Source organism: Notechis scutatus, chromosome Z, assembly GCF_049901735.1.
Source record: "Notechis scutatus isolate UNSWTSFEM ecotype Mainland chromosome Z, rNotScu1.2, whole genome shotgun sequence".
Taxonomy (NCBI): Eukaryota; Metazoa; Chordata; class Lepidosauria; order Squamata; family Elapidae; genus Notechis; species Notechis scutatus.
Window position 1 is genome coordinate 3244806 of NC_142025.1, and position 143610 is coordinate 3388415.

A 143610-nucleotide genomic window follows, 5' to 3' on the forward strand; every position below is an offset into this window, starting at 1 on the left:
TTTCCTTTCTCTTAATAGTGGAATTTACAATTCCAGGCGGGGAGTGTGCTGTCCCAGCCAGTCTATGGGAATTGGATAGTTACTTAGGAATTATGAGCTGTCCCCTTAAGGGAATGCATCATGGTAAATGTAGTTATCCTGGGAAATGTAATTCATGTCACGTGACCACATCTGTAATCCTGATTGGTCACTGGATTGACCCTTGGTGGGTTGGGGAGGTTTTCCTCATTCTTTGTCTGAACTCTCTTACTCATGGCACCTTCTTTCCATCGCTACGAGATGGGTTAGGAGATAACCATCTTTACTACAAGGCAGATATACAAAGGGATTGGTCATCAAAGAAGAACTTCGTCACAAATGTGAGTCATGAGTGTTGTGTCCGGCGCAGGAAGGAAGCTCGGAGTCAGTGACAAAGTTCAGCTCTTTATTGTGCTCCAGTACATGCTTGGGGAAAGGAAGGAAAAAGCCCGGCTTTTATTTCCAAGCGCGCGGCCCGCGACCAATGACATCGTTTGAATCTCCGCTCTTGGCTCGACCAATAGCGGGAGATTCTTAACGACAATCCGGGCGGCTTGCCCGACCAATCCGGTTGCCGCGGCGCTTTAGCCAATCGCGCGCCGGGTTTCAAGTATGTTAATTCTTTGTACAGAACACCCTCCCTCTTGGTTCGTTTCCTACGCAACGTAGTCCCGTAGTAGGCGGGGCTCCGTGCATTTTGCCTACTGGACCTGCGCAGGTCAGTTGTTTCTGGTTCCCGGCCTGTTCGGTCGGGGTTTTTGTTGCTCTCAGTCTATTTGATGGAATCGCCTGGAGTGTGGGCCTGCTGCTGCAGCTCCTCCCGGTCTACCGGGCTGGTCGAGCTGCGGCTTTTGCCGCTCCCGCTTGGTCTTTCCGGGCTGGTCGAGCTGGCTTGGCTGCTTTTCCTTGGTGCGGCTTCGAGTTGGCTGATATCTGGTGAGTATAGTTGGTTGTGTTCTATTCTTTCTTGGTCCCTTGTATTTTCCCTCCCCCTTGGTTAGTGTTAATGGGGTTGTCTGTGTTTGCTTGCGTGTCGGTTGTGTTTTTTATTCGAGATCTTAGCTGATCTATGTGGCGTTTCCATGCTTGTCCGTCCGTTGTTTGTAGTCTGTATGAATGGGGACCTGTTATTTGGGTTATAGTTGCCGGTACCCATAGTGGGTCTCCGGTAAGGTTTTTTGCGTAGACTGCATCGCCTGGTTTAAATGCCCGGTGTTTGCTTGATGAGTCCGGGGGCTTCTCCGGGTTGTATGTGGGGTGCAGTCTGTCAAGTGGGGACCTTAGTTTCCTCCCCATCAGTAATTCTGCCGGGCTTTTGTTTGTTGTCGTGTTAGGGTTATATGTTGTATTAGAAGCAGTTTATTTATTTTTTCCTGTATATTCCCGTGCTCGATTTTCTGGATGGTTTTCTTTGTGAATTGGACCATCCGTTCTGCCCTACCGTTGGCCGCCGGATGAGCCGTCGCTGTCAAAGCGTGTCGTATGCCCTTTTCTGCTAGGAATTTTTCGAATTCCAGCGAGGTGAATTGGGGCCCGTTGTCCGACACGCACGACATCAGGAAGGCCGTGGGTCGCGAACAGTTTATTTAGTACCCTGGTGACGGCTTCAGTTGTGGTGGTTTTCATGTCGCTACCTCCAGCCAATTGGAGTAAGCGTCCACCGTGATGAGGAATGTGTGCCCCCTTGTGGGACCGGCAAAATCTATATGCACTCTAGACCAGGGGTGGGCAAACATTTTGGCTCGGGGCCGCATTGACTTTTAAAATTTGACAGACGGGCCGGGTCAGCACAAGATTTTTGGGAATCGCCCCCACCCTTCCCCCCTTTTCCTCCTTCCCCTCCCTCGGAGGCCCCTGAGTCAGGAGTTGCTACCGCTGGCGCGGCTCCGCGCGGCTCCAGTCCCGCATTGCCTCGGGAAGGGAAAGGCAAAAAGGAAGAGCCGCGGTGGTGCTTTGCAACGGCAGCAGCGGCTCCTGGTTTTGCCTTTCCCTTCCCGAGGCAACGCAGGACTGGAGCCGCGTGGGAGCTGCGCCGGCGGTAGCAACTCCTGACAGCCCCAGCCGGATACCTGAGCGAAGCCCGGGCGGTGCGAGCGGAGGCCGCTGAGCGGCAGGAAAAGGAGCTGGGCCAGCCACAGACCAGCCTCCGTGCAACACGCTGCCGCCCAGCCCCGGCGAGGGAAAGCAGCGGGCATTCCCCGGGCGCGCAGCGGGGGGTCTCTTTTGGCCGGCCCCGATTTTTTTTTCAGAGCGGAATATCATGCCTGGCGCCCGCGAGTTAAAACGAAGCCGAAAGTTGCTGGGAAGTTGCTCGGGTGCTGGGAGCAGGCTTTTAAAGTGCCGCCCGAGCAGGACCGCCGAGCCGGGAAACGGGGCACCAAGGCAGGGCAAGGCTCCACCAGCAGCAGCCTAGCTTTAGGTGGCTCCAAGCAGCCTGCCCCGCCCGCTGGGTGGAACCTTTCCGCTCCTCGGCGGGAAGACGCTCCAGCCTACAAGCTTTGCCTTTGCAAAGTTTAAGCCTGGAAGCCCCGGAAAAAAGGGGATCGGCGGGGACTCACCTTCGGAGACGTCGCACTCGAAGGTGATTTCGAACTCCCAGCCGAGGCCTTTGCAAATTTCTTTTCTTTCCTACCCCTAGATTGCTCCGCACTGTTTTGCAGCTTTGGGGGCCACGCGGCACAGGGCAATACGCCACACCCAGCGATTTTTTTTTCAGGGAGGGCCGGATTGGACAGACCAATGGCAGTGATTTTTTTTCAGGGGCGGGCCGGATTGGACAGACCAATGGCAGTGATTTTTTTTTCAGGGGCGGGCCGCATTGGACAGACCAACGGGCCGGATGTGGCCCCCGGGCCATAGTTTGCCCACCCCTGCTCTAGACCATGGTCCCCTGGGGGTCTCCCATTCTAATATTGGCGCGGCAGGGGGATTTGGTCTGGTTTCTTGGCAGCGTGAACACCTGGCCACCCACCCTTCAATTTCTTTGTCTATGCCTGGCCACCACGCGTAACTTCTGGCCAAGGCTTTTGTTCGTACGATGCCTGGGTGCCCGTCATGCAGAAGTTTTAACACTTTCCCTTGCAACTTCTCTGGTACGACCACCCTGTCCCCCCATAACAAACAACCTTTCTGCAGAGATAGTTCGGTTTGCCTGTTTCTGAAGGGTTTGAATGATTCGTCGTTGTCTTTTTCCGGCCACCCTTTCTCTACCCAGTGCAATACCTGTGCCAGACGTTTGTCTTTATTTGTGTCTCGGGCAATGTCTGACGCGGTTATGGGCAGATCGGGTAGCGTCTCTATGCTGAGGGTGGTCGTCGTGGGTGCTGGGTCGTCGTCGAGGTCGGGTAATGGTGAACGGCTTAGTGCGTCTGCATGGGTGATTGTCTTACCGGGGCAGTGTATGAGCCGGTAGTCGTAAGCGGCGAGGAATTCGGACCACTTTGTCATCCTGGGGGATATGATGTTCGGTGTGGCCCTGTTTCCCGCCAGGATTCCTAGCAACGGTTTGTGATCTGTGATAATTGTGAATCGACGGCCGTAAAGATACTCGTGGAATTTCTTTACGGCTCCGACGATGGCAAGGGCTTCCTTGTCTAGTTGGCTGTAGTTTCTTTCTGGCTTGCTAAGTGTTCTTGAGAAAAATGCAATGGGTGCTTCTTTTCCGTCTGTTAGGGTATGGCTGAGGACGGCACCGACGCCAAAAGGTGAGGCGTCGCATGTGACGGTAAGGGGTAGAGTCTCGTTGTATTGTATGAGGATGGCGTCCGAGGTTAGCAGGTCTTTTGTTTTCCTGAATGCGGTTTCCTCACGCGTCCCCAGGACCATTTTGTTGTTTTATCCAGTAGCCTATGCAAAGGCTCCGCCGGTTGCCTTTTGGGGTAACGTCCTGCCGCTGATTCCGCCGGTAGAATTCGTCTCGTCGGATGAGGATGGGCACGGTAGGAGCGTAGTGGTTTTTAGCAATGGTGCAAGGTCGGCCCAGTCCATCGTCTTTACGTCGGCGGGTTTGGCGAGGGCTTTCGCCATTTTGAACACTGCGGGCCCGCAGTGTGTCAGGAAAACAGCTCTTTCTTGTTTCCGTTGGCATCCTTCAAGTTGTTACTCTCGAGGTACATCTGGAACCGATCAGCGTACGATTCCCAGTCCTCGGTAGTCGGGTTGTGTGCGGGCGGAGTGAGGCCGGCCATCGTGTTGGTCTTTGTCTTCCTCCGGACACGTGCGTGGTGGTTCCTTCTTGAATCCCACCCTCGTCGCCAGTGTTGTGTCCGGCGCAGGAAGGAAGCTTCGGAGTCAGTGACAAAGTTCAGCTCTTTATTGTGCTCCAGTACATGCTTGGGGAAAGGAAGGAAAAGCCCGGCTTTTATTTCCAAGCCGCGGCGGCCCGCGACCAATGACATCGTTTGAATCTCCCGCTCTTGGCTCGACCAATAGCGGGAGATTCTTAACGACCTAATCCGGGCGGCTTGCCCGACCAATCCGGTTGCGCGCGCTTTAGCCAATCGCGGGCGCGGGGTTTGCAAGTATGTTAATTCTTTGTACAGAACAATGAGGATACCTGATGAACCAATAAATGTTCTTTGTTATGGACATCTTGTTGAGTTATCTACCTGCATCTGTACAGTTTATGGATCCACCTCTGTACAAGATACAGAAAAGCTACACATCTGGCCTACAGATATTCACCATTATTTTACAGACTTAACAGATAATCAGAGTTGGAAGCGAACTTGTAGGTCATCTAGTCCAACACCCAAGCGGGAGACCCCACACCATTTCTGACAAATGGCAGTCCAGTCTCTTCTTGAAAGTCTCAAGTGATGAAGCTCCCACAACTTCCGAGGGCAACTTCTGTTCCATGGGTTGATTGTTCTCAGTGTCAGAAAGTTTCTCCTTGTTTCCAGGTTAAATCTCTCCTTGTTCAGTTTCCATCCATTATTTCTTGTCTGGCCTACAGGCACTTTAGAAAATAGACCCCTTCCTCCTCCCTGTGGCAGCCCCTCAAATATTGGAAGACCGCTATCATGTCTCCCCTGGTCCTTCTCTTTACTAGACTAGCCAAGCCCAGTTCCTGCAACCGTTTGTTGTATGTTTTAGCCTCCAGTCCCCTAATCATCCTGGTTGCTCTTCTCTGTACTTTTTCTAGACCCTCAACATCCTTTTTTATAATGTGGTGAACAAAACTGGATGCAGTACTCTAGGTGGGGTCTTACTAAGGCTTTATAGAGTGGTATTTGTACTTCCCTTGATCTTGATTGTATCCCTCTGTTAATACAATTTAGGATTGCATTAGCTTTTTGGGCTGCTGCTGCACTTTGCTGGCTCATATTTAGCTGGTTGTCCACTAAGACTCCAAGCTCCCTCTCCCAGTTACTGCTATTGAGCCTGGTTTCACCCAATCTATATGGGTACTTTTGGTTTTTCTTGCCTAAGTGTAGGACTTTAGTCTTCTCTATATTCAATTTCATTTTACAAGATATGGCCCAGTGTTCTAGTCTATCAAGATCCATCTGGATCTTGAGCCTATCTTCTTGGGTGTTAGCTATTCCTGCCAGTTTAGTATCATCAGCAAATTTATTTATTTTTATTTTATTTTATTTATTTTATTTGCCAATTGTTTACAAGATAATAAGTATAAGTGTATACATAGTTGTGAATACATGAAATGGGTACATATAAGAAAAATAAAACAAGAATAAGAGAAACAATAGGACAGGGACGGTAGAGCACGTTGGTGCGCTTATGCACGCCCCCTACAGACCTCTTAGGAAAGGGATGAGGTCAATAGTAGACAGTCTAAGGTAAAGTTTTTGGGGTTTGGGGAAGAAACTACAGAGTCGGGTAGAGTATTCCAGACATTGACCACTCTATTGCTGAAGTCGTATTTCCTGCAATCAAGTTTGGTGCGGTTAACTTTGAGTTTGTATCTATTGTGTGCTCTTGTGTTGTTATGGTTGAAGCTGAAGTATTCATTGACAGGTAGGACATTGCAATGTATGATTTTATATACCATGCTTAAATCAGACTGAAGACAGCGTAATTCAAGGTTTTCTAGTTCTAGAATTTCAAGTCTGGTGGCATAAGGTATTCTACAACGAGTAGAGGAGTGGAGAACTCTTCTTGTGAAATATTTCTGGACTTTCTCAATTGTGCTAATATCAGATACGTAATGTGGGTTCCAGACTGATGAACTGTATTCAAGTATTGGTCTAGCAAATGTTTTGTATGCTCTAGTTAGTAGTGTGATATTACCAGAGAAAAAGCTACGAGGATTAGGTTAACAACTCTTAATGCCTTTTTGGCTATGTAGTTGCAGTGGGCTCTAGCACTTAGATCATTAGAGGTGAGTATTCCAAGGTCCTTTACAGAGCTTGGGTCATCAACGAGATCTTGACTATTCAGCTTGTATTTTATTTTCTGATTTTTTTTGCCATTTATTTGTTGAGATTTGAAGTTGCCATTTGTTTGACCATTCTGATACATAGTCAAGATCTTTTTGTAGGGTAGCAGTATTGTCTGTGGTATTGAACAGCTTTACATCATCAGCGAAAAGAACGCAATTGCTTTTAATATGATCACAGAGGTCATTTATGTAGAGTATGAAGAGAGTTGGTCCTAGAACACTGCCTTGGGGGACACCACTATTGACAGGTACAGAATTTGATAGGACATTCCCGATTTTGACCATTTGTTGTCTGTTTGCCAGGAATGCTTCTATCCAGTTATGCAGTTGTCCAGAGATACCATAGGATTTTATTTTTAGGAGTAGTTTGTCTTGTACCACTGAATCAAAGGCTTTACAGAAGTCTATGTAGATTGCGTCTATTGCTTTGCCCTGGTCGAGTTGTGTCGTCCATATGTTTTTGCAGTGTAAGAGTTGCAGATTACAGGATAGTTTTTTCCTGAAGCCAAATTGTTTATTAGAGAGTAGGTTGTTTGTCTCTAAGTGGAGGATGATGGATTGGTTAATAATTGATTCCATGACTTTACAGGTGACGCAGCATAAAGAAATTGGTCTGTAATTTTCAACTAGGCTTGGGTCTCCCTTTTGAAGATGGGGATGACTGTGGCTTGTGACCATAGGTTAGGCAAGGAGCTGGTCCTGAAAGATTTTTCAAAGATTATGCTTAGAGGTTTGGCTATGGCAGTGGATAGCTTTTTTAAGAAGTAGGTACATATTCCATCCGGTCCAATAGATAGAGATGGTTTTAGATTGCGTAGTGCTTTTTCAACATTGTCTTCTGTAAAATCGATATGTATTAGATCATTGTGGTTATCTGTGGTACGGCTAGGAAATACTGGGCATGATCCATTGCTGTTTACAAATACTGAGCCGAAGAATGTGTTAAAGATGTTGGCTTTAATGGTGTCATCGTTGCAGTCTTTACCATCAGGTCCTATCAGGGGTGGGATGGACCTTGAGTCTTTTAGTTTGTTGTTTACAAAATTGTAGAAAGCACGGGTGGAATTGGTGCTTAGAAGGTTTTCCTCTTGTTTAATGTGATAATTGGTGCATTCGGTCTTTATCTGGTGGCATAAATTTTTGTATCGGCTTTTGAAATTGGCAACATGACCAGATTTGTTTTTCCGCCAGAGTGATCTCTTTTTGGATTGAAGTTTCCTTATTGTTATGGGTAATCTGCTTTTTTGTTTTGTTTTGGGAGTTGTTGTTGGTACATATAGTTTGATGACTCTTTTGACTTCAAGTAAAAATATGTTGTAATGGTCTTCAACAGTATTGCATCCAGTGAATAGAGATTGCCAATCAAGGGATGAGAGATCGTTGTCTATAAGATCATAGTTGCCTTTTTTGAAGTTACAATTGGGGATTACATCATTGTGGTGATTTTTGTGTGGACGTATGTTGAGACAACAAAACTTTTGTTGAGACAAAAGTCAATCATATTGTGGTCACTGCTGGAAAAGGGTTCTTTAGTTTGTATTCCGTAAATTAAATTCAAACTATTGCAGAAGATGAGATCGAGGCAGTTGTTTAGTCTAGTGTTGTTGGTTACTAGTTGTTCCAGTCCCAGATTTGTAATAGCATTGTAGAAGGTTGCGTGTATGGTTTCAGTTGTACATTCATTTAGGGTCCAGTCAATATGAGGTAGATTGAAATCACCAAGAAAGATAAAAGGGTATGGGCAGGATGCAGCCCATGTTAGTAATGTATTTAGCTTGTTTACATGTTCGATGTCATAATCAGGTGCTCTGTAACATAGTAAGAATCGAATTGTGATATTTAAGGATAGTTCACAGATGATGGTCTCAGGAAGAGCAAGCTCCTGGGTAATTTGGATATTTTTTAGATGTAAGGACTTTTATAGAAGATAGCAACACCACCTCCTCTACTAATTTCACGATCTGATCGGTAAACATGATAGTCTCTTACTGTGGTAATGGAGTCAGGAGAGATGCATTGAGCCATGTTTCACAGACAAATATAATGTCAAATTTAGCCATATTTAGTAGGAGGAAAAATTCAGGTATTTTATTCGCGAGGCTTCTTGCATTGAGTAGTTTGCATTTAAGGCCAGCAGTAGTTGGAATTGAGGTAGTTAGGGGCGTGTGTGCCTAGTCTTGGGTGATGGTGGATCGGTTGAGGTAGGGTTGTGGTTGATGGTTAAAGCTGAGTTGCGGGTTGTGTGGCTTACTTTTGATACAGTCAGCATGGTAGTCAATGTACAGGTCCTTCTCTCCATTGTCTAGACGTTTTTTGAGTTCAGTGCGGAGTACACGGGAGCGGGCACGTTGCTGCATGGTTAGGTCAGGGCGACAACGGAGGTTCTTATGGTTGGTGTTGGTTTTGGTGAGTGAATTTATAGTGTAAATGAATTTACGTTTGCTTGATTCATTTTTGCAAATGACTCTGCATAAGCGTGGGGCCACAGAGCCGTCTCTGTTTTTGAGCTCTCGGCCAATGCAGGAAATGTCAAGTATTTCATCAGCGGAGATGGTTGATGCTTGATAATCACTGATGATGTTTCGGACAGTTGTGATGTCATCATTATCATTGATGTCCTCTAGACCAAATAAGATGGCGTTTGGATGTTTCCGTTCACGCTCAACAGCTTCTCTGATGAGGATTGGGATATCAATATTTGTCTGGGTTGTGTTTTTTTGTGGATTGGGTTTTGGATTGGGTTGTGGTTATTGGGTAGAGATGTGGTTTGTAGCTATTGGATGTTCAGGTTTTTGCGTTGTGTCTTTTTTTTCAAGGTTGGATATTCTTTCTTTTAAGTCGTCCAGGGATGCTACTATGGTGTCAAGGGATGTTTCAATGGTTTCAATGGTATCAACTCTTTCCAACAGATCCAGTTTGGATTTGCATGATTTGCAGAGATATGAAAGCTCATTGGATGATTCCAGGTTTTGAATCAATTGCTTGGTTAATCCCAAGCAGTCATGATGAGCGTACTTGTTACACAGAGAACATTTGATGGAGTTTTCATTATCCTTTAGATTTTTGTAGCATTTAAGGCATGTGCAGGAGTCTTGTGGTTCATTGGTAGGGATTATCTTCTCTTTAGGTTGTGGTTTGGCATTGTATTTTTTTTTTTGGCATGGTAGGTTTGTTAAGATAGTACGTTGATTGAATTAATTAAAGGAACAATTTTGGGTAATCTATATAGTCAATATTACACCAATCAATCAATTGCAGTAATCTCTCTAGTCAGATAATTTTCCTGAGCAACAATCAGCCTAATCAATTAATTACTCTAATCACTAATCAATTAATTACACTAATCATTAATCACACTGTTCATTTAAATTCACTAAATCATTGATTTTACTAATCAATTAAATTACATGAATCTTGATATTTTAAACTAGTCAGTAATCACACTATTTGCACTAAACACTCTAATCACACTAATCAATTAAAACAATAAATCAATTAAACCATTAATGAAATATTTTATAGAAATTGGTTATCTAATCGTTGATATAGGTGATGAGGTAGAAAAGTTGTAAGTTTTGAGGTAATGAATTAATCAGTGTTTGATTAAAGTAATGAGGTAGTATTAAGAGTCTGCAAGGAAAGGGTTAATTGTTTTACTAGCAGCTGTAGTTGACTGAGTGAGAGGAATTTATTGCTCTTAGTAATAGCAGATTGCTATTACTCTGTAAACAAAAGGCTGTAACACGATGTTCAAAGGGTTTTTGAAATAGAGTAAAACTTGCTGAATTAAACACTTTAATTACAATCAATATGTCTCTGGATAAGATTGTTTTGCAATAGTTTCCTAAAGCTCTTCAAGTTGAGTAGTAGTAAAAATACAGTCCAGAAATTTGGGTTAACCAATCCAATCTGTCCTTTACTTTTAACTAAATCTGACAGTAACTCCAGATCGTTAATAGCAGCTATTTTCCTCCTTAGAATCCCACTTTCCAAGGAAAATCCCACTGCAGAAATTGGAGTGATTTTTTACCAAGATTAAGCACGCTGTTACAAGATCTTTCCTTTCTTTTTTTTCTTCTGTCACAGCTTTGATTTAGCCATGCTAAGTCTCTCTTTAGTTCGGATGGAGAGGTTTTCTTCGGGTCAGTCACAAAAGCATTCCTCTGCCGTCCAGGGTGACTTTTGGCTCCTAAGAGCCTCGGGGCTTTTTCCTCCCTCTTTGTTTTTTCCTGCCAGCTGACCGATGTGGCGGTGAAAACTGCGTGGGGGATATTAAAGGAAATGCATTGTGGAAGATAACTTCTATCAGCTGTGTGAGGGATTTAAATGAAGGTAGGTTGTTTGCACTCCGCAGGCAGGCTCCGAGTGAAGGAAAGGGCTTCACTTCTCTGGGGAAGGAGAGGAGGGCTCCGGATCTGTTTAGCAGGAATATTTGGGCTCCACGGCTTCAGAATCTAGCGTTTTTCGGCTTGTTTTTGGGCTCAGGTTTACTCACGGTTACTGGTGTAACAGCAGCTTTAAAAGTGGTTTCTGGTGCAGGTGATGGCTTTATAGGGAGATAGTGCTCCAGGAGCGAGAGCTTCACCTTCCTAGTTGGGTGCCGCCATCTCTATCTATAAATTTGGTAAGTTCCCCTTCTATTCCCTCATCTAAGTCGTTAATGAAGATATTGAAGAGTCCTGGGCCTAAGAGGGAACCTTGTGGCACCCCACTGCTTACTTTCCCTCCATGTAGACTTAGACCCACTAAGGACTACTCGTTGAGTACGGTTTGCCAGCCAGTTGTGAGTCCATCTAGTGGTGGTGCTATCTATTCCACTTTTTTCTAGCTTACTAAGAAGTAGGTTGTGGTCTACTTTGTTGAATGCCTTGCTGAAATCTAAATATATTATGTCCACAGTATTTTGCTGGTCTACTAATTTAGTCACTGTGTTGAAGAATGAAATAAGATTGGTTTGGCATGATCTGTTCTTAACAAACCCGTGCTGACTGCTAGTTATTACTTTACTTGTTTCTAGATGTTGGCAGGTCTGTTTTTTTATTATCTTTTCCAGTATCTTCCCGGGTATTGATGTTAGGCTGATTGGTCTGTAGTTTCCTGGATCTGTTTTTTTCCCCTTTTTTGAAGATGGGAACCACATCAGCTCTTTTCCAGTCCTCTGGTAGTTCCCCGGTGCTCCAGGATTTTTGAAAGATACGGTGCAGTGGTTATGAGATGACCTCTGCCAGCTCCTTTAAACTCTGGGATGTAATCTATCAGGCCCCAGTGATTTGTTTTCATCAAGATCAGACAGGTGTTCTCTTACTATTTCTTTGCTTATTTTAACTTTTATTTCTGGTCTGTCTTTTACAGTTATGCACAGTCTTTCAAAACTCAAAATTGCACTCCTAACTAGCCTACATATTTACATGCACCAATTGCGACCATGTGACAGGTCCATACTGCTGTATAATACAGCTTGTCCTCAACTTACAACTCTACAAAGTTATGACGGCACTGAAAAAAAGTGACTTAGAATCCTTTTTTTCCACACGCAGCCTCCCCAGGTCAAGTAATCAAAATTCAGAGGCTTGGCAACTGACTCCTATTTATGACGGTTGCATTGTCCCAGGGTCAAATTATCCCCTTTTGCGACCTTCTGACAAGCAATGTCCATGGGGATTCACTTAACAACCGTGTGACTAACTTAACAACTGCAGTGATTCAATTAACAACAGCGGCAAGAAAGATGGTAAATGGAGGCCAACTCACTTTAAAACTCTCTTGCTTAGCTATGGAAATGTTGAGCTTAATTGTGGTCATAAGTCGAGGACAGTTAGTCCTCCAGTTATGATCACAAGTGAGCCTGAAATTTCCACTGCTAAATGAGACAGTTGGGCTCCATTTTACGATCTTTTTGCCATCGTTGTTAAGTAAATCACTGTCATTGTTAACACAGGTAGCCAGAGATCCTGATTAGAGAAAGTGAGTCAGACGGGTTTTGATGGAACAGGGTCAGATAGCATAGGTGGTCAGTCAAGGATGGGCTGACCATATTCAAGATGCTGTTCCTAACAGCCGAGTCAGAATCTAAATGAAACTCTGGACCTTCTGGAATTTTCCAGAAGGATCTATAATTAGATGTCACCAAAAAAAAACGAGTCATCTGTGGGGATGATACAGAGAAGGGGCAGGTTCATGACATAATCCCACCTCACATGATGAAATGAGTCCTCTTCTTGACTATATGACATTGACTAATATTACTCACGTCGTTGAGTTAAAAGCTGGCTTGTGTTATCTCGTACATGATTCAATCAAAATAGAGCTGGAAGGGACCTTGGAGGTCTTCTAGTCCAGCCCCCTGCTCAATCAGGAGAACCACCGTGAGTTCTAGTGCCAGGTTAGGTACAAAGGTCAGCTAGGCGATCTTGGGCCAGTTACCAGACAACAGTGAGTTCTATTGCTGTCTTAGGCATGAAAGCCAGCTGGGTGACTTTGGACCAATCACCAGGAGACGGGGAGTTCTAGTCCTCCCGTAATCATGAAAGCCAGCTGGATGAACTTCTGCCAATCCCCCTCTCTCTCAGACCATAGCACCTCACAGGGTTGTTGTTATGGGGAAAGAAGGAGGAAGGTATATTGAATATGTTCTCCGCCTTGAGTTATTTGTATAAATAATACAGGTGGGATACAAACAAACAAACAAGTAAATATTATATTTTCTATTCTATTCTATTCTATTCTATTCTATTCTATTCTATTCTATTCTATTCTATTTTCTATTCTGTTCCATTCCATTCCATTCCGTATTTTCTATTGCATTGCATTGCATTGCATTCCATTCCATATTTTCTATTCTATTCTGTTCTGTTTTATTCTGTTTTGTTCCATTAGTATATTAAATATTATATTACATTGAATAAGTAAAATACAAATCTAATTTATTCACTTTATCCGTTTCCCCCTCTTAAACAAAGTCGAAAGAAGAAAAACCGATGGTCCTTCCTCACAAACCTTTGGGGAAAAGTGAGATCCTACTTGACTCTGAACGGTTTTCTTTCAGTCACCCCGGAGATCAAATGTCTTCCTTCCTAGTTTATTCTGCTCTGGATATTTTTAGCCTATGAAGCTGAGCTCAGGGGATTTAGAAGAAGAGAAGGGAACACACACTCTGTGTGTGTGTGTGTGTGTGTGTGTGTGTGTGTGTCCATATTTGCACAAAGCTTTTGTGAAGAAGGGATCAAACTGTTCTTCTTGATTCCTGAATTTGGAGCTAGTTTTGGTATCAATTTTCAATTTTGCAGCCTTAATGTCATTTTTCACCACCACCCCCTTACACTTATTTTCCTCACTGGGGATTCTTTGGAAGTATGTCCATTGGTGTGAAACACATTCAGCTCATAGGCTAAAGTTACACACCCAGCTGTTAGTCAGCCTTCTGTGTCATCCCCTTCCCCCTCCCCCAAACCCAGCCCTCCCGTTTCCACTATTAAAAAGTGATCAGCTTACACCTCATCCGTATATATATATATATATAAATACGCATATATTTATGCTTCTCTATATAAACTCCTCTGGCTATCTGAAGCCAAGCAGATAGCATCAGCAGCAGAGCAAGAGATCTTCCGGCGTTCTTCCAGGAAGACAACGTGGTCTACTCAGGTTCAAGGGATTCTTGAGAGGTTTCCACCATGGCTACGTCTTCCCCGATGGAACAAGCGGAGGAGATGCGTCTTTATCAGCAAACGCTTCTCCAAGATGGGTTGAAGGACATGCTGGACCACCAGAAGTTCCTTGACTGTGTCTTGAAAGTGAAAGGGAAGGAGTTCCCGTGCCACCGGTTGGTCTTGGCAGCTTGCAGCCCTTATTTCAGGGCCCTGTTTCTCTCCGACATAGAAGAGAGCCAGAAGAAGGAAGTCAACTTAGAAGATGTGGATCCAGAGGTCATGAGTAAGATCCTCCATTACATCTACACCTCGGAGTTGGAGATTACCGAGCAGAATGTTCAGGACATCTTCTCAGTAGCCAACATGTTTCAGATCCCTTCTATTTTCACTGTCTGCGTCTCGTTTCTTCAGAAGAGGCTCTGCCTAAGCAACTGTCTAGCCATCTTCAGACTGGGGTTGATGCTGGATTGTGCCCGCTTGGCGATAGCTGCCCGGGATTTCATCTGTGACCGTTTCCCGCTTGTCTCCCGTGATGAGGAGTTTTGCCAGCTCTCTCCCGACGAGCTGATAGCGATCATCTCCAGCGATTCCCTCAACATTGAGAAGGAAGAGTTGGTCTTTGAGGTAGTCATGAAATGGGCCAAAGCCAAGGACCAGGACAGCCATGTCAAGGCACTTCCGGTGGTCTTTGAAAGCATCCGCTTCCGTCTGTTGGACAAGTCTTATTTTAGGGACAAGGTGGAGAAGAACGCTGTGATCAAATCCAACCCGGACCTTCTCAAGAAGATCCAGATGGTGAAGGACGCTCACGAAGGGCATCTTACAATGGTGAAGCAGAAGAAAGAGAAGAAGCCCGAAGACCAGGTGGTCAATGGACAGTTGGATGAAGAAGAGACTGAGAAAGACGAGGAGGTTTTACCAGGGATATTGAACGATACGATGCGTTTTGGGATGTTCCTTCAAGATCTAATTTTCATGGTTAGTGACTCAGGAGCTGTGGCTTATGACCCAGTGGCCAACGAGTGTTATTTTGCCTCCCTTTCTGCTCAGATTCCAAAGAACCATGTTAGCTTGGTCACGCAAGAAAACCAGATTTTTATAGCTGGTGGACTTTACTACAACGAAGACGACAAAGAGGATCCGATGAATTCATATTTCTTGCAGGTACTAAGTCTCTCTTCGCTTTGGCATGGATCTGGGGGGCGGGGGGTCTCACTCAGCGTTTGGGGTCTCCTAAGCTTGCTTTGGAAGGGGGATTCAGCTAGGATGTTTCTCGGTTTCACTCAGGCCCAGCTTCCACCCAGTCCGGGTTCAAACCGGTTTCATCTTTAGTTCCAACTGATGTGTCCTGTGGAGGCTGGGAGAGAGACCCTTGCATAATTGTAACACATGCCAACTTTCCCTTGCATGGAATATTATTAATTTGTCAGGAATGCAACAACTGCCTTTCTGGATCAGACAAAAGATCTATCTGTCCCACTGGGTGCTGTTTCCAACAGGTGACAGCCAAATGCCTTTGGAAACTGAGGGTCACAATCTTCTCTTGCTGTGTCTCATCAGCATTTCATGTTCACAAGTAACTCTGGTGGTCTTGAAAATAAAAAGATAAATAGAACAATGTTGCTCCAGCCAAGAACAATCTCTCTCCCTCTCATCTGCCTATCTCTATGTATCATATTTATATCTATCTGTAATCTATATCTACCATCATATCTAACATCTTTTATCTGTTATCTATCAGTTTTCATCTCTATCTATCTATCCTATTATCTATCATCTATCTACCTTTCTATCTATATCTATCATCTGGGTATCTATCATCTATCTGTCTGTCTGTTTATCTATCTATCATCTATCTCAATATCTATATCTATCTATCTATCTATCTATCTATCTATCTATCTATCTATCTATCTATCTATCTATCTATCTATCTAATCATCTATCTCTGTATATTAGTTTGTCTATCTCTATCTATCTATCTATCTATCTATCTATCTATCTATCTATCTATCTATCTATCTATCTATCTATCTATCTATCATCTATCTACCTTGGTTAGGACAATATAATTCTATTTTACCTTTTTATTTTATATATGTATATGAATCTTGTGGGATCTGAGTGAAAAGCTCTGATACCCTAGTATTTTGAGTTTTTCAGGGCAACCAGAGATGGTGGGATTGGAAAGCACAGTTTATATAAACACGTAACTGGGGTACTGTGGATAATTCAGGCAATTTTATGGTTTTATTCAAAACTTGCTGGGGCAAATTTTATTAAGAAGTGGATCCATCTTTGGGAAAGCAAGCATGAAGGTTATCGGCAACGTGGTCAAAACATTCAAGATGGCAGCCACAAATGGGGGCCTTCAAAGCTTTTTTGCATCATTGCAACCGCCATATTGTTTTGACCAGACCCTTTAGGGAGATTTAGTTAGCAACCACGAAAGGTGTGGAGCAAAATTACCAATTTACCTTCCAAAAAAGATATTCTGAGATGACCATGCCCACCAGGGCTGCAGGAAGGAGGCAAAAAAGTCAAAATGGCTTTCATGAATGTATGCTCAAAACCATATCATTTTTACTTTATGCAATGCACAAGAGCAGGGTCTGTGGCCACCATCTTGAATTTTTTTACTTCCTCCCTGTGGCTGCCCTCACGACAGCCCTTGGGACAGAAAACAAGGCCCCCCGGGTCAGCCATTTTGTGAAGAAGCCCATGGCATACTTTCCCCATCTTAATCTACTCTCTGGCCCCCAATAAAGGCTTCCCCAGCAAGCTAGAATTAAACTGTCATTGATTACAGATAGTCCTCGACTTACAACCATTCCTTTAGTGACTGTTCAAAGTTACCACAGCACTGAAAAAACAGACTTATGACCATTTTTCACACTTACGACCATCACAATGATCACGTGATCAAAATTCAGACACTTAGCAACTGACTCACAGATGTGACGGTTGCAGTGTCCCAGGGTCCTGTGATTCCACTTTGGCAACCTTCTGACAAGCAAAGTCAATGGGGAAACCAGATTCGATTAACAATGGTGTTCCTCACTTAACAACTGCAGCAATTTGCTTAACGATGGTGGCAAGAATGGTTGTAAAATGGGGCAAAACTCACTTAACAACTGTCTTGCTTAGCACAAAGGACATTTTGGGCTCCATTGTGGTCGTAAGTTGAAGACCACCTAGTCAGAAATATGGTCTAATAACCGGGTGGCTTTCCAAGAAGGATGAGGCTGCTTTCATAGGATGGAGATGTCCCATAGCTGTCTTCCCTTTGCTCGGTAGTATGACCACCTCGATTCGGACTGGCTGGGGATGCCTCCGGTACCGTCCCCACGTTGCCTGTTTGGACTCGGAGAAGCAGAGAACTCCATCTTTGTGGTCGGCGGGAAAGAATTAAAGGAAGGAGAACAGACCCTGGACTCCGTTCTGTGTTACGACCGGCTGTGAGTGCCAAATCTTTGGACTGGCGGGGTGAGGTGTCTTTATAGGAGGAGGAATAAATGATGAGTTTTCCCAGGGGGAATGAATGGGAAGGCATGAACCGGAAGGAACCGGGAGGGAAACTGAGGCTGACTTGTATCTCCTGTGTGGAGAAGACCTTCACCCACACTTTCTACCAGCCAAACTTTAGTTTCCTGAAACCCCATCCTCCCTGTGTTTTAAAAAAATGCCAGAAATTATCTTTCGGTCTGTTTATTTTCTCCTAATATTTATTTTTTATTTAATATACATTTTAATAATTTGTATTTATTATAGTTTGGATTATTTAGTCAAACACTCCACATGCAAATCCCAATATATCCCCTGACTCCCAGTGACAATCATCAAACAAGCCACTTCATATATGTGGGGCCCTTGGTGGGTCTTTGAGCTTAGCTGTTTTCCTGCAGATGTTTCATCACCAAACATTACCAACCAGTGCACTGATGATGTTACCTAGTTCGGTCATGAAATGTCTGCGAGAAACCCCCAAACTCAGAAAGCACCAAGGACCCCCAATCCTTTTCCTCCTTCTTCTCTTCTTCACAAACCACCACCTCAATCCCCTCCTAACACTGATGATGTTACCTAGTTTAGTCAGGAAATGTCTGTGAGAAAACCACCAAGCTCAGACAGCATCAGGGACCCCATAATTGTCCTCCCCCTCCCCTCCCTCTTCCTCCTCCTCTCTACAAACTTCACTCTCTACTAGCACTGATAATGTTCCCCAGTGGGGTCATGAAACATCTGCTTGGAAAGCTCAGAGATCACGAAGGACCCCAATAGTTCAACCCTGAGCTACAAATGTTGTCTTCTATTGAATCCACTTGATGGACTACATATCCCAGGCTCCCCTGGCCAAACCATGTCTTTAGGGGCATTTGAAATCCTATCACAAGATGGAAACCGGTCTTACCTCTGCAGGGATGATGTTCCACAGGGAGGGAGCCACCACGGATTAGGCCCTTCTCCAGGATCCCACCAAACAGACCTCCTTAATATGTCTATATGTCTATCTTGGTCATCCAGAATTGGAAGGACATTTTTGTAAAATGTCAACAGTCACTTGGGTGATGATGGTTGCACATTGGGACACGTCAGGACAGGAAAATACATTTATTTATGTATACACCATAATTTATTTGTAAAATACATTGGGGGGGGGGTGTGTGTGATGCACAGGCAGGTTGCTATTTTTTTCTGAGTCTCCACATCCAGCCTCTCTTTTCTTTCAGGTCCTTTAAATGGGGGGAAGCAGACCCCCTCCCATATGCTGTCTACGGCCACGGGGTGGTATCTCACAATGGCCTGGTCTACTCCATCGGAGGCAAAGGGACGGACAGGTAAGTTTGGGCTTGTTGATTAGTGTCATTCATAAATCAACGGAACAGCTTCCCTCCCAGAGTTGTCACTGTTCCAATGCTGGAGGTTTTTGAGACAAGATTGGATAACCATTTGTCTAGGATGGTATAAGGACTCCTGCTATGGATTGGGGTTGGTTTGGAAGACCTCCAAGGTCCCTTTCATCTCTGTGATTCAATGAGGTTATAAGGGGGGAGGGAGGGAGGAAGAGGGGAAAGAGAGAAGAGAAAGAGAAAGAAAGAAGTGAAGAAAGGAAAGAAGGAAACAAAGTGGGAGGGAGGAAGAGAAGGAAGGAACAACAAAGAAAAAGAGAGAAAGAATGAAGGAAAAAGAAAGGGAGGGAGGGAGGGAAAGAAGGAAGACGAGAGAGAGAAAGTAAATAAGAGGGAAATAGAGAAAGAAGGATGAAGTGAAAGAAGGAAAAGGAAAGAGAACTAATGAATGAAAAGAAGAGAGAAAAAGAGAAAAAAGACGAAGGAAGGAAGGAAGGAAGGAAGGAAGGAAGGAAATGACCGTTGCAGCATCCCCATGGTCATGTGATCCAAATTCAAGCCGCTTGGAAACTGACTCGTATTTATGACAGTCGCAATGTCCCGGGATCACATGATCCCTTTCTTTCTTTCTTTCTTTCTTTCTTTCTTTCTTTCTTTCTTTCTTTCTTTCTTTCTTTCTTTCTTTCTTTCTTCTGACAAGCTGTCAGTGAGGAAGCCAGGTTCATTTAACAACTATGTTGCTAATTTAACAACTGCAGTGATTTACTTAACAACTGTGGCAAGCAAGGTCATAAAATGAGGCAAAATTCGCTTAATGTTTTGCCCACCCACAGAACTATTAGGATAAATTGCAGTCCTAAGTCAGGAACTATGTGTATAATAAGGATAGTAATAATAATAAAATTTAGTTCATGGTTTGTTTGCAAACCTGTTTTATATCCTCCTTTTCTGCTGCAGAAAATGTCTGAACTCTTTGACCGTGTACAATCCCAAGAAGTTTGAATGGAAGGAACTGTCGCCCATGAAAATCCACCGTTCTCTCTTTGGGACCACGGTCCACAATGGTAAAATTTACGTGGCGGCAGGAGTGACCGATTCTGGTTTGACCAACTCGGTGGAAGTTTACGATATTGCGACGGATAAGTAAGTGGAACCTCAGGCTGCACAGTGTCCCATAGGCAACCTGCAGGGCCTTTGAATCAATTTGCAATTTGTTTTTTTCCCCACGCAATCACGTTGTTTATGGTTCATTAATTTTATTTCTCTATAACCTACCTTTTATTATTTATTTTTACAAATAACTCAAGGCAAGGAACAGATTCAACATACCTAAACTCCTCCTATTTCACCCACAATAACTCTGTGGGCTGGGCTGGGCTGAGAGAAAGAGTCTGGCCCAAAGTCATCCAACCGGCTTTCATGCCTAAGGCTGGACTAGAACTCACATCTCCTAGTGATCGGCCCAAAGTCACCCAGCCAGTTTTCAAGCCTAAGGTGGGACTAGAACTCCCCGTCTCCTGGTCATAGGCCCAAAGTCATCCAACTGGCTTTCATGCCTAAGGTGGGACTAGAACTCCCCGTCTCCTGGTCATAGGCCCAAAGTCATCCAACTGGCTTTCATGCCTAAGGTGGGACTAGAACTCCCGTCTCCTGGTCATAGGCCCAAAGTCATCCAACTGGCTTTCATGCCTAAGGTGGGACTAGAACTCCCCGTCTCCTGGTCATAGGCCCAAAGTCACCCAGCCAGTTTTCAAGCCTAAGGTGGGACTAGAACTCACCGTCTCCTGGTGATTGGCCCAAAGTCATCCAACTGGCTTTCATGCCTAAGGTGGGACTAGAACTCCCCGTCTCCTGGTGATTGGCCCAAAGTCACCCAGCTGTCTTTCATGCCTAAGGCGGGACTAGAACTCCCCGTCTCCTGGTGATTGGCCCAAAGTCACCCAGCTGACTTTCCTGCCTAAGAGAGAACTAGAACTCACCGTCCCCTCCGTTCTAGCTGCCAAGAAAGGAAGCACTTTCCTCTTGTAGGAAAACATATCTTAGATAAGAGAGTCAGGAGTCCTTAGTCGCTTAACAGTCAGTTGGGGGGGGGAAATTCAGGAAAGAGCTGCCCAAATACATCACGCAGTCAAAAGGAGCGGTGGGAGATTTGGCTCCAGACAGGCAAGATCCTTAGTTAATGTCTCCTTAGAATAAAACATAATTAGTTCATTGGGACTGACACACGATTCCTAGTTAATTTTTACAGGACAGGGCCTTCTGGATAATTGCTGATCTTCCTACAGCAATAACATTTTGACTCATGTCAATAAGATGAAATGGTGTGAATGTTATTGCACGCAGCCTAAGGGACTAGTCCTCATGAAGCCTTCAGAATGATTTGAGCCGGAAGTTCCCCCCCTTTTTTTTAAAGGGTCTGTTTTCTCTTTTCCTTCTCAATAGGTGGGAATCTTTTGTTGACTTCCCCCAAGAACGCAGCTCGGTCAGCCTGGTCAGCCTGGGGGGCACGCTCTATTTAATTGGCGGTTTTGCCACCATCGAGAGCGAATCTGGAGAACTGGTTCCCACTGAGATGAATGATGTCTGGAGGTGAGAAGCCCTGAATATTAGCGTCCCTTTCCTTCCTTCCTTCCTTCCTTCCTTCCTTCCCTCTTTCCTTCCTTCCTTCCTTCCTTCCTATTTTTTGGTAATCATTTTATTACTGTTTACAAGTGCAAAGATAAATTTAGAAGGCAAGCAAAAAAAAATTGAAAGGTGCCTACAGTCACTGAAGGAAGGAAGGAAGGAAGGAAGGAAGGAAGGAAGGAAGGAAGGAAGGAAGGAAGGAAGGAAGGAAAGAAAGAAAGAAAGAAAGAAAGAAAGAAAGAAAGAAAGAAAGAAAGATGAAAAGGGAGAAAGAACAATGCAAAAATGGTGTGTGTGTGTGTGTGTGTGTGTGTAAATAACCCCACCAGACAACTACAAGTAGTCCTCAACCTACAACTGCTCGCTTAGTGACCAAAATTAGAAATACCTGAAAAAAGGGAACTTAAACCCAGACCTGAAGTTCCGAAGGTCGCTGCGGCCAGGAGATCAGCAATATGGCTGCATCGATGCTGTTTTGCGGCATCTCGTGGTCGTGCGACTGCATTTGCTGTGTTTTGCCAGAAACCAGGACTTGTTTCCAGATGGGTGCCATAGCAAACAATGAGTTCACTTAACAGCCGTGGTATTCATTTAACGACAGTATTTGTTTTATGATCACATATTTGCTTAAATGACCACCCCAAAAACCATAATAAAGTACGTCTTATGACTAAAGGGAGCAGTCTCCCTTGCGGTCACAACATGAGACTACTTGCATAAACAACTTCAGGAGGGATTCTCACTGCTCTCTGGGCTTGGTGGCTTTTCCTGCAGACGTTTCATGGCCCAACTAGGGAACCTCATCAGTGCTAGAAGGAAGGAGGGTTCTAGCTTCTAGAAATGATAAATGTTCCCTAGTTGGGCCATGAAATGTCTGCAAGAAAAGCCACCAAGCCCAGAGAGCACTAAGAACTTCACAGCCTTCTCTTGTCTACATCCTGATGATGTTACCTAGTTGGGTCCTGAAACGTCTCAAAGAAAACCCCCAAGCTCAGAGACCACCAAAGAATCCCCAGTTTAACCCTGAGCTACAAAGACCACCTGCTATCACTACAACCTCAGTACTATAACACTTTCCCTACTACAGGTGGTCCTCAACTAACAACCACAACTAAGCCCCAAAGTTCTGTTGCTCAGTGAAACATTTGGCGAATTTTGACTTGTTTTACGAGTCACAGTTGTTAAGTGAATCACTGCAGTTGTTGAATCACACGGTTGTTAAGTGAATCTGGCTTCCCCATTGACTTGGCTTGTCAGGTCGCAAAAGGGGATCACACATGACACCGAGACACTGGAACCGTCATAAATAGGAGTCAGTTGCCAAGTGATCACATGACCATGGGGGGACTTCAATGGTTGTGTGAAAAACAGTCATAAATCATGTTTTTCAGTGCCGTTGTGACTTTGAGCAGTCGCTAAACTGTCCTAAGTCGAGGACTACCTGTATCTTCTCATATCACAATTGACTCAACTGAGATTCATTCATCCCTTGATAAAGATTTATGTGCGTCCTTTCCAGGTACGACGAAGAAGGGAAGAAGTGGGAAGGGGTCCTCCGAGAGATCCAATACGCCTCCGGGGCCACGTTTATTCCGGTGCGCCTCAATGTCTTGCGGCTGACGAAGATATGACCCAGGGCCGAAATCCCTTCCAATCTGGGCCGCCTTCCTCACGTCCCTCGTTGCCTAATTTCGAAGTCTCCATCATGGCGCCTCGATTTGGCTTCGTTAGGTCGAAAATACAAGATTCTGGTTTTGCAAAACCTTGCGCTGTTGCCTCCGTCGATAAACCTGGATGAGGGCAGGGAGGGTTCGCGTCCACGTTCCGGTTTTGGGGTGTGGTGTGACAATCTGGGCAACTAGATTTTAACATAGAGTCCACTCAAATCTGATTATTATCATGATTAAACAGTGTTGGAAGGGACCTTGTAGGTCATCTAGTCCAACCCTCCCCCCAAGCAGGAGATCCTATACCATTTCTGACAGCTGGCTGTCCAGTCTCTTCTTGAAAGCCTCCATTGTTGAAGCATTCACAACCTCTGGTGGCAAGTAGCTCCACTGGTTAATTGTTCTGTCAGGAAATTCCTCCTTAAATTCCAGGTTGCTTCTCTCCTTAGTTAGTTTCCATCTGTTGTTTCTTGTCCTGCCTTCGGTTGCTTTGGAAAATAAGTTGACCCCCCTCTCTTCTTTGTGGCAGCCTCTCCACTCCTGGAATTATTGTTATCATGTTGACCCAACACCACCAATGCTTCTTTTCGTTAAACTAAACATGCCCAAATCCTGCAGCCGTTCTTCACACGTTTTTGTCAGAAAGTACCAAGGAAGTACCAGGCTTTTAATCATCTTAGCTGCTCTTCTCTGCACTTGTAAATTATAAATTGAGGATTTTCTATATTGCTGGGATGAAAAGGTCATTATTATTTTTTAAACAAAAACCCTTCACCTTTTTAACGATCACCCTTCGCGAAAGAGCTGTGGGGCAGAAGCTGTGGAGGCAACATTTTTGACTGACTGTAAAACACAGCAGGAAGGAGTTAAAGAGAAGCAAGAGAAAAAAAAATCCCCACCCTTTTTAATTATGAAAACTTTTTTTTTTTTTTTATTGAAAGCAATCTCAGGTATAGTTCTGGCCAAAGAAGAGATTTTTTCCCAACCCGATACCCTCCAGGCATGCTTAAAGAATTCCTGAATTCTTAAAAAAAATGCTTACTGTAACGTGAACGCATCTGGAGACAGGCACTCAAGATGGTTTTCGCACAATAATTTTAAGAGGCATGGACTTCAACTCCCAGAATTCCTCAGCTGGCATATTTGGACTTCAACTCCCAGAATTCTCTAGGCAGCATGGTTGACTGGGGAATTCTGGGAGTTGAAGTCCACACGTCTTCATGTTGCCAAGGTTGAGAAACGCTGCAGTTCAGGCAACCCTCGACTTATGACTGGTCATTTAATGACCAAAGTTACAACTTACCCGGAAAAAGGGAGTTATGATCCAATTCCAAAATTGTGAGTCATGCCCACCCCCCGGTCACCCGACCGTGCTTCAAATGCTTGGCAACATGGCCGCATTTATTAGCATCCTGCAATCGTGCGACCTCACCGTCGGTTTTACGACCACTGCATTCACTTAACAACTGCAAATAAGGTCGTGCGAGGCAGACCTGATTTACCGCCGTCACAATATAATGACTGTAATGGGAAGGCCCCGTTAGTTGTTTGTTGCCTTTTCCCATTGTGCTCACAATTACAGTCTCTGCAGCAAAACCACCATTTTATTCTAGATTTAAAAGGTGAGATTCCGAGTTTAGTGTAAGCTTTGGGCTACTTACATTTAGCTTTGTAATGACCTGAGGTCCTTAATCCCATTCCCAATCAGGAATCAGGGCGGGGGTGGCAGATGCTGACCCCGTTTCCAGGAAGGGAGTGTTGAGTTTCACTCTTGTGAAATCTTTATCACTAGTGCAAAAAACCAACCACCCTCCTTTCGGCAGGTGCAGGCAGGCCACAAACACATGAATCACACCGAGTGGTAACGCAGATCAGATCTCCTTCAAAACTCGGCTAGCAAAAGAGTCCCCCAGAGGACTAGCAGCTTGGCAGGAATTTCAAACGCTTCATTTCATCCATTCGGAGAAGGGCATTGGGAACCATGGGCTGCGGGAACGAGAAGCAGCCTGAAATACATCTAAATGAGCAACTGCCCCGTTCCCCACCCCCCTTTTCCCGTTAAGGGAGTTTGGGTGCGAATCTAGCACGTATAGATGGAAGGAGAGATCAATGATCCCACTCTAAGCATATTGATTCAGATCCATTCCTAAACCTTTCTCCTGGCACTGCTTGCTTCTGAAATGAAAGCACAGGTAATCCTAGGGTTATGACCGATCACTTAGTGACCACCTGAAGTTACGACAGAAACCCCACCCTCCAAAAAAGGGGATCAGGACCCAGTTTCTAACAGTCAAGACCTCCCTAAGGTCATGTGACTGAATTTCAGGCACTCAACGATGTCCGGCAGACACAGGAACTACGTTTTACAACGGTTTTGTAAAGCAGCCCTCGCTACCATTTTCAGCAAAGCCGTATCTATAGGGGGAACCATAAATCTGCTCGACCATGGCAATGTTTAGTGAACGACACCGCAATAAAGCTTAAAAAATGTCCTATATTGGGACAGCTCCTTTCTGGTCTTAATTAAAGGATTACCTGTGTGTTCTCCACCTGTTCGAAACATGTCCACCTGCTTCAGCATTGAAAGAGGACCAGGATTGTGGAAAAACTTTTCCCCAGAAGCTAGAATATGAATGTGAATATGAATATGAATATGAATATATATATATGCTTAAAAGAAACACCACGATGTTTTTTTCTCCAACAGGAATTCTTAAGATGCATTTTTAAAAAGGGTCTCAGATTTCCCCTTCTATAGATCTGTACAGAATAAAGTGCTTTGTTATAAAGTATTTTTTATTTCCAATACTAAGAGTTATTGGTGAATGTTATTTTTTCCTTTTCTGGATAATTGGGCAGTAGATACCAAATGCCATAAAAATATTATTAGGTGGCCAAATGGCAGGCATTTATAAAATTAGTTTTCCTTCCTTCCTTCCTTCCTTCCTTCCTTCCTTCCTTCCTTCCTTCCTTCCTTAATATACTATGGATCAAGGGTCTTCAAACTTGGCAAGTTTAAGACTTGTGGACTTCAATTCCCAGAATTCCTGAGCTAACATGACTGGAGAAGGAATTCTGGGAGTTGAAGTCCCACAAGTCTTAAAGCTGTCAAGTTTGAAGATCCCTGCTATAGATAGTCCTCAACCTACGACCATTGATTACCATTCAACAATACAACAATGCTAAAAAAAAGTTACAATTGGTCCTTGCACTTATGACTGCCGCTGCGTTCAAAGTTCATGCACTTGGCAACCGACATGAACTCGTGGCAGCTGCAGATCCCGGGATCACGTGATTGCTATATGCAACCTTCCCCGCCGGATACGGACAGCAAAGTCCATGGAGCAAGCCAGTACTCGCTTAACGATCGTGGCATTCATTTAAAAGACCAGCTGATTTGTGACCAAAAAAAATGTCAATTTGGACGCGACTCAACAACAGCATCGCTCAGTGATGGAAGTTCCTGTTCCAATTGTGGCCATAAGTTGAGGACTACCTGTAGCGAAGTTCTCTTTCCAAAATTAAACACCACTTTTAAGAGTTTGATCAGGAAGGACTAGATGAGACCATCAACAACAATCCATGTGTGTCTTTTGTCCACCAGTTCATTGTTATTGCACATTGGCTGACGCCACAGCCTTTCCAAAGCGTTTCCCTTGTCGGTTCATGCATTGTGGCGGTTGTGCCAGGGGCCAGCCCTGCTCACGTGGACATACACACCAACAAACCAAAGTCCTGGATCTTATTGTCAAAGAAACTTTGCCAAAGAAGTGAACGTTGGCTCAAGGGACACCTGTGCAACACCTAGGGTGTGCATCTCGACAGCAGAATGAAGGGGCAATCTTTGAAACAGGGCCCATTTTGACTCGAGGGAGGGAGTTCTTTGCCTTGGAAATGAAAGACGACATAGCCAATGACGCTCCCAAGTTCTACTCCTTTTGGAACAACTCACCAAGGTCCTACTGCAAAAGAGCTCTTAGGATTATTAGATAATAAAGTGCAGAAAAGTTAAAAGAACCAATGCTTCGTGTTAAAAAATGTCTCAAGGTCTTCCTCCAAAGAGCTTGCGGAGAAGATCATCTTGGTTTTAGAAGAAGTTCCTCAGGAACTGCATTCTCCTCAGGAATAGTAGGTGAAGAGTAGAAATCAAAGGAATTGTAGACCAAGTTATGATGTCTAGGGTGCATGAGGATTCCATAATATGTAAAGATGCTGGATTTAAGCCTTGATGGTGATCAAGGAAAAAGGTCCTACCATTCTACTGTTTTCAAGGGACTGTTAGTGAGGGGAGAGCTTCATCTCTAGTGTTATCGCCTTCAGAGGTGGCCACCTGAGCTTTAAGCTACGGAAGTTGAGAACCGGACAGTTGTACCAAAGGGTAGGCAAGAACGACGGAGAGTGAATGAATGAGAAGCTGTCCTTGAAAGAAGGTGCTACAAGGTCACACCCTCAAGGATCCACTTTCTCACACCAAGGGTAATTTTACAGTCCACATCTTGCTGTTTCCTTTCAGTTCCACGGAGCAAAGGGAATACAAATCCTTCCATTCCCCACCATCCATCCAGTCAGAGCTGAAGAAGCTTCTTAGAGGAAAAGTCCAGTTGCCTCCTGAAAAAGCACCTTTGGGACTTCCGTGGAGCAAGGTTTCCATATTTCTCTACTTCCATTCGGAGGACCATGAAAAACTGGAGTGCTCCCTTCCCAACCTTCTTGCCTTGAGTGAAGGCACCCTCCATTTCAACCTCCAAGAGAAACCCAAACCTATTATCTGACCAGATAGGTTCGGAAAGTCCTTGGCTGTGTCTTCCCACCTTGCAAGCTCTTATCATCTTCTCAAGATCTTCAGAGTCAATAAATAACTGTTTCTCCTACACCATCCATACGGATGTAGGAGCTGAAGTCCAACATATCTCAGAAGACTTGGTCAAAACTGCAAAAGTGGTCGGCCTCCTTCCATGAGCAAATAGATCAACAATGTCATCTCTGTGGCTTGAGTAGCAACCATAATCTCAAGGTTCTAGATGCTCCTGTTGAAGAACCAAGAACGTCAGGTCCCTCAAACTAAAACCCCAATGTGATGCCCGCTGACCACAAAACCACAATGGCATCAGAGAGAGACCTACAGAATTATGAGCCAAGTTTGACACACCAGAGGTTGAGCGGGGTCTAGTTGCCCATGTTCACTCTGCTACCAGGGAAGAGAGCTGGCGGTGGCGGTGGTAGAAGAGGAGGAGGAGGAGCAGGTATGGGGTGCGCGTGAGGATGTCCGAGAGGCAAAGGAAGCGCATGGGAAGGCGAGGACGAATGGAGAGGGACGCCGGTGGCCAGGAGAATTGAGTTGGTGTTTGGAGAAGCGAGGAGACCAAGAGAGTTCGTATCTCGGTTGGCGTCTAAACCGGTGGGGTTGCTGACCTGGAAACACTTCTCCTTGTGAGCCTTGAGCATGTTGGAGAACCGGAAGCGCTGACCGCAGACATCGCAAGGGTAGGGCTTCTCGCCCGTGTGCGTCCGCCGGTGGCGTTTCATGTTGGGGCGACTGGTGAAGCTCTTCCCACAGATCTCACAGATGTATGGTTTTTCGCCTGGAGAAACAGGAGGACACAGAGGGAGGGGAGTCAGGTGTGTTTTCTGAAAACGGCCGGCGGCGGTCACCTTTGCCGATTTTCAAGATGGGAAACTGAGTTAGAGATGATTTAGATTAGGATTCTAGGATTAAGTTGGCACAAGAAGTCTTCCAATATCTCAGGGGCTGCCGCAAAGAAGAGGGATATAATCAGTGGTGGGATTCAAAATTTATTACTACCAGTTCTGTGGGCGTGGCTTGGTGGGCGTGGCAGGGGAAGGATACTGCACAATCCCCCTTCCCTCCCCACCCCACTAACCTGCTTTCCAGCTCCATTCTCCTGTGCAGGGCAACCAAAGGAGACCCGGCCAATCAGCTGGGACTCGGGAGGCGGAGAATAGATGGGGGCGGGGCCAGTCAGAGGGGGTATTTGCCGGTTCTACTCAAAATTTCTGCTACCAGTTCTCCAGAACCAGTCAGAACTGGCTGAATACCTACCTCTAGATATAACTTATTCTCCAAAGTACCTGAGCGCAGGACACAAAGCAACGGATGGAAAATAATCAAGGAGAGGAGCAACCTAGAACTAAGGAGGAATTTCGTGACAGGGAGAACAATTAACCAGTGGAACAGCTTGCCACCAGAAGTTGTTGATGCTCCATCATTGGAGGCTTTCAAAAATAGATTGGACAATGATTTGCCTGGAATAGTATATAGTATTTCCTGCTTGAGAGATGAGTTGGATTAGAAAACCTCCAAAGTCCCTTGCAAATCTGTTCCTGAGTGATCAATGCACTGTACACATAGTCTTCGCCTTATGGCCACAATTGAGCACAAACTTTCTGTTGCTGAGACCGTTGTTAAGTGAGCTTTGCTGCATTTTATGCCCTTTTTTTTTGCCACAGTTGTTATCCCCTTTTGTGACCTGACAGTCAATGGGGAAGCCAGATTCACTTAACAACCATGTTAGTAACATAAACAACTGCAGTGGTTCACTTAACAGCTGTGGCAAAATTCAACGACTGCCTTGCTTAGCAACAGAAATCTGGGGCTCAGTTGTGGTTGTAGTCAAGGACAGCCCGTATGATTCTCTGGCGTGACTTGGGTTTCTGCGCTGGGTTTGTCTGGAGGCCGACATCTCTCTTGGCCAGGCTGAATTGTGAGCATTCACAACAGCTGGGAACAACCACCCAGGTTGCACAAACGAGCTTCCGCCTCTTTCAGGTAAACAGGAAAACTGAACTAGGTTAAGGATGCGGGAAAGGCCCACAAGTCTCACCTGTGTGTGTTTTCATGTGCTCGTCAAAATACTGCTTCATGTTGAAGTCCTTCCCGCACCACTGGCACATGAACTGTTTGTGGCCGATGTGGATGCTCATGTGCGAACGCAGCTGGTATTTGTACTGGAATCGCTCATTGCAATTCTGGGTGGATTCACAAGAGAAAGATTAGAAAAAAAGTGAAAGAGAGAGGGAGTGGGTGGGAAGGAAAGGAGGAAAGAAAGAATGAAAGAGAGAGAGAAGAAAAGAAGGAAGGAATGAGAGGAAGGAAATAAGGGAGGGAGGAAAGAAAGCAAGACAGAAAGGGAGAGAGAGAGGAAGGAAGGAAGGAAAGAAAAGGGAGGGAACGGAGGAAGGAGTGAGAAAGAAAAGGGAAAGAAGGGAGGGAGGAAAAAAAGTAAGAGAGCAGGACAGAGAGAGAAAAGGAAAGAAAACAAAAGGAAGGAAGGAAATGAATGAAAGAAAGAAAAGGGAGGAAGGAAGGAGATGAATGAAAGAAAGAAAAGGGAGGAAAGGGAGGAAGGAATGAGAAAGAAAAAGAAAGAAAAAGAAAGAAAGAAAGAAAGAAAGAAAGAAAGAAAGAAAGAAAGAAAGAAAGAAAGAAAGAAAGAAAGAAAGAAAAGGGAGGAAGGAATGAGAAAGAAAAAGGAAAGAAGGGAGGAAGAAAAGAAAGCAAGAAAGCAGGACAGAAAGAGAGAAAGAAAAAGAAAGAAAACAAAAGGGAAGGAAGGAAGGAAAAGGGAGGGAAGGATGGAAAGAATGAATGAAAGAAAGAAAGAAAAGGGAGGGAAGGGAGGAAGGAATGAGGAAGAAAAAGGAAAGAAGGGAGGGAGGAAAGAAAGCAAGACAGAAAGAGAGAAAAAGGAAGGAAGGAAGGGGAAGGGAAGAGAAGAAAAAAGGAAAGAAATACATCAGTGGATGAATGTAGGAAAGACAGGCCCTTTGCAATATATAGGTAATCCTTGACTTACAACCATTTGTTGGGTGACCATTCGAAGTTACGACGATGCTAAAAACAGTGACCTATAACCAGGCCCTGCACTTGTGACCATCACAGCACCCCCAGATCAAAACTGAAGTGCTTAGCAAGTCACAATGTATTTATGCCAGTTGCAGCATCCTGGGGTCAGCTGATCACTGTCTGTGGCTTTCCCAGCAAAGTCCCAGAGGGGAAGCCGGATTCACTTAACAACAATGCAACTCACTTAACAACCGCAACAATTCATGTTAACAACTGTGGCCAAAAAGGTCGTAACATCAGGCACAACTCACTTAACAACTGCCTTGCTTACTAACTGAAATTCTGGTTCTATCTATCTGTCTGTCTGTCTAGCCTTCCTTCCTTCCTGCCTACCTTTCTAATCTATTTATTTCTTAAATTTATATGCTACCTTGCAGTCCTGCGGCTGGTTGCAATGTGCAATTGCGTCATAAATCAAGCATTATTTAAGCTTAAGAGAAACTACATTATGGATAGGAAAAGCTCACCTTTTACACCTGAATTTCCAGGTAAGCTGCAAACATTTTTTTTTTATCTAGACTTAAGTACTTTTCATAGGCCATTCTTCTTGAGCCCAACAATTGGCGGTTGTTAAGTGAATCACACCCCATTTTATGACCTTTTGGACATGGTTGTTAAGAGAGTCACCCAGGGGTGGGCTGCTGGGGGTTCGGGAGAGCCCCCAGCTAAGATTCTGGGCAGTTCAGAGGACCCCCAAATCCCACTCCTGGCTGGCCCCGCCCACCCCTCCCATTTCTGAATGGTTGTTAAGTCAAGGACTAATTCCCTACAGCCCATTCCTGTCATTTGTGAATACACACAACATTTTAGAAGTGAGATGCCGGAAGGAATGGATAAATGAAAAAACACTTCCTACGCCTTATATACTGGAGTTTGACATACAGGTGGTCCTCGACTTAACAACCAAAACCGAGCCCCACATTTCTGTTGCTAAGCAAGACCCTTGTTAAGTGAGTTTTGCCCCATTTTACAACTTTTCTTAGGTCGTTGTTAAGCGAATCGCTGCAGTTGTTAAATTAGTCCCACGGTTGTTAAGTGACTTTGCTTGTCAGAAGGCTGCCAAAGGAGATCACGCATGATCCTGGAAACACCGCGACCGTCATAAATATGAGTCAGATTCTGAATTTTGATCATATAATTCTGGAATGTTGCCATGGTCGTAAGTGTGAAGAGCGGTCCTCAGTCCCGCTTTTCAGTGCTGTCGCTAAATGAATGGTTGTAAATCGAGGACTATCTGTAAAGTTGGGTTTACGAATCATATTAAGAATGTTCTCCCAGATCTCAGAAAATGGGGCCGGGTTTCAAAAGGCGAATGGTCAATGGGGTCATCTTCTTTTGACCACCCCATAATCCTTTGCAGGGTGGAGTCTGTGCAACTGAATGGAGCTGAATTTTTACTGGCCGGATGCTCTTCCTGTCACCAATGTGGAGTTTTGTTCAGCAGATATATATTCTCATTGTGCCCAGAGAGAGAAATATCTGTCTCTACCTAGGGATCGAATTCACAGCCTCCTGATTGTGAGGCCAGAACTCCACTTCTAGGCCACCCACACCACTCCACAAACGGGACGACACCCCAAAACGGATTCTCACCTCACATTTGAATGGCTTCTCGCCTGAGTGCTGGAGGGAATGGACTTTCAGTGACATGCTTCGCTTGAAGGACTTCCCACACGTCTCGCAGGTGAACGGCATGTCCTTCGTGTGAGCTACAAAGTGGAGAAAAACCAGGGTTGTCTTCTAAAGCCTCCCAGGCACGACCGAGGCCCAGCTACATGGTCTTGGCTTAAGACCCACGACCAGAGATAATCTCTGCTGGGAGAGGACATAAAACTATGGAGCCCAGAGATCAGGGGGGTCAAACTCAAGGCCTGCAGGATGGATCCGGCCCATGGGGTGCTTAAATCTGCCTGTGTTTGGTCAAAAATGCTCTAAAAGATATTGCAAACGGCTGTGTTAAGCATGTCTGACTCAGGAATTCTGGGAGTTGAAGTGCAAAATGGCTGGCTCAGGAATTCTGGGAGTTGAATTCCAACATGGGTACTCAGGAATTCTGGGAGTTGAAGTCCAACATGGCTGGCTCAGAAATTCTTGGAGTTGAAATTAAAATGGCTGACTCAGGAATTCTGGGAGTTGAATTCCAACATGGCTGACTCAGAATTTCTGGGAGTTGAATTCCAACATGGCTGACTCAGAAATTCTGGGAATTGAAATGCAAAATGGCTGGCTCAGGAATTCTGGGGGTGGAATTCCAACATGGCTGACTCAGGAATTCTGGGAGTTGAAGTGCAAAATGGCTATTCAGAAATTCTGGGGGTGGAATTCCAACATGGCTCAGGAATTCTGGGAGTTGAATTCCAACATGGATACTCAGGAATTCTGGGAGTTGAATTCCAACATGGCTGACTCAGGAATTCTGGGAGTTGAATTCCAACATGGCTATTCAGAAATTCTGGGGATGGAATTCCAACATGGCTCAGGAATTCTGGGAGTTGAATTCCAACATGGGTACCCAGGAATTCTGGGAGTTGAAGTCCAACATGGCTGACTCAGAAATTCTGGGAATTGAAATTCAACATGGCTACTCAGGAATTCTGGGAGTTGAATTCCAACATGGCTGACTCAGGAATTCTGGGAGTTGAAGTGCAACATGGCTGGCTCAGGAATTCTGGGAGTTGAATTCCAACATGGCTATTCAGGAATTCTGGGGGTGGAATTCCAACATGGCTCAGGAATTCTGGGAGTTGAAGTCCAACATGGCTGACTCAGAAATTCTGGAAATTGAAATGCAACATGGCTACTCAGGAATTCTGGGAGTTGAATTCCAACATGGCTGACTGAGGACTGGGAGTTGAAGTGCAAAATGGCTGGATCAGGAATTCTGGGAGTTGAATTCCAACATGGCTGACTCAGGAATTCTGGGAGTTGAATTCCAACACGGCTGACTCAGGAATTCTGGGAGTTGAATTCCAACATGGGTACTCAGGAATTCTGGGAGTTGAATTCCAACATGGCTATTCAGGTATTCTGGGGGTGGAATTCCAACATGGCTATTCAGGAATTCTGGGGGTGGAATTCCAACATGGCTCAGGAATTCTGGGAGTTGAAGTCCAACATGGCTGACTCAGAAATTCTGGAAATTGAAATGCAACATGGCTACTCAGGAATTCTGGGAGTTGAATTCCAACATGGCTGACTGAGGACTGGGAGTTGAAGTGCAAAATGGCTGGATCAGGAATTCTGGGAGTTGAATTCCAACATGGCTATTCAGGCATTCTGGGGGTGGAATTCCAACCTGGCTCAGGAATTCTGGGAGTTGAATTCCAACATGGCTGACTCAGGAATTCTGGGAGTTGAATTCCAACACGGCTGACTCAGGAATTCTGGGAGTTGAATTCCAACATGGGTACTCAGGAATTCTGGGAGTTGAATTCCAACATGGCTATTCAGGCATTCTGGGGGTGGAATTCCAACATGGCTCAGGAATTCTGGGAGTTGAATTCCAACATGGCTGTTCAGGAATTCTGGGAGTTGAATTCCAACATGGCTACTCAGGAATTCTGGGAGTTGAATTCCAACATGGCTGACTGAGGACTGGGAGTTGAAGTGCAAAATGGCTGGCTCAGTAATTCTGGGAGTTGAATTCCAACATGGCTATTCAGGAATTCTGGGGGTGGAATTCCAACATGGCTCAGGAATTCTGGCAGTTGAATTCTAACATGGCTACTCAGGAATTCTGGGAGTTGAAGTGCAAAATGGCTGGCTCAGAAATTCTGGGAGTTGAATTTCAGCATGGCTATTCAGGCATTCTGGGGGTGGAATTCCAACATGGCTGTTCAGGAATTCTGGGAGTTGAAGTCCAACATGGCTGACTCAGGACTGGGAGTTGAAGTGCAAAATGGCTGGCTCAGAAATTCTGGGAATTGAATTCCAACATGGCTGACTCAGGAATTCTGGGAGTTGAATTCCAAAATGGCTGGCTCAGGAATTCTGGGAATTGAATTCTAACATGGCTGACTCAGGACTGGGAGTTGAAGTGCAAAATGGCTGCCTCAGGAATTCTGGGAGTTGAAGTCCACAAGTCATGAAAGGGCCATGATTCCCCAGCCCTGTTCTAAATATGTCCTTAGGTCTCCGTTCCTGCCCTTCTTCTCCATGCGTTCCCCACCCTACTCACCAACCATGTGTTTCCGCACGTGCGCCATTGTGTAGAACCTTTTCTCGCAGATCTCGCAGGAGAATTTCTTCTCGGCGTAACTGTGGACAATTTTGTTGTGCTCATGCAGCGACCAGAGCTTCTTAAAAACCTTCCCACAAGTCATGCACTGCAAAGGAGAAGACCCAGGGGTCACCTCTGAAGCTGTAAATCTATCAACTGACTTCCAGTTTTAATGTAAGAATAGCCTAAAAATCTCTTCCAAGCTTAAGTCCTCTGACTTACCATGGAAATTGAGCCCAACGTTTCCATTGCTGAGCGAGACAGATGCTAAGTGGGTTTTGCCCCATTTTATGACATTTCTTGACCCGGTTAAATGACTCATTCTAGTTGTTAAGTGAGTAACCTGGTTGTTAAGTGAATCCGGCTTCCCCTTTGAGTTTGCTTGTCAGAAGGTTGCAAAAGGGGATCATGTGACTCTGCCAACGGTCATAAGTACAAGCCAGTTGTGAAGCACCTGATCATTTGATCACCTGACCAAGGGGATGCTGCAACGGTCATTAAGTGTGAAAAATGGTCATATCACCTTTTTTTCAGTGCCACTGTAACTTTGAACAGTCACTAAACAAGTGGTTATAAATCGAGGACTGCTTATACAGGATTGAACCTTCTTGTCCAATCAGACCTAGTCTTATCCATGTTGGCCTATCAATTGATTGCCAATATTACTTGGATCAATGACCCTGATTATTTCAGCTTTTTGAACCTTGGCTACGTTAAGAAGAGGTAGACTTCAACTCCCAGAATTCCTCAGCCAGCAAGCAAATTGTCTGGGGAATTCTGGGAGTTGAAATCCACCTCTCTTAGAAGTTCTCAAGGTTGAGAATTACTGTTCCAGCTTCTTGACTTACACCCTTCCTTTAGTGACCGTAGAACAGCACTGAAAAAAGTGACTTGTAATCTGTCCTCACACTTACAACCGTTGCAGCGTCCCCTGGACATGTGACCAAAATTCAGGCGCTTGGCAAGGGGCAGGTATTTTTTATTTATTTGTTTTTTTAAATTTTAATTATAAGAATACAACACGGTGCAGCCAATCTGGCATTGCAATTATTGTACATATATACATTTTACTCAGGAGTGGGATTCAAATTTTTTAACAACTGGTTCTGTGGGCGTGGCTTAGTTGGTGGGTGTGGCTTGGAGATCATGTTATTGGGTGGGTGTGGCCAACTCAATATCACTCACATCGAGGCACGCATCTCCACGCCTGGCCTCTCGTGACTGTGGGGATGCTGCAACAGTCGTAAGTGTGAAAAAGGGTCATAAGTCGCTTTTTTCAGTGCCATTGTAACTTTGAATGGTCACTCCACACAAGCAAAGTACCAGCCAAGGAGGAGAAAAAAAACTCCAGAGAAGTTCCAGAGACAGGAAGTCTAGTCCTGCCAAGAATGTAATTAAGGTTAACCGAGAGGCAGTTTCTGTAAGCAACACCAGAATGTTTCCTTCCTGACTTCCTTACAGGATTAGCCCAGTAATTTCTTCTAACAACTGGTTCTCCGAACTGCTTAGAATGTTAACAACCGGTTCTAGCGAATAGGTGCGAACTGGTAGAATCCCACCTCTGGTTTTACTTCATCATTTATAATCTCCTTATTTGATATATTATTTATTAATTGTTCTAATCATCATAACTACTTATGTTCCAACCTTGCCTTCTATACAACCATTGATAGAATTTATTCTATGTTTCATAGTACTTAAGATTTTCCCTTGTTTTTTTTATTCTGGAGTTAACCTATCTAATTCTGCACATGCCATAATATTTCTTATTATCTCTGTTTCTGGCAGTATGTTTTCATTCTTCCAATATTGTGCATATATTATTCTAGCCGCTGTTAATACATGTACTATTAGATACATTAAATCGTTCCTATATCTTTCTGATAATAGATAACAGATAATCACAGTTGGAAGGGACTTTATAGATCATCTAGTCCAACCCCCTGCCCAATATTGTATGATATATGATATAATATATGATATTATTCCTAGGAGAAAAAAATCCGGTTTAAATTTTCCTTTGTGATTCCCATTTGTGACCTTCCGACAAGCGAAGAGGGAGAATCCAGATTCACTTAGTGACTGCCAGACTCATGTAGCAAGTGCAGCGATTTTCTTAAAGACTTTGCAAATTTTGCAAAAAAAAAAACATGGCTTTTCTTATTTGTAAAAAATCCTCCCCTTTTCTCCTTGCAATTTTGCTTTCAGCCACTTGGTGGCGCTGCAGGCTACAAACACACACACACACACACACACACACACACACAAACACAGGGATGAACACACAAACACACACAAAAACACCCCTTCGTAAGAAATTCAGTTTGAAAATTTAAGATTATATAATCTTTGAATTGCACACATTCTGACTCACAACAGGTTTACTTCTCCTTCTCAACTGGAAACTGAGAAGCCGCTGCTAAAGTTGATCCCAGATCCTTCATATATGGATCTTTTGTGGCCTAAACCAAAAGTAAAATTTTGCTACATACCACATCTCCCGGTTGGGTATTCAGGGCAAATTAAAGCAGGTACAAGAAAGATAAGACAACAATTGTTTTGAGCGACAAAATACAGTTCGTCCTCGACTTACAACAAAGTTTATTCAGTGACCGTTCGAAGTTACAACATCACTGAAAAAGGTGTCTTACGATCACTGAAGCGTTCCCGTGGTCACATGATCAAAATTCAGGTGCTTTACAACTGACTCATATTTATGACGGTCGCAGTGCCCCAGGATCACATGATCCCCCTTTTGCGACTTACTGACGAGCAAAGTCGACAGGGAAGTTGGATTCACTTAACAACCGTGTGACTAACTTAACAACTGCAGCAATTTGATGGTGGCAAGAAAGGTTGTAAAATGGGACAAAAGTCACTTAACCAATGTCTCACTTAACGACAGAAATGTTGGGCTCAATTGTGGTCATAAGTTGAGGACTACCTGTGTTCTTTCCTCTTATACAGATAGTCAACTTAAAACCATTTGTTTAGTGACTGCTCAAAGTGACTTATGACCGTTTTTCACATGATCAAAATTCAGATGCTTGGCAACTGGCATGTACTTATGACTGTTGCAGCATCCCAAGGTCACATGATCCCCTTTTGCGACCTTCTGACAAGCAAAGCCAATGGGGGAAAGCCAGGTTCACTTAACAACTGTGTGACTAACCTAACAACTGCAGTGAGTCACTTAACAACGGTGACAAAAAAGGTCGCCAAATGGGGCAAAGCTACTTCACTACAGTCTCTCTTAGTGACGGAAATTTGGGGCACAATGGTGGTTGAAAGTTGAAGATGCCTGATGAGCTGGGTCAGCCTCCATCTTGCCACGTTGAACGGGAGCGTTTGCAACTGTGCTGTAAGCCCTCGACCTAGGACCGTAATTGAGCCCAAAATTTCTGTTGTTAAGTGAGACATTTGTTGAATCAGCTTTGCCTCATTTTACGGCCTTCCTTGCCACCGTTGTTGTTAAGTGAATCACTGCAGCTGTTACTCAGGAGGGTTGGTTAAGTGAACCTGGCTTTCTCCCATTGACACTGATCGTCGGTAGGTCACAAAAGGGGATCACACGACCCCTGGACGGCTTGCAACCGTCATATATACGAACCCGTGGCCAAGCGTCTGAACTTTCATCGCATGGCCATGGGGATGCTGCAACAGTCATAACGGTGAAACACGGTCATAAGCAGAGGTGGGTTTCAAACATTTTAGCAAGGGGTTCTCTGCCCGGTTGCTGGGTGGGCGTGGCTATGGTGGGTGTGACCTAGTGTGGGGGGGGTGTTTTTGCCCTCCCCGGACTCCGGAGGCTTTCCTTGAGCCTCTGGGTGGACAAAAACGGCCTCCCCGGGCTCCGGAGGCTCTCTGGAAGCCGGGAACGGGCCCATTTCCAGCCTTCCCGAACTTCTGGGAGGCCCGTTTTTCACCCTCCCTGAGCCTCCGCGCAAGCCCTGCACTTACCTGCATCCAAAACGGGCCCTGTGGGGACTCGCGGAAGGTGAGGGGAGGGGTGGGCGGGGCCAGCCAGGAGTGGGATTTGGGGGTTCTCTGAATTGCACAGAATCTTAGCTAGGGGCTCTCCCGAACCCCTAGGACACTCCCCCCCCCCCCAGTAGCCCACCCCCGCGTCACTTTTTTCAGGGCTTCCCTATCAATTTTGCTTATCAGACGGTCGCAAAACGTGACCTCAGGACACTTGCAACCGTCATAAATATGAGGAAGTTGCCAAGCGGCCGGATTTTGATCAGGTGACCATGGGGGGCAGGGGAGGATGCTGTAATGGCCAGTTGTGCAAAAACCGTCCTTAGGTCACCTCGTCACAGCGCCGTTGTGACTTTTGAACGGCCCCTCAACAAACCGTTGTAAGTTGAGGACTTGCCTCTACAACAAAACCTCATTGGAGCTCCCACCCCAAGACCTCCAGGGTGCCCGGTTGAAGGAGAAAGGAAGCCGTTGGGAGTTCCTCACCTGGATGTTCTTCTCACAGTCCGTCTGGTGGTGCAAGACCAGCTCACTCTCCAGCAGGAATCTCTTGCCACACTTCTCGCAAATCTGCATGCGGGTGTGCGTGACGTTCATGTGCTTCTCCAGGTACCAGCGGTTGTTGAACACGCGCGGACACTTCTTGCACGGATAATGTTGCTTCTCCTCCAGCTTGACCTTCTGGCCGGGAGTATCCTGGTCCTTCTTCTGCTTCTTGGCTCTCTGATTCCCCTCGTCCCGCTCAGCGACTTCGTCTTCAGCTTCTCCCTCCTCCTCCTCCTCCTCCTCTCCTTCCATCGTGGTGGGAACCTCACCCATTTTGGGGGACGTGGATGAGTTGGTGGCCTTGGCCAGTGACCTAGTTCTCCGAGGTCCTCCGGTCTTCTCCCCTCTACTCTTGGCCACATTGTCCCCTCTGTCCTCCTCTTCCTCCTCCTCCTCTTCTTCTTCTTCTTCCTCCTCCTCTTCCTCCTCCTCTTCTTCTTCCTCTTCCGAGGTGTTCTCCTCTTCCAGGTCTTCCTCTTCCGAGCGCCCATCTTCCTCACCCATATCTGCATCGTCCTCTTCATCTTGCTTACCGCCGTCTTCTTGTTCCCGACCCACCACCGAGGAACCTCCTTCTGGCCGTCCAGCTTCTGCAGCCGCTTGGTTGGCCGCAGTAGGCTGTCCCTCTGCACCCGTAGAGACGTTGAGGGTCTGGTTGTTCAGGTTGACCTCCACAATGATCTGCTCGCCACGGCTGTAGGAGCCTTGGCTGCCCAAGGGAGTCTCCGCAGCGTCCCCTTCCATCTTGCAGACAGGGGGAGCTCCGCGTTCCTCTTCCTTGTAGAACGTCTTGTTGGCCGTAGTAGGCTGGTCTCGGTTGCCATCCTCCACCCGCACAGAATACGGGATGTTGCCTTCTCGGGCGAAGATCTTAGGGCGTGTGGGGTCCATTTCTTGCTTCACGTCGCAGAAGAACTGAGGCAGTGGGGTGGCTTTGCTAGCGTTGTCCGAAGCCAATGCCATGTTGTTGGTCATGGCCAAGCTGAGAGCTCGGGTGGTGAGGAGTTCCTGAACGGAGGAGGCGATGTCGGTCATCTGCAAGACCGAGGCCGCCTTCAGGACATCCTGACCGTTGGCATCGTTGACCAAGAGCTTCGAGGTGTAGATAAAGTTCAAGATCTGCTGAAGGCCCAGGGCGGTCAAGGCCTCCAGAGAAAGCTCGACTCTCTGGAGCTGCTTGTTCTGGGTGAAGAGGGAGTGGAAGAACGGACTGTAGGCTGCCAGGACCCCCTTGTGGGCCGGCAAGACGGACTTCTGATGCACCAGGACGATGTCCACGTCGCACAAGTCGGGCTGGAAGAGGCGCTGCTCGTTCAGCCTGTCCATCAAGTACGTGGCATGGAAGGCAGCATCTTCTACCAGGGAGTATTCGGGAACAGGGTGGTCAGCTGTCTTTTCAACTATCAGCTGGAGGGAGGGAACGATGGGAGGGAAGAAGGGAGGGAAGAAAAAAAAGGGGTGGGAGGGAGAGAAAGAAGATGGATAGATGGGAGGAGAAAGGAACGGTGGAAGGGAAGGAGGAAATAAAGGGAGGAGGGAGGGAAAGTAGGGAGGGGAGGGAGGGAAGATGGAAGTGAGGAGAAAGGAAGGAGGGAAAGGATAGGAAAAGGAAGGGAGAAAAAGAATGAAAAAGGATGGATGGGAGGGAGAAAGGGAGGAAGGAAGGAAGGAGAGAGGGGGAGGAAGGAAGGAGAAAGGAATAATGGAAATGAAGAAGGACATAAACGAGGGAGGGAGGGAAGATGGAAGAGAGGAGAAAGGAGGGGGAAAGGAAAAGAAAGGGAAAAAAAGAATGAAAAAGGATGGATGGGAGGGAGGGAAGGAAAAGAAACAGAGGGGGGAAAGAAAGATGGTTGAAGGGAGGGAGGAAGAGAGGAAAGGAAGAGAGAAAGAAAGCAAGTTAAAGCAATATTGGAGATCATCCCAACCCTCCTTGGAAACAGTCTTGTGCTCACCAAAACGTCAGATGCTGCCTAGTAACCAATGCCCATGGACCCATCTTGGTAACACAGCTATCTCCATCTGCAGGTAGTCCCCAACTTGCAACCATTCCCTGACTTACAACGGCACTGGGGAAAAAAAGTTGACTTACAACTGCACTTACAACTGTCACAGGAATCCCTGTCTAGTAATCAAAATTTGGGCAACCATCTAGTAGTTGCCAACACTGAGAAACACCAACCAAGCCATTTCTAATCTTATTTCACTTACGACCCCAACTGAGCTCCATGTTTCTGTTGCTAAACAAGAAAGATGTTTATTGAGTTTTGCCCCATTTTATGATCTTTCTTGTCACGGTTATTAAGTGGATTGCTGCAGTTTGTTAAGTTAAGCCAGAGGTCTCCAAACTTGGCCCCTTTAAGACTTGTGGACTTCAACTCCCAGAACTCCCAAAGCTGGCTGAGGAATTCTGCGAGTTGAAGTCCACAAGTCTTAAAGTTGTCAAGTTTGGGGACCTCAAGAGTTAAGCAGCTGTTAAGAGGGGGCATGCATAAGTGCACTAACGTGCCTATCATCCCTGTCATTGTATTTTTATTCTCTTGTTCCTGTTTTTTTTTTTTTGACAAACTCCAATAAATCAATAAAAGAAAGGAGTTATACGGTTACGTGAATCTGGCTTCCCCTTTGATTTTGCTGGTCAGGTGCTCACAAAAGTAGATCACATGAACCCAGAACACTGCGATTGTCATAAATACGGCGCACCAAAGGGGATCTTTTTTTTGCATATTATTTACTTCTGATTTCATTCTTCTTTTTGCAAAAAAATATTTTTGATCTCTACAAAGATTCATTTCCAATTTTTCTTTATGATTTCATTCCTCTTTTTGCAAGCATTTTATTTCTGATCACCTTCTCTTTCTCTCTCTTTCTGATTGCCTTGCCAAAAATGTATTTCACAAAGATTTATTATTACTAGTTTAGTTTCTGCTTTTGCAAAGATTTGTTTCTGTCTCTATCCCACCTTCCAATTTTCTGATTTGCTTTTGAAGCGGAGGTTTGTGGATTGGCTGAAAAACAAGGAAAACTTCAGGGCCTTGGATTGAACAAATAAAATTGTTAAATCTTTTTGGAATTTTTGTTGGAGAAAGGAACTGTGAAAGAAATCTGTTGAAAACATAAATGGCTGCCAACACGCATTATGCAAGCAGACCCATTACTTGCATAAGAGATGACAGCAGATGGCATAAAATATGAAAAAAGAGTAATGTTGAACTGAAAATATAAAGATAAAGCTAATAACAGATAGTCCTCAACTTACAACAGTTGACTTAGTGACAGTTCAAAGTTACGACAGCATTGGAAAAAGTGACATGATCTACATACAGCCGTTATGGCATCCCATGATAAAAATTCAGATGCTTCGTATTTACGACGGTTGCAAATTTCCTGGGGTCGTGTGATCCCCTTTTGCAACCTTCTGACAAGCAAAGTCGATAGGGAAGCCCGATTCATTTAACAACCTGGTTATTAAAGAAGGAAGGAAGGAAGGAAGGAAGGAAGGAAGGAAGGAAGGAAGGAAGGAAGGAAGGAAGGAAGGAAGGAAGGGAGGGAAGGAAGGAGAGTGGGGGGGAAGGAGGGAGAGAGAGGGAGGAAGTTAGAGGAAGGAAGGAGGGAAGGGAAGAAAGAAAGAGAGGGAGGGAGGGAAGGAAGGAAGGAAGGAAAGAGAGTGGGGGAAGAAGGGAGAGGGAGGAAGTTAGAGGAAGGAAGGAGGGAAGGAAGAGAGGGAGGGAGGGAGGGAAGGAAGGAAAGAGAGTGGGGGGAGGAGGGAGAGAGAGGGAGGAAGTTAGAGGAAGGAAGGAGGGAAGGGAAGGAAGAAAGAGAGGGAAGGAAGGAAGGATCTAATGGCCTGTGTAGCAAAGCGAGGAGCAGGGAGCATTCCAAAACTCCCACCGGCTTGTTGTGCAGCTATGCTAAGAATGTCAACTTGGTCTGAAGCTTGCAAGGAAGATCTGAAATGTGAAATTTCTGCAAAACTGTTTTTTTTTTTTTTTTTTTTTAAATCTGGATAGAAAGCCACCAAATCAACTGTGCGGTTCTGGAAAAAGGGCAGAAACTCTCATTTCTTCACAGTAGATGGGCTGTGGGATCTTCTTCCCTCCCTCCCTTTCCTTCCTCCTTCCTTCCTCTAACTTCCTCCCTCTCTCTCTTCCTCCTTCCCTCCCACTCTCTCTTTCCTTCCTTCCTTCCCTCTTCTGCTATGAAAACAGAGGTGAGGGCCCACTTTTAGGATGCTCCCCCAAATCAATAAAAGCACCATTGAATCCTAAGGCTGGAAAGGTTCCTGGAGGTTATCTAGTCCAACCCTCTGATCAAGGCGAAATGGGCTAATCTCATTCATTGGGTTGTGATTGTGGAAGAGCCACTCAGGATACAGGCAGTCCCTGATTTATGGCCAGTTCTTTTACAACCATCTGAAGTAACAATAGCCCCATCAATCCCACCCCCTTGCGATCATATGGCTGAATATCAGGCAGGTCCGCTTTGCGACCAGAGCTGATGTCCCATGACCACGATCTGCGATATCCGTTTCCAGTTTTCCGGGAAAAGATGAACATCGCATACCGATAGTCCTCGGCGTACAACCACAGTGGAGCCCAAAATGTTCATTGTTCAGTAAGACAGGTTTGCCCCACTTTACGATCTTTCCGGCCTCAGCGGTTAAGTGAATCACTGAAGTTGTTAAGTGAGTCACACGGGTGTTAAGTGAATCGGGCTTCCCCACTGACTTTCTTGTCAGAAGGTCGTAAAAGGGGATCACGTAACCCTTCGGGAGGCTGCAACTGTCGTAAGTACAAGTCAGTTGCCAAGCATCTGAATTTTGGTTACGTGACCCTGGGAGTGTAGCAGATAAGCGATAATTAGAGTTGGAAGGGACTTTGTAGGTCATCTAGTCCAACCCCCTGCCCAAGCAGGAGACCCTACACCATTTCTGACAAATGGCAGTCCAGTCTCTTCTTGAAAGTCACAAGTGATGACTTGAGCAATGGTCATAAGTGTGAAAAACAGTCACAAGTCACTTTTTTCAGTGCTGTTGTAACTTTGAACCATCACTAAATGAGCTGTTGTAAGTCAAGGACTACCTCTATACATTATTCCTCATCCAAAAGTGACTAAGTTTGATCTCAACCATAATTCTGAATTGAGCCCCATCTGAAGTATCACTTTAGGCACTCCATAAAAATGACACAGCACCTCAGCCCAAAGAAACCCCAACACTATGTAGTCAAGAGGATCCTTGGAGGTCATCTATCCAACCCGAGCTTGCAAAGCCTTCAATTATTCTCTAGTACTGCGATGGTATGCATGCCACAGGTGGGATGCAGAGCCATTGGTGCCAGCACGCGAGCCGCAGGTAAACTTACCTCACTGCGCATGTGCGCGCCTCACAGCTGATTTTTTTTGGCTGGCTTGAGGCCTTTTTCAGCCTCCCAAGGGCTTGAAAAAACCCTCCTCAGGCTTTTCAGGCCGAATAATAGACCCGGTATTACAGGAAGTGATGAAACGAGCCTATTATTCGCCCTGAAAAGCTTGCAGAGGGTTTTTTCAAGCCCTTGGGAGGCCGAAAAAAGGCCTCAAACCAGCCAAAAAAATCAACTGTGAGGTGCAGTGCAGGTAAGGGGGTAGAGTGGGGGATTGAGCATGCATGTGCAGGGGGCATTGCCTTCTGGGTGCTGGTATGCGAGCATGCGCGCACACACACAATTTTTGGCACAGGAGCCCCAAAAGGGTAGCCACCACTGCTCTAGTACAATCAAGCAGATACATCTAAAATTTAGTATGGAAAATACATGTATGTATGTATGTATGCTTATCTGATTGGGCAACTATGCATTTTTTCTGCCTGGAAGTACCTTTTAAGACATGCAGACTTCAACTCCCAAAATTCTCTGTCATGCCCAGGATGGCTGGGGAACTCTGGGATTGGAAGTCAACGTATTTTCCTTTTCTAAGTATTTCCAACATATTTTGTTCCCTTTTCTACGTAACCGAAGATGTTTTATATATAGGCTGTCTTTGTAAAAGGTGAATGCAAAAATTTTAATTTGCTTTCTGTGAGTTTTGGGGGGGGGGTGTTTTAAATGAGGAAACAGGAAGGGGAGTGGAAGACCCACTGCTGTGGTTACAATTCTAACATTTGAAAAATGTGCTGAAATGGCATTGAAATTGGATTTAGTAACAAAGTACAGCTACTCCTCAACCTACAACCACAACGGAGGCCAAAATTTCCACTGCTAGGCCAGACCGTTGTTAAGCAAGTCTTGCCGCATTTCACCCCCTTCCCTGCTACCGTTGTTAAATGAGTCACCGTAGTCCTTAAATTACTTACATGGTTGTTAAGTGAATCTGGCTTCCTACTTCTCAGAAAGTCGCAAAGGGGGAATCCCAGGATCCCAGGATGCTGCGACCGTCATAAATACGAGACAGTTGTGCCAAGTGTCTGAATTTTGATCACGTGACCACGAGGAGGCTGTGACGATTTTAAGTGCAAAACACGGTCATAAGTCACTTTTTCCAGTGCTGTTGCAACTTCGAACGGTCACTAAACAAAATGGTTGTAAGTCGAGGACCAGCTGTAGCCTATTTCCAGCAATTTTTCACAGAGGAGTTTGCTTCTCAATTAAGGCAGGAAAAGCAGCAAGGCAGGTTCATTAAATTAAATTCAGTTTATCCCTAAAATCAACTACAGGAAGTCCTTGACTTGCAACCGATCACTTACCAACCGTCCAAAATTATGACGGAACCAGAAATGGAGCTAATGGCTCAGTTTCGAAGTTCTGACTATGGCATTCGCTTAAGAACTACCACTTTAAAGTTCATAAAATTGGGTGCAGTAACGTGGTGATTTGTTTCACTACCAAATCTTTTTAATGTTGTAAGTCGAGGATTATCTGTAATATTTTTGTCAAATTTTTAAATGGTTCAGACTCAGGCTCCTTTGGGAGGGGGGAGCAAAAGAAAGAGATATGCAAATTATCTCTTTGATCAGGATTCCCCAGTCTCAGCGAGTGTGAGTTGTGTAGATTTCAACTCCCAGAGTTCACTCATGTCCACTAGAGAATTCTGGGAATTGAAGTCCAGGCATCTTGAATGGGGAATTCTGGGAATTGAAGTCCAGGCATCTTGAATGAGGAATTCTGGGAATTGAAGTCCAGTCATGGAGGTTGAAGAATTCTGGGATCTGAAGTCCAGTCAAGCTGAATGGGGAATTCTGGGAACTGAAGTCCACTGAATGATGGAGGCTGAAGAATTCCGGGAACTGAAGTCCAGTCATGCTGAATGGGGAATTCTGGGAACTGAAGTCCACACGTTTTAAGATTGCTGAGTTTGTGTTCCACTATTTTAGACCAACCCAATGATTTATCTTTTTACTTTCACGTCAATTCAACAGAATGTGAGACTATGAAGGATTTTCTGTTCATTGTAGTTATTCGGTCCGCTTTTTTGTTGTTTGGGAGGTTCTGGATTCTAAATCCAGCCGACCTGGTCAAGGATGATAGGAATTGAAGTCCTAAACTTCCAGAAGCCTGAGGAAGGCCATTACGCATCATAATGGCGGACAGGTTCTCTCCATGGCAGGGGTCTCCAACTTTGGCCACTTTAAGACTTGTGGATTTCAATTCCCAGAATTCCTCAGCTAGCTTTGCTGGCTGAGGAATTCTGGGAGTTGAAGTCCACAAGTCTTAAAGTGGCCAAGGTTGGAGACCCTTGCTCCATGTTGCCCAGGAATGAGGTGGAATAAAGACAGCGGAAGCAGCTTCGTGAGGGAAAGTACACCACACAGCATACCACATCTGAATAAAAAGCCTTTGTTTTTTTGCCAGTGCCTCTAAAACTGATTTGACCCCTAGCCATCGGTCCCAAGGTCGACTACAGGTAGTCCTCGACTTACAATGGTTCATTTAGTGACCGTTCGTAGTAACAGCGGCCATAAAAAACAGTGACTCACAACCAGTTTTTCACTTACGACCTTTGTAGCATCCCCATGGTCACGTGATCAAAATCCAGCCACTTTGCAACCGGTTCATATTTACGATGGTCATGGCGTCTCCTGGGGTCACGTGATCCTCTCATGTGTCCGTCTGCCAAGCAAAGTCAACGGGAAGCCAGATTCACTTAACGACCGCGTGGCTGACTTAACAGCGGCAGTGTTTCTTATAACAACGATGAGGGCAAGGCAGGTCGTAAAATGGGCCAAAATTCACTCAACAAACTTCCTCGCTTCACAGAAATTTTAGGCTCAATTGTGGTCGTAAGTCAAGGACTACCTGTAATGGTCAACACGGAGGTTTCAGGCTGTAAGGCCTGCAAGCGAATTTGCTGATCTGTTGTACATTTACATACACACACAAACACACACACACACACACATTCTATTCCTCACGGCTACTAAAGACAGAACAAAACTCCATTGTGTTTGAGGATGACACTGGGAGACACCAACCATCAATGAGAAGAGGATTTGGCCATTAGAAGAACAATCCATCACTCCAAAGTCTGGACAGATTTTTCTCCAAAAGAAAAAGAGAAATTCTTTTTTTTTTTTTACACAGTTGTTAAGTGAATCTGGTTTCCCCACTGACTCTGCTTGTTAGGTCACAAAAGCTCCTGACCCCAAGACACTGCAAACCGTCATAAATGCTGCATGTGTTGGTTGCCAAGCGTCCAAATTTTGATCCTGTGACCGTGGTGATGCAGCGGCCACTAAATGGAATGTCACTAAATCAATGGTTGTATGTCAAGGACTATATCTGTCCGTCTATTTCTCCGTTCATCTAGTTCTAGATTCTTACTGATCTATTATCAATCATCTTTGTTAACAATATTGTTTTATCTGTTGTCTACCTATCTTAATTATCTAAATTGTCCTATCTATCTATCTATCTATCTATCTATCTATCTATCTATCTATCTATCTATCCATTTATATGTATCTATATATCTGTCATTTATCTATCAATTATTATCTATATCCATCCATCGCTCTGTATTTATGTATGTATCTATGTGTCTATCTATGTATCTACCTATCTATCATCTATTATCTATCCATTTCTATCTATCTTATCAATCTATATCTATCCATTTCTATGTATCTATCATTTATTTATTGATCTATTATCTATCTCCATCCATCCATTCCTCTTTATTTACGTATCTATGTGTCTATGTATTTACCTATCTATCATCTATTGATCTATTATCTATCTGTCAATCGATTGATCTACCTACCTGCCATCTATCCGTCCATCCACCTGTCTGTCTATCACCTGAACTAGACTTCTATCTGGTGCTACCTGTGTAACAGCTCCCCAGGCAACAATAATGAATCAGTGAAGAATTTTGTAAATAAGATGTTGGGTAACCATTTGCCTGAAATGGTGTAGGGCAGGGGTGTCCAACCTTGGCAACTTTAAGACTTGTGGACTTCAACTCCCAGAATTCCTCAGCCAGCTCCACGTGTCTTAAAGTTGCCAAGGTTGGACACCCCTGGTGTAGGGTTTCCTGCCTAAGCAGGGGGTTGGACTAGAAGACCTCCAAGGTCCCTTCCAACTCTGTTATTCTATTCTATTCTATTCTATTCTATTCTATTCTATTCTATTCTATTCCCTATTCTATTCTATTCCCTATTCTATTCTATTCTATTCTATTTCTATTCTATTCTAAATCTCTTGACAAATCTAAACTCTCTCTTGGGGCCTTTCAATTGCCAGCCCCGTCTCCCCACAAGATACATACCAATATTCTGCATTCTGGCTGAGGATGATAGGAGTTGAATGACACCTCTCTAAAAAATAATAATAATCTCATTTTACCGATAGGCTTGCATTACAGCCTTTGGGCAGGTAGGAACTGATCTACTCGTCCAGCTGCTGCGTAAGCACTTTAGAAAACCACACACACAAAACAACAGAGAGTGGTCTTTCAAAGGATCCTGCTTTCCCAAACCCCAAATGTTTTTTTTTTAATGCAACACATGCATACTTAAGCAGATCACGTGACAGCGCCCCCCAAAAGAAGCGACAGAATTGAGTGGAGGGGGTGTGTGTCAAACCGAAGCAGCTTTTCTATTGCAAAGATGCCACCGGTTCTTTTCCCAACTCCCATTCCCCACTCCCCCTCCCCACCTCACCCTGTTTGTGTAGCTCAAGCCTCCCTCCTTAGCACACACACACACACGCAGAGAATCCGGTTGCCAAGCTGCTTGCAAAGACCTTAAATGCACCGAAATGCAACTGTCACTCAGGCGTGCAAGGAAGCGGATTAAGTCCCTAAAGCCTGGAGGGTTTGCAGCGGGGAAGGAAGATTGGGGAGGGGGGGGGAGGCGAACAGAAGGGAAGAAATTACAGCGCGAGCCAACTTGTCTGGGTGAGCTCATTTGTCGCAACGGGATCGGGTCTAGCTAGGGAAGGAAGGAAGGAGGGAGGGAGGGAGGTTAACTCCTTGCAAGCCACGACCTGGCCGGAAGGGAGGGAAGTGGGGGATCTCCTGCGCCGTCCCCCTCCCCTCCTTTGCAAAAAGAAAAAGGGGAAAAAAGACGGCAAAAGGGGGGAGGACTGAACCCCAACAGGCCAATTCAGGATCCAGCTAAATCTCTTCCCCTACCCGCTCCTGTCTATTCCCCCCCCCCCGCATTCCTCCTCCCACCCCCTACCGCCTTTGATTGCAACGTGTGCATGGTGCAGGACAAAACCCGGACGTCGGAAGGACCAGAAGAAAAAGGAAGGAAGGAAGGAAGGGGAACGAGGGGAGAAAGAAAGGGAGGGGGGAGGAAGGAAGGGAGAAAAAGAAGGAAGGAAGGAAGGAAGGAAAAAGGCAGAAGGAGAAATCAGGGAGGGAAGGCGAAGGCATCGCATTGCCTGGCAAACTGCACGCATTATAAACTGCCTTGCAAATGGCATTGCATTGCACAGCAACTTCCGACCCTCCTTTCCTCTCTCTCCCTCCCACCCCACCCCCCCCACCGACCACCACCAATACCCCCGTTGGCCTAAGCCTGCCAGCGGCCCCCGGCCTGGGAATTTAAAAAAAAAAAAAGGAGGAAACGGCGGGGGTGGAGGGGGGGCGCGCTCTACCATTTTGCTGCCGGGCTGCCCGATCCAGGGAGCCCCGCTGCTCCTGTGCTCGCGGTGGGGTTGCGCTCTCCATCAAAAGATCCAGGGGTGGAGCGAGGAAGGTGGATTCGGGGGTGGGGGGAGGGAGAGAGAAATCTTCTCGCTTGTTCCGTCTAAAGAGGGGGTGTATGTGGCTGGTCTGGCTAAGCCCCCCTCCTCCTCCCCGCTCCTCTTCCTCCTCCTCCTCTTCCTCTGCAGCGGCCGATGCTCGGCGCTTTGCAAAGGATCCTCGGCCGACGCTCCGCCTCCCTCTCTCTCCTCCCCCCCCCCGCGCTCTCCAGCGAGAAGGGAAAAGGCTGGCGGCGCCTGCCGAGCGTTCCAGGAGGGTGACGGAGGCGCTGGGCTTCTCTTCGCCTCAATGCGCCTGCGCGCCCGGGTTCGCCCGCTTTGCCAGCGCTGCATATGCTAAGAGTCGGACGGGAGATTTGACTTCTTTGCCGTCTGATAATTTTAATCGCGTGATTTTATTTACTATTCTGCCTCAATTGCTTGATGGGGAGTGAGCCACTTCCTTCCATTTCCCCCCAAGCAACGTTCCTGCTAGGTGGAATGGGCTGAGAGTCAAAGTCACTCAGAAAACTCTCTTACCTAAGACGGGACTAGCACTCACAGCCCCCAGTGATAGGCCCAAAGTCACCCAGCAGGCTTTCGTGCCTAAGGTGAGACTAGAACTCCCCGTGCCCCAAAATTTCTAGGTCAGCACCTTAACCACTACACCAAACAGGATGTCCCGCTTCCCTGTGTAGAAAGTGAATCCAAGCGGAGGAGGCGGGGGGATCTGGATGGGGGTCATGTTTTCCTGGAAAGAACAGGCGCCTGGTGGGTTTGAACCCCAGTGCCTCAGTTGAAAAGGGAGGGGGAAGGAGCCCAGGGTGCATTGCACCACTTGCTGTGAGCGCAGCCACACTTAGCCATCCTTGGAGTACACCCGAAACATACCCTCTGATTCTCAGGACTCAAAAAGGGACGCTTGACCCAGGCGGCTTGAGGGTTCAAGATATATTGGCTTTCGACTACCAAGACCATCTTTTAAAAGGACCACAGTGAAATTCTGGGAATTGAAGATCTTTAAAAGAGCAGTTTTGAGTTTTAGACCTTTGGGTAAACTTCTATCTTGGCCAGCTTAGCTAATATCCACCAGTCCGTCCCAACACTAAATTTTCTGCAATGGGTTAGGCTGGGAAACCAGATTATTTTCTATGGACCATTGTTCCCCCCAAGGAAGAGAGCGCCCAACTATTCTCCTAAGCACTTGAAGGCAGGACAAGAAACAATGGAGGGAAACTAATCAAGGAGAGAGAAGCAATTTAGAACTAAGGAGACATTTCCTGACAGCGAAAGCAATTATGGCTTCCCTCCAAAAATTGTGGGCTGCTTCATTGGTGGGTTGGACTAGATGACCTACAAGGTCCCTTCCAACTCTGTTGTTCTGTTATTTTTATTGTCCCGTGGCCCCCACACCTACCACCTTGTGGCTTTTCTGAATGGCTCCATAAAGGTGATTTTATCAATAGGCCTGGGTACTCCAAATTACTATGGAGCTGAGGAAGTGACTGGTCTGAGTGGATAATTGCTGCCATGGGGCGGCATCAGGACTTCCTGTGCTTTGTAAGGAGTTAACCACCCTGATTTAAAAAAAAAAATATTGTTCAAAGTCTCTTAAATCAAGATGGGCTCCTGGGGCATGCCTTTTTTTGTGTGTCCGGGTCTTTTTCCATGTGGTTTTTCAGAAGGTCTGTAGGCCTTGGATTTCTTGAAGGCTCGCCACCCACCCATGCATTGAAATGAAACCCTGATTTGGCATTCATTTAAAAAAAGTTACAGGAATTGAAAAACATTTTGTTTTAGGATGTATTGCTGGGCATAGGTAGCCCTTGACTTACGACCACAATCAAGGGCATTTCCACTGCTAAGCGAGACAGTTGTCAAGTGCGTTTTGCCCTGTTTTACGACCTTTCTTGCCAAAGGGAATTGCTATGGTTGTTAAAGAGAGTAACCCAGTTAAGTGACCTTGCTTGCCAGAAGGTCGCAATAAGGGGATTGTGGCTCTGGAGACACTGCAAGAAGTCCTAACTATGAGCCAGTTGCCAAGTGTGTGAATTTTGTTCACGTGATCATGGGTCATTAAGTCATTAAGTGTGAAAAGCAGTCATGTCACATTTTTTTCAGTGCTGTCATAACATCAAATGGATACTGAACGAATGGTTGCAAGTTGAGGACTATTTATAAAAAGTTCCTACCCGCAAAAACAATTGCTTTTTAAATGAAGATCAGGCAATTCGTGTCTGAACAACTTGTATTTAAATATTCCTATTTTTAATTGCATTGAAGGAGGGAAAAAATCATTTCAACAATACATTTTGGTTCCTAACCAAAAGAAAATTATTTAAATTGATGAAACGGGGAGCGTAGGAAATCCTTCAAACCATTTTGAAAATGAAACGGGCTACTTTGAGAATCTACAAGGGGAGGATCTTGAATTCCCTCTTGAATTCAGAATGGCAGCCTCATACTCAAGTCAGAAATTTGGGCGCTGAAGCAGTTCCCAAAGAAAATGCTCTATGCCATCCCGTTACGAAATATGCAGCGATTCGGCATCATAGAAATTTTAACAAATTCAGGACCGGCATTAACAGATAAAAGCGTTGCCGTTTGCCTGGACCACTAAATAATAACAGTTATTTCTGCCGTTTTTTTTTTTTTTAAAGTTAACTATCCGATACGAAAATTTGGATATATCCCAACATTTCCATTTCAAAATGGACAATTTTATCTGCTGAATTCAAACCGAAGAATAAAATTCAATTGCTCCTGAAAGTTAGCTTCCTGAAATAAATTTACAGCTTGCTATCTTTGCAGATGCTCATCAACAGACTTGCAGATCTGACAGAGATAGTAGAAAATTAGAACGCTAGCACATTCAGACATGATAAAAATCCAGAATCAGAAGAAGACCGTGGGAAAAACGCGACAGCTTGATGTCAAGACAAAGGAGAACATTGTTCTTGCTTCTTCAATGGATAGAGAACAGAGACTGAATGTGGTCTAGCATCACTATCCACACCTCGATAACGCCTGCAAAGGAGCATTAGGCAAAACCGATCAAGGTTTGGATGGTAACCAGCTTTTAACTCATGGGATCCAAATAATACACAACATTTTCCAGACAAGCGATGAATCTAACTCCCAGAATTCATAACTCTGGTAGTGAATGATCTCGTAGCCAGGATCTTCTGGGATCTGTACTATCAAAGTTATTGACCTGTCAAAGATATCAATGAACCATTAGTTCAGCACTGAAAGGGCAATGTTTGAAGCAGGTAGATCGCAGCTGAGATTCCTATAATATGATTCTTCACAGTTTCATGGTTATCGAGCGAATTTTCTTCAGAGAAACAATTTAAGAGGCTTAACTGAACATTCAATTGCACGTCAACTGTATCATCTACTCTGAAGTGAAACTGGGCAATACAAAATGATTGCCATAGTAGAGTGTACAAAAAAACACACGTTGTGCTGAGTTTCAATAAGGCTACACTTCTGTTGGCAGCAATTAGTTTCACCTAAACATTGAGAAAAATACCCAGAAACAAAACATTGATCCAAGCTACGGACATAAAAAACTTTCTGTTATGCATAATTGCTATGATCAACCGTCAGCTCTCAGCTGTATCTGCTGCTTTCGCTGGGACTTCGGCAATTAGAATAGCTGCGGTCACTTTCGCTGTCGGACCCGTAAGATCTACAAAGAAAGATAAAATATATGTGAATATAGCACACCGGGCACTCACTTCCACTTTAAATACAGGTAGTCCTTGACTTACAGGAGTTCATTTAGTGACCAAAGTTACAGCAGCACTGAAAAAAATGACTTAGGGCCGTTCTTCACACTTACAACGAATACAGCAGGCCCAGGGTCATGTGATCAAAATCCAGGTGCTTGGCAACTGACCTGTATTTATGATGTTTGCAATGTCCCGGAGTCACATGATCCCCTTTTGCGATCTTCTGACAAGCAAAGTCAAAGCTGGCTTCACTTAACAACCATGTTACTTACTGAACAACTGCAGTGATTCACTTAATAACTGTGGCAAAAAAAGGTTGCAAAATAGGGAAAAATTCACTTAACAAATGTTTCACTTAAGAACAGAAATTTTGGGCTCAATTGTGGTCGTAAGTCGAGGACTACTTGTAGAGATTTTTCCACAACCTGAAGATAAAAACTAAGGAAATTTTTCTGGGGTGTCTTCTATCATTTGTCTCTTCAGAACCCCCTCCTCAAATATGGCTTGTTAGGCTAGTGCAATCTGCGTCATGAAACAAGATTGCACAATTATCCCTCCTTCAGCTCGCAAATTTTCAGGATTTGTACCCAAGACTTCTGTCTGAGATAGTGATGTTCTAGTATTTCTTCCATTTTGTTGCTAGTTATTCCTTGTACTCCATTGGCCTTGACAAAATCCCCATTAGTCAATTGCAGAAGGCTGCCTGACTTGGGACAGCTGACACCCTGCGAAGAGACCTTTAACCCTATCAAACAGCCACATCTGCCTATTCCAGGTCCTTGGGAAAGATTCCAGAGGTAGACAAAAATGCCAAATCCATCTGGCTGATTGTGTGATTAACCATAATATACAAAGTGACAGAAAACGAAGCTAAAGCGTTTAGTGATAAACAGACAGGCAATTGTCACATAATACCACAGCGTTCACAAGGGTTGATTACGAAAGAGAAAAACGTCTGATTAGTGGATGTGGCAGTGCTTGGAGACAGCAGAAGAGAAGAGAAAGAACTGGAGAAGATCACAAAATACACTGCTCAAAAAAATAAAGGGAACACAAAAATAAGACACCCTAGATCTGAATGAATGAAATATTCTTATTAAATACTTTGTTCATTACATAGTTGAATGTGCTGACAACAAAATCACACAAAAATTATCAATGGAAATCAAATTTAGCAACCCATGGAGGTCTGGATTTGGAGTTACACTCAAAATTAAAGTGGAAAAAAACACTACAGGCTGATCCAATTTTGATGTCATGTCCTTAAAACAAGTCAAAATGAGGCTCGGTAGTGTGTGTGGCCTCCATGTGCCTGTATGAACCTCCCTACAACGCCTGGGCATGCTCCTGATGAGGTGGCGGATGGTCTCCCGAGGGATCTCCTCCCATACCTGGACTAAAGCATCCCCCAACTCCTGGACAGTCTGTGGTGCTACGTGGTGTTGGTGGATGGAGCGAGACATGATGTCCCAGATGTGCTCAATTGGATTCAGGTCTGGGGAACGGGCAGGCCAGTCCATAGCATCAATACCTTCATCTTGCAAGAATTGCTGACACACTCCAGCCACATGAGGTCTAGCATTGTCGTGCATTAGGAGGAACCCAGGGCCAACCGCACCAGCATATGGTCTCACAAGGGGTCTGAGGATCTCATCTCAGTACCTAATGGCAGTCAGGCTACCTCTGGCGAGCACATGGAGGGCTGTGCTAAAGAAATGCCACCCACACCATTACTGACCCACTGCCAAACCGGTCATGCTGGAGGATGTTGCAGGCAGCAGAACGTTCTCCATGGCATCTCCAGACCCTGTCACATCTGTCACATGTGCTCAGTGTGAACCTGCTTTCATCTGTGAAGAGCACAGGGCGCCAGTGGCTAATTTGCCAATCTTGGTGTTCTCTGGCAAATGCCAAACGTCCTGCACGATGTTGGGCTGTAAGCACAACCCCCACCTGTGGACGTCGGGCCCTCATACCACCCTCATGGAGTCTGTTTCTGACCGTTTGAGCAGCCACATGCACATTTGTGGCCCGCTGGAAGTCATTTTGCAGGGCTCTGGCAGTGCTCCTCCTGTCCCTACTTGCACAAAGGGGGAGGTAGCGGTCCTGATGCTGGGTTGTTGCCCTCCTACGGCCTCCTTCATGTCTCCTGATGTACTGGCCTGTCTCCTGGTAGCGCCTCCATGCTCTGGACACTACGGCGACAGACACAGCAAACCTTCTTGCCACAGCTCGCATTGATGTGCCATCCTGGATGAGCTGCACTACCTGAGCCACTTGTGTGGGTTGTAGACTCCGTCTCATGCTACCACTAGAGTGAAAGCACCGCCAGCATTCAAAAGTGACCAAACCATCAGCCAGAAAGCATAGGAACTGAGAAGTGGTCTGTGGTCACCACCTGCAGAACCACTCCTTTATTGGGGGTGTCTTGCTAACTGCCTATGCTTTCCACCTGTTGTCTATTCCATTTGCACAACAGCATGTGAAATTGATTGTCAATCAGTGTTGCTACCAAAGTGAACAGTTTGATTTCACAGAAGTGTGATTGACTTGGAGTTACATTGTGTTGTTTAAGTGTTCCCTTTATTTTTTTTGAGCAGGGTACAAAGAACTGCAAACAGAAGTAGAACGACCGTGGCAAAAGAAAGCAAAGATAGCCTCAACAGTGACAGGCTCCTTGGGTGCAACCCCAAAACAACTGGTGCAACCCTTCAACCCCATCGGCATTGACAAAATCCCCATCAGTCAATTTCAAAATAGTTTCAGTTGGAACAGCTGACATCTTTTGATGTGATCTTTAACACGGTCAAACAACAACCTGTTGTATGTCCTTGGGAAGGACTCGAGAGGTGGTACAGAACTGCCAATTCGAGTCTAAACATGTGGATGGCTGTGCGACCTAGCATAATAATAACTGGAGCATCCCTTGATCCCTATCAGCCTTGACAAAATCCCCATTAGTCAATTGCAAAAGGCAGCTTGGCTTGGGCATAGCTTACAATCTTGTGAAGGTTGACAAAAATGCCAGTTCCAGTTTAAACATCTGGCTGACAGTGTGACTCAGTGTCAGGGAGGAAGGTGCATTGGATACATTCACTGCCTTGAGTTATTTGTAAAATAATAGAGGCAGGATACAAATTTTAAAAACGTTAATTTTTAACATGGTAAGTGAAAACTCTTTAAAATGATATTTAAAAGTGGGCAGGGATCCTGAGAGCGGAAGTATTGAAGAAACACTGGTCTTTGAAGCTTTCTGTACTTACCCTGCTTTTGCAAAATGCTGGCAAATACACAACAGACTTGAAAATGGAACATAAGAGTTTGCATGCAACGTTTGCCAGCCATTCCAATAATAGTCAAAACTACTAGGAAAAATTTACCTGGAACGTCGGTCGTAGCTACGAGACCGGTGGTAACTATCACTTCTTTTACTTCTGCTACGGCTGCGACTCCGGCTATCGTAACTGTCATAGGTGTAGGATCTGCTTTTGTGAAGGAACCAGAAGCAATGGATTATTTGATTTAGAATGACTTCCACTGTTCATAATTAAAACAAGAATTGTGTGAAAGTAACAACTGTTTTTAGATGGCCAAACAACTGCTTTTAGATTGCCAATCTTTTGTGCTGACAAATCTTCTTGGAAGGAAGGAAAGACACCTAGAAAATCACAACAATTGTGAGCTTTCTATCTTGTGTTCTATCTATTGTTTATAACCAGAATTATGTTTATAATTAGAAATACAGGTAGTCCTTAACTGACAACCACAATTGAGCATACAATTTCTGTTGATAAGTGAAAACTTTGCCCCATTTTATGACCTTTTTTGCCATGTTGCTAAATGAATCACTGCAGTTGTTAAGTTAGTCACATGGTTGTTAAGTGAACCTGGCTTCCCCATTGACTTTGCTCGTCAAAAAGAGATCACAATCATCACAAATATGAATCTGCTGCCAAGCGTTTGAAATTTGATCACGTGACCCTGGAGATGCTGCAATAAGTGAGACAGCCAAATAAGTCATTTTTAACTTCGAATGGTCACTAAATGAACTGTTGTAAGTCAAGGACTACTTGTACATCTGAATCCATACATTATTCCTAGGTATTTGCATATTACCCCTAGGGTGTTAAAATTATGAAGGAATGTAAAAGGAGGGCTGTTCAAATGTGATTTGGAAGCATGTCAGACCTTGCATAAATATACTCCCTCGCCATTATCTGTTAAAGCAGAATTTTATTTCTCCTCCATTTTTCCATGCTTGCCAGAAAAAAAAAATCCTTTGATACAAGTAGTCCTCAGCTTACAATCATTCAAGAAGAGACGACACTGAACAAAAACGACCTATGACCGTTCTTCACTTATGACTGTTGCAGCACCTTCATGGTCACGTGATCAAAATTCTGCCCCTTGGCAACTGGCATGGATATCCTACACCAGCAGCACCGTCCCGGGGTCACATGATCCCCTTTTGCAAACTTCTCACAAGAGCAAAGTCAACGGGGGGAAGCCAGATTCACTTAAGAATTGAGTTACTTGCTTAACGACTGCAGTGATTCACTTAACAACTGCAGTGGCAAGAAACGTGGTAAAATGGGCCGAAACTCACTTCATAACTATCTCACTTAGCAACAAGAAATGTTGCACTCAGTTGTGGTCATCCAGGCGGAGACAACCTATAATTGTTTATAAAAGAATGATCATTTTAAGATTGTTTTAAGAAAGAGGATGTTTATAAAAATGTTTTCATGCGTGTTACATACCTCGACCGACTCCGGTGAGTGTAAGAGTTGCTTCTGGAGGGGCTTCGACTGTAAGTGTGACTGTTAAAACAAGGTGGGGGGCGGGGGGCGGGGGGAGTTGGAATGGAATTTTAAAAAATTATTTGAATGGACAACTTTCCTAGCACTTAAATGTAGGTATTTTTAAGTCCGAGAATTCAAATTCTTCCCTTGTTGACAGGAAACTGGTCACTAAACAGAGGGGCTCCGGCACTGAACCAAGCTAGGGCTTCAAGTAAAAATACCATATCTTTTTCAAAATGAGCTGAGCTTGGGGGACACAGTCGTGAAGGTTTGGGGCCAGTACAGGCAGCCCTCCACTTATAACTGGTCTCTTATTGACCATTCGAAGTTGTAACTTCGTGCCAATCACGTGGAAACTGGTCTGCTTTTACAGTTGTCTGCAGCATTCCGTGCTCATGTGACCATGTTTTACAATAGGGTTTGGGGGGGGGGGTTGCCCCAAAAGTGGCACTTATTTCCAGTTTTCAATGAAAGCAGCCCATAATGAATTATCGGTTCACTGAACAACCACGTTTTGTTCACTTTATGACTGAGGTGTTTGTTCAACAAACCGCCACCAAAAAAGGCCATAAAAACCAGACCGGTCACATGGGCAGGCTCCATTACAGTTATAAGTCATGGACTAACTGTAATTTGAAAGTTGTTTGCCACTACTATTTTTTTTCCATTTGTCTTTTTTTAAATTCCCACTCCAGTCTTAAACGATGTAGATTCTTCCCCACTTCAGCTCAGCTCAACCCTTGGCGACTGCACATACGTTGTCCACAAAACACAAATATTTCACTACAGCATTGGTCAGTGCTGCTTTCTCAACTTCTCGATACAGCACTTAACAATAGCACTTAAGATTTATATACTGCTTTATAATGCCTTAGAGCACTCTCTAAGCAGTTTACAAATGTCAGCATCTTACCCTCAACAATCTGGGTCCTCATTTTACCAATCTCGGAAGGTTGGAAGGCTGAGTCATCGAGCCAGGCAGGATCAAACTCCTGACGGTGGGCAAATGAATTTGCCTGCAATACTCCAGTCCAAACACTTGCGCCATCATGGCTTCTATAAATTTCTCCAATCCTTTTCCTTTGAAAAACAACTTACCTATAACTTCTGCAACTGTTGTAAGAGCTGCTTCGACTTCTTGAGCAGGCACCACTGTGCCACCCTCTGCTTGGGCTTCTTGAGTAACTCCGGGATCTGTGTAAGAAATGGGTTGGGGGGAGGGAAAAAACATATCTGAAAAAAAGACATGCCCTTTAAAAATACATACAATAAAATTCGAGTCCTGACTTAGTCATGAAAGCCAGCTAGGTGACGTGAAGCCAAGCACCAAGAGAGTGTAAGTTCTAGTCCTGACTTAGCCACAAAAACCTGATGGATAACTTTGGGCCAATCACCAAGAGATGTTCTAGCACCACCTTAGACGCAAAAGGTGGCTGGGCGACTGTGGGCCAATCACCAAGAAAAAGTGAGTTCTAGTCCTAGGTAAGTGGTCTTAGGCCTGCCACATTCTCAGGCAAACACACCTCACAGGGATATTGTTGTGGAAAAAATTGGAGGAGGAAACTGCTGGATACGCTCGCTGTCTTGAGTTGATTTATAAAAATAATCAAGGCAGGACATGAATGAATGAACGAAAGAATGAACGAACGAACCTACTCACCTATATGAGTACGTGGAGCTCCTCGACTGACTTCGTGAATGACTGTAAGACAGCGATCTTGTCCGGTGCCTGGATTTAACATCCGATTTGCTGCGCGAGCAACTCCGACTTCTGGACTGACTGTCCTCTCGTGTCGGAGAATCTTCTTCACTCGAGCTCTCGTGGTTACGGGGTCTCCGATTCAAACGTGCTGTCTTTCTGACTTCATCAAACAGGGAGCCTGGCCTAATCTTGTTTTTACTTTTAATCTCGATCCTTAAACCTGGAAGTTTGGGATCGGAGGAGCTGGAAGCCATGTTTTTCATTTCAAAAGGATTGCTGGCGGGCGCTGAGAGCTGCAGATTTCCAGCACCCTGTAACGGTTTCCACTTCTTGTCCCCGACACTGCTTGATGCATTTTCAGAAACATCCACTTTCAGCGTGGTTTCAATGCTGGTGGCAGCTTTCTGTTTTTCCCCGTCTCGTTCTTCACTGCCTTCTTGGAGATTATTCCGTCCCTTAGCGTCAATGGCTCGTCTTACATTCTGGGTTACAGTGCTAACTGGCGCCCGGGAACTTGTGCTGGCTTTAATGTCTTGGAAATTTAATTTTAGGCTCACTGGAGAAAGTTGCAGATGCACTTTTACAGGCGAATTATGGTCCGGAGTACAAATCTCCATATCGTCTATGGCAACCTGTTCGTTTCCATTTTTCTCCTGAGCTGCAGTGGGACTTTTGGAAACAGAGGTATTTTTAATTGGGCATGGAACATGAGTCGAAGAAATAGCTTTTTCTTCACTGCTTTTATTCAGTTGGTTAGTGGACGCGGCTTGATCTCCTCCTCTCTTTGAGAGGACCGGCTCTTTGTGGAAGATCCGATCATCCTTCACGTGTTCTTTGATCGTTTTATCACTTTTGGAATCTGGATCTTTATTTTTCTCTTTGGCTTCCTTTTTAGCGTGTTTCTCTTGCACTTCTTTTATTCCAGATTTTCTGACACTGACTTCCTCCTCCTCCTCCTCCTCCTCTTCTCCAAATTCTAAGGGTGGCTGCCAGTGGAATGTCTCTTTTCGTTTTTCAGCCTTGTGTTTCTTCTCTTTTTTACTTTTGGATTTTTCCTTCACCTTTTTGGCGTGGACTTTTCGGAAGGATTTTCTGAAACTTTGCTTTGGCTTCCAGGATTTGTCCGTGGAGTCTGCATCGGAATCAGAGGTCATGGTTTCTGAAGAGGAAGGATGTTTGTTCTCTTTTGACATATCTGGGTCAGGTTCAGATTTGGGCTTGCGTTTGACGGCTGGGTGGGGATCCGTATCGGAGTCCGATGAGGCCTCGCCTTCCTCTTTTCCAGACAAGAGTCTCAAGTTTCCTTTGTAATTTTGGGTTACTTCTATTTCAGAATTTGGTCCGGAATGCCACTCATCGCTCATATAGTTTTTCGTTTTGGCTTTCCGGCCACTTCTAAGAGTCTGAGATTTGTCTTTCAAAACTTTTTGTTTGGAACGGTGGCTGTCCTGCCCAGACCGAGATTTCTCTTCACTCTCATTGCAACTCGAACTTCTTTTATTTTGCTTCCGGGTCACTTTTACAGACCTTAATTCTCCTTTTTCTTCAACGGCCTGGGATGGAGTCAATTGTTCACTTTCGGTCGAGGAATCGATGGACGATCTGCTTGCACTTCTAGGCTTCGACGAGCTCACGCCTTTCACGTAGGGAAGTGTGCTTTCCGAACTGCTCTGCCTTTTCTTGGATAGCTCGGAATTTCTCTCACGGGATTCCAACTTCACCCGGCTTTTCTGTCGGTCATCTTCGCTGAGGGAAAAGTAAGAGGAGGATCCGCTGTAGCACGACCGGTCGCTGGGGAACGGATTCCCTGAGCGGGATCTCACGGTGGATCGGGATCTCAAACTGGAAGGGCTTCTTGATCTAGAGTAGGACTTGGAGGAGGACCGACTTCGAGAATTCCTGCTTCTAGATTTCCACCAGCTACCTGAGCTTCTGTTGCTCTGGATTTTGGAGTAACGGCTCCGATCGCTCTCTGAGCCCTTTTGCTGCTTAGGATAGGAAGAGGAGGGTCCGGGGTCTTGGATGCCGATTAAGCTGTAATTCGTCTGAGCAGGTGGTAGGTGAGTGGCCTTGGCTTTCATTTCCTGGAGGCGCTCGTAAGATGGTTTCCACGGTTTTTGCCCTGGTTTCCATCTGGAAGGTGGAGGACTATCGCTCAGTGGGATAACTGGGCGGCTTTCGGCAACCACGGGCTGAATAGTGAGTTTATCATTTTGGGGTAACGCTGTTCGTACCGGTTCAGTGGGGACCAGCTTACACTTCTTTAAATGAGCTACCGCATTTTGGGGTGAGTTGGGGACTGTTTTCACCGGCTTCGAGGCAGAACTGGATCTTGACCTGCTCCTTGAATGCGAGGACACGTGAGCGTTTCTCGATCGAGAACTTCGGGAATAACATCTCGACCTGGACCGAGATCGGGACTTATAATACGAGCGAGAATCTCTGCTGGAGAAAGAGGCCGAGCTCTGCTTGTCTCGCTCGGATTTGGACCAGCCTCTTCTAGAAGAATCGTCTTTAGATGTCAAGGAGGAAGAACGCGATGCTCTTTCCCGGTCACACAATGATTTTGTCCTTCTGGCAGAAGAAGGGGAGGATTCTACTTCGGTGGAAGGAGACCGTTTCTTCTTCACCTGTTTGTGCTTCTTTAAATGTTTCTGCTTTTTAGCTTTCTTCTTGTGCTTCGCTTTTTTCTCTTTCCGGTGTTTTTTACGATGGCCGACATGTTGAGCACTACTGAGGTCTGAAAAGCCATTGTGGGACCAAGAACGGGACCGAGGGGACAGACTTCTTTCATCCCACCTTCCTGGGTCGCTCAGCCTAAGGGTGGGGTGAGAACAAATTTATCTTTGTTTTGGTCTTTGAACAGCTTTTCCAAAAATAAAAAGAATTCACTAAAATAGTTTTTAACACACTGAGGATGGCTGGACCGGGGGGAGAGGGTTTAGGAAAAAGTTAAACCTATGTATCCAATTAAAAGTTTTGCGCAGTTGTACAACCAGGTGAAGATGTTTTAGCCACCTGATGTGAGAGTTTGGGGGTTAGCATTCCTTTAAAAAAAGGAGCATAAAACTGATGAGCGTGCCTGGCCATTTGTAAACGACTGGGACTATCAGACCCGGCCTTGGGTATGGAGATATGATCAACATTTGTTTTGCTGCCCTCGATTCACAAGAAGAAAAGACTCTGCAAATAAGGAGTCCCGTAAAATCTTCCTCCCAGCAGAGCCAATTGGGGGTAGGTTCCAGAAAAGGCCCATCTAGGTTTTGATTTATGGTTAAATTGTACAGATACCCTGCAGGAGAGGACTTGCAGCTGTAACATTTGGCAATAGAATTCAGGGGCACCGATGATATTATTTTGGCAATCTATGTCCCCGATTTGAACAAGGCAATCCAAAGAGAAAACAACCTCTTTTAACTACGGTGCTTAGCTCCCCTTGGGGATCAAACTCTGCAGCACCTCTATGTGCCAGTCAGATGGGCTAAACCTACCCAAAATGGTTTGAGAAATGCCCAAACTAAGTCTGTTATCTAATTTCAATCACTGATTTGAAGCGGCATAAATGGGTGATCCTTCAGAGGGAAGCATTTTTGCAAGTGTCTTCACCCACAATAATCCAGAAATGACTCCGCTTGCATCCCAGAGCACCGGAGTTGTACTTTTGAGTAGGTTTAGGCCTGCACATCTGCTTTATGGAGTGCGGTGGCTCAGCAGTTAAAGGTGCTGAAACTTGTCAGCCAGAAAGATGACAGCCCAGGTTCGAGACCCGAGTGCCGTGTGACAGGCTGGCCTCCCATCCTTTGCTTGTCCCAGCTCCTGCCCACCTAGCAGTTCAAAACTCTGCAAATGCAAGTAGATAAACAGGTACTGCTTTGGTTGGAAGCTAACAATTCACCTTGGCATATGATCGTGCTAGCCACGTGAACTCAGAAATATCTTCGGAATGCACTGGCTCCCTCAGTTAAGAAATGGAAAGTCAGACATTTTATCTAACTCTGCTTTACGAGTTGGTCCCCAGATTCTTGTCTTGCACAAGCCAAAAGTTGCAAATGTGTTTTTCCTTCCGATCTCTCACATCTAAAACACATTGTTCTCACAAAACATGACATTTCAGGAAGACAAAATTGTCGGCAAATTCTTACTTATCTCCTTTACTCCACTTTTCTCCACTGGGGGCCCTATAAGCTCTCAATCTCTGCATTTCCTCTTTCCAGTGGGGTGGTGTTTCGCTACTTCCATTGTTATCTGATTCTGTGCATGAACGAGAATGAGGCGGCGTATGGTATCTCTAGAAAAAAAATAACAAATCTACATCAAATCTACAGACTAGGTGAAACCTGGCTTGATAGCAGTAACTATGAGAGGGATCTTGGGAGGCCTAGTGGACAAGCACTTCAATATGAGCCAGAAGGGTACAGCAGCAGCCCCCTCCCCAAAAAAGCCCTAACACAATCCTAGGCTGCATTAACAGAAGGATAGAATTAAGATCACATGTGTTAATACCATTTAATTAATCCCTGGCAAGACCATACTTGGAATATTGCGTCAAGTTTTGATTGCTACAATTTAAAAAAGAGTGCAGAGAAGAGCAGGAAGGATGATTAGAGATCTGGAGGCTAAACAGTTGCAGGAATTGTGGGCATATCTCGTTTAATGAAAAGAAGGACTAGGGAGTGACATGCCAGCAGTCTTCCAATATTTGAGGGGCTGTCACAGAGAAGAGGGGGTCAACCTATTTTCCAAAGCATCAGAAGGCAAAACAAGAAAGAACTCGTCAAGGAGAGAACCAATCTAGAACTAAGGAGGAATTTCCTCACACTGAGAACAATTAAACAGTGGAACAGCTTGCCACCAGAAGTTGTGGGTGCTCCATCACTGGAGGTTTTTAAGAGGAGACTGGTCAGCCATTTGTCTGAAATGATATAGGGTTTTCTGCTTGAGCAGGAGGTTGGACTAGAAGACCTCCCTTCCAACTCTGTTACCGTTATTCTGTTGCTTGTACATGTTCAGGAGTAATTAAGATTGCTTGCAGATATGGGATAAGGCAAGAAAAGGAGCTGCTGTGCAAGAGAATGGTGCTCCAGAACAGAAAATCTACACATAGTCCTCCAGTTGTGACAAATGGTCATCACTGCTACACAGCCCAAATTTATACACCATGACTTAAGTTAATTGAGCAAGAACAATCTTTCGGTGCTTTTAAAAATAAAACTCTCAAGATGTAAATTTGAATTTAAAAAGAAAAACATACTATTGTGCCTCTCCCTCTGATTTTTCTTCCAGATTTTGACACTGAAGGCTTCTGGTCACTCGAAACAGCTCCTGAGTCAATATTCCTTAAATATTCAGAAGAAAATAAGCATTAGGAAAAATGGAGAGTTATGAGCTGGTTTCTTGTAATCAAAATATGGCCTGAAGTGAGCAAGTGTGGTCAATAATCATGCAACTAGCTGCTTATCTTTGTTGTTAGCTCAGTCCCACGTGGGACTCTTCTGCAGGCAACCTCATTTTATTTTATTTTATTTATTTTTATTTATTTATGATGATGCTCATCTCGCCAGGAGTCAATTCCATGTGGCACACAACCAAATAAATACAAGATAAACCATTAAATGTTAAAATATCTATCTATCCATCCATCCATCTTCCTATCCTACCTTTCATTATGACCCACGGTGGCACAGTGGTTAAAGTGCAGTACTACAGGCTCCTTCTGCTACCTGCCAGCAGCCTGCAATTTGGCATTTCGAATCTCACCAGGCTCAAGGTGGACTCAGCCTTCCATCCTTCCGAGGTGGGTAAAATGAGGACCCAGATTGTTGGGGGGGGCAAAAGGATGACTCTGTAAACCGCTTAGAGAGGGCTGTGAAGTACTATTGCTATTTTTAACTTCCTTCCTTCCTTCCTTCCTTTCCTTCCTTCCTTTCCTTCCTATCTATCCATCCCAGCTCAAGGTTGACTCAGCCTTCCCTCCTTCCGAGGTGGGTAAAATGAGGACCCAGATTGTTGGGGGCAAGAGGCTGACTCTGTAAACCACTTAGAGAGGGCTGTAAAAGCACTGTGAAGCGGCATACAAGTCTAAGCGCTATTGCTATCATCTATCTTTCTATATACCTATCATCTTTCTATCCTATCCTTTCCTATCCTATCCATCCATTCTATCTTTCCACTCTACCTATCATCTATTATCTATTTATTCGTCTATTTTATCTTCCTATCTTCCTATTGTCTTCCTTCCTTCCTTCCTTCCCTTCTCTCTATCCCTTTACTGACAGCATACACAGCACACCCCTCCTGATGAACAAGTCAGGAGGGCCAATTCCATTAGAATGAGACAATGCTATATAAAGGGCATATCTTGTGCAACAGCAGTGTAACATGACAACTATGGGTCCCTTGGTTATCATGATTTCATGATCTAACTAGGTAACATTAACAGTGCTAGAAGTTCAAATCTCACTCCCTTCTATCACTGATGATGTTACCTAGTTGGGTCACAAAATGTCTACAAGAAAACCACCAAGTTCAGAAAGCACCATGGATCCCACAAAAACTGACATTATGAGAGAATTAATCTTATGGTCCAAGAACTGAGAAGAGACTATGACATTTCAGTCAGTGCTTGAGAGTACCAGAGTTTGTAACATTTCAAACTGGCCCATTTTTAGACAGAACTGGAAATAAAAGACAGTCTTGTCTTCAATGATTTAGTAGAAACTACGCAGGATATTACAGGTAGTCCTCAACTTACAACCATTCATTTAGTGACCGTTCAAAGTTACAAAGGCACTGAAAAAAATGACTTATAACAATTTTTCTCACCTATGGCCCTTGCAGCATTCCCAGTCACGTGATCAAAATGTGGGTGCTTGGCAACTGTTATCTATTCATGACAGTTGCAGTATCCTGGGGTCATGTGATCCCTTTTGGGACCTTCTGACAAGCAAAGTCAATGGAGAAGCTGAATTCACTTAACAACTGTTACTAACCTAACAGCTGTGGTGATTCAATTAACAAAGGAAGGAATAAAACAGGGCAAAATTCACTTAACAACTGTCTTGTTTAGTAACAGAAATTTTGGGTTCAATTGTGGCTGTAAGTTGAGACTATCTGTACCAAAGATAAGAGGCATAGGTAGCTACAACTTCCCTCCCAGTAGGAAAGATTTCAGCTCCTAAAATATACAATATTTTCAGTTAATATCTGAAATACAGATAATCCTTGGGTTATGACATTTCACTTAGCAACCGCTTGAAGTTACGACATAACCCTCCCAAGTATTTATAACACATTTGCCCTGCCTATCCCCTCCCCTCCCCACCCCTCTCGGGGACCAGGTCTCCACAGGCAGTGGGCCTTTGGAGACTCACCTTGTGACAGTCTAGCGAGCCGTTAACGGTTCCCTTTCCTGCTTGGGTGCATTTGCGGAGAAAAACAGACCGAAAGTAGTGCAAGATCACGCAAGATCAGTAGTCTGAGATCTTGCGCTACTGATCTCACAGTACAGCACTTTAGGCTTCTGTTCTCTGCAAACCGAGGCCTGTACCAGATCTGAGGCAAAAGGCTTTGCCAACGGAGAGACCCTGGGGGCTCTTAGGCAGGTGGCCTGTTCCGTCACTAGGCACCCCCACCTCATGTGCACTTAACGACTCGCGCATTGGATTAATGAATGTGTGGGCGAAAGCAGGATGTGATCATGTTTGTTTGATGTGATTCACTCCAACGAATCCTCGGGTTACAAATGTAATTGACAGGCTCCATTACATTCGTAACTTGAGGACTACTTGTATAAATAGGTATGTTTTGTTCTGTCACTTAGGTTGCAAATCAAGACGACACAAAAAATTAAAAATAAGTGAAATGCATACAAATCTGGCTCTGTATTTATAATGGGCACATCTCTTCTAAGCAAAAATCTATTTTCCGGCACAGGAGGGATTTCTTCTGGACGGACGACAGGTTTATCCCTTTTCGCGTTCAAGTCTATTGATTTTTCGTTTGTTTCGCTTCGGTCCGAGTGGCTGGAGGAAAGAGAGCGATTTAGGGCCACCGAGGCTACTTCGCACCTGTTTGAAAAGCCAAGCAAAATGATCAGCAGGGAACGAGTGCCTAAACTAAACTATATGTCAGGTCTGATATAAGTGTAAATAACAAGGCTACCCCTTGCTGCTAAAAAATTCATCTAATTCAGGGGTCGCCAACCTTTTGGACCTCAGGGACCACCAAACTCATAATTTTAAATCCCAGGGACCACTTACCGGATCTGTGGGTGTGGCCTAATTTGTGGGTGTGGCTTGATGGTCATGTGACTGGCTGGGCATGGCTTGTATGTAAATATTATATTTATATAAATATTGATTTTTTTTTATTACAAAAGAGCAACTTTTACCCAAAATCAGGCAAAGCAGGCAGGCAGATTGAGTTGCTCAGAGAATCATTCAGTGATCTATCTATCTGCCATCGGCTAGCTCAGCCTCTCAAATTTGCTTGCCGTGAGTCTGCACTGAATAATAGAACCTTCAGTCCTAAGGGAGGTTCGGCTGTGCTTAAAAGCAGAGCCGAAGATCTAAAGACTAGCTAGAAAGCAAGAAATCCAACCATTTCCTGCTTCCTAGCTAATCTAAATCTCCAGGCACAGCAGAACAGATGACGGTTGGAAAAAGGAAAAATAGCAATTTAGCAGGCAAGTTTGCTGGGTAAGGAGTGAGTGGGTGGGGAGGGTTCCTGCGGGCCTTGTGTTTCGGCGCAGCCTGGATTAATTGCTTTGGGGGGTGCTCTGGGGGTGAGATTTCTCTGCGGCCCACCAAAATTTTCCTGCGGCCCACCGATTGGCGACTGTTGATCTAATTCACTTCTTTTTTGATAATTAAAGCTGCTTTCTCTGCTGTCAGTTTTAATTCTTCGCTCTTCAGATTCCTCTGAACAGAATTTTATGAACTCTAATAATATCCATGGAAACATACAGGCATTTTCCACTTAACAACCAATCTTTTAATGAGGATGAATATTCCCCCCAAAAAAGTTACTCACAACAAAGTTCCAAAGTTATAACAGCTGCATTCCCCCTCTCACAGTCACATGATCAAATTTGGGCTCTTGGCAACTTGTTTCCTTTTATGACTGTTTGCAATGTCCCAGTTGTCTAACCATGACTTTGGGCATTTTTGCGAGTTTCCAACATTTACAGGTAGTCCTCAACTTGCAACCATTCATTTAGGGACTGTTCAAAGTTACACGGGCACTGAAAAAAGTGACTTATGACCATTTTTCACATGACCGTTGCAGCATCCCCATGGTCACTTGAATAAAACTCGGGTGCTTGGCAACTAGTTGATATTTACCACTGTTGTGCTATCTTGGGGTCATGAGATTCCCTTTTGTGATATTATTACAAGCAAAGTCAATAGGGAAGCCAGATTCATTTAACAACCACGTTCCTTACTTAATTGCAGTGATTCATTTAACAATGGTCGCAAGAAAGGTGTAAAGTGGAGCAAAACTCACTTAACTGTCTCGCATAGTAACAAAATTTAGAGGCTCAATTGTGGTCGTAAGTCAAGGACTACCTGTATTTCTGGTTTCCACCCAAAAGCACCCAAATGGAGTTGTTTTACTGCAGTATTTAACGACCACATTGTTTGCTGAACAACCAAGATATTTACATAACAACTGCTGCAAAACGGTCCTAAACCCAGTTGTAGTCACTTGGTGAGCTACTTAACAACTACCATGACTTAGAACCATAACTCTCAGCTCAGTTAGGTCGTATGTTAAGGACTATATCCCTGTCTTTAAATGTAGTTTTAGAACCACAGCTGTATGCTTGCTAGGAATTTGAGGTGTTACATTTTGACATGAGAGACAGATGCAGTGTTGGAGGCTGCTGGGCTCCAAAAGGCTTATTTTTTTAAAAAAAAAATTTAAACAAAGATAAAACACCCAGACATGAACTGTGGTCTATGCAGTACAATGCAGTGAGCCATATGCAGATCTGTCCATTGGGGAACCAAAACAGCCACTCCACAAACGCATGGCACAACACAGGAGAACAAACCCACCGGGACAAGATTCAGCAGTCCATCTGCATTTGAAAGACAAAGGCTGTTCTTCGGAAGACAGCAAACTCCACATTTTGGACAGAGAGGGCCGCTGTTTGAAAGAGGGGCCCAAGAGGCCATCTACATTAAGATCGAACAGCCCTCTCTCAACCGAGGGGGATTGGAATATACCACCTATCTCCCGTTTGTAACCCAGGTTCCAAACCCATCTGCACTATTCAGATGACCTTGGGGACACAGATATTCTTCAAGTGTCCTCAACGACTCTGAGAGAGTTTCCTAACAACCAGGTGACTGCAAGGACTATAAATGTGAAGCAAAATGTCTTCAAATAAAAACACCAGTTGCCTTTTGAGAAAGCACCTTTGGGACAACTGACCTAGATGTTTGAGAATCTTTATAGACTGACTTGTGTTTGTTTTTTGTTTCCTCTTTCTTTCTCTCTTCCCGTCTTCGTTTCCTAGACTGCTTCGCTTTGTTCCGCCTCTTCCTCTTCCTTCTCCTGCTTCGCTCACTTTCGTACTCGCTGTCGGAAGACGATTCCGATGAGGTGGATGTGCTGCTGGAGGAGCTATCGGAAGCCTCTGAATGACTCCATGCTTTCCGCTTCTTCTCCAACACTTAGGGAGGATAAAGTCACATGTTTTTTTTTTTAATAACCTCTAGAAAACACACGCATTGACAATTGTCAGTAATAGAATTAACAATTACAGTTTATATATAAAATTTTTGGGGGGGGGGTGTTTCACAATTACATCTAGTACATGATACCAATAAAGGAAAATATTTATAGCTCAGGGTTGAAATGAGGGGTCCTTAATGTTCTCTAAGCTTGGTGCTTTTCTTGTAGACATTTCATTACCAAACTAGGTAACATTTATCAATGCTAAAGAGAGTGGGGTTTTGGAGGGAAACTGTGGGGTCCTTGGTACTCGACAAGCTTGCCGGTGTTTCTTGCAGACGTTTCATGACACAACTAGGGAACATCATCAGTGCTAGAAGGGAGGGGAGGTTGCGGAGAGATGGTGGAGGAGTGGACTGGGGGATCCTTGGTGGTCTCTGAGCTTGGTAGTTTTCTTACAGATGTTTCATGACCCAATTGGGTAATTATCAACTGTACTAGAAAGGAGTGTGCTTTGTGGAGAGGAGGGAGAAGAGTCCTTGGTCCTGTCTGAGCTTGGTTGTTTCCTGGGAGACTTTTCATTATCAAACTAGGCAAAACAATCAGTGGTAGAGGGAAGTGTGGAGGGAGGAAGACTGAGAGCTCCTTGGTGCTCTTTGACCTTGGCGGCTTTCTTACAGATGTGGCATGAACCAACTAGGTAACATCATCGGTCTTAAAAGAGTAATGACTGATGATGTTTTCTAGTTGGGTCATGAAATGTCTGCAAGAAAACCACCAAGCTCAGATCCCACAGTTCAGTTCTGCACTACAAATATTCTCCCCAATCAATAATTTCATATAATAAGTATTGAATATATTTACATGGGCCTTTATTTTACAAGTAAATATTCTGCTCTACGTTTTCTTGATTCAGAATTAAGCATCCAATAACGCCTTCCCTAGGATCACAACAGAATCGGGCCAGAGTGATTGTACATTATCCAATGTACACATCCTCCAAGAGCTTCAGAAAATGGTTTCCAGGATCCTAATTCAAATTCAATGTTGCATAGATTCTAGGATCCTTTTTGCCATGAGGCATGTCTACCATGAAAGAAAGGCTTACCTTCTTTTGCCGGTTTGGTAACCAGCACCCCACAATCAATGACACGCACATCAGCATATGGCCTACTGGCAGAATCAGTTTTCAGATTTTCAATTTGTTCTATGACTTCAAAACCAGAAATAACGAGTCCAAAGACGACATGGACGCTACAAAAACAGAAAATGCCAAAGGTATACTAGACTGTATAAAAAGAGACAACTTGCCAGCTGTGTTCACACTAAATTATTCCCTGGGTGTGTTGTATGGTTTTCCTACAACCACCTACAAGTAGTCCTCGACTTATAATCACAAATGAGCCCATCATTTCTGTTCCTAAGCAAGCTGGTTTGAGCCGCTTTCAGAGACCCAAAATTTCAGATCACAAGTGAACCCCAAATTTCCATTGCTATGCCAGAGAGTTGTTAAGTAAGTTTTGTCCCATTTTACAACCTGTCTTGCCATAGTTATTAAAGGAATCACGGATATTAAGTTAGTAACACATTTAAGGGAATCTGGCTTCCCCATTAACTTTGCTTGTCAGAATGTGGCCAAAGGGGATGAGATGACCCTGGGACACCACAACCATCATAAATAATAAGTCAGTTGCCAAGCATCTCAATTTTGATGATGTGACTATGGTGATGCTACAACGGTCATAAGAGTGAAAAATGGTCACAAGTCACTTTCTCAGAGCTGTTGTAACTTAAATGAATGGCTGTAAGTTGAGAACTACCTTTAATTGTCCAAATGGCCAATTTACATTTAGCCCCCAGCATAACCTACTTTTGCTATGGATGAAATTAACTCCCTCAGGTTAATTTTTCTTTTTTGTGGCACTTAAAATGAAGACTTGCAAAAAAAGCAGTTTTCTCTGTTGTTGTCAATACACCCAACTGGCTCTTGGGGAAGAGACAAAAAAAGTAATGGTGGTAAAGTCCCCTCTCCCAATCTACCAATAGTGATTCAGGTTTTGCTTTTTCTCTTTTTTAAAAAAAATCTCTTTATTTCCCTTTTAAAGAGAAAACAAACAAGCAAAACAGAAATCTTTCCACCACTTTTGCTGGAGCTGGGATGACTGGGATAATTGATGGAAAGGGTGGGTTAAATAACTGTATCCCTGCAAACTTAGAAACTAAGGACCTGAAATTAGATTAAATGAAGAATGTTTATTTGTATTCAGGACCATGGATGTCATACTTTGAACTGGAACCTTCATAGTGAGGCAGTTTATAAACCTAATCAATCCCAGAATCCAATAATTATCAATATTAGTTTATTTATTTATATCCCACCTTTATTATTTTTACAAAGAACACATCACCCCCAAGGAAGGTTTTATCCACACTAGGGGTTTTATGAATCTGGTGCCTTTCTCATTCTCATTTATTTATTTCTGTCCCATGTTTATTATTTTTTATAAATAATTCAAGTCAGCAAACATTCCTAATAATGCAAACTCCTCCTATTTTCCTCATAATAACAAACTGTGAGGTGAGTTGGGCTGAGAGAGAGATTAGCCCAGTCTGGCTTTCATGGCTAAGGCAGGACTAGAATTCACCATCTCCTCATGATTGGCCCAAAGTCAACCAACTGGCTTTCATGCCTAAGGCAGGACTAGAACTCACCATCTTCTGGCAATTGGTTTCAAATCATCCAACTGGCTTTGATGCCTAAGGAGGGACTAAATTAAACAATCTTTTGGCTTCCAGCAAGGTACCTTAACCACTAGACAACCTGCCTCTTTTTGGATAAAAGAGATTTTTTCAATCTTTTCTGGTTTCATTCTTCCAAGCTCACCCCCCCGCCCCCCAGACAATGCTTGCCATAAATTTGTGATAGGATGGCAAAAAAAACAAAACTCAAGTTGAATACAGACTAGTTTTGTTAAGACTAATGTAAAGTTCCTAACAGGAAGGAATGGGGGGTGCTTACCTATCAAGGTGAGGAGCAGGCTTCGTAGTTCTGTTCAACATCAATATACACAAGACGTTTATTGTTGGAGGGCAAATCAGATTTTCAGTTGAAGAAGCAAAAAGATAGAATGGCAGGTAAAATAAAATAAAAGTAAGGGAAGAAAAAAACATAGCTGTTAATTTAATAGATAAACTTATTGGTATTAAACTCAGAAAATGTATCACCTTTTGTCATATACTACAATATAATTCTACACTTGAATTTCATTTTTGATTAAAATTAAATGCTAATAGTGTAGATAGTGTCTCTATTTTACCAACTGAACCATGGATTCACTCGCATTTGAAATACTCACAATTACAGTTTGGATGTTGGCAACAGTACACAATAAATTAGAGGCTGCTAATATGTTTGTTACTGCACAAAACCACATTCTTTAAAGTAAAAATGTATTAGGCATACAATAGTACATAATAGTTTCAAACCAACTTGTCCTCCAATTGTTTTTCTAAGTCAGCAAAGCCACACAGAATCATTCATAGCTTTGGAAAATAGCTGATGACCTGTCAAACTTTAGAGTAAAGAGGTTTTTATGCCTTTTTTGCAGCCTGTGTTTCAAGAATAAAAAAGCCACTGCTCGTTCTACGAGTGAGTGGGTAGGGGATGATAATGTTAAATTACAATCCCAAACAAAGTCAGAATGTTAAGCTTATGGCATGGCAAAGCCTCCAATCATATACTTATCTACTGAAAAATAAATTCAATCACATTGACTGCAAATCTGAAATATCATGTATGGTTGTTGTGGCTTTAAGAATATCTCTCTGTGATTTTATCTCCTAGGCTAAAATACATGGAACCTTTGAAACAATAATCTATTGACAATCTGCAAAGAGGAATTAGTGGGCTGTTTATTTGTTAGGGGAAGGAATTGTTTTTCGAAGACAACATCGTGGCTACCTACTTGATTTATCAGAAAGTGTCTATTGAAGTTACCACAGAAAATGCCTCTGTCCTGGTGTGTTTTTGCAAATGTCTGTTGAAAATAAGTCTCTCTTTTTTTTTTTTGCAATGCCTACCTTTGATGGAAGGAAGCAATCCAAAGTACACATTATTATTGAATTTTCATTCTTTCAAGTAGGGTATCAATCATTTACTTTTTTTGAGTCTCAGAACTCAGCAACTGTTCCCTGGATCATTTTAACTTGAGGAAAATCTAATGGTATTAAGGATGGACATTATATCCAAAGCACAGGTAGTCCTCAACTTACGGTCACAATCGAGCCCAAAATTTCGGTTGCTAAGTAAGACAGTCTGAAATGGCCAATTTCTTTTGCCTGAAGGCAATATAAAACACCAGTTTCTGCCAAAAAAAATGTAAATTATGGTGATGTGAGCATGGGACCCAATAAATGGGAGTTGGTTGCCAGGTGCCCAAAATATGATCATGCGATTGGGGGCGGGGGGGTAGCTGTCAGAACTTTCAATCTGGGCCATAAATGCTTTTTTGGAATCTGTCACAACTTTGAAGAGCGGCTAAGCAACCAGTCATAAGTAGAAGAGTACCTATTGCTGTATTGATATGTGCTCGCTCAAAATACCACAGAATGTACCTTACTAGCAGATCCCCTCTAGATACAATCACAATGTGAGTCTCATCAGCCGCAAACATGACCTTGTTGTTTTGAAAATTTTACAAATATTGTTGGTCAGATCTCGTTTTCCGACTGGGCTCTCACCCTGCGCATACAGGGGGTGATTATTTCAGGGCCCGTGGTCAGTAAGGCAACTTACCTACTATTCCTTTCTGCAAAGCTAGAAAAATTAACAGAATTATTTGCTGATCAAGTCAACGCGGGCAGGGCAGTCTCTACAGACATCTGTCTCAAATGTTACAGGGTTTCCTGCTTGAGGGTGTTGGACTAGAAGACCTCCAGGGTCTTTTTCTAGCTCTGTTATTCTGTTTGACCCATCTGCTCTCAAGCCTCGAGAGACACGAAAACAGGCAAGGATCAACACGCAGCTGCCTGGCTCTTTTAGCTCTTAAAATGAATAAAGAACACGGGGCCCATTAGGGCATTTGATTCAGGAAGCAGAAATGCGAATTCTTATTATTATCATTCCTTTTTTGCAAAGAGAAAACAGCAAAATCTGTCGGGAATGAAATGAGGACGGGGAGGCAAGCATGATCTTTCTTAAGTCATCTAAAAGATTAAGCAGTGTTATTCTGTTGGAATAGCCTTATGTCTTCAGAGGAACGAACATACAGAAGAAGAATCATTTTATGTGTTCCAAACACTAAAGAATATTCGAAAATGTGGAGTAGAAATATTAAGCGTTAGCTTGCTGGCATGTGGCTGTTAAATGTGTTATTGCTATGGCTAAGCCTAATTGCATAGACTATGTATGCAGTGAATTTCATATGTATGAACTAAATAGGGGAATTAAATATATAGATACGTATTAAATACTTGTAATCGAGGTCCATAAACTGAAATGTTATTTCTGACCCAAGTATGGGGGAGGGGGGAGATCTCAGCAGGTTCACTCAGCCTCAGTTCCCCTTTCTATAAAACAACCTGAATCTGGTGAGGACATGAACAGAATTGTGTAATTTAAATACAACCAAAGTGACTGAACTGAAATCCAGAATTAGAAAAAATTACCAAGAGGCTAATAAGATTGAGAATCACTGTAAACACCCCCAGTTCTAAATTAAAGTATCCATCAATTTTGAAATATTTTTACTAGTTTTCATCATAAAGATACTTTGGATCATTGTCTTTATTCAAACACAAAGCATTTTCAGAAAAACAGGGAGAAAGAAAAAAAAACGTTTGAACAGCATTAATAGCAAGCATTCTTAACTATACCTTACCTATTGTCTTCCTCCAAAATAGAAGTGTATTGTTATAAGCTCAGAACTTTTCATGTAATATTACTGAAATACTTGTTTCAAAATACGCTATTTAAACTGGTGGGTGTAAAACAGCTTACTCAAACCTTTGCATTTAATATTATTGAAATACCAATTTCAAAGTATGATTATTTAAACTGGTGGGTATAAACCAACTACGATCATTTTAACTATTTAACCCCTTGATAATAGTTTGCAGAAACATATCAACTACTGATCTAGGCATTCTTTGTTTTTTCAAAGCCATCCCCCCCCTTAACCCCCACCCCCGCTTATAGAAAAATGACTGAAAAAATTGTATTTCAAAAGTTTGGGATGAAACTGAAAAAAGTTACTTCTATAATTAGTAAGAATTTTTGCATGGTTTATCCTGAATTAGGGCTATAAAGAAGGTCTCTCTCTTTCTCAACCCCGGGGAGAACACCACAAGATTCAATTCACATATGATCAGAAAAAAGACAAGAAAGACAGAAAGGAGAAAATGAAAAGGAGGGGAAGGGAGAGGGAGAAAGAAGGAAAGCGAGAAAGAAAGAACACAGCCTTAGAGGAATGAGACATTACCTTTGGAGCGCACGATGTAACACTGTTTCTGTAAATTTTACACAAAAATGGCAAGAAATAAATTGTAGTACAATTCCAAACAAACTTGAGACTATGTTTAATACAGCTTTTAAGTACTTTTTTTTTTCTGCGTTTCAGCTGAATGCAATTTTCTATGTGTATGCAAAACCAAGGTCACTTTAAAAAAAAAATAGAGCTCTAAATTTTCTTTATGTTCACCTTTGTTTGTTTAGGGTTCAGGGTTTATACCAGTAGAAATAGGATTAGTTTTTGCACTGAAGAGTCACTACAAAAAAAAAGACTCAATTAAAATTCTCTGTCCAGCAAATCATTGGTCGTTTGCCTAGACTTGTTGCATGCAAGTTATGATGACATGTGTAAAGTTACTAGAGCGATTTGTTTGTGTTACAAAAAGATTACAGGTAGCCCTCGACCTATGACCACAACTGAGCCCAACTTTTACGTTGCTAAGCAAGGCAATTGTTAAGTGAATTTTGCCCCATTTTACAACTTTCTTGCCACAACTGGTAAGCAAATCACTGCCGTTGTTAAATTAAGTCACGAGACTGTTAAGCGAATCTGGCTTCCCCATTGACTTTGCTTGTCCGAAAGTTGCAAAAGGGGGATCACATGACCCCCCCCCCCACAGGGACATTCGATCGTCATAAATATGAGTTGGTTGCCAAGTGTCTGAATTCTGGTCACATGACGAGGATGCTGCAACTGTCATAAATGTGAAAAAGGGCCATAAGTCCCTTTTTTTCAACTTCGAACGGTCACTAAATGATCAGTTGTTACATTGAGGGCTAACTGTACTGAAAGGACTTATACTCAGAAAAGGGTTGGGGAGGGACACTCATTTTAAAAAGTCCTTCCACAAATCAAAGCACTACATAAATATCAATAAAGGCAGGAATTATCTGGGTTTCCAGCATGGCCAGGAATAAGCCCTGCATTGCAGGCAGGATTAATCTTGGTGATGCTTTGGGTTGTTAACAGGCCAGAAAAAATCAGTAACGTAAAGCTTTCGACCCACATGTAAATGCTAGGGAGATCAGAAATCATATGGTTATAATAAATGTGGGTGTGTTATACCATTCTTTTCACAAATCAAGATAATCGCTGGGATTAGTTAAGTGAAAGCTCTCATTTTAAACAGGCCTGGCGTGGTTTGAATGCTTCAACCACTTGATTCATGTTTCATTTGCACCTATCAGCAGACTCCCACAGGGCTCATATACTTTATTTAAGAAACAATTTATGACACACAAAAAATTCAGGTTAAAGGTGTAAGAAAATTATGCAAAGAGATACTTTTTTTTTGCAGCAACTTTTCAATTGAAATAATCCCAAGCATGTGCAGTTCAATAACCTTTGAATTCCATCAATTTTTAGAATTCCACCCCACCCCAGAACTTAAAACCGAAAAGTAACAAAGCTGAAGAAAACCTTAAATATCCTAGGGTAGAATAATCAGAAACCTCATCTCTCTCTCTCTCTCTCTCTCTTTCTCTCTCTCTCTCCCCATCCATCCTTCCTAGTCACATTAGAAAAAGATGAAAAACTGTTCCAAAATATTTACAACTGAAAAAGAAAATGTCAACCACATATATGATGGGCCGTTTCAACCAACCGCAGTTTGCAGTACAAATGTTAATATTTGGGTGTGCCTGAGGGTGGGGGGCAGAGAGGAGATACGGTCAGCAGCACAAAAAAAAAAAAAAAATCACTGTCTTCTAAGCCGTTATCCTCACCTATTTTATCACCAGTTAACTGAGTTTCAACATGCTTGGGATAAACACGTGTCCATCATCCAACAAAAATTAAATAAATAAATAATAATAACAATAAAATAAAAAAGTAAAAGTAAAGATATAAATGAAACTAAAAGCGCAACAAAAACACACAAAAAACTCTCAAATGGATCACTGGGTCTTTTTTTCTGCCGTCAGTTTTCTATGAGTTACTTTCCTGGCTCCAGAAAACCTGTCCTGAGCATTGCATTGTACCATAACTTTTATTTCTTACAATATATACCTTATTTCAAACTCTATTGCTTCTCAACTTGTTTTGTAGATTGGCAGTGGCATCCTAAAAATTCAGTCCACGAGCAGAAATATTGTAATTTTTTTCCTTGCAATATTGCTTAAGCCCTTCCCTATGAAAGGTCTTGGTGCACCTCAAGATGTTGCTAAGTAGGGTGAACACCTAGGTGGCTCTTTAAATTTCAGCCGCTTATAAACGCTTATAATAATAAACACTTATGATCACTATGAGCCCCCCCACTTTTTTTTTGCTAAGGCAAGGCAGCCATTAATTGTGCCCCGTTTTGTAACCTTTCTTGCCACCGTTGCTAAGCAAATCATTGCAAATCATTGCAATTGTTAAGTTAGTCACACAGTTGTTAAGTGAACCTGGTTTTCCCCATTGGGTTTGCTTGTCAAACGGTCGCAGAAAGGGATCACACGACCCTGTGACACTGCAACCATCATAAGTATATGCCAGTTGACAAAAATCCAAATTCTGATGTGACCAGTGAGATGCTGCAACAGTTGTTTAAAAGTTTTAAAATGGTCCCTTTTTATAGTGCCACTGTAACTTCGAATGGTCGCCAAATGAATGATTATAAGTCAAGGACTAGCAGTAATTTGCAAGGGACAAAAGCTGTATCCTACTTTTGCACAAAAAGCTGTAAACTTATTGAACCTGTAATATTGCTCTTATTTGAGTTTGAATACAACTTAAAAGTCTGTCATGGCAGAACATGATTATCTTACATCAGCTGCATTTTCACTTATTTAGTCTTTCTTTCACCAAATAACTATTAATTGTAACAATTATATTAAAATTATTAAAGAGGGCATATCTATCTCCCCATAACTACTGTTAAACTTATCTTACACAGGACTGTACAGAATTTAAAGTTATACTACAATATATAACAAGTTGCTGGCACCACCTTTTATTGCTAAAAGTGAGTCTGTAAGATATAAGTCTTAATGTGTTTTTCTAAATTGTAAGTAGTATAGTCACCTTGTAAGGGAGATGGAAGCCATAAAAACTTAATAAATAATCAGCTGTATTAATCAAGTGCTCTTGTAAATACTGCCGTGTAATATTAAATAAACTTTAGAGCCCATTAGCTTCATGATCCATATCAAAGTTGTACTTTACTAGTTCAGAAAAGTTTGAAAACTAGAAAAAAGTATGGAAGAGTTAACAAATTACTTTTATTTTCTACTATATGTCTAATTCATGCCAATCTCAAGCATAAGGGAAGCCATCTGTCTGCCAAATGAGACCACAGAAATCTCTATAAACCTGCATTACCTTCCTAATGAGGTAAAAGTTATTTCCAATTTTATATTGATTTTCCATTTTGGGGACATTCCTTAGGAAGTAAGCTAAATATACCTCTTATCTGAACATTATTCAATAATGGCAGAGACCTCTTTTTAATTTAATCTTCTAGAGAAGTGATCCCTTTAAGAAGGTAACGAAGCACCATTCATTCTTATCAAGAAAGATGGCAAACTTGAGCGGGAAAAAACATCATATATAGCAACCAGGACAGGAGTTCTATTAAACATGCTTGAAATCAGTAACAACCAAAATTCATCAAATACCAAAAATCCAAGTTGTCTTGTCTTAAACACAAGATGAAATGAATACAGCTTGTGTTTTTTTAAATGCTGATACTGGAATATAGGTGGAGGAATAGGAAAAGAGAGAATGTTGAACCACAGATTCTGATAAAATCCAGCAAAATCACTTGGAGTACAACAGGTTAAATTCACTTTAACAGGTACCTCTTGCTAACAAAATTAAAAATTCGGAATAAGTTTTGTAACCAAATTCCTCAAATACATAACTCTACCACTCTAGCAAGATTTTCAAAGGGACAGAAAATGCGAGCAAAAATTAATATGGAATCTTCACAAATGTTAAAATTACATTGTACCTGGCTATGTGTAAATTAACACTGGTCAAAATAAACTTTTATTATACAGGTAGCCCTTGAATTACAACCGTAATTGAATCTGGAATTACAACTGTAATTAAATCTGGAATTACAGCCATAAATCATTAGGGTTGTAAGTTGAGGCATCACATTACTAGGTGTGAAGTTACAAGCTTTTTTTCACAACGGTCATTAAGCAAATGCAGTGGTCATTAAGTGAATCCATTTTCACCTAAGAGGTAATTTTTGCCAGAAACCAGAAGCAGATGCCAGAAACTGGCAAAGATGAGTAGAAATGTAGTCACATGATTTTGGGATGCTGCAAAGAGCCATACATAAGAAAGCTGGTTGCAAGCATGCAAATTACAGTCATATAACATGGTGTGTGTTGTGTGTATGTTTGCATGTGTCTGTCATAACTCCAAAAATGGATTTTAAGTAGCTCTGGGAGGCTCCATCATTAAATGGCCAGCTGTAAGTTGAGGGCTGCCTGTAGATGATTATACAGGTAGTTCTCAACTCATAACTACAACTGAGCCCAACATTTGTGTTACTAACCAAGACAGTTAAGTGAATTTTGCTCATTTTATGACCTTTATTGCCACAGTTAAGTGAATCACTGCAGTTATTAAGTGAGTAACACAGATGTTAAGTGAATCTGGCTTCCCCACTGATGTTGCTGGTCACAAAAGGGGATCACATGATCCTGGAACACTGCAACCGTCATAAATATGAACCAGTCGTCAAGCATCCAAATTTTAATCATGTGACTGTGGAGATATTGCAACGGCCGTAAGTATGAAAAATGGTCATGTTATTTTTTTTCCAGTGCCGTTGTAATTTTGAACTGTCACTAAATGAATGGTTGTTAAGTCAAGGACCACCTGTATTTTCTATTAGACCAACTTCAAACATATTCAAGAGGTTTTCCTCACTGGAACTAGTGCATGTCTAAAAGATGGCTGTGTCCCATTGCAACATTAAGATGGCAACCATCTTCACCTTTCATGTGTTAAAAGAAAATGTGTGTGATCTCTCTACCCAAACCATCTCTACACCCCTTTGGGGTCTGGGAATTGATGGCAGATAAAAGCTATGAATTCACTGCTTTCACGAAAGAAAATGCCTGAAATCAGCTTTTCAGAATTTGAGATACGATATTCACCTCGAGAGATTTTTGTAAGAGAACATGAATAATAAATAATTTAAGATAATGCCTTTATATTCTGGCAGGGACCATGCAAAGCTAATGAATTTAAAATCAGCACTGTATCTAGAAAACCAAATAATTGCCTTTCATTGGTAAAAAGCAGACATCTGCCTTTCAGTTCCTGTCCTCTGAGTAAATATTTTGGCAATACCATCTTTCTTATGAACAGTGATTGGGCTTTTAAGAAAACACAACTCTCAAATGAAGTTTACTTACATGAAAAACTGGGAACCATTCGTATGTTTCCCTCTGTTTGCCATTGACAAAAGAAAGGCTCGGTCGTGTTTCAAAATAAAGTTTTCATCTGTTTCAAAAGAGGAGACAAAGCAGAGACAAATCAGCCTCCCCTGGCATTTAGACCCTTTCCAAGTATCAATCATGAAGAATTATCCCATTTTTCAGTAAAAACTCAAAAACAATCTATGCCATTAGAAAGACAGTTTGCACGCAAGCAATCGTTGAGCAGCATTTAATTGAGAATATTCGGAAGTTTCGGTATTACAAGCCACTTTACCATTTTGTTCACCGCTTTTGTGGGATCTCTGGCTGTTCTTCAACATTGCAGAGATTTCTTCAGCCCTGCTGTTGAAATACATTCCCTCTGGTTGCAGAATAAGCAGATCACACATGCAGTTCCACGGAACTAAATATATATTCCTTTGGCACAACCATCAACCAACCACAGTTAAGAGAGAACTTGCATTTCAGTGAACGTCTCCATGAAATCAGAGCACTAAGGAAGTTCAATTTTCCTTTGTGAAAAGACAACAAGCCTTGAGATTGTTGTTTTGTTTTTTAAAATCTGTGTAGATGAGTGCTTCTCAATCCTGGCACCTTTTAAGATGTGTGGGCTTCAAATCCCAGAATTCCTCAGCCAGCCTTGGTGAATTCTGGCAGTTGAAGCCTGCATATCTTAGCTTTGCCAAAGTTGAGAAACACCAGTGTAGATACTTCCTTAATGTTAACTGACTGGCAATAAGGTAAGAACAATTCCGAAGCATTTTCTCCAGAAATCCATAGGCTAAAAATCACCAGCATGCAAAAAAAGTTGGGGTTGGATCAGAAAACACAGAATCCTCTACAACAAAAAACCCTCTTTATTTGATCTGGACAGAGAAACCACTTCGACTCCTTCACAAAAGTAATTGAACTAATTACGTGGCATCCTGGGGCTCTCTTTGAGCTTGGTAGTTTTCTGGTAGACGTTTCATGACCCAACTCGGTAACATCATGAATGTTAGAAGCTAGAAGCCCACTCCTTTCTAGCACTGATGATGTTACCTAGTTGGGTCACAAAATGTCTCAAGCTGAGAGAGCACCAGGGACCCCGCAGTTCAACCCTGAGCTACAAATGTTCTATCAGTAGTTAAATTATGATTTGTTTCTTAAGCTAATTCTCAACTACAAACAACAGCCATCAACAAAATGAGAACATCACGTAGATTTCTTTCAGTTTCACTGTGGAAAAATCTCATTTTACAACATGCTGTTTTGACTGATGATTACAGAATCTACTGGCAGCTTTAACTGAATTTTATTAAAAGCTGTAACTGTACAATACCAGGACAGTTATACTTACCCAATTCAAAATCTTAGAAGAACCAAAAACCTTTACAATACAGATTGGCAGAAGAACAGAAGAATAATTGCTGTTGTATTCTATGATTAAGCACTTTTATTTAGAATGCTATTTTGTACAAAGCAATTCATTTAGAAAAGGTTATTCTACCTAAGTATGTTCAAGATGTATTTGGAACCAACCTAACAAGAAAAACTGTTTTGAGTCTGATTAAAATCCATCACTTTTAAAACATGCCCAAATAATTGAGAAGACACATACAAACTTCGAAAAGGGCAGGGAAAGGGAAGGAGCACCTGAGTTGAAAAACAAGTAGGTGACATCCCAAGGACGTCTTGTTCCAAACCCAAGGCCATCTTGGGCCTCTCAAACTTATTTTTGGGGTTCCTCTCCAAAGCTACATGGACCCAGCCACAAATTCATTAACAGCCGACCAGAGATTTATTAGGAAGGGTGTAGGGAAACAGTTTGAATTTGTGTTGAGCTTTTGTGTCTTACCTTTTCATTTTGCAAAAGATCACATTCTCTATAAACAAAAGAATATGTTGACAGTTTTAGGCAGGAAGACAGGAGTTGGCATGAATCAAGTTGGCTAGCCTCCATGCTGAAGTCAAGTTTTAACCACTACAATTGCCGCCATAAATGTTGACTGTTAACGCTAACATTTACAGTCTTAAGACTTTTAAAACTCTCATGCACACAGAGAATATCCATGCAATATTATACTTTCATGCAAGAGGAACTATATAAACCTGGTTATGAAAAGCTGAAATTGGAATTTGCAAAGCTGAAGCCACGGAGGTTTATAATAACTGCTTGGAGCTTACCTTTAAAGTATCCTCCATAAATAGATTCGCCCCCTTTTCCGTTACCTAGTGTTAAGAACGTAGAATGTTAAATCCTGGAAAATGCAGCTAAATAATTTAATTAGTCACATAGTATGTTTTTACCAATGAAAAATTAGCAGTGGAGCCTGCAAGATTCCTGATTTTAAAATACAGGTAAGTTGCAATTTTAGGTACACCTTGACTTACGAACACAATTGAGTCCAAAGTTTCTGTCACTAAGCAAGACAGAAGTGAGTTTTGCCCCATTTTATAACCTTTCTCGCCACAGTTATTAAGTTAGTCACTGCAGCTGATAAGTTACCATCAGGGTTGTTAAGTGAATCTGGCTTCTGCAGTGTCTCTGCTTGTGAGAAGGTTGCAAAAGGGGATCACGTGACCCCAGGACACTGCAACCATCATAAATAGTCAGTTGCCAAGCATCCGAATTCTGATCATATGACCATGGGGATACTGCAACAGTCACGTGAAAAATGGTCATAAGACTTTTTTTTTTCAGTGCTGTTGTAACTTTGAACCGTCACTAAACAAACTATCGTAAGTTGAGGACTACCTGTAGCACTAAATAATTTCACTTATCACATAGCATGTCTACCAGAGAGGAATTGAAAATAGGCTCAGTGAAATTCGTAAGTTTAAATTACAAGTAGTTCACAATTAAGGTAATTGAGTGCAGGTGGTAACAGGTACACTTTAGATATCAACAGCACGTACAGAGTCCTCAACAAATGACCGTAACAGAGCCTGTCCATTAGCAAAATGGGACAACTTGCCACAGCCAACTCACCAGTTAACTCACTATTCCGGTACAATTCTAATTAACTATTTAAAATAAATAAATGATTTAATTTTTGCCGTTCCCATTTCATTCTGTCCCTCCTTTTGTATCAATTCTTTAATTATTCGATTCCACCATTTCTTTGATATTAGAGTAACTCTTGTCCCACGGTGAGTTGTCCTCTGGCGAACTGCTGATGGTGAGTTGGCTGTAGCAAATGGTCACAGACACACCCCATTAGGGTCTATTGTTTGTTGTGGCAGTTGTAAGAGAGAATACTGTGGCCATTAAGTGAATGTGGCAGTCATAAGCATGAGCGATGGCCTGGCTAAAAATTGAAAGCGCTGGTTTTCAGCAAAACTGTTCTAAAATGCTGTGACTGTGGAATGCTGCCTTAAGAGAGGTGTTGTGATCATGTGATTGCTGGACAATTGGAACTTATATGGGCCTTAAGTCCCCTTTTTCAGGTACGTTGTAACTGAATGCAATTTATAAGAACCCTGGTGGCACAATGGTTAGAATGCAGTATTGCAGTTAACTCACTGCTGACTGCCAGGAGTTCAATCCTGACAGGTCTCAAGGTTGACTCAGCTTTCCATCGGTCTGAAGTTGGTAAAATGAGGACTCGGATTGTTGGCAGTAAAAGGCTGACCCTATAAACTTAGAGCAGTGGTCGTCAACTGGTGGGCCGGGGACCACTAGTGGTCCATGAGAAAATGTTGGTGGTCTGCAGAGAAATGTCCGTCCCCCCAAAGCACTTCCCCCAAAGCAATTAATCCAGGCTGTGCGGGAACACAAAGTTGCACCCCCCCATATGGCCCGCCCACCCGCTGGCCCCCACCCTTCAGCCGAGCGCAAACCTTACCTTGAGTAGAGCCATGCAAGCTAGAACTGGAAGATAAGACCAACGGCGGGGGAAGAGAAATCCACCCCGGGGTGGGTTGCTGATATTTGTGGGAAAGTTGGTCCCATATTCCAGAGCTACAGTAGTCACAAAACTGGCCCTTTGGTCACCAACGTCAGCAAGCCACCATCGGTCAAAATTCATATTAGTGGTCCACGGGATTTAAAATTATGTGTTTGGTGGTCCCTGAGAGCCAAAAGGTTGGTGACCCGACTTAGAGTAAAGTGGTTTAAAGCACTGTAAAGAGCTGTGAAATGGTATATAAGTCCTTTAAGTGCTATTGCCAAATGGGGTTTTGTTGTGATCACGTGACTGTGGGAAGGCTGACCCCTGGGACTTAGGATATGGGTCGCAAGTCCCCCTTTACAGGTAAGTTGTAACTTTAAAAGTTTGCTAAGTGACCAGTGATAAGGCAAGGACTACATGTATACTTTAAACTCTATTATTGTTCTGCACTATTTCATAAACAAACATATACATATTTATGCTTAAAATACTCAATTGCCTATCTTCATCAAGATGGAATAATTACATATATTTTCCATAGAAATGTCACTTTGAACACAGGTAGTCCTCAACTTATGACCACACTTGAGCCAAGCATTTGCTAAGCAAGACAGTTGTTAGGTTTTGCCCCATTTTATGACCTTTGTTGCCACAGTTGTTAAGTGAATCGCTGCAGTTGTTAAGTTAGCAGCATAGTTGTTAAGTGAATATGACTTCCCCATTGACTTTGCTTGTCAGAAGGTCGCAAAAGGGAATTACATGACACTGCAACCATCATAAATATGAGACAGCTGCCAAGCATCGTAATTTTAGTCATGTAACCATGGGGATGCTACAAAGGTTGTGTGAAAAATGGTCATGTCACTTTATTCAGTGCCATTGTAACTTCACACAGCCACTAAATGAATGGTTTGAAATGTAATCCAAATAATGCAACCAATTTATGGGACTGATTAACTGCACTAACCAAGAGCCATCTGTTATTTAGGAAAGGAATTTCCTCAAGTACATCTTGGCTGCTGTTTATTGAAATTGCACCGTTCATTGTTAACTTTGAGATAAGTCTAATTGAATCCTCCCTAAAAACAACACTATCTTGGCACGTGTGCAAACAACCCATGAAAACTACATCTCCCTCTCATTTTATCTTTAAGAGATTACACAAATAGGGAAACACAAAACAGTGTCTGTGAAGATGCCAGATTTGGTCCCGAGAGGAAAAAAATTAAGCTGCGGTTTTTGGAACAGGCTGGGAAAGCAACACTTAGTTTGTCTTCTCAAAATCTTTTTTTCTCTCCTCTTTTTATAGCTGCTTCCTATAAGGATTTGATCTCACATTAACTCTTAGCATTAGGGACGTTCTCTTTACATTTAAGTAAGACTTGCACAGGGTGTGTGTACATTTTGTAGCAATGACTAAATTAAGCATTCATGATTAATCATGCATGCCAGCTAACAATAGCAACAGCAATAGCACTTAGACTTGTAGACTTATATACAATGCTTTACAGCGCTCTCCAAGCAGTCTACAGAGGCAGCATATTGCCCCCAACAATCTGGGCCCTCATTGGGAAGGATGGAAGTCTGAGTCAACCTTGAATCTGGCTTCCCCATTGACTTTACCTGTCAGAAGGTCACAAAAGGGGATCACATGACCCCGGGGACACTGCAACTGTCATAAACATGAGTCAGTTGGCAAGCGCCTGAATTTTGATCACGTGACCATTGGGATGCTTTAATGGTCGTAAGTGTGAAAAATGGACATAGATCACTTTTTTCAGGGCAGATTTAACTTTGAACCAGTCACCAAGCAAACTGTTGCAAGTGAAGGACTACCTGTACAGCTGGCCCTTGACTTACGTCCGGTTGTCTAGTAACTGTTCAAAATACAGTGGACCTGCAAAAAAGCTACTACAATCCAGTCCTGAAGTTGTGGTTGCTGCAGCACTGTTCTAGTTCTTTACCTTACAACCAACTGCAGAGATGCTGCAGTGACACCCCCTCTCCCAAATTATCACTCCTCTACAAAATCCCCACAGGCCTTGGGGCTGCTTCCTACACACTGTCCTCCTCACTTCCTTCCAACAATCACTGGAACTCAGATCAGGAAAGAAGGACAGACCGCTGTGTTGCTGGGCTGTGTGGTGTGATCTTGGAAGCGGACACCATTTTCAGGGAGGCCACACTGAATTGTGGTCGTTCAGAAAATGGGAGTCATTTTCGGGATTGCACTACATGGTTCATCAACAGACTGGCTTGCTTCGCCTCCCTGACCTAAGCTCTGGAGATCTTTGGGAGATAAGCGCATGATAGGAGATGCAGGGTAAGGGTATGGGACTCAGTGGGGTGGGAAGGGACCCCAAGGAGCAGAAAGCAGGGCAAGGGGTGTCTCAGGGGCTGTGGGAGGTCAGGGCAGGGGCTGCATTGCACCCACACGTTTGTTTAATGACTGGATTGAGGAAAGCAAGGATGGGGCAGTCGCAAGCAAGGCGATCACGTGGGGTGCTCCACTTAATGGCCATCATGACCTGCAACTGTAAAAAGCAGGCTCCATTACAGTAGGTTGATTAACTACTACATATTATAACAACAACAACAACAACAACAATAATATTCAGGCTAAATTTTAGAATCAGATGGGGATAGGATTTTACCTTATATAAAACTCTAATTAGAATGCCTTTTAAAAAACTAGTGGTTTAATTCCAGATATAATATAACCTGCCCTTAAAGTTACCATTCTTATAATGTAATATGAGAGCTAACAACATATCTAATCTATTTATTTTTCCAGAAAAGAAAAAAGGATCATTTACTCTAGATATAGATTCAAACACCTCATAATACTTTTTGCAGGCAACTGATAAATTTGGGCAACCTTTTAATTACAACGGAAACCTCCAATTTGGGGTGATAGATTAAGGTTAGGTCGTTTCATCTACCTTCGCTAAAATCTCCGCCTTGAATTATGAAGCTTTTAACCACGCGATGGAAAGTTGAACCTTTGTAGCAAAGCTTTTTTCCAGTTGTTTTCCCAATTCCCTTTTCACCTATATGGAGGAAACATATGTAAGTTCTCAGCAGTCTTACAAGCCATGATGTCAAAAAGAGACGAATGAGTCAACAACTTGGTCTCACGTCACTTAAAGCCATAGGTGGTGATAATGCCACAAATGTGTCCAGTTGTATCTCCAGCACATAGCTGGACAAGCATGACTTCTAAATAATCACCTACATTTGGCAGAGCTTCTGTTCCAAATGGAAGACACTACTACAGTACCAGGAGCTAAATACAGAGGGAAGCCATTTTTTAATGCCAATTAAGACTTCATTAAAGTAGCAGGATGAAGGTCTATGAAGATCCTCAGCCATCCGGGTCATCGTTGTCCCAAGGATGCTTTCTTCAAGAGGCAACTGGCCTTCCTTTGGTTTTTCCTTGACGATGTTTTGCTTCCCATCCAAGAAGCTTCTTCAATTTGACTGGATGGTGGGGAATGGAAGTTTTTATATTCCTTGTAGTCATCTGGTTGTTACAGAGTAATTGAGGCTACAGTCCTTTCAGCAGTTCCAAGAAGGTTCTACACCCACTTGCACTATTCAGCTGACCCTGAGGGCACAGAGTAATCTCCAAGTAGCCTCAACAGCTTTCTAACAACCAGATGAATGCAAAGAATACAATTCTTCCATTCCCCACCATTCAGTCAGAACCGAAGAAGCTTCTTGGATGAGAAGTGAAATATCTTCAAGAAAAAACACCGTTTTTTGAAAAAGCACCTTTGGGATAGCAGGATGAAGTATTGTCCAGAAATACAGGCGACATGTTTCACTGTTATCAAGTCATAGTTGGATGCTTTGACAATGCTTTTTTTTTTCCTGGCGTGGGGATGTCACAATATAGAAACGTTCCATCCAGAGAAGTGTGCTTGGAGTTGCCTTGAATGGTGAAATGGGCAGCAAATATACTTGATACCGTCGGCATTGACAAAAATCACCATCAGTCAATTGCAAAAGCCAACTTTACTTGGAACAGCTGACATCCTGCAACAATACCTTTAACACCATCAAAAATCCACGTCTGCCTATGCCAGGTCCTTGGGAAGGACTCGATAGATGGACAAAAAGGCCCAATCCAGTCTGAACATCTGGCTGACTGTGCGACGAATAACAACAACAATAATAATAATAATGTTAAAAAGGATATAGGTAGTCCTTGATTCATGACCACAATTTGGACTGGAATTTCTGTTGCTAAGCAAGACTTAGTGTTAAGTGAGCTCCACCCAATTTTTGCCAAATGTTGTTAAGCAAATCACTGCAGTTGTTACGTGAATCACACATCATTTACCAAGCCTGGCTTCCCCATGGAGTTTGCTTGTCAGAAGCTGGCTAAATTCTGATCACGTGATGGGGGCAACATTGTGCAGGTTGTTAAGTGTGAGAACCAATTATTAACTTCAGTTTTTTCCCCAGTGTCATCGGAACTTTGAACAGCCACTAAATGTAAGGTTGTAAGTCAAGGACTACCTGTATGGAATCAGGACCCCACAAACAACTTAAGTTTTTCCTACTCGCTAGCTGTTCCACCTCTTTAATGTTTAACGTCACTGATAAGATGTTAGTCAAGCTGATTTAGCTGTTATTAATCATATTTTCCCACTGGCTCACTGCTTCTCTCTAGGATTGGGCTGAAAAAACCCACTACAGATGGGATGTTGAAATTCCTGGGAGCGGATGAAATTCCAGGTTCCCTTGAGCATCAGCAGGGAAAAGGGCTACTAACGCCCAATATCGCAGTACAGCTCAACTCTGTAACTTTCAAAGATAGTCTGCATCAAATATAACTCTGCAAAAATAACATTTAGTTATAACTAAGTAACACTTAGAACATTCCATTTTTATCCTTTTGTTCAAGCTCAATGAAAGAGTATAGGCAGTCCTCAACCTACAACTACAATTGAGCCCAACATTTCTGTTGCTAAGTGAGACAGCTGTTAAGTGGGTTTTGCCCTCTTATCATCTTTTTTTTTTACAAACTGTTGTTAAATGAATCACTGTAGTTGTTAAGTTCATCACACGGTTGCTAAGTGAATCTGGGCTTCCCCATTGACTTTGCTTGTTGGAAGGTCGCAAAAGGGGATCATGTGACCCCAGGACACTGCAACCGTCATAAATATGAGTTAGTTGCCAAGCATTTCAATTTTGATCATGTGACCATGGGGATTGCTGCAAAATGACCATAAGTCACATTTTTCAGTGACGTAGTAACTCCAAATGGTCACTAAATGCACAGTTGTAAGTCAAGGACTATCTGTATACGGTTCACTTTTGTAGCAGGCTTGTCCACTCCTAACAGACATTTCCAAAAAAGAGATCCTACGATAAGCATCTGATGCCCTAAAGGAAATGTTACTCTATAGGAACTAATAATTTGAAAAAGACTGCGTGTTACATATTTTTTTATGTAACAAATTATGCTAAGCACAATTTCTGGCATTTAAGAAAGAAACAGGCAGCCATTATGCCTGACCTTGTGTTTCTTTTCCAAGTAGCTTCAAAGATAAAGTCATGGTACATAATTGCGATAAAATTATAGTTCACAACTTTTAACAAGACGTACCTGTGCATAGACAAAGGAAGTTTTTGCAAGTCCTTGGACATACATCAGAGAAAAGCTGAAATATGATACGACCAACTGGAATATAAATTGAAGTTTAATTACATTCCATTTTTACAATAGCCAAACTCTATTGCAGCTTTTTTATGATTACCTTATCATGAATTTAAACTGTGCTGCGGAAATTAAAACTGTTTTCTCATTTTTCAATTTATATGAACCTTCAATCAATTTTATCTGCTTGCCCTTTCTCAAACCCACATGTATCTTACAGAAACTGCAATGATCTCACATTCTGTTTTACAGTAAAGAGAGGAAAAACAAGTGAAAGCCACAACCAGAGAACTTAGAAATGCTTAGTGATGACTTTCATTTTCCACAAATGACCAGGTTAAGTATTTTTATGTGCTCTAATTATAATCCTAGTCCAAAAATAACAATTTTATAACACATCGGAACAAGTAAGTTGCAGTGAGAATTTGTAGAACAACAGAAAAGGAATCTTGGTTAGTACCTATTTCCAATCCCTATACCCATGATTAAGTATGTATGTGACTTATACACATACCTAAACACAAAATATGTACAAGAACTGGTCATAATTCACTTTTTTCAGAGCCATTATAATTTGAAGGATAATTAAATGAATGGTTGTTAAGTCAAGCGCTGTAAAGTGACAAGCTTGGTCTTTCCGCAGAAGGCATGCAATACAATACAGTATCTTTTTGTCTTTATTATTTTTATAAATAACTCAAGGCAGAAAATATACCTAATATTCCTTCCTCCAACAGCAAACCTATGAGGTGGGTTTGACAGAGAGAGAGGCCCACAGTAGAAATAGAATTCACCATCTCCTGGTGATTGGCCCAAAGTCACTCAGCCTACTGTCATGGTTGGGACTATAACGCTCAATCGCCCAGTTCCTAGCCTATGCCTTAGGCACCAGATCAAATATTGCTTCTATTGTATATTGTTTTGTTTCTGGTTTTATTTTGTATAAGATACCTCAAGTCACTGTGTGAGATGAGAAGCTATGCTTATTTAAGTTATTCCCATACTTTCAGCTAAAAGGAGTAAGGTTTACACTGTTATAGAAAGAAGCATATTTTCATGTCAGTTATCTAAACACAAGTGATACATTTCTGTTTCATATATTAAATAAATATATAAAACACATTTACCAAATAGAAAAAGTATTATTTATGTTTGGATAACTGACATGAGCACAGCTTCTTGCTATAACAATGTAATTACTTTACACCTTTTAGGTGAAAGTATAGGAACCAGAATGTTTAGAATATTAAAAAAAAAAAACATCTGGATTCATTTTAATTGTTTCTCAGCTGTTTTCCTCCACTTGAATATTCAAACTAGATTGATATATGAAAATAAAAAGCACTTTTATTCCTAAAAACTGATTATAAACCTAAAAGCAACACATCAAGAAATTAGTCAGTGACTGCAGAATAGAAATAGTAAAAGTAGTGTCCTACTTTTACTATTTTTTTTTGACACAGAACTTTCCAAATTTAGAAACACTTGGGACACATCCCACATTCTACTTATTAAAGTGTTTGGAGTTGGAATAAAGACAGAGAGACAGTTTCATCCTTCCATCCACTTCTAAATTTTTAACAAAGATTTATGATCAGAAAATGTATTTAATCTCACTTTTCCCCCCTACTTATTGGATACAAGGCTGATCTGGCTGCAACAGCTGTCACCTCATTCATTTCCACGCTTCATCTGGCTGGTTTCACTCATTTGGACAATAATAATCATCATCATCAATCATCATCAGAAATTAAATCAAAATTTTGCTGTACCATGGCAGTATTGTATGGTTTATTTGTCAGTACAGCAAAAAGCTATGAGACCAAACAAGACATCATGATGAAAAAGAGAATAAAAGAGTTAAAAGGGACTTTGGAGGTCTTCTAGTCCAATTCTCTTCTCAAGCAGGACACTATACCGTTCTAGACAAGTGGCTGTCCAGTATCTTTTTAAAAACCTCCAGAGATGGAGCACCCTCAATTTCTGAAGGAAAATTATTCTCTTGGTTGATTTTTCTGTTAGGAAATGTCTCCTTAGTTCTAGGACGATTCTCTTCTTTCCAATCATTGTTTTTTGTTTTGCCTTCTGATGCTTTAGAAAAGAGGCTGACCCCTCTTCTTTGTGGCAGCCCTTCAAATATTGAACACTGCTATCATGTCAGCCCTAGTTCTTTTTTTCACTTTGCATTGCTACTCTGAAATACTATTTGACCATGTATAAAAATAGCACATAATCATTAAAGTTCAAGTGCAGCCAGCGACATAAAAGAGGACTGTAAATAAAATCTAATTAATGAGAAGCATTCATTTCCACAAGCATGAACGTGGAGGTATCGCGATACAAATATTCTCTTCATAAAATAAGAGAGACTGATACATCTGTCAGACCTTACCTGGTTCTCGATTAATTTCGATATCAAAGAAACACTGGGGACGATCCTGTGCCCCCATGGTAGCAAGATGCCGTAATGCCCACTTTTTTACCACCTTCAGGGAAACAGAAGCATATCAAAATTTAAATACTGAATGACTCTTATAGGCACACAGAAGACTATTTATATGATAAAAAATGCCCCACCCAGATTATGAAGTAGCCAATAAAATCAAGTCCCAAAAGGATGATTCAAAAGGATTCAAAAGGAACTATAATTGCTACTGACACTGAGAATTTACTATAGGTAGTCCTTGACATATATGACTTAAACTTAGACTAACTTTGTCACTTTGAATGTACACTAATCAGCATTCATTAAAATGAAATTTCGTTGCATACAGCTTTCAAAGGGTCTTCACCTCTAATATACACTACATAAACATGACAAAATACAAAATTATGCATGTATCTATATGTATGACACAGATAAACAACATAGTCTAGTTCAGATGCATACATGTACATGGCGAGAGAAATAAATCTTTCAAGTTTATCAGATGGATGGCCTAGGGAACAAAGCTGTTACAGAACCTGGCAGTCCTGCTAGAAATACTTCGAAACCTCCTCCCAGAGGGGAGCAACAGAAACAGAGACCCTGCAGTGAGTGTGTGAGGTCTCTCACAATGCTTCCAGCTCTAAACACATAGCGCTTGTAAGCAGGATCCTGAATAACAGGGAAACGCGCCTCCTACAATCTTCTCCGCTGTCCTCACCACTCTCTCTAGGGACTTTCTTTCTGAGGCACTGCTTCCCTCAAACCAAACAGGGAGGTAGTTTGTTAAAACGCTCTCAATTGTGCCTCTGTAAAGAGTCATCAGGACAGAAGGAGAAAGATGCACAATAGAGTCCAAAATTTCTGCTGCTAAACAAGACCATTGATGACTTTTGCCCCGTAACTTTTCTTGCCACAATTGTCAAGTGACTTACTGCAGTTTTTAAAGTTAGTAACACAGCTATTAAGTGAATATGGCTTCCATATGGCAGAAGGTTGCAAAAGGGGATAACGTGACCACGGCAGACTGCAACCGTCATGAATAGGAGTCAGTCTGAATTTTGATGTGACCATGGGGATGCTGCAATGGCCATCAAGTGCGGAAAAACAGTCACAAGTCCCTTTTTTTCAGTGCCATTGTAACTTGGAACGGTCACTAAATGATCTGCTATAAGTTGAGGATTACCTGTAGTGTCTCTGGGCTGCTTACAATACAAAGCAGAAAAAGGGCCAGGAAACAATTAAAATTAAAAAAATAGAATAGAAAATTACATTTCATATAAACTCCACAGGAACTGAATAGGAAATACATTTATAAAACATATGCCTGTCTGTCTGTCTGTGTCTCTCTGTTTCTGTCTCTCTATTTTATATACACACACACACGTTTTATAAATTCAGTATATATTTCTGCAAATAATGCATATCTTTTGTATGCATCATTTGTAATCATAATCAGCGGCTGCACATTCGTTATGCCTGCAGCTAAAGTTAAGTATTTCCTCCCTGTTCCAATAGGTTACAAGAAAGAGCGTCGGTTCAAATATTGTGCATTTCTGCCCCGTTTCTTACTTTTTAAGTAAAAGGCGGTAATTTAAATATTCATTCAAAAGTATGAAAATGAATGCTTCCTTTGGATTTTATTTAAAGGAAAAAGCAAAAGATTTTCGGCAAGCGAAGGGAGGAGTAAACCGTCCCTCTCCCTCTCTTCTCCGGGCCAAGCAGGGCTGGGAATGATGGGGACTGGAACTCTTTTCCTTGCGAGGAGACGTTAAAGGGAAGCTGAATCTCGTGAAAAATAGACCTTTTTCGGTAGGAGAGAGAGGTTCCATTGAGGCACACGTGAGGAGAAAAACAGCCGCTCGGGCCCCATGAGCATTGGCCTCACTCCTTCGAGAGGACTAGCGCCTTTTGGGTCAAATGCAGCTCTCGCAGAAGCCCGGCCCGGAGTGAGGAGGGTGGAGTCATTACCTGGCCGCGCCGGAGCTACTCGGTCCGTTCTCCGTCCCCGGCCCGCTTCTAGTCAGTCCAGCTCGCGGCCAAGTCCCACGGCGCGAAGAAGCCACAAGAGCTCCTCAGAGGTAGCGCCATTAACGGAAATCTTCTGAGGGGAACGACGAAGGGCGGGGCGAGGCGTGGGAATACGCACGCGCACTCCCTTTTAAGGATACGCCCTCGGGATTTCCTCTTCATCCAATTAGCCTTTTTCAACAGATACACCCTCGGCGCGCCAGCTCCGCCGCCCCTTGGCGTTCGTCCCCTCTCGCTGGGCCACGCCCACCCGCGCTTTCCCCCCCCCCTTTTTTTTCTAGTTTAAATCGCCGAAAAAGGGCGGGCGCCCTACCCGCGCGCCTCGGTCCCTTTTTCCCTTCCCGTGAGCGAGCGCGGCCCCGCCCCAAAGCTTCGAGGGGGAGTCCAAACCGATTCAGCAACAACAACAACGTGGGGGGAGGAAAGAAGGGCTGGTCCGATCTGAAGTCTCGCGAGATCGTCTCGCGGCGGCCCGCCTGCTTTGAGGATGTGGCAGTTGGCTTCTGGCCGTGAGGGAAGGTGGTTAGTATTGTCTGTCGGGCTCGCCTTTAAAATAACAGTTAAAATATTTAATTTCACCTTTAAAATACCCCTCTCTTCGATCAAAGCCGCAATCAAATAAGATGTTTACCCTGCAGGCTGTTATTTGCTGCTACTTGTTTTCATTTTTGCCTTCAATAGGTTATTCTTAGTGGTGTATTTCTTCGGAGTCAGCTGCTTCACCCCAGAATTAGATGCGAATTACACAAAAAGTCATAAAATCAGAATTAAAAACAATCCAAGAATAGGAAGAGGTTTGCTGCCTTACAGAATTTCCTTTTACTTTCTTTTTTTGGGGGGAATATCCTATTTCAATATCCTATATTTTTTTCTGAATATCCTATTTCAACAGGTAGTTCTTGACTTACAAACAGCTGATTCATTTAGTGTCCATGCAAAGTTACAGCACCCCTGAAAAAAGTGACTTAGTTTTCCACACATGACTTGCAGCATCCCCATGATCACCTGATCAAAATTCAAGACATTTGGCAACTGATTTATACTTAAAATTGTTGTAATATCCTGAGGTCACATGATCGTTTTTGGGACCTTCTGACTAGCATCAATGAAGAAGCCAGATTCGCTTAACAACCTTGTTACTAATTTAGCAATTGCAGTTGTGGGAAACAGCCTGTCGCTTTTACAGAAACCACAGAAGACATGTCAGAAACTACCTTGTATACACACTGCTCAAAAAAAATAAAGGGAACACAAAAATAAGACATCCTAGATCTGAATGAATGAAATATTCTTATTAAATACTTTGTTCATTACATAGTTGAATGTGCTGACAACAAAATCACACAACAATTATCAATGGAAATCAAATTTAGCAACCCATGGAAGTCTGGATTTGGAGTTACACTCAAAATTAAAGTGGAAAAAAACACTACAGGCTGATCCAACTTTGATGTAAAACAAGTCAAAATGAGGCTCGGTAATGTGTGTGGCCTCCATGTACCTGTATGAACCTCCCTACAACGCCTGGGCATGCTCCTGATGAGGTGGCGGATGGTCTCCTGAGGGATCTCCTCCCACACCTGGACTAAAGCATCCCCCAACTCCTGGACAGTCTGTGGTGCAACGTGGCGTTGGTGGGTGGAGCGAGACATGATGTCCCAGATGTGCTCAATTGGATTCAGGTCTGGGGAACGGGCAGGCCAGTCCATAGCATCAATGCCTTCATCTTGCAGGAACTGCTGACACACTCCAGCCAATGAGGTCTAGCATTGTCGTGCATTAGGAGGAACCCAGGGCCAACCGCACCAGCATATGGTCTCACAAGGGGTCTGAGGATCTCATCTCGGTACCTAATGGCAGTCAGGCTACCTCTGGCGAGCACCTGGAGGGCTGTGCAGCCCCCTAAAGAAATATCACCCCACACCATTACTGACCCACTGCCAAACCGGTCATGCTGGAGGATGTTGCAGGTAGCAGAACGTTCTCCACGGCGTCTCCATACCCTGTCACATCTGTCACATGTGCTCAGTGTGAACCTGCTTTCATCTGTGAAGAGCGAATGTGCCAATCTTGGTGTTCTCTGGCAAATGCCAAATGTCCTGCACAGTGTTGGGCTGTAAGCACAACCCCCACCCTCATGGAGTCTGTTTTTGACCGTTTGAGCAGCCACATGCACATTTGTGGCCCTCTGGAGGTCATTTTGCAGGGCTCTGGCAGTGCTCCTCCTGTCCCTCCTTGCACAAAGGTGGAGGTAGCGGTCCTGATGCTGGGTTTTGCTCTCCTATGGCCTCCACGTTTCTTGATGTACTGGCCTGTCTCCTAGTAGCGCCTCCATGCTCTGGACACTACGCTGACAGACACAGCAAACCTTCTTGCCACAGCTCGCATTGATGTGCCATCCTGGATGAGCTGCACTACCTGAGCCACTTGTGTGGGTTGTAGACTCTGTCTCATGCTACCACTAGAGCAGGAGCGGGCAAACTATGGCCCGCGGGCCACATCCGGCCCGTTGGTCTGTCCAATCCGGCCCGCCCCTGAAAAAAAATCGCTGCCATTGGTCTGTCCAATGCAGCCCGCCCCTGAAAAAAAATAGCTGGGCGTGGCGTAATTGCCCTGTGCCGCGTGGCCCCCAAAGCTGCAAAACAGTGCGGAGCGATCTAGGGGTAGGAAAGAAAAGAAATTTGCAAAGGCCTCGGCTGGGAGTTCGAAATCACCTTCGAGTGCGACCTCTCCGAAGGTGAGTCCCCGCCGATCCCCCTTTTTTTCCGGGGCTTCCAGGCTTAAACTTTGCAAAGGCAAAGCTTGCAGGCTGGAGCGTCTTCCCGCCGAGGAGCGGGAAGGGTTCCACCGGCGGGCGGGGCAGGCTGCTTGGAGCCACCTAAAGCTAGGCCGCTGCTGGTGGAGCTTTGCCCTGCCTTGGTGCCCGTTTCCCGGCTCGGTGGTCCTGCTCGGGCGGCACTTTAAAAGCCTGCTCCCAGCACCCGAGCAACTTCCCAGCAACTTTCGGCTTCGTTTTAACTTGCGGGCGCGCGCCTGGCCCGAGCTGCGCGGCGGAAGGGAAGCCCGGCGGGCGGGCAGACTGCTTGGAGGAGGCTCGGGCTTCCCCTCCGCCAGGCGCGAGCGCCCGCGAGTTAAAACGAAGCCGAAAGTTGCTGGGAAGTTGCTCCGTTTTCCAGGGCTTTGCAAAGGCAAAGTTTGCAGGCTGGAGCGTCTTCCCGCCGAGGAGCGGAAGGTTCGCCCAGCGGGCGGGGCGGGCTGCTTGGAGTGGGCTGCCGTGTGGCTCGGGCGAGGCGCGGCGCCCGCGAGTTAACACGAAGCCGAAAGTTGCTGGGAAGTTGCTCTGGTGCTGGGAGCAGGCTTTTAAAGTGCCGCCCGAGCAAAGTTTAAGCAGCCCGCCCCGCCCACCGGGTGGAACCCTTCCCGCTCCTCGGCGGAAAGACGCTCCAGCCTGCAAACTTTGCCTTTGCAAAGCCCTGGAAAACCGAGCAACTTCCCAGCAACTTTCGGCCCGTTTTAACTCGCGGGCGCTCGCGCCTGGCGGAGGGAAGCCTGGAGCCTCCTCCAGCAGCCTGCCTGCCCGCCCGCCGGGCTTCCCTTCCGCCGGGCTTGCGCCTGGCCCCGAGCCGCGTGGCAGAGGGGAAGCCCGGTGGGCGGGCAGGCTGCTTGGAGGAGGCGACCCGCGGTGCTCCGGCAGCAGCAAGAGGCAGTTTCGCCCGGGCTCCGCTCAGGTGTCCGGCTGGGGCTGTCAGGAGTTGCTACCGCCGGCGCAGCTCCGTGCGGCTCCAGTCCCGTGTTGCCTTGGGAAGGAAAAGGCAAAACCAGGAGCCGCTGAGCCTGAGCCTCCGGTGCCGCTGCTCCCGTTGCAAAGCACCGCCGTGGCTCTTCCTTTTTGCCTTTCCTTCCCGAGGCAACGCGGGACTGGAGCCACGCGGAGCCGCGCCGGAGGTAGCAACTCCTGACTCAGGGGGCCTCCGAGGGGAGGGGAGCCTCCGAGGGGAGGGGAAGGAGGAGAAGAGGGGGGGAAGGGGGGGCGATTCCCAAAAAATCTTGTGCTGACCCGGCCCGCCTGTCAAATTTTAAAAGTCAATGCGGCCCCCAAGCCAAAAAGTTTGCCCACCCCTGCACTAGAGTGAAAGCACCGCCAGCATTCAGAAGTGACCAAACCATCAGCCAGAAAGCATAGGAACTGAGAAGTGGTCTGTGGTCACCACCTGCAGAACCACTCTTTTATTGGGGAGGTCTTGCTAGCTGCCTATGCTTTCCACCTGTTGTCTATTCCATTTGCACAACAGCATGTGAAATTGATTGTCAATCAGTGTTGCTACCAAAGTGGACAGTTTGATTTCACAGAAGTGTGATTGACTTGGAGTTACATTGTGTTGTTTAAGTGTTCCCTTTATTTTTTTGAGCAGTGTATTTCTAATCTCATGAGCTAGGCTTAAACTTGGAAACTATGTAGGAGCTACGATCAGAGGCGCCTGGTATGCTAGAAACCTGTCTTAACAAGAATTTGCTGATATGATAGTTATTCTAAGAGGAACAGAAGTCCTAGGAAGTAATAAACGGCAATTTGTAAATAAGGGCAGGGAGCGATAGAACCAGAGTAACGGGAGATGTAATCAGAGGCAGAGATAATGTATTCACTTTAGACATTTCGGATAGGTTGTGACGGTCTGAATTCTAAGCCAATGAGGAAAATGTGGGAGATAAATTTGGAATGGCAATAGGGAATATAAAGAAAATGTATTGATGATTTAAGGTGTCTCCACTGTACCCGTGTTTGGGTAGTGCACCCTCTGCAAAGTAGTAAATAAAGCCACAAAGAGACCCACAGGTATGTTACCCTGGATAGTTGAAACTTGGAAAAAGAAAATGACAAACCTATCTATATTATTGCTGAGAAAACTTCAGGGATAAAATTATGTTTTTATGTAATTCAAACTTAGCTTCTTCATGAACCTTTCAATTGATATTATGGAAGTCACGTTCTCATGGTCTCAGATGATGACTGCAATTGGGGCAAGAAGTAAGGCAAGCTGTTGAATGGCTTGCAACCAATTTTATGACTTTTTTGTCACAGTTTTTTGCTGCAATTGTTAAGTGAATCACACGATTGTTAAGCAAATCTGGCTTCCTCTTTCATTGCTGGACGGTGACTGCGAAGGTCAAAAATGGGATCATTGACCTCAGGATGCTGCAATTATCTTAAATACATATAAATTGCCAAGGGCCCAAATTTTGATCATGTTGACCGTAGGGTTGTAAGTGTGAGGAACAGATAACAGATAATCAGAGTTCTAAGGGACCTTGTAGGTCATCTAGTCCAACCCGCCGCCCAAGCGGGAGACCCAACACCATTTCTGACAGATGGCAGTCCAGTCTCTTCTTGAAAGCCTCCAATGATGGCGCTCCCACAACTTCCCAGGGCAACTTCTGTTCCATTGATTGATTGTTCTCACTGTCAGAAAGTTTCTCCTTATTTCCAGGTTAAATCTCTCCTTGTTCAGTTTCCATCCATTCTACCATTCGTAAGTCATTATTTTCACTGCTGTTATAACTTTGATTGGTTGCTAAATGAATGGGTTGTAAGTTGATGACTGCCTATATTTCATATCAGGAGAGCCGTGAAGGCCAAACCGTAAAAGCTTCATATTCAGATCTCAATAGGATAAGAAATTTATGTCAATGTCAAAACATAATATTTGTCTTTGGAATGGAATATTTAAGTATTTAAATCAGGTATCAAGAAATACTTGATGCTGTTGTTTAGGAGCTTAGCTGGAAACATATTTGGATTGGGAAATTTTGTATTATGACAGTGACAAACTTCAAGGAATCAGATAAGAGCAAACCTCACCAGAAAGTGCTTGGAAACAAAAGAAAAGAAAAAAAACAATTAGCTTTCCTTTTCATCCAGTGACTGTTTTGTATCTCAGAAAGACATGAGAAAAATAGGGACACAACTGAAGCTCACTCATGATCAAAGGTAATCCTCGACTTACAACAGTTCATTTAGTGACTGTTCAAAGTTAAAACAGCTATGAAAATATCGATTTATGACAGGCCCTCTCAGTTATGACTGTTGCAGCATCCCCATGGTTACATGATAAAAATACAAATGCTTATCAATTGGCATGTATTTACAACAGTTGCAGCATCCTTGGGATCATGTGATTCCCATTTGTGATCTTCACAGGTACCTTCCAACAAGCAAAATCAATGGGAGAATCTTGATTCACTTAACAACCCTATGATTCGCTTAATAACAGCAATGATTGGCTTAACGACTCTAGCAAAACAATGCATAGAATTCTGGTCTACTTTTGTAGTTTGTAAGTTGAGGATTATCTGTACAGGTAGTCCTCAATTTATAACCACAACTGAGCCGAAAATTTCTGTTGCTGGGCAAGATAGTTAAGTCAGTCTTGCCCCATTTTGCCACCTTCCTTGCCACCGTTGTTAATTGAATCACTGGCCATCATTATGTAAGTAACACAGTTGTAAAGTGAATCTGGCTTCCCCATTGACTTTGGTTGTCAGAAGGTCGCAAATGGGGATCACATGACCACAGAATACTGCAATTGTCATAAATATGAGTCAGTTGCCCAGTGTCTGAATTTTGATCGTGTGACCATGGAGATGCTGCAATATAAGTAACTTTTTTCAGTGCCACTGTAACTTCAAATGGTCACTAAAAGAACTGTTGTAAGTCGAGGACTTACCTGTATGGTGACTATATTTGGGGTGGGGGGGAAATAAAGGGCAAAGCTGAAAGAGGATAACAAGGATAACAAGACATTCATTGTTTATATAGATAACTTTGCTTGACAAAGGAAGATTCAAAAGCAAATCCAAAACAATCAATCCATGAATTGAAAGGTCCCCTTTCTAAAATAACAAATTGTCCTTTATAATAAAGGATGTATGATCACTGTATTTATGGTAGAGATTTACGTTGGCTGAAATCCAGTCATCATAATGCTTTCCCCTGCGGAGATATGTGCATACAGTTTTTTAAAATTCATTTTTAATGCATTAACAGAATAACAGAATTGGAAGGGATCTTGGAGGTCTTCTAGTCCAACTCCCTGCTCATACAGGAAACCCTATACCATTTCAAATGAGAAAGACTATCCAGTGGATAAGAGACTATCCAGTCTCTTCTTAAAAACCTCCAGTGTTGGAGCATTTACAACTTCTGGAGACAAGTCGTTCCACAGATTAATTGTTCTCCCTGTCAGCAAATTTCTCCTTCTCTCCTTGATTAGTACCCATCCATTGCTTCTTCTCCTGCCTTCAGGTGCTTTGGAGAATAGCTGGACTCCCTCTTCTTTGGGGCAGCCCCTCAAATACTGGAATACTGCTTTCATGTCACCCCTTAATCTTTCATCAGACTTCTATGAAGCTGTCCACTTTTGTCCTGGAAGACATTAGATGGATTTAACAGGGGTTACAGTTGTACAACTACAGGTACTCCTCGACTTATAAATATTCATTAAGTGACTGTTCAAAGTTACGAAAGCACTGAAAAAAGTGACTTGTGACCATTTTTTTAGACTTTTGGCCATTGCAACATCCCCATGGTCATTTTCAAATTTCAAATGCTTGATTAATATTTATGATGGTTGTAGGGTCTTGTGATCAGCTTTTGTGGCGTTCTGACAAGCAAAGTCAATGGGGAAAGCCAGATCCCCTTAACAACCGTATGATGTACTTAAAAACAGGTAAAATGTCACTTAACAACTGCCTTGCTTAGGAAATTTAGGGCTCAATTGTGTAAGTCGAGAACGTCTGTATAGCCTAGTTAATGCTCCAACTGTGACCTTTTCTGAGCCAGCTACATTTATCCTGCTTCTTATATTCTTATATTCAGAATAAATTGCACTGTCACTTGTACAGGTAGTCCTCAACTTAGAATCATTCTTTTGACCGTTTGAACCCTATTTCCTTCTAACATTGATGTTCTCTAGTTGGCTCATGAAACTGTAAGAAAACAGCCACACAGATAATAAGAGGAAAACGCTACTGAATAGTGTATGCTCTTCTTATAGTTACTTTTTTCAGTTCCACTGAGCAGGATGAATTTTTATTCCAAGCAAAAGGTAATTTACAATGATGTGCCCTAAACTGGGCATCCATTGAGTTAAATTCAAAGCAACTCCAATGTACTCCAATGAAGACCTCATGGCAAGGAAAACAAGATTGATGATGTTACCTAGCTGGATCATGAAATGACTGCAAGAAACAACCAAGCTCAGAGAGCACTGAGGACCCCACTGTTATTGTCCTTCCCACAAACTTCACTCTCTCTTAGCACTGATGATGTTCACTAGTTGGGTCATGAAAACCAACAAGTTCACAGAGCACCAAGCACCCTAAAGTTGTCCTCCTCCTCCTCCTCTTCTACTCTGCAAACCCCACTCCCTTCTAGCACTGATGCTATTGCCTAATTGGATCAAAGAAACGTCTGCAAGAAAACCACCCAGCTCAGAGAGCACCAAAGATTCCTCAGTTATGTAAATGCTCATTATTTCTGCCTTGACTTCAGATAGAAGATTCCTGTCTTCTGAATTGGTCCTGGATAGCAGTTCAAAGTTTGATTTATTTAAGAAGGAAAACAATTTATTTCCAATGAATGCTTTCATAGATGTTATCTAACTGCCCGGCACAAGAACCAGCAAGAGTCATGAAAAACAGCACTGTTTGACAGAGATTAGAAATGCTAAGTTTCCATGGTATTATCAGGTCTGCTCTTCAAGTTGTTACTTGCCTAACCTGAAACAAAGGCCTCTTTTCAACAATGTTCAAATGCCAATGTTCTTAATCTGTTGTGCAGAATCTGCTTTAATACTTTCTAATATAAAGGGCACATTGTGAACAAAAAGAGAATACAAGTAACCCCCAATTGAGCCCAAAATGTCTGTTGCTGAGGCAATTGTTCAGTGGATTTTGACCTATTGTACAACCTTTTTTTGCCAAAGTTATTGGAATCACTTGCTATGCTAGTAACATGTTTGTTAGTGAAACTGGCTTCCCCATTGATGTTGCTTATCAGAAGGTCACAAAGCATGACCCTGGGACATTGCAATGGTCATAAATGTGAGTCAGTTGCCGAGTGTCTGAATTTTGATCACCTGACCATGGGGACGTTGCAATGGTTGTAAATGTGAAAAAAGGTCATAAGTCATTTTTTCAGTGCTGTTGTAAGTTGGAACGGTCACTAATGTTTCAGGAGTACCTGTACGAATTTCAAACTTATAATGATTTAGGAAAAATTGACCACTCAAGCCAAATCAGAAAATCACATGAAGGATCGGATAATTCTGTTAAAACAGTAGTCTGACATAAAACAGCTATAAAGCTGGGTCTCCCAGTCCAACCCTCAATATGCAGGAAAAATCTTTCTTGGCTCTTCAGATTCTTCAGAGATTGAGAACTCTCAGCATCAACATGATTTCCCCATATTATATTTAAGTAAAACCTAGATAGCCAAGAACTTTTGTGATTGGATGTAACTATTATTTTAAAGATTTAGAAGCATGAAATGTTTCCAAGATGTGTAATCTTAGACTTCTGAATGGTTTGGGGTTTAAAAGAAAAGAAGTAAGCAAGGAAGCAGGGAGGGAGGGAGGAAAGAAAAAGAAGAACAGGAACGAAGGAAAAGCATAAAATTAGAGGAAGGAGGAAAGGGAACAGGAGAGGAGGAAGAAAGGAGAGAGGGAGGAAAAGGAAGAAAGGAAAAACATAAAATTAGAGGAAGGAAGGAAGGAAGGAAGGAAGGAGAAAAAAGAGGGAGGAAGGAATGAAAAAGTGGAGGGAGGAAGGAAGGAAAGGGAAAAAGGAAAGGAATAAGGAGGAAGAAAGGAAAAATATGTAACATTAGAGCAGGGTCCCCAAACTTGGCAACTTTAAGACTTGTGGACTTTTGGAGAATTCTGGGAGTTGAAGTCCACAAGTCTTAAAGTTGCCAAGTTTGGAGACCCCTGCCTTAGAGGAAGGAAGGAGAAGGCGGGAGGAGACCTAAATCACTACTTTCTATTCTGATAACAAGCTAGGGAATTCTGGGAGTTGAAGTCCACCCTTCTTGAAGCGGCCAAGGTTGAGAAACACTGATTTAAGTACATCCCAATAGGGGAAAGTGCCTGCGAGTTTTGGATTTCCTTGCGAAAAAAACATACGCCCAATTTTCATCTCTCAAGTAGATACACCTAAATGAGGTATACACTTAAAATGAGGAATAATAGATTGATAAAGTTTCTTTTCCAAGGCAGTAATTGTCTTGAATCAAACAGTGCATTTGTGATGTTTAATAATAATAATAATGATGATGATGGTGATGATGTTGGTGTTTGGGGCACTGTGCTGGAGTAGTTTTCAAATTTCATTGTATTCGTGGAATGCACTGACAATAAAGGTATTCTCTATTCTATCTCTCAAGTAGATACACCTCCCAATCTTTGGCAGTTCTGCAAGTGTTTATGGTGGTCTCCCTTATCAGGGGCCGTCGGCGCCTCTCGCCTCTCGATGGTACCCGAAGCCGCTCCGGCCGCCGCCGCCTTCTCCGTGACCGGAAGTAGGCGGGGCGGAGGCGTTTGTTGTGATGGCACCCTCTTCCGACGCGGTGGCGCGGCCAGAAGCGAGAGAGGCGAGGTGGGAGCGGCGTCGTGGGAAGGGCTAAGGCCTCTCTCTCTTTTTTTCCCTTCTTCTTCTTCTTCTTCTACCGACTGGAGCGGGCAGTCTCGGCCCTTGGGGCACAAGCGGGTGGGGAGCCAAAGTCCAGGGGGCTCGCAGAACGTCCGTGTTGCAGCCTTACCTCGCCCGGTTGTGGGGAGGGCGATTTGGGACCTCCATTACCCGTACTTGGCTGCAGCCTAGTGCGCACGCGCGGCTTGGCCTGGTCCTGAGTGCTAGTATGCTCCCAAGATCAAAACTTAGAAAGTGCGCGGCTTGGCTTGGCCCTGGGTGCAAGGGAGAGCCCCACCCAGTAGCATAGCAGGCAGAAAGTGCGCATGCGCTGCTTGGCATAACCCTGGGTGCAAGGGAGAGCCCCCACCCAGTAGCAAAACTTTGCAGAAAGTGCCCCGCCCACTCCAGAAGGGCTGGTCTGCCAATCAGAAAAGGCCTCGAAGTGCGACCACAAAAGTCGTTTGTTCCAAGATTATTAATAAAAACAATGTTTTAATTAATGGTATTCATAAAAAACACTGAAATTGGGTTGTATTGCTTCCTGGGGTGGGGGGTTCTTTTTTAAATAGGAGTTTATTGTATGGTGGGGCTTTTAAAAATGTCAAATGCTTCCCACCAGTCACCAAATAATTTATGTATTCCAACCCAAATTATTTATTTCTTAAACAGATGGTTTAAGAATAGTTCACTGAGTGACCGTTCGAAGTTACAGCGGCACTGAAAAAAAGATGACTTAACGACCGTTTTCTCCCACTTAACAACTGTCACCTGATCAAAATTCAGGACTTTTGGCAGTGGTTGCTCTCCAAGCTTGTTTAAATGGTAAATCGACTCGTATTTATGACGGTCGCAGTGTCCCCAGGGTCACGTGATCTCCTTTGGCGACCTGACCAGCAGTAGTCAACGGGGAAAGCCGGATTCACTTAACGACAGTGTGACTAACTTAAACAAGAGCAGTGATTCGCTTAAGGTGAGAATGGCAGTAAAATGGGGCAGATCACAACTTAACCACTGTCTTGTTGAGAAAAATAAATTTCGGGCTCAATTTTTGATCATGTCGAGGAGATATCTGTAAATCAGAAGTCTCCAAACTTGTCAACTTTAAGGCTTGTGGACTTCAACTCCCAGAATTCTCCAGCCAGCAAAGCTGAAGTCCACAAGTCTTAAAATTGACAAGTTTGGAGACCCCTGCTATAAATAATAAGAAATAAAAAATAATTTTGTTTCAGAATCATAGGGCTTGATGCAACCGTCCGAAAGGAGGTCATTGCAGGTCAGGGAGGAAAGCCATCATTTGAAGTGATAGGGCGTATTCACGTGGCGTATTCATTATTTTTTTTTCAACCTGTAAGATTAGATAAAAGGCATCTATTCTGCTTGATATGCTTTGTGTTTTGGAATCAAATTGGTATCTGTTTTTTTATGGGTCTTTCATTCCTTTAAAAAAAAATTATGGTCACGCTATAGTTACTTAACTGTGTATGCTTATTCATTCGTTTAATTAATTTACCGCCTTTATTATTTTTACAAACAATTCAAAGCAGCCAACATACCCAATATTCCTCCCTCCTATTTTCCCCACAGTAACAACCCTTTGAGGAGGGCTGGGCTGAGAATGACCTGAGTTTAGCTTCCAAAACACAGATGGTCCTCTATTTACAATAATTCATTTAGTGACTACTCGAAGTTCCAGTGGCACTGAAAAAAAGGAACCTATGACCATTTTTCACGCTTACAGCCATGGGGAATCCAGATTCACTTAACAACAGTGTTAGTAACCTAACAGCAGTGATTCGCTTAACAAGAATGGCACGAAAGGTCGTAAAATGGGGCAAAGTTCTCTTAACAAATTTCTCACTTAGCTAAATAAATTTTGGACTCAATTACGGTCATAAGCCGAGGACAACTTGTACACCCACAGTATGAGCTTCAACTTATCAATGGATAGGCTTATCTGCAGATATACGGGTGGTCCTTGACTGGTCCATTCATTTAGTGACCAAAGTTACAACATCACTGAAAAAGGTGACTTATAATAATGTTTTACACAATGACCATTGCTGCATCCCTGCAGTCACAGGATCAAAATGTGGTTGTTTGGCATCTGGCTCATATTTATGATGGTTCCAGTATCCTGGGGTCATGTGGCCACATTCTGGTCCAATTGTGGGCGTAAATCAAGAACTGTACTTTGGATTCCTACATTGGGCAGAGAGTTAAACCTGGTCACTATGTGACCTCCTTCTTCCACTGCAATTCAATAACTTCTGAGTTATGACTGTCTCCAGAGAGCCTGGCTTAGAGGAATGCATCATTTTAGCATCCAACAAATTCCCCCCCCCACTTCCTTATCTCCATTTTAAAGTTGTAGTGCTCCGTCTTAGTTTCATGCTGTCATTCTGCATTTATATTGGTGGCTTCTCTTTGTAAGTCTTTACAATACATAGTCCTTGACAGCTGAGCTCAATATTTCTGCTGCTAAGCAAGACAGTTGTTAAGCGAGCTTTCCTTCATTTTATGATCTTTTTTTTTGCCACTGTTGTTAATTGAATCACTGCAGTTGTTAGGTTACCAACACGGTTGTTAAGGTTGTTAATCTGGCTTCCCCATTGGCTTTGTTTTGTCAGGAGGTCACAAAGGGGGATTCCTATGACCACCTCCTCCCGGGGCACTATGACCGTTACAAATACAAGTCAGTTGCCAAGCCTCCTCCATAATTCAATCACGTAACCCCAAAGGTGCTGCCATGGTCTTAAGTGTGAAAACTGGTCATAAGCCCATTTCTCAGTGCTGTTGTAACTGTCAGGGCTCCGACAAATCTACCCCCATTCAAATGATAAGTCTCTAGCCCTTTTCTCAGAGTAAGAAAACAGATTTATTAGAAGTGACCATGTCTCAATCTTAACACAGAGATTATATCACTGAATGTTAATTTGGGATAATATAAATATAGTTCAACAACAGAAACAGATCTTAAAAGAAATGACTTCCACAACTACTACAGCTCTGAAAACTGGAAGGAAGGTCAACCCAACATTAACAACTACATTGGCAAGAATTTCGCCCATGGCACAAAAAACCATAGAAGAAACATTACCAGTAGAGAAACAAGCTAATATCTCGAATGCCAACATCCAATCAATTTTGCTGACTTTACAGGAATCGATGACGAAGCTGCAAGAAACAATGATGAAAAACCATAACGAGATGAGAGCAGATATCAATGAACTAAAAGAGGAGATGGGGAAATTAAAAGCAGAAATGAAAGTGGACATCTCTAAAGTAGAGGACAAAGTTGGAATATTACAGCAGGCCTTGGAGAAAAATGAAGCAACAATAAAAGAGGTAGAGAAAAGGACTGAACGAACTGAAAGGAAATTAGAAAGGGTAGATGAAGAATTAAAGAATGCGAGTAAAGAAGTGGAGGACTCACTGGTCTACCTAGAGATGGACAAGGCGGCTACACACTTGAGATTCCAAAATGTAGTGGAATCCAGAGAAGAAGACCTAGAACAACTAATGGCGGAAATACTGGCTGGATTATTGGAAAAGGACAAAGATGACATTTTAAGGGAGTTTGATGAAGTTTATAGGGTTAGCACTAATTATGCGAGACGCCACAAATGCCCAAGAGAAGTCCAAATACGATTTACAAGAAGGAGTGTCCGGGATATCATTTATAGAATGTCCAGAGATGGAACAATCACATACAAAGGTAAGGAAATCTTGATTCTCAAACAAATACCAAGAAGAGTAAGAGAACAAAGGCGAGACTACAAGTTCTTAGCAGCTTACTTAAATCAGAAAAGAATTGCATTTAAATGGCTAATCCCAGAAGGGATGTTAGTGTCTTGGAAAGGAAGGAAAATTAAAATAGATTCCATGGAAAAGGCCCAGGAATTCTATGAGTGGCTGGTGGGTCCGGAAGACCAGAGCAGTAAGGAGGAACTGGAAACAAACTCCCAGGAAGATCAAGGTTATTACAAAAATAAAGATGGAACTTTAGGAAATCAAGGAAATACTCGTTTACATCAGAAGACAGAAGAAACTACACACCTTCAGGCACAAGGAGAGATCGGAGTCGTTACAAGACAAAGAGCGAAACAGAATTAATTAAATGGAAGAAGAAGAAAAACTATCAATATAAATGGTTTAAACTCAACGACAAAAAGGAAAAGGATATTAGCTAAACTAATCAAACAAAATGCTGATATAATATGCCCACAAGGGAGATAGAACAGAAAAAAGAAATTGCTCATAAGTATTTTGAAGATTTATATAAAAAGGAAGGTGTTAATGAGGATAGAATAAGAAACTATTTAGATGAAGGATAAAGCATTTGGGGAAGAAATGGTAGAACTATTAAACAAAGACATCACTTGGTTGGAATTGAAATCAGCAATAGAGAACCAGAAAAACAACAAAACCCCAGGCCCAGATGGGATTCCAGGGGAGCTGTACAAGGCAATTGCAGAAAAAATTGGACCTCTTGTGGTGGAAGATTTTAATGATGTTTTATTGGCAGCCAGGATGCCGGACTCATGGAGGGGGGCATTGATTTCGCTGATCCCGAAGGAGGATTCGGATCCCCGATATATAAACAATTATAGGCCGATTTCACTGTTAAACACCAACTACAAAATATTTACTTCTATTATAGCAAACAGACTAAAAAGAATGCTAAACACGCATATACATGAAGACCAAAATGGATTTCTCCTGACCAGACAAATTAGGAACAATTTAAGAATAGTACTAGATGTCTTAGAATTTTATGAAGCTCACCCCGAAAAACAAATTGCATTTGTGTTTTTAGATGCAGAGAAGGCCTTCGACAATTTAAATTGGCAATTTTTAATCCAAAAAATTTATAATATGAATTTAGGCACCAAATTTGAAAATATTATAACAACTATTTATCATACACAACAAGCTAATATTATAATAAACGGGGAGTAAATGGGAAAAACTGATGAATGAATTAGAACAATTTGGAGCAGTAGCAGGACTCAAAATTAATAGGAAGAAAACTAAATTAATGATTAAAAATTTAACAGAAAAACAGAAAATAGAAGTTATGGAAATACAAGTGATAAAGAAAGCTAAATACTTAGGAATATGGTTGACAGCACATTGTAAGACACTCAAGGAAAATAATTATGATAAATTGATGCAACAGGTAAAGAAGGATTTAGAAACATGGGGTAAGCTGCAACTTTCACTATTAGGCAGGATCGCTGCCATTAAAATGAATATTCTTCCAAAATTTCTATATCTATTTCAGACGATCCCAATTAAAGTACACAATTTTTTTTTTGAAGAACTCAACAAAATAACTGTTAAATTTATTTGGCAAGGGAAAAAACCTAGAATAAATTTAAAGGCAATGCAGGATATGAAGAGCAGGGGAGGACTGGCACTTCCAAATTGGGAGTTGTATTATAGTGCAGCCTCTTTAGTATGGTTGAAGGAATGGGTGAATTTAACAAGAGAATATTATTTTTAGAAGGCCACGATTTGCAGAGGGGTGGCACGCTTTTTTACGGGATGTAGGGAAAACTAGTCAGAAATATTTCCACAGACATCTAATCAGAGATTCATTATTAACTAATTGGAAGAAAATACAGAAAAAACACTATTTAAAAGTACCAATCTGGATTTCAACAATGGAGGCGATGATCCACCCAAATAATCTGGATATCACTAAGATGATTAAATATAAGGACCTATTGGATACACAAAGAAATTTAAAATTGCGGCAAGAACTTCAAGGACAAAAAATTGATCAATGGGCATACCTTCAAATTCAAAGTAGATATAAACAGGACAAGAAAGAATTCGGAATCAACAATAAACTCCAGCAATTAGATAAAATTTTATTAGGATCAGGCAAAAAAAAAAAAATTATAATTATTTATTAGCAGTCGAATTAGAAGAAGAAATTGTAAAAGGGAACATGATTGCCTGGAGTAGGAATGTAGGACGCAGCATCACCTTAACGGAATGGGAAAAGGTCTGGGGTAGAAACAATAAGATTACAAAGTCGGTAGCATATAAAGAAAATGCCTATAAAATGTTTTATAGATGGCACCTTCCTCCTCCGAGATTAGCGAAGATGCACCCCAATATGAGTCCGAATTGCTGGAAATGCAAAAAAAAAAAAAAAAAAGAGGGAACTTTTTTCCATATGTGGTGGTCCTCTACAGAAGCTCAAAAATATTGGCAGAAAATTTGGCTGGAAGAAATGACAAGAGAGCAGATCGAATACAAACCAGAGTCCTTTTTGTTAGGGATCTTTGACAAACAAATATCAAAAAAAGCAAAATACATAATACACATTTTGACAGCAGCCAGATTAGCTTTTGCCCAATGTTGGAAGCAGCCTCAGGTTCCATCAGAGGAAATGATCATTCAAAAAATTTCAAGTTGTGCAGAAATGGACAAATTAACTTTAGCACTAAAAAATAAAGACACCTCAATATACTACAATAGCTGGAACTGCTGGTACAAATGGATAGACCAAAGATAGATTTTACACTATAAGGTAAAAGAGGATAGGATAAATCCATAGTAGTGATATATAGATATATGTAAGGATTAGGTGTGTGTATATGGCATAAATTAAGGGTTAAAAAAAAAAAGAGAGATTTTACAAACTTGAAGATGAGAATGTTTTTAATTGTTTTCTATTTTTTCTTTCTATTTTCTTCTCCTTTTCTTTCCTTTCCTTTTCTTTCATTTGTGTATGTGTTGTTGGTTTGTTTTAATTGTAAAATCAATACAATTTATTTATAAAAAAAAAAAAAGTGACCATGTCGGCGTTAGCTGGGTGCAGCCGACACTAAGACGCATCATTCATTTCCCCCTTGACCCTGGTCTTTCCCCACCCCTGGATGTATATTCTCCAATGGGACACATCCATAGCCAAGAGTCATCAATCGTGCTCTCCAGTAATAATCTTGCGTGCCAACAGCTTTGGCTGCCTTGCAATTATCTGAAGCATTTCAGGAATGCACTACTTCCCCCCACTCCCTTTCTGCTGGCAACTAAAAAGACCAAAGCAGTATTTTTTTAGTTGACAGTAACTCCAGATAGTCTCACTGAATGAATCGTTGTAACCTGTATTATTATTTTTATCCGTATCAAACGGGCCGAAGAGCAGTGTGGACCTGGACTGTCCCAAATTCCTTTTTTTCCAGGATGTCCCCATGAGTTCTCCCATTGGAGCATGTCCATGATCCTCTTCGCCTGCGTGGTGCGGATAAGGGACGGACTTCCTCTCTCGGCGTCCAGCGATTTCCACCTAGATCCCCAGTTTTTGGAATGCAGGAAGAGACTCAAGATCCTGTCCTCCGTCCTGACTCAGTATCCGGAACGGGGCACGGCCAGAGAACGTGACCTCAGTATACAGTAAGTCATGCTCTGTCCTTCGACACCCCGAAACTGGCTAGCCCTGTTTTCATTCATTCGTTCACTGTTCTTTTTTCTTTCTTTTTTTAATTATTTTTTTAAAAAACCCAACAAATAAAAAACATCTTTCAGTTAGTTATGCAGTGTGTCATCTGGGTACATATATCTTGTCCACATATTACTATTTTTATACATTTCTCATTGAGTTTACATTCAGATTATATTCTAGTCAACATTATGTATCGTATTACATCATTATTACATCGTCATTAGATTTTTTTTTTAATTTCAGTTTCAAACTATCCCATCTATACTAGATTATATTCATGTTGTAATTTATTCAAAAATAATCAGTTATAAAATATCATTGTTATTATCATATCCTTTAATTTCTTACTCTGCTTTCTAATCATCCATAGAATAAATCCCAAATCTTATAATACTCTTTTTCTTCTTGCTGTCTAATTGCTAATGTTAATCTACTCATTCCTGCACATTCCATTATTTTCTTAATCACCTCCTCCTCCATCGGAATTTTTTCAATTTTGTGCAAATACAATTCTAGCTGCTGTTAATACATTAATAATCAAATATGTTATTTCTTTATTCATTCATTGTTCTCTCTCTCTGTGTGTGTGTATGTGTGTGACTTCAGTCAGTCATCCTGACTGGCTTATGAAACAGTGGATAAATACAGGTAGTCCTCGACTTACGACCACAACGGGGCCCAAAAATTAATGTGGCTAAGTGAAACGTTTACTAAGTGAGCTTTGCCACATTTTGTGACCTTTTTCTTGCCACAGTTGTTAAGCAAATCACTGCAGTTGTTAAATGAGTGGCACGTTTGCTTAAGCGAATCCGCTTCCACCGTTGACTTTGTCTGTCAGGAGGTTGCAAAACAGGGATCACGTGACCCTGGGACACTGCGACCGTCATAAACAGGAATCGGTTGCCATGCGTCCGAATTTGGATCTCGTGACCCTGCAAATGCTGCATTGGTGTGAAAAATGGCCATAAGTCACTTTTTTCAGTGCGGTTGCGATTTTGAATGGTCACTAAATGAACTGTTGTAAGTCAAGGACTACCTATACAGATAGCAATAGCACTTAGACTTATATACTGCTTCACAGTGCTTTTCCAGCCCTCTCTAAGTGGTTTACAGAGTCAGCCTCTTGCCCCCAACAATCTGGGTCCTCATTTTACCCACCTCAGAAGGAGGGAAGGCTGAGTCAACCTTGAGCTGGGATGGATGGATGGATGGGAGGGAGGGAGGGAAGTAGGGAAGGAAGGGAAGGAAGGGAAGGAAGGAAGGGAAGGGAAGGAAGGGAAGGGAAGGGAAGGGAAGGGAAGGAAGGAAGGAAGGAAGGAAGGAAGGAAGGAAGGAAGGAAGGAAGGAAGGAAGGAAGGAAGGAAAAAATAGCAATAGTACATAGACTTATATATCGCTTTATAGCGCTTTACAGTCCTCTCTCAGCTGTTTTCAGAGTCAGCCTCTTGTCCCCAACAATCTGGGTCCTCATTTTACCCACCTCTGAAGGACGGAAGGCTGAGTCAACCTGGAGCCTGGTGGGATTCAAACTGCCAAACTGCTGGCAGTCAGCAGAAGTGGCCTGCAGTCCTGCATTCTAACCACTGCACCACCGCAGCTCATGTAATCCAGTGTCACAGTGGCATTGTGGTTAAATGCAGCACTGCAAGGGTAACTCACTGCCCACTGCCAGCAGTTCGATTCTGAGCAGCTCAAGGTTGACCCCGATTGTCGGGGACAATAGGCTGGCTCTGTAAACCGCTTAGAGAGGGCTGCAAAGTCCCTGTGAAGCAGTGTATAAGTCTTCAGCGCTATTGCCGTTGCTCAGAAAGCCACCAATTCATCAAGCAACAAGAACACATTATGCAGATATAATGGTAAAACCGTAGCACCATCTAGCACCGGGCAATAGAAATTCATCTTATACAGGGAGTCCTCGACTCAACAGCCACAACTGAGCCCCCAAATTTCTCTTTCTGTATCCGCCCCCTACCTGTAGACAGGTGAGCATTTTCCGTAGGATCTTCCCCTGCTATGAAACACCTTCCTTTGTTTGCACGCGAAATCCGTCCCTCACTTGTGGTTCCCCCTCCTTGTTACTCCTTTGGGGTTCACCTTCGACCTTTTTCTTTCTCAGCTTCCACACCTCTGGAGGCGTCGCCTGCGCCTGCATTGCCCTCAGCAGTTACCCAGCCGTGATGGCCTTCTGTTTCCTGGAGGAGCTCCACTCCAAATTTGCCGCCTCCTACCATGCCACCAGCGTCAGTCTGGCTTCTAGGCCATACGCTTTCCTTGAATTTGGTATGTTGTTGGTTTGGCTTTGTGTCTTTCTGGTTTTTTTGGGGTGGTGGTAATTTAGCACGTCATAGCTGTGAGGTGCTTGGTGGTCTCTGAGCGTGATTATTTTCTTGCAGACGTTTCATAGAATCACTTCTGGCCCTGATGATATTAGCTAGTTGGGTGATGAAAGGTCTAAGAAGGTGACCAGGCTCAGAGAGCACCAAAGACCATACAGTCCTCCTCCTCCTCCTCCTCCTCCTCCTCCTCCTCCTCCTCCTCCTCCTCCTCCCTCCTCCTCCTCCTCCTCCTCCTCCTCTCTTCCTCCCTCTTTTTCTTTCTCACTGTAAACCACACTTCCTTCTAGCACTGATGAGGCTCATGAAATGTCTTCAAGAAGGCAGCCAAATTCAGCACCACAGAAACACAGATAAACATGGATTAACACCGGACAAAAAATCATGCGCAAAACAATACCTTCCTCAAGGAACTACCAAGGAAGAAAACACAACCCCCCACCAACGCTGGCAGGGAAATTTACTGTATATAAACAGGAGAAAACTGCACACTGCCTCACACTGGTGATGTCACCTAGTTGGGTCATGAAACGTCCCCAAGGAAACCACCCAGCTCAGAGAGCACCGAGGATCCCCAGTCCTTTCCCACCCCCTCCCTCTCCTCCTCCTCCTGTCTGGAACCTCCCCTCTCTTCTAGCACTGATGATGTCACCTAGTTGGGTCATGAAACATCTGCAAGGAAACTACCAAACCCAGAGAGCGCCAAGGACCCCGCAATCCTTTCCTCCTCCACCACCCCTTCCTCCTGCTCCTCCTCCCCCTTCCATTCTGCAAATCCCACTCCCTTCTTGGGTCATGAAACACCTGCAAGAAAAACGGCCCAGCTCAGAGAGCACCAGGGACCCCAGAGTTCAACTCTGAGCTACAAATGTTTTTGTTCTAATTAGTCACTGCTGCGTGAAGAACCATCAGTAGCAATATTGCTACTGGCCGCCCCTGGCCCTAACTATCCTTCCTTTAGTTACAACGCCACAGAAAAATAGTTGACTTAAAACAACTGTTGCAATATTCCGACGGTCACTCAAAATCCAGGCCACCTGGCAAATCAGCGGCTAGTTACGATAGTGGCAGGGATTACGCTGGGATTACGCAACTGCCATTTGCCACCTTCCCGGGCAGCTTCTCAGAAGCCAAGTCAGTAGGGGAGGCTGGATTCACTTAACAACCACGGGACCCACTTAACAGCTGCAGTGATTTGCTTTGGTCAAAAGGGTCAAAGAATTGGGTGCAACTGAACCACTTCCTTGCTTGGCAATGAAATTTCCGATTTCCAATTTTGGTCCTAAGCCGTCAAGTGGTGGTCGAGCCGTAACGATCCCTTAGATCTTCTCCGTGAGGATCTGTCCCTAACCGGATCTTTCAGGTTTTCTGGAAGTAAGATAGAGGTAGTTCTCGACTTACGACAGTTTGTTTAGTGATCGTTCGAAGTTACAACAGCACTGAAAAAATTGACTTATTTTTTTTCACGCTTATGACCCTTGTGGCATTCCCGTGGTCACGTGATTCAGACACTTGGCAGCTGATTCGTATTTGTGACCGTTTCAGTGTCCTGGGGTCACATGATCCCCTTCGGCGACCTTCTGACAAGCAAAGACAGTTCGGAAGCTAGATTCATTTAACAACCACATTACTAGCTTAACAACTGCAGTGATTCTCTTAGCAACCTTGGCAAGGATGGTCGAAAAACTTGCCAAACAAATGCCTCACTTAGCAACAGAAACTTTGGCCTCTGTTGTGGCCGTAAGTCAAGGACTACCTGTAATCTCCAGATGCGGTTCAACCCTATAAGCTACCAAACTCTGTCGGTGGGTCTTTAGTGAAGCACACACCAATATTTTCTTAGTTTTTAGAGAAAGCTCTTGTTTGTCTCTCCGCCGCAGACAGTGTCATCCAGAAGACCCAAAACCAGTTTAATCACACCAACTGCGCTCAGCCAAAGATCGACGTGGCCAAGATGCAGGAAGACTTCCGCTTGCGACCTCCAGCCCTCGTCAGCTGGGAAGACATGGAATTAGTGAACAGGATGGTGAACGGCTGGGCGGAAGTCCACCTTGAGACAGGTGAGTTATCATACATTGCGGTTAGGTTCTTCCTGTTCATCCCATCGCAGGTCGAGGGCAACAGAGATGGGTGGCTTGAAGAAAGTTAAGCAGAAAGAAATTATATCATACTAGCCGATAACCTGGCGTTGCCCAGGTATTTATCCCAATCCTTTATTAGACAGGAAAACCCTGTAGTCGGGACTCACGCTGTTGTACTGTCTCTCGTGCAATGTTGCAATTCTTCTATTCCTCCACAAGAGGGAGCCCCCTTGTGGACTACTGTGAAGCCATTACCATGGCAAGTCCACTGTGCTGTACAGTAGAAGCCATTTTCAGACACACACACACACACACACACACCCTGAGGGGTGTTAGGGGTGTCTTACCCCCACAGTATTTGTTTCCAGAGGGTAAGTCATCTATATACCAAGTTTGGTTGAAATTGCTCAAGGCATTCCAGGGTTGTGCTGGAACACACACACACACACACGTTTTTATATAGAATAGAAAAAAAGATTGCAGGACAGTCTGGTTTGGAAGCTTTCCTTCTTTGGACAAGAAGGCGGGTCAGAAAGTGGTGAGGATGGCAGAAAAGAGCCTTGGCACTTCACTCCCTTCTATCCAGGGCGTGGCACAGAAGCGATGTTTGAGCAGGATTGCCTGGGACGCTACACATCGTCCTCACAACCTCTTTTCCTTGCTACAGTTTTGCAGCATCAACTTTGTGAACTCCCAAACTTCCTCTTTCTGCTACGCATTCGAGATGGAGAGCGATTAATATTTATATGTATTTATATGTTAGGACGTACATATATATACATCGTTATGTTTATAGCATGTCTATAGGTGTGTTGTGTATTTTTACACTTTTGAGAACAGGCGACGGATTTTCATTTTTAATGTGTGCCAGAGTGCCCAAAGGGGGAAAAAAATTACAATAAAACTTATCTTAAGAGACAAAAACTCTGCCTCAATCCCTAATTTAATCTAATTTAACAACATTGGAATAAAGCTCAGACTAGCTCTGTCCTAACTCACTGGATGAAGGGAAATAAGGTTTATATGTGTCCTCAAGGTATATCTAAGTGGTGCAAATGGGTGTGGAGCTTTCTTGGAAGGACTTGTGTTGTAGAGAATGAAGATAGATGATGTTGTATCCCTCCCTCTCTGTTGAGAGAGGGCTGTTCAATTTTGACATAGGTGGCCTTTTTGCCCCCTCTTTCAAACCAGCGGTCTTCTCTGTCACTCAGGTGACCCTGAGGACACAGATAAACCTCCAAGCGGCCTCAACAACCCTCTAAAAAGGATGCAAATGACCAGCTGTCTGCAAGGAATATAAATCCCTCCATTCCCCACCATCCAGTCAGAGCTGAAGAACCTTCTTGGGTGAGAAGTGAAACATCTTCAAAGACAAACCAGAAAGTCCAGTTGCCTCTTGAAAAAAAAAAAAAGCACATTTGGGGCGATTAACTCCAAGGTTAAACATCGGTCCAACGATCAAGTAAACAATACCGCAGTCGAGAAACTGCCAAAAAGCCAACAGCAAACGGCCTCAAACCAAAAAAAACAAAAAAAAAACCCTCTAAAACCGCCCCAACCAACGCTGTAATGAAACATCTGTAAGAAAATAAGCCAGCTCAGAAACCCCTCCTGTCAACCCTGAGCTACCAATATTCTCCTTTATTAGCACATTGGAGCGTGACGGAAGAGCTGTAAGTTTCTTAGCAGGACGGACCAAATCTCACCTTTGTTGGATGTCCCCCTTTTTTTTTTTTAATTCTGTAGCTCCTGCTTGCCGGATGCAACCTGTGTCTCCTTTGGGGATCCTCTCCCTCGTTCTCAACATCATGTGCGGCGCGCTCAATCTCATTCGAGGGGTTCATCTGGCAGAATATTCGTTGCAGGTAACTGGGCTGCTAATTTGGGGGCCAAGAGAGTCAGTTTGGGCTCCTGGTGAAGGTGCTGGCTTGGTTGTGAATTCGCCGGCAGCAGGTGCGGACGGCTGAGGTCTCGGAGAGCGAGGACTCAGGTGAGGGGCCTGCGTGGGATGCAGGGATGGGGCCGGGACCATCAGGGAGTGGCGGGCTGCCTTCGGAGATTGGGGAGGCTGGCAGCAGTGAGGAAGAGGAGCTTGTGCCCAGTGCAGCTGCAGCAGCACGGGCGACTCGGGAGTAAGGCTGCAAGGCTCCCTTAAGAGATAAAAGCCAGCTGAGAAACTGCAGCTCTTTGCAGAAGGCAAAGAAGTTTGATACTTGAGCCTGGTGGGCGTTAGGATATCTGAGTTGGTGTTTGGAGACTCTTTGATTTATTGTTTAGGAGATTTATCTGTTCTTGGCAGCCTTGCAAAAACGTTGCAAGGCTCTTCCTTGTCAGAGCTAATTAGTCGAAAGCAGACTTTTATCGGTGAAGGGATTTGAAAAGAAACATTAAAAGGTTGTGCTGTTACCTTTGTCTCGTGTTTGCTCTCTTGGAACCGGGTTTGGGTCAGAAGAGGCTTAGAACCCAGGAGACGGTGAGTTCTAGTCCCGCTTTAGGCGTAAAAGCCAGCTGGGTGACTTAGGGCCAATAACCAGGAGACAGTGAGTTCTAGTCCCACCTAGGGCCTCCCTCCACCCCTGAATTACCCTGTGATCCACTTAACGACTTATATGCTTGCTTAACTACCGTATCGGGGAGCACAAGGATGGTAGTTGTTAAGTGAGACGATCCATGGTCACCTCAGTTAACAACTTGTCTCAACTTGCGACCCTAATGGGTAGGCTGCATTATGGCCAGAAGGCGAGGACTGCCTGAACTAACTCAGATTCTGCCTTAGGGTGCCAAAGTATCTGCTTTTAAAAAAAGAGAGAGAGAGAAAATGTGCTTATGTTTCAGTGGATCTGTTTTTTGTTGCACCAGCTGGCTCAATTCGACCTTGAAGTTCATTTTTGGATTTTAATTTGACCCTCGAATTCATTTTCCCCTAGGAAGATCACCAAGGAATTGGAAATATCGTAGCATTTCTGCTGCCTTTCATGTCCTGCTTCGGTTTGGTGAGTAACTTACATATATACATATATTGTCTGTTTTTCTTGGGATTTAAGTGACTTAAACATGCCTCAACTTGCTGAAATGTTTTCATTGATCTCAAAGGTGGTTTTTTTTCTTTCTTCCTTTCGAAAGGGAAGCTGGGCTGTTTTTTAATTGAAAGGGAAGAAGAGGAAAACAGTTCGCTTCTTATGCAGGAAGCTTCATATGTTTTTTATACATTATATATATGTAACAGTTTCCTCTTCTTCCTCAAATAAAGAACAAGGAAAAAAAATAAAAGAATAGAATAGGATTCTTTTATTGGCTAAGTGTGATTGGACACACAAGGAATTTGTCTTCGGTGCAGATGCTCTCAGTGTCCATAAAAGAAAAGAGACAATCGTCAAGAGTCAAGAATCACCAGGTACAACACTTAATCATAGTCACAGGGTACAATAAGCCATCAAATCATAGCAGTAGCGCTTAGACTTATATACCTCTTTACACTGCTTTACAGCCCTCTCAAAGTGGTTTACAGTGTCAACCTATTTCCCCCAATGATCTGGGCCCTCATTTTACCCACCTCGGAAGGATGGAAGGCTAAGTCAACCTTGAGCCTGGTGGGATTCGAACTGCCAAATTGCAGTAGGAGTAGCTTGGAGTACTGCACTCTAACCACTGCGCCACCGAGATTCTACTACTATACTAGGAAACAGTCAATATAAATCATAAGGATACAAGCAACCAAGTTACAGTCCTACAGTCACAAGTGGGAGGGGATGGGTGATGAGGAGTGATGAGAAGATTAATAGTAATAGTACTGCAGACTTTGTAATAGTTGGACAGTGTTGAGGGAATTATTTGTTAAGCAGAGTGATGGCATTCGGGGAAAAAACTCCCCTTGTGTCTAGTTGTTCTGGTGTGCAGTGCTCTTTAGCGTCATTTTGAGGGAAGGAGTTGAAACAGTTTATGTCAGATGTGAGGGATCTGTAAATATTTTCACAGACCTCTTTTTGACTCGTGCATTATACAGGTCCTCGATTGAAAGCAGGTGGGTAGTAATTGTTTTTTTCTGCAGTCCTTATTACCCTCTGGAGTCTGTGTCTGCCCTCTTGGGTTGCAGAACCAAACCAGACAGTTATAGAGGTGCAGATGATAGACTCAATAATTCCTCTGTAGAACTGGATCAGCAGTTCAAAAGCACTTTTCAGACAACTGTGACCTGGATTACTGAGAATCTACATAGATTCCGATTTAATCAGTTGATAACCGAAGGCCTATCATGGGATTTATTTTTATTTATTTTATTTATTTATTTTGTCAGGCATGTTTTAGATAACAGATATACTTAGGAACATGATTATGAGTACATGAAATATTCATCTCTTTTATCTTCAGCATCCCTGTAAACCGGATATTGGCAGTTTTTCAGTGCAGGCAGTGAAAAAAACGTAAGATTAGAAATGACTCATATCCGACAATGTAACCAAATGACATCCAATTTCTGAGAAATCAAGATTTTAATGTCCTGGGACAAGAGTTTGCGGGACTTCAGATAAGACCCAGCAATCTTGTTAAGAGTTAGATCTTTGAATTTTGCCAACTCCTGCTGTAAAAATGTTGTTAGGAGAGTAAACAACAGTTTAATGCCTCATTTTCATTTTAGATCACTGGCAGGTTTCAGCAACCATGAAGTATTTCGAGGGCCGTTTTGTTAAGAAAATCTCTATGGCATGGTCGGTGATAAACTACAGGTGGTCCTTGACTTACAACCGCTTGCTTAACAGCCGTTCAATGATACAAGGGACTGAAAAAAGTGACTTATGACCATTCTTTCACACTTACGGCCACTTTCAGCATCCCCGGGGTCATAGGATCAAAATTCGGACACTATGTTCCCAGAGTGACCCGATCCCCCTTTTGAGACCTTCTGACAAAGTCAGTGGGGAAGCCTGATTCACTTAACAAACTCATTACTAATTTATCAGCGGCAGTAATTCACTTAACAACTGTGACAAGAAAGGTCGTAAAATGGGGCAAAATTCACTTAATGGTCTTGGTTAGCAGTGGAAATTTGGGGCTCAAGCAGTTTATTACAGTTTTAAATGCAGGTAATCCTCAACTTATGACCCTAATGGAGCTTCTCCCCCCCCCTCCCCCCACGGTTGTAAGTCACTGTAGAAATGGACTGGTCACAACCCAATTTTATGACCTTTTTTGCAGCAGTGGTGAATGGTATTGTTAAGCGAATCAGTGGCTCGTTACAGTGCATGGTTTTGCCAGAAATCGGACATAACTGCCAGTGTTTCCAGCAAAATTGCTATAAAGTGCAGCCACGTGACCGGGGAAGAGAAACTATAAATGGCCATAAATGTGAATCATGTTATCGAGCAGTCAAAGTTTGATCAGGTGACTGCGTGGGTTGAGCCCGGCCGTCAGAACTTTGAATCCGCATACATAAATAGCCCCAAGGTAGGTCCTTTGCAAATTTGAACGGCTGCTAAGCAACCATGGTACGTCGCAGGCTACCTGAAGTCCCCTTCCACACTTACACGAGTGGTCCTCACTTACCAACCTCTTGTTCACCCGCCATTCAAACTTGGGTCTGCACTGAACGAGCGGTACTTGGTCCTTGTAGCACACAGTCACAATTTGCGACCTTCTTTGCCTGTTTTTTTCTGACAAGCAAAGTCACTGGGAAAGCCGGCAGGAAGTCGCAAATGGCAACCACATGGCATCCTCGCTTAACGACCTGCAGGTGATTGTTCTGACCCAGCTCCCCAAACACGACCAACCCTCTGTGAAGTGAACTCAAAAGATTCCTTTATTAGGAGCGCCGGCAGCCAACAGCAAAAGGTTTCCCTCTCACCGCAGGCTAACAAGTCCATCCGGCAGGGAAATAAATAGTTGTCTGCCACATCTATTCGTCTCTGCCCTCTGCCTTTTATACTCAGAGCTAGGGTGGGGCTTTTCTAGCAGCAGTGGCTCTTCCGTCCCGAGGACCGGCCCATTGATTTCCACTGCTCTCCTCTCCTCTGCCTTCTGGGCATCAAGCACTGGGCCCAGCTGTTCCTCCTCTTCCTCATCAGCCACTCCACACCTGAGGGCTGTTGACTGATCCTGACTCCCACGCCTCCTCTTCCTCCTCCTCTGAATTGGGTCTGGCAGGCCACAACAGGGATTCACTTAACAACGATAACAACCGTTGCACTTCACATCCACGTTGCTTAGCAATTCCGGCCCCGATTGCCGTCGTAAAACAAGCACTATCCATATTGCGTTTGTACCTTCGCTTACTTAACAGCCGGGTTTTTCCCCCCCCCCTTTCTTTCTCAAAATTTACATTTTTTGCAGTGTTACCTTTACCTGTTCTACACTTCGCCCGGAAGGTCAAAGTCTCCGTCCTTTTCGCCACGCTCTGCCTCTGCAACGTCTACCTGTACGGATTACGAAACCACTGGCAGATTCTCTTCCACGTCGCCGTGGCCTCCTTTTCTTCTCATCAGATCCTGACCCGGCAGGTGGCAGAGAAACCCCCAGATTTGGGGGTGTGAAAACAGGGGTGGGTGGGGGCAGGGGGAGGAGTTTTTTTTTTTTTTAAAAAGGTCTCAGCTTTGAGGTTTATTCTAAAGCAGCTCTGAGCAGATTGACTCGTAAATTTGGGTTGTTTTTTTCTCTCCTTTCCGTCCTTTCTCAAAATAACGCATTTTGGCAAAAAAAAAAAGAGAGAGAGAGAGAGAGAGAAAGAAAGAAAAAATACTATTTTTAGGCCTTGAGAGGCAACAAAGAAAATATCCGCTTAAAAGAAGGAAGCTTGCAATCTTTGCGGATTATTTTGCTTAATCCAAGAAAAGGCCGCGGGGTATGCGCACTGAAGAAGGCACCCAATCGCTCTGCATTCAAGTGGAAATTCAGAGTTTTAGAGGCCTGAATCTGTTCAAGCAGAGAATACATTCAGGAAACCACATCAACCATGGATAATCCGGGAAAAATCAACCTGGAAAAAAAAATCAGATGCACTGAAGACTCCCAAGTGTGTCCTAAGCTTTGTCAAAGCGAAGCCCCGGAACTTGGTTGCAACCAGCGTTGTGGGATTTAAAGTTTAAAGCACAAGATTCTTCACTGAACAATTGAGGGTTTGGGGTTTTTGTTTTTTTTACAGCCAAAGTGGCCAATTGCTGTCATAATGCATATATAATTTATTATAACATTATTTGGGGGAGGAATCGTTTGGGAAACGGATGCTTGAATCTTGTCTGCATCACACTAAATTGTAGATAAATGTATTTATATTAAGTTGGGATAGAGAAGGCAATAGCCTTGAAACACCACTGATGGTGAAGGTGCCTTCAGATAAAATATCCTGTAAAAATTACCTGTACATAGACTGTTCCTCGTTTTGAACGGAAAAAACCCAGCCTGGGTTACAAGGTTTCACGCTGATAATGGCATTTTTGTAGAATTTTCTCGTGTATCTAGATTTCGGCTGAGTTTCTATATACAGGTGCTCACACAGATAATAATAAGAGAAAAAGTCCACTGAAAAGTGTATGTTCTTCTTAAAGTTACTTTTTCCAGTTCGACTGAGCGAGATGAATTTTTATTCCAAGCAAAAGGTAATTTATAATTGGTGCGCCCTAAGCTGGGCATTTGTTGAGTTGAATTAAGTGTATCTCCAGTGTTACTAGACCTCATGGCAAGGAACACAAGATTGATGACGTTGCCTCGCTGGGTCATGAAACGTTTGCAAGAAACAACCAAGCTCAGAGAGCACCGAGGACCTCCAGGCCAGCTCCTCCTCCTCCTCCTCCTCCTCCTCCTCCTCCTCCCAAATCAATCTAGCACTGATGATGTTACCTAATTGGGTCATGAAACGTCTGCAAGAAAATGATCGAACTTGGAAGGCACCAAAGACCTCCCGGGCCTCCTCCTCTCTACAACCCCCACACCCTTCTAGCACTGATGATGTTCTCTAGTTGGGTCATGAAACATTTCAAAGAAAACCCCCAAGGACCCCACTCTCCTCCTCCTCTTCCCTTCCTCCTCCTCCTCTTCCTCCTCCCCTTTCCTCTTCCTCTCCTCCCCTCTTCCTCTCCTCTTCCCCTTTTCTTCTTCCTCTCCTCCCCTTTTCCTCCTCCTTTCCTCCTCCCCTTTTCCTCCTCCTTTCCTCCCCTTTTCCTCTCCCTCTTCCCCTTTTCTTCTTCCTCCTTCTCCTCTCTACAAACCCCACTACCTGCCAGCATTGATAAAATGACCTAGCTGGGTCATGAAACATTTGCAAGAAAGAAACCAAGCTCAGAGAGCACCAAGGACCCTTGCAAACAAGTTTTGAGCAGGTTAAATGTTAACAGACCTGGGTTTGATATAGTCTTATCACTTCTCGTTCACTGCCAGGTTCTCGGAGTCTCTTGCCACCACAGTGGCCATTGCTACCTCCGTGAATGTCCTAATATAGATAGTCCCATCACCGAGGTAAGTCTTAACTCTTTAACGAAATACAGGTGGTCCTCAACTTACAACCATTGGCTTAGTGACCATTCAAACGTACAACAGCACCGGAAAAGCAACTTAAAGACTGTTTTTCAGCACCGTTGCAGCATTCCCCATGGGTCACGTGATCAAAATCCGGACATTTGGCAACAGACTCATATATATATATGACGGTCGCAGTGTTCCAGGGTCATGGGATTCCTCTTTTGCAACCTGACAAGCAAGCGGGGGGGAGGGCAGATTCACTTAACAACTGCTGGGATCCATATAATAACCATAGCAAAAAGGGTCTTCAAGTTGGGGAAAAATCCACTAAACCACGGGTCTCCAATCTTGGCCATCTTAAGACTTGTGGACTTCAACTCCCCGTCTTAAAGTTGTCAAGGTTGGAGCCCCCTGCACTAAACCACGGTGTTTAACAACAAATTTTGGGCTGAACTCTGGTCATAAGTCAAGGACTTCCTGTATGGTTTTTATCCTCAAATTATGACCATTAATTCAAAAACTCTTCAAAGTTACAACGGTGCTGAAGGAAGGGACTTAACGATCAATCCTCAAAAGTTCGCTTTATGAGAAGCGGCTCCGGGTAATGGAAGGAGAAGTTTTGGGTGGCGTTGTCTTAAATCCATAATTTTCCAATTGTCTGGCTTGCAAAATCTTGCAGGTCTGCTAACTTTCCAATTGCAGGGACACGGGGAAGCTTTCAGACTTTGAAAAAGGGATGTGGCTACCTATTTGAGCCCGCCCTAAACGTCTTAACAAAGTGCCCTTTAAATTTTGTGACTTCGACTTATGACCACAACTGAGCCCAAAGTTGTTTAGTGAAGCCGCCTTGCCCATTGACTCTGCTTATCAGAAGGTCCCCGGGACACTGCAGCGGTCACAAATATGAATCAATGGCCAAGGGCCTGAGTTTTGATCACGTGACCATGGGGATGCTGTAATGGACATAAGTATGAAACAGTGGTCAGTTCCTTTTTTCAGTGCCATTGTAACTTCAAACCGTCACTAAACGAATGGTTGTAAATCAAGGACTCTGTTCACATAACATTTTTCTTCAGGAAATGCAACATGGGTTTTATCACGTACAGTGCATTAAATGTGTGTGTGTGTGTGTGCATGTGTGTATACACATACACACACACACACAAATAAATAAATTTTAAAAATCTCTCCCCGTTGGTGCCAAGACCTGATTTTTCTCCTTTCTGAATGAAAGCCAACAAATGTTAAAATTCAAAATCAACTCCCAAAAGGATCAGAGGATTTTAAAACACTTTTCAGATTTTTATTTTTAAACCAAAGAGCCTTCAGTGTGTTTCTGATTCTCTTCGCCCACTTCTCCTTTGCACTGTGTTCAAAAGACTCGGCTTCTAATATCTGGGGGGAATAAAGGTTTCATTTGTAAATTCTAAAAGGAATCAATAAGAAGAGTAAAAGATTAAATTCCATTTTCGACACCTACTTGTGAGTGATGTTTTCTACCTCTTTTCGCTTTGATCTTCTCCGGTGTGTCGGATCTGGGTGGATTTTATTCAGAGACCAGGTTTTCCTAAATATCTCTTTAAATCGATGGAGGAAAGTAAACTTTGGGGAGCTGGGGAGCAGCATAAAAATTTAATAAATATAAATAAATAAAAAGCAGCAAGCAAAATGAGGAATGTACCTCTGCATCTGTCAGGATCCAGGAACCAAAAAAAGACAATGTAGAGTTATTTTTTTTGCTTACAGACAAGATTTGCTAAACCAAAGCAACTTTAGATAGTCCTCAAATTACAGCCGTTCATTTGATGACTGCTCAAAGCTACAACGGCACTGAAAAAAAATGGGACTTAACAACCAGTCCTCGCACTTACGACTTCAAAACACCCCCGCAGCTGTGGGATCAAAACTTGAGCAGTTATCAATCGGCATGTATCCACGATGGTTACAATGTCCTGGGATCACACAGTTCCCCATTTTATGATCTTCCCAGTCAGCTTCTGCCAAGCAAAGTCAACAAGGGAATCCGGATTTGCTTAAAGACTGCACGATTCACTTAACGACTGCAGAGATTTCCTTAAAACATTGCAAAAAGAAAAAGGCAAAATTGACCATGTCTCACTTTTAATTTTGCTTACCAATGCCCATTTTTGTAGTGATTGTGGTCGTAAGTTGAGGAATACCTGTATTTGCAACACTAAATATATACAGGAAGGCCTCTACTTGCGAATCCAATTTGTGTTGCTAAGCAAGACAGTCGTTAAGTGAGTTTTGCCCCATTTGATGACTTTTCTTGCCACATGGCCTCTGCAGCATCCCCCAGGGTCACATGGTCAAAATTCAGACGCTTGGCAACTGATTCATATTTATGACGGTCGCAGTGTCTCCTGGAGTCAGGTGATCCCCTTTTGCGACTTTCTTCTGACAAGCAAAGTCAATGGGGAAGCCATATTCATTTAACAACCACATGGTTCCCTTAATTGCATGATTCGCTTAACAACTGCCTTGCTTGGAAAGAGAAACGTGAGCTCAATTGAGGTCATAAGCCAAGGACTACCTGTAGCTTGTAGGTCACTCTGGCATGTGAACCCATCCTAGGAAAGAAAAGCAGGCGGGTGTGATATTCACAAGAACAAAATTCCCTTTTTGTGAAAATATTTTTCCTTTCAGCCACTAGGGAGCAAGAGTGAGTTACTGAACGCAAGCTTTATTTCAGGATTAAAGGCTTCATCTGGTTTAGAGTTTTAACACAGTCCTCTATTTATGACTGTCATTGAGCCTCCTTCCTTCCTTCCTTCCTTCCTTCCTTCCTTCCTTCCTTCCTTCCTTCCTTCCTTCCCTTCCTTCCTTCCTTCCTTTATTCATTCATTCTTCCCTCCCTCTCTCCTTTCATTTCTACCTTCTTCCCTCCCTCCCTCCTTCCTTTCTCTTTCCTTTCTTCCTTCCTATCTTCCTCCCTCCTTCCCTCCCTCCTTCCTCTTTCCTTTTTCTTTCACTCTTTCTCCCTCTTTTCCTCCCTTTCAGCCACTAGCCCTGTCTTCCTTCCTTCTTCCCTCCCTCCTTCCTTTCTTTCCTTTTTTCTTTTCCTTTTGTTTTTTAGTCTTTCTTCCTTCTTTCCTTTCATCCTTCTTCCCTTCCTCCTTCCTTTCTCCTTCCTTTCTCTTTCTTTTTTTCCCCTTTCTTCCTTCCTTTCTTTCTCCACCCCCCTTCTCTTTCTCTCTCTCCCTCCCTCTTATTTTTTTTTTTTTACTTCTCCTTACAAAGTGATTCTGGGTAGCTTACAAGTTATACAGCAAGTAAAATAATTAATAGATTAAAACAACACAAGAGTTAAAGCATTATTAACAGCTATCCTAAAACCAAATTAAGACAGCTAAGATCCGCACGAGACAGCGGTGTGATCTTCTTACTTAGCCCATCAGCCACTTTGTGGGTGTAAGTTGAGACAGTCCGCCTTCTTTTGCAGAGGACCAGTTGTTCAACTAATGGGCTGGTTTCCCCCCAAAAAAACAGGAGGAAATGGCTATTTTCTGCAAAAATGATGTATAACATGGCCATGTGGCCATGGGATTCGGCAAACGGTTGTAAATAAGGTCCTTGAGTGGATCATTAGCACTATGGGGAGGGGTCCATCATAATAACTTCACCCAGTCATAAGTCGACGACCAGTTGTATGACTCCAGAAAGGGTATTGTTCTGGCTACTTTTCTACGTTTAGAGAAAGAAATTTGTTTTACAGTCTGCTCAGGAAATTGGGTGAGTCTAAAAAGAAAAACAGGCTTAAATCCATGACGGGATTTTGCAAGCATCTCCTTGCCTTTCCGTGTTCAGTGTTCATTTGGTGGAAACTGAATAATTCAGGGATGGAAAGCTTTGTCTACAGTCTCCTCTCCCTGGGGGAACATTCTCGTACTGAGGGCTGGAAGGGCAGCTTAAACAGCAGGAACTTTCTTTACATTTGCCCCTAAAATGAACCTGATTTTGTTGGTGGACACACATAGACGACAACTTGAATAGCAGAATAAGAAGCATGGGAAGGCGCCCTAGGAGATCTTCTAGTCCAACCCCCTGCTTAGACAGGAAACCTTAGACCACTTCAGACAAACGGTTGATCCAATCTCTTCTTAAAAACTTCCAGTAATGGAGCATTTACAACTTCTGGTGGCAAGTTGTTCCACTGGTTAATTGTTCTAACTGTCAGGAAATTTCCCCTTAGTTCTAGGTTGCTTCTCTCCTTGATTAGTTTCCATTTGTTGCTTCCTGTCCTGCCCTCAGGTGCTTTGGAGAATAGCTTGACTCCCTCTTCTTTGGGGCAGCCCCTCAGATATTGGAAGACTGCTATCACGTCTCCCCTGGTCCTTTTCATTAAATTAGTCGTACCCAATTCCAGCAGCCATTCTTCATATATTTCATCCTCCAGTCCGCTAATCCTTTTTGTTGCTCTTTTCTGCACTCTTTCCAGAGTCTCAACATCTTTTTAACATCATGGCGACCAAAAGTGAATGCAGTTTCCCAAGTGTGGCCTTACCAAGGCGTTATAAAGTGGTACTAACACTTCGCACAGTCTAGATTCTGCCCCTCTGTTCATGCAGCCTAGGACTGTGTTGGCTTTTTTGGCAGCTTCTGGCTCCTATTTATCTTATTTTATTTTTCTTATATGTACCCATTTCATGTATTCACAACTATGTACACACTTATACTTATTATCTTGTAAACAATTGGCAAATCAAATAAATAAAATAAAATAAAAAAATATTTAAATGGTTGTCCACTAGGAGTCCGAGATCCCACTCACAGTTACTGCTATTGAGCCAGGTTTCACCTAATCTGCACCTGTGCATTTGGTTTTCCTTGCCTAAATATAGAACGTTGCTTTTCTCACTGCTGAATTGCATTTCGTTTGATAGGGTCATATCCTCTCATGATCCTTCTGGGTCTTAAGCCCATCTTCCGAAGTGTTGGCTATTCCTGCCAGCTTGGTGTCATCTGCTAATCTGATGAGTTTGACTTCTTTCCAGCAAAGTGACCCCAGTTTTCTGGAATAATTATTCAAATTGGGGAGGTGGAATGGGTCAGCCTCCTCTCCAGGGATGGGATAGTAAACGAAGCTATTTCAACTACCACATTGAAGGAGATGTAATATAATGCGGTGAAAAAGAAATATATTGGTATATATATTTCAGGCATCTTTTTTTTTTTTTTTGATCCTGGGAATTGTGAATTAGAAATTGCATCCTAAGGCCAAAATATGCTGATGCTGGAACTGAGTGAAGGAAAGAAAATTAAAAACATCTTTGAGGATCCAGCTACCTGAAAAACTTTCCCTGGCAAAATCATTGGGGACTCCCTAAAATAGTGTAGAAAGTTAGTAGTAGAAAACTTGAGGAAAGTTCCTTCCTCCCTCCCTCCCTCTATTTCCTTTCCCCTCTCTTCTTGCCCCTCCTTCTCTTCCTCTTTCTCTTCTTTCCTTCCTTCCTCCCCTCCCCTTCCTCCTCCGCCTCTGTTCTTCCCCTTTCTCTTCCTTCTTTTCTTCCTTCTTCCCTCCCTTCCTTTCCTTCCTCCTCTCTTGCCCCCCCTCTATTCTTCCTTTTCCTTCCTTCCTTCCTTCCTTCCTCCTTCCCTCCCCTCCCTCCCTTCCTCCTCCCGCTCTATTCTTCTCCTTTCTCTCATCTTCCTTCTTCCCTCCCTTTGTTTCCTTTCTCCTCTCTTCTTGCCCCTCCCTCCCTTCCTCTTTCTCTTCTTTCCTTCCTTCCTTCCTTCTTTCCTTCCTCCTCCCCCCTTCCTCCTCTGCCTCTGTTCTTCCCCTTTCTCTTCCTTCTTTCCTTCCTTCTTCCCTCCCTTCCTTTCCTTCCTCCTCTCTTGCCCCCATTCTTCCTCTTCCTTCCTTCCTTCCTTCCTTCCTTCCTTCCTTCCTTCCTTCCTTCCTTCCTTCCTTCCTTCCTTCCTTCCTCCTTCCCTTCCCTCCCTCCCTTCCTCCTCCCGCTCTATTCTTCTCCTTTCTCTCATCTTCCTTCTTCCCTCCCTTTGTTTCCTTTCTCCTCTGCTCCTCTTGCCCCTCCCGCTATTCTTCCTCTTCCTCCCTCCTCCCCCTCTATTCTTTCCCTTCCTCTCATCTTCTTTCCTTCCTTCCTTCCTTTCCTCCCTCTCTTCTTTCTTCCTCCTCCCCTCCCCTCCCTCTATCCTCCCTCTTTCCTTAGCTTCCTCCCTCCCTCCTTCCCCCCTACAGTTTTTTCTGCTTTTGAGCCACCATCCGTCCACGCAACTCTTGCAAGAAAAAATGGGCATCTCCCTCTCCGAATTCTTGCTGTCTAGCAGACAAACCAATTTATATGTTAGGATAGGAGACCCAGGACTGGTCAGCTGCCATCAGTAACAAGCTGCAAAGCATCCCACCCCGCCCCCATGTTGCAGCCTTAGCAGTTTTACAGCACGCTAACATTTCTTTTCTCTCTCTTCTGTTTGGTGATGGAGGCCAGGAGCCTGGATTTTGTCAGTAAAATCTAGGTCATTGCTAGAAAGAAAATAAATAAATAAAAAGGGTAATGCCTGTAAGATATCTGGGGGGTGAGGGAATAACTGTCCTTAAATATCCCCAAATGACAGGTGAACCCTGCATAAATCAAGGAAGGAAGGAAGGAAGGAAGCCTCAAACACACAAATGTTAAAAGTTGTTGGCTGAATGTTTGGCTTCAAAATGCATTTTTTTCCCCCGGTATGAAAACGCATGGCCTTCTGCAGGTATTACCCGTATGAAATTACAACGGTCCCAAAAAAGGGACGTTTTTCATGACCGTTTTTCATACTTACGACCATTGCAGCCATCCCCATGGCCACGTGATCAAAATTCAGACAACCTGGCAACTGATTCATATTTATGACGGTCGCAGGGGGGGGGGGTCACGTGATCCACTTTCGTGAGCTACTGACCGGCAAAGTCAATGGTGGAAACTAAACGGGTTTAAAAACCATCTTATTCACTTAGCAGCTGCATTGATTTGCCTAACAACTGGGTCAGGAAAGGTTTTAAAATGGGGCAAAGCTCACTGTCTCGCTTAGCGACGGGAATGTTGGGCTCAGTTGTGGTCGTAGGTCAAGGACTGCCTGTTTTTGCTAATTCTGGAGTTGTCGAAGACGGAGTGCGAGCCAGGGGTCCCCAACCTTGGCCACTTTAAGACTTGTGGCTGAAGAATTTAAATTTTAAGGCTTTGCTGGCTGAGGAATTCTGGGAGTTGAAGTCCAAAAGTCTTAAAGTGGCCACGGTTGGGGACCCCGGATGTAAGCCAGCCACCGTTTAAAGCACGTAGCCCTACCTGCTGTGTTTTCTTTTGTGTCGGAAAGGAAATTTCATTAAAAAAAAAAAGAAAACTTGATGTTCAAATTCCTCCCAAGGGCATCCTGGATGTCTTTGCATATATTTATTTGTTTTATTCTTCCTAATATTCGCGGTGGTGCCGGTTTCTTCCTTTAAATCCAGAAGAAAATTGTTCTTTTCTTTTCTTTTTCTAACCACGTAAAGTTTATTGGATTCCCTGAGAGAAAGGAAGCCCTGGAGAGTTTTCAAAGTGAATAATGGTTTTGTTTTTATAACAGCCATCGGTGCCTCGATTCGCACTGAATGCCAAAATTACTAATATGTATATATCTAACGTCCTGAGTTTCCCAAAAACTCCTGGATGCAGAGGTGGGTATTCAGCAGGTTCTGACCAGTTCTGGAGAACCAGTAGCGGACATCCCATTAGACAAAAACCTCTTACTTCCAGAAATTCAGGTAGTCCTCGACTTACAACCACAACTGAGCCCAAAATTTCTGTTGCTATGCCATTTGTGAGGTATGATCTTTCTTGTTAAGTGAATCCCTGCAGTTGTCAAATTCGTAACACGGTTGTTAAGTGAATCCAGCTTCCCCGTTGACTGTCAGACGGTCACAAAAGGGGACCACATGACCCCAGGATACTGCAACCGTCATAAACACGAGTCAGTTGCCAGGTGTCTGAATTTGGGGGGATGCTGCAACAGTCGTAAGTGTGAAAAACAGTCATTGGTCAATTTTTTTCCACTGGTGGTGTAACTTTAAAAGGTCACTGAACAAACAGTTGTAACTCAAGGACAACCTGTAAAATGGAGCTCTTTGCAAAGTCTGAATTGATAAGAATGTTGTTGGATTGATGGATGCTTGTCAGAAGAATGATTGATCATTTTCAATGCTTTTCCATTTTGGTTCCTCATTATGTTCATTCTAATATACCATCATCTGCCTGCAAACTTTATAGAGTTAGCATTACATAAATATTGTAGTAAGTAAACATCGAGCAAAAAGACTCTAAGTTTGCTCCATGTTTTAATGCTGTTCTATTAGTTGTTTCCAGATTTTTGGCTTATTTGTGGAGTACGGTTAAAAAATATAAGGCTTGCAAATTCTCTTTTAAATAATAAATAATATAATCCTGTCTGCAGCTGTGTAAACTTTTGAAATCATCTCCAAAAAGTGCTTTCAAGCATTCTTAACATAGATTAATCACTGTATGCTTAAACTTGGCAGCCACTTTTTTCAGTGCCAGTGTAACTTTGAACGGTAAATGAATGGTTATAAGTCGAGAACTATCTGTAGCTGCCCAGAACTTTTAAGGCACGAGGAAAAACTCAAGAGTTATCCAACATATTTTTTCTATAGATAGAGAATTTAAATAATAATAATTAAAAAAAAAAATCTTATGACATAAAATAGGACTGGCAATTCTTTTGAAGGCCAAAGACCCCATAAGACCCCTGAGAAGGACTAAATTGCAAAGAAGACTTGATGGATTTCAAATTGCAGTGAGCAAGTGAGTCCCTGGGTGCATTTAATCAAGGCCCACATCTGTTGCATTAAAATGAGTATTAGGTAATGATTTTTACAACCAAGAAGGTGACTACTCTAGACATTTAATCAGTGCTTACATCTGTTGCAATAAATGGGATGTTATTGTCCTTTCCAAGATGCTAACAGGTGGGGTAGGTTTCAACCTCACTTCTCCTGTTGAACTACTGTCTAAATTTCACCCAGCCCCCTTTTCTGCATCTACCCGAACAGATATAACACGAGTTCCATTAAATCTTGGATCAGAGTTGCATTAGGATTAAAATCACCTGTGGAGAACAGTGGAAATATCCCAAAGGATTATTTCAAAGGAGGCTTGGTTTGTTTATTTATTATTTTTTTTAAGTTGAAGCAATCAGGGTTAAAGCTTGGTCAATACCAAGCTGGGATGATTGAGAATAATTTAATTCTGGGTTGAACTGTGGGGTTCTTGGTGTGCTCTAAGATTGGTCGTTGACTTGCAGGCATTTCATGATAGAAGTAGATAATAATATCATCGATCAAAGCAGGAAGGAAGGAGGAAGAATGAGGTTTGGTGCTCTTTGAGCTGAGTGGTTTTCTTGCAGATGTTTCATGATCAAACTAGATAACATTATCAGCCTACAAGGAAGTGGGGATTGCAGAGAGGAGGAGGGGTGGGGGAGAATGAGATTTGGTGCTCTCTGAGCTTGGTGGTTTTCTTGCAGACATTTCAATGACCCAACTAGGGAACATCATCAGTGCTACAATAGAATCTATATGCTACAATATGTTCTCTATATGCATAAATACCCCCACCAATAGTAAAAGGGCAATCCACTTGTATATCAACAGAAAGCAAACCCTTTGTTCCACTGATGATGTTCCCTAGTTTGGTCATGAAATGTCTCAAAGAAAACCACTCAGAGAGCACCAAAAACTCCTACAGTTCCCCTCCTCCTCCTCCTCCTCCTCCTCCTCCTCCTCCTCCTCCCTCCTCCCCCTCCTCCTCCTCCTCCTCCTCCTCCTCCTCCTCCTCCTCCTCTCTTCAAACCACACTCCCTTCTTGCACTTGAAGAAAGTTAACACGCATCCACCCTTCTAGAAGAATGAAATATTTTACCAAATATTAAAAAAGCGGAATATTATATTGCCCTGGATGAGAGAAGGAGAAACATGCTCTTGGAAAGCAGCTCCCATCTTTGTTAATAGCCCCAGAAAGACTAGGGTCATCTTATCTACAAGACAAAAGGCCTTCAACTCCAGGGTGACAGGATTAGCCCTCACTCAAGATCCAAACCAGGACAAACCAATAATAGGAATTGCCCAACACCCTTTCAGAACATAGTCTCTTCATTACATCATCACCCAGCAAGATTCAACCAAGTCTGGGACACAGACAGCTTACAAGGTTAGCTGCATTCCTGCATAGCCCCCTGGGAGTCTGACAACCAATAGGATACCTGTCCTTGCCATAGGAACAGGAAGCTCAAAGGCAGATGTATACTGTATATATATATATTTGTTTTCTTAAGTTTTCCAGTATTACATGTATGGCATTCAGCTTTGTTCGGTATTTTCCCATGTCACGTACTATGACGTGGGAAAATACCCAAACAAAGCTGAATGCCATACATGTGTGTGTGTGTGTGTGTGTGTGTGTGTGTATGTGTGTGTATATATATATCTCTTCCATGTGGTCAGCTACACAGAATCACATGTGCTTGGTGGTTCTGCTTCACCATTAAACCATCTTTCCAAACAGCCTCCATGTTTCCAGTGTCTTTCTCCCTATTTGGGACTGAATCCAGATGGACATTGCTTCCAACACACTGATGATGTTCCCTAGTTGGGTCATGTAGTGCTTTCAAGAAAACAACCAAGCTCAGAGAGCACCAATCGACCCTACAATTCTCCTCCTCCTCCTCCTCCTCCTCCTCCCAAACCCCCTCCCTTCTAGCACTGATCATGTTACCTAGTTGGGCCTCAAAACGTCTTTCAAAAAACAACCAAACTCAGAAAGCACCAAGGACTCCACAGCTCAATTCTGAGCTACATAGACTTTCTTCTATTCAATTCCAGTGATTTTAACAATCACAAATCACTTCCCCATCATTGATCTAACGAAGGAAAAGTAAAGGTAAAGGTTCCCCTTGCACATACATGCTACTCGTTCCCGGCTCTAGGGGGCGCTGCTCATCTCTGTTACAAAGCCGAAGAAGAGCCAGCGCTGTCCGAAGACGTCTCCATGGTCATATGGCCATCATGACTAAACGCTGGAGTCGCACAGAACGCTGTTCCCTTCCCACCAAAGTGGTCTCTATTTTTCTGCTTGCATTTTTACATGCTTTCGAACTGCTAGGTTGGTAGAAGCTGGGGCAAGTAGCGGGAGCTCAGTCCATTATGCAGTGCTAGGGATTCGAACTGCTGAACTGCCAACCTTTCTGATTGACAAGCTCAGCGTCTCAGCCCCTGAGCCACTGCGTTCCCCAGAAAGGAAAGGAAACCAGGCATTTAAATCAGCCAATCAGGATTGAAAGTGGGTTTTAGTCAATGGGGACTATATTTGCTCCAAATCCAGTAATGAAAGGACCAGAATTTTGGGGTTTGCTTTAGAAAGTTGAGGCTAATTAAGCAGCAAGCCAATTTTCCCCTCTCGGATGGACAATACACAATTTCTGCATGAGGATTTAATCAAGCAATGTTGTAGGCCTGTCACAACAAGCCCCCTTTTCATCTCTTCAGGTGGCGTTTCACACATCTGGAATACCAAGATGGTTGGCCTTGGCCTAGAGAAATAAGGGGCTACATCTGTGCAGTAAGCCAATAAGCATGATCAAGAAAGCACCCCAACTTTTACAGTTCACCAACTTCATCCTCCAGCACCCTTCCGCACCACGAGGCCCAATTATTCTTCCCCGTTTCTATGGCAGCCAGAAAGAGACAAGCAGAGGAAGGATTCTTGGAGGCTGACATTCGGCCCTCCTGCAAAAGAGGCGTTCGCCTTAGAAAAGAAAAGAGAGTAAAACAGTAGCAAAACAAACATTCTACATACAATATTATATACAGAAAAATCACTGAGGCTTGTCAGGATATGTCGAACGAAACGCTTGTATAAGCTTAGGGGTCTCAACATCACATTCATTCACCCATTCCGACTGAGAAGGAAGGAAATGCTTTCAAACAACTAAATATTGGAGTCTTCCTCTCTCTTCCCTGGAATCTAAAATCTCTTTTAATTTCAAAATGTTGCTCGCTCTCAATGAGAAGGAGAACTGGTGGGGGCGGCCTGGTCAAGTCGCAAGTTGGATGTATGTTCAGGTTTCGACAAACTAACATGGAAGACGGGGTGGATCTTTCTAAGAGTTTTTGGGAATTGTAATTGCACCTCATCAGGATTCACAATTCGTACAATTGGGAAAGGTCCCTCATATTTAGGAACCCAATTTTTTAAAATTTCTGGGTTGTTTGTAAGTACTTAGTGGACAAGAAGTCCTTATCCCTGGCTTGGTATGGTTTTTAAAGAACTCTCTTCTTGTCTGCTTGTTTTTTATGAGTTTGATGAGCAGAAGAAGATTCTTGGAGGCTAATCAAAATTGTCACATGATCAAAATTGTCACATGATCAGAATTCAGACGCTTGTGTATTAATAGTAGAATTACACGGGTTGGATGAACGGAAGGAATATAGACAGATCTACCTCATTTTTAAATTATATTGTGATTAGTACTAGAATTGTATATTGAAACACTGAACAATGGAAGAATGAAGGATGAAACTAATATATACAGATGTGAAGAGTTAAATAAGGGAAAGATGAATAATAAAGCAGGTGAAAGATGGAAGAAAGAAAAAAACGCCTTTGAATACTACGGTGACATGAATAAAAGTTAGAATAGAGATAGACATCAGAGGGGAACCACAGTATACATATTTTAATATAACAAGATATTCATAATAATAAGAGGGAGATTTAGAAATTGAATGGCGATAGTATTAAATACGTTTAAACAATATGAAACAATGAAAATGAAATGTAATAACTATGAGTAATAATACTATGTTTAGTTGTACTAAAACGTATGATACCCTGATATCACACTGTTTATGCGTTATGTATGTATAAGCAAAATAAAATAAAATATGTATAAGCAATATAAAATATGATATGCATAAGCAATATAAAATAAAAAACCTGACAAAAAAAATTCAGAGGCTTGGCAACTGGCATGTACTTATGACAGTTGCAGTGTTCCCGGAGTCATGTGATCCCCTTTTGGCGACCTTCTGATAAGTGAAGTCAATGGGGAAGCCAGATTCACTTAACAACCGTGTGACTAATTTTGCAACTTCAGGGATTCCCTTAACAATCGTGGCAAGAAAGATTCGTAAAATGGGACTAAACTCACTTCAGCTGTCTTGCTTAGCAAGAGAAACATTGGGCTCAGTTGGGGTCGTAAGCTGAGGACTACCTGTAACGGAACAATTACATTTATGGATTTAGAAGATTCGTATGGTTTGGGCCTAATTGCTGGTCACAAAACAGAAAAAAATGCTTAGAGGTTTTGTCTAGCTATATTTTAAAATAGGAAATAGGTTAATACAGGTAATCCTCGACTTAACAACCACCATAGAGCCCAAAATTTCCATCTCTAAGTGGGACAGTTGTTAAGGGAGTTTTGCTCCATTTTACATAACCTGGTTGTTAAGTGAATCTGGCTTCCCCATTACCTTTGTTCGTCAGGAGGTCGCAAAAGAGGGTGACATTATTGTTTTCCCTTCTTTTTCCAGCCGATCCGTAGTTCCTGGGATCGCTGGGTGGTCTCCCCATCCTGGCTCTGCTATATTTCCAAGCCTGCCAATAAAAATTCCATTCCATTCCATTCCATTCCATTCCATTCCATTCCATTCCATTCCATTCTATTCTATTCTATTCTATTCTATTCTATTCTATTCTATTCTATTCTATTCTGTCTGATGTGACAACCTACGCTTATCAAAGAAATTGTTTATCTTACCAGAGGTTCTTCCATAAATACCTGGAGTCCTCACTTAGGGACCAGTACACTTACCTCCTGACCAGCAAAGGCAATGGGGAAGCCAGGTTCACTTAACAACCATGTGACTAACTTAAGAACCGCAGCAATTCACTTAACCTCTGCGGCAGGAAAGGTCGTAAAATGGGGCAAGATTCACTTAACAACTTGTTTAGTGTTATATCTGGGAGAGTGGGCGCAAAGAACGGAGACGAGGCATCGAATAGTGACTCCAACTCTTTATTAGTGACTTCAGAACAGAGCGAAAGTACTTGGGCAGCAGCAGCTCCTTTTATAGCGCTGGCTGCTGTCAAACACCCAATGATTTGAGTTTGCCGCGCTGGGAGCGTCCAATCAGCGGCGACCCGCCATCAGCCAATCAGATTAGCCAAAAACGACCAATCACGATCCGGTATTAGCGGGTCAATCAGAAGTGCAGGCTTACGAGCCTGTCGTGGAAGGAAAACTATTAGAATTGCAAACTAACGAATTGCTTAGTTCGGAACACCCCTCCCCCTAGGTTCCGTCTCAAGGGTGGGGTGATGTATTCTCGCAGGTAGGCAGGTCGTCTCACCTGTCTACCTGATTTGCGTTGCTCCACCAGTCTTTGCCCGGACTCTGGTTCCGGTGGGCTGTTCATTGAGCTCGGCGGTAATGATGATCTGACTTCTCCATTGGGTGACTCGGGGTTGTCATTCCTACTCCCGCCAAGGCTGTCATCTGGATTCTCTGGGTCTGCTGATGCCGCAGTGCTGCTTCGTGGAGAGATGACCATCTGCTCCGGCTCTTCTTTGGAAGGTGAATATTCTGGGTTTGGTTGCGCTGATTGCTGGGTTTCGAGTACTGGGTCGGATACTAGTTCATTTTCAGCCCCCTCGATTTCCCTTCCCCCCTGGTTTGGAGTTCAGCGTTTGTGAAGGGGGTAGGTGCCAACCTGGAGCGTAGTTGGTCAATATGGCGCTTCCACAGT

General features: G+C 43.2%; 4 protein-coding genes across 13 annotated transcripts; 2 read left to right on the top strand and 2 right to left on the bottom strand.

Annotated features, from left to right (window-relative positions):
• The first annotated feature begins 13859 nt into the window (after positions 1 to 13859).
• On the top strand, positions 13860 to 23304 carry KLHL40 (kelch like family member 40). Its single transcript, XM_026682988.2, has 6 exons — positions 13860 to 15231; positions 17365 to 17525; positions 18798 to 18905; positions 19875 to 20060; positions 21360 to 21506; positions 23062 to 23304. The coding sequence occupies exons 1-6, from the start codon at positions 14092 to 14094 to the stop codon at positions 23171 to 23173; spliced, it is 1854 nt and encodes a 617-aa protein (XP_026538773.1). The 5' UTR covers positions 13860 to 14091; the 3' UTR covers positions 23174 to 23304.
• On the bottom strand, positions 15572 to 51508 carry ZBTB47 (zinc finger and BTB domain containing 47). Of its 3 annotated transcripts, none has more exons than XM_087948372.1 (7): positions 50895 to 51508; positions 39760 to 41226; positions 35251 to 35398; positions 32667 to 32782; positions 30052 to 30196; positions 28622 to 28791; positions 15572 to 15657 (listed from the first exon to the last, which is right to left on the bottom strand). In XM_087948372.1, the coding sequence occupies exons 1-7, from the start codon at positions 50895 to 50897 to the stop codon at positions 15598 to 15600; spliced, it is 2109 nt and encodes a 702-aa protein (XP_087804498.1). In that variant the 5' UTR covers positions 50898 to 51508; the 3' UTR covers positions 15572 to 15597. The 3 variants fall into 3 exon arrangements, with proteins under 3 accessions (XP_087804498.1, XP_087804497.1, XP_026538771.1); XM_087948371.1 differs by lacking the exon at positions 15572 to 15657 and adding an exon at positions 49558 to 49606 and having other exon boundaries at positions 24129 to 28791; positions 50895 to 51506; XM_026682986.2 differs by lacking the exon at positions 15572 to 15657 and having other exon boundaries at positions 24129 to 28791; positions 50895 to 51506.
• Positions 51509 to 53227: 1719 nt separating this feature from the next.
• NKTR (natural killer cell triggering receptor) lies at positions 53228 to 97872 on the bottom strand. 8 transcript variants are annotated; one of them, XM_087948377.1, is made up of 19 exons: positions 97729 to 97872; positions 95725 to 95818; positions 93282 to 93356; positions 90607 to 90714; positions 85959 to 86003; positions 85630 to 85657; positions 83769 to 83856; positions 78382 to 78409; positions 74922 to 74951; positions 73011 to 73156; positions 71660 to 71900; positions 69091 to 69288; positions 66474 to 66558; positions 65365 to 65510; positions 61181 to 64039; positions 60619 to 60714; positions 59479 to 59538; positions 58099 to 58203; positions 53228 to 54675 (listed from the first exon to the last, which is right to left on the bottom strand). In XM_087948377.1, exons 14-19 carry the CDS (start codon positions 65421 to 65423, stop codon positions 54597 to 54599), a joined length of 3258 nt encoding a protein of 1085 aa, XP_087804503.1. In that variant the 5' UTR covers positions 65424 to 65510; positions 66474 to 66558; positions 69091 to 69288; positions 71660 to 71900; positions 73011 to 73156; positions 74922 to 74951; positions 78382 to 78409; positions 83769 to 83856; positions 85630 to 85657; positions 85959 to 86003; positions 90607 to 90714; positions 93282 to 93356; positions 95725 to 95818; positions 97729 to 97872; the 3' UTR covers positions 53228 to 54596. The 8 variants fall into 8 exon arrangements, with proteins under 8 accessions (XP_087804503.1, XP_087804499.1, XP_026538765.1 ...); XM_087948373.1 differs by lacking the exons at positions 78382 to 78409; positions 85630 to 85657 and having other exon boundaries at positions 71690 to 71900; XM_026682980.2 differs by lacking the exons at positions 78382 to 78409; positions 85630 to 85657 and having other exon boundaries at positions 58099 to 58200.
• Positions 97873 to 115580: 17708 nt separating this feature from the next.
• Positions 115581 to 127897, top strand: SEC22C (SEC22 homolog C, vesicle trafficking protein). Its single transcript, XM_026682950.2, is given in 7 exon segments — positions 115581 to 115884; positions 118050 to 118213; positions 120147 to 120326; positions 122094 to 122212; positions 123275 to 123340; positions 126672 to 126693; positions 126696 to 127897. Coding segments are annotated over 7 exon segments (909 nt in total). The 5' UTR covers positions 115581 to 115702; the 3' UTR covers positions 126872 to 127897.
• Positions 127898 to 143610: the final 15713 nt, after the last annotated feature.

Bases quoted from the DNA above. Each gene is read 5' to 3' on its own strand.
- KLHL40 (XM_026682988.2), top strand. From the start codon at position 14,092: ATGGCTACGTCTTCCCCGATGGAACAAGCGGAGGAGATGCGTCTTTAT. The intron at 20,061-21,359 runs GTAAGTGGAACC...CCTTCTCAATAG, and splicing joins TACGATATTGCGACGGATAA to GTGGGAATCTTTTGTTGACT. The intron at 21,507-23,061 runs GTGAGAAGCCCT...CGTCCTTTCCAG, and splicing joins GAGATGAATGATGTCTGGAG to GTACGACGAAGAAGGGAAGA.
- NKTR (XM_026682978.2), bottom strand. From the start codon at position 95,782: ATGGGGGCACAGGATCGTCCCCAGTGTTTCTTTGATATCGAAATTAAT. The intron at 86,004-90,606 runs GTAGATGAAACG...TCTTAACACTAG, and splicing joins AGGCGGAGATTTTAGCGAAG to GTAACGGAAAAGGGGGCGAA. The intron at 64,040-65,364 runs GTAAGAATTTGC...CCCCACCCTTAG, and splicing joins AAGTGGAGTAAAGGAGATAA to GCTGAGCGACCCAGGAAGGT.
- ZBTB47 (XM_026682986.2), bottom strand. The intron at 35,399-39,759 runs GTGAGGAACTCC...TCTCCTTTGCAG, and splicing joins ACTGTGAGAAGAACATCCAG to TGCATGACTTGTGGGAAGGT. The intron at 30,197-32,666 runs GTGAGAATCCGT...GAATCCACCCAG, and splicing joins AGAAGCCATTCAAATGTGAG to AATTGCAATGAGCGATTCCA.